Source organism: Zonotrichia leucophrys, chromosome 14 (assembly GCF_028769735.1).
Source record: "Zonotrichia leucophrys gambelii isolate GWCS_2022_RI chromosome 14, RI_Zleu_2.0, whole genome shotgun sequence".
Classification (NCBI taxonomy): domain Eukaryota; kingdom Metazoa; phylum Chordata; class Aves; order Passeriformes; family Passerellidae; genus Zonotrichia; species Zonotrichia leucophrys.
The window spans coordinates 12,081,313-12,223,342 of NC_088184.1; the positions used below are offsets into that span (position 1 = coordinate 12,081,313).

The following is a 142,030-nucleotide window of genomic DNA, read 5'->3' on the forward strand; positions in this document are numbered from 1 at the left end:
CATCTGTCAATTATTAGTGAAGGGAGGAAAACTGGTGTCTGTTGGGATTCACAGCCATGAGGGGTAAATCACAACAAGGAGCCCTCTGTGGTTCTGAACTGGACTCCTGGGCTGGTGTGGGTTTCAGCCATACTCACAGCATTTAAAAAAATACATAAAATTATAAAGACAGAGTTGAATTATTGCTTATCCCCACACCTAGGAAGGGAGGGGCTGAGGTCAGGGCAAGAATAGCACAGGATGGGGGCAGGAGCCACCTTTGGCTGGCAGGATCAGGCAGAAAACAGAGCAGGAAAATTAGAGGAAGGTAAAGGTTTCATTTCACTGTGTGATAGTGATGTGGTGCTGGGCCTGTGATCAGAGAATGCACAAACAGAATTAAAAGGAAACCCATGATACCCTGGGGCAGCAGTGAGCAAGGTGAGCCCACGCTGAGTTTCATCTTCCCCCAAAGAAAAGCCTTTGACAGGGCTGAGCTGGTGGGGCTCCATCCCAGGACATTTTTCCACACTTTTTGTACTTTTGCTGGTAGAAATGAACCACTCATGTTTATTGTTGCTCCAGTGGGGAATAACCAAAGCAGCAGAGGGGCCTTAAGGGGTTCAAACTCACTGGGCACAGGAGAACATCTCCCATACTGATGTGTCCCATGGCTGCTCCAGCATCTCCTGCCCCCACAGGACATCCCCACTGCAGCCACCAGCCCATCCCCACACCCCCTCTGGGACAAAACACAGATCAATGACCAGGAACAGTGGTTTTAAATCGTTTATTTTTAAAACATGAAACCCAAGCTGAATAGAAACCACAGATATTACATTTAGGTTTTTTTGTTTAGTATTTGCAAACCAAAAAGTTACAGTAAAAAATAGCTACGTTACAATCAAGAGAACTACAGAATTAAAAGTAAAGATACAAAAATGGGCTCAATCCTCTTTAATCTTCACAATTTAAAAACATTTTGGGTAAGTGCAGGAACACTTGAAAGAAACTAGCAGGTCCGAAGTTTAAAAAAAAATTATATATATTTATATATTATATATGTATATAAAGTGGTATGATATACAACCATTATGGTTAAGAAGAAAAAAAAAAAAAAAAACAAACAAAACAGAGAAGTTACAAAAAGGCCAGGTACATGTTCACCATTAGGTTTCTGTGCACAGTGTCCAAGAAAATAAACTTCCCTCTGAATGATGTGAATAAAACTCATGGGGCCTCCCATTACCAAGGGACCTGAGGCACACGACGTGACAGCTGGGCAGCTGCACCCAGGGCAGAGGACAATGGAAGAAATGAGGCTTTTCTGGGACTCCAACAGCCTCCTGGGCAGAGGCCACTGCAGAAGTCTTGGTGTGAGATTAGAGGAGGAACAGGAAGGAAGGAGTTGGGAATTGCATAGTGAGGAGCAATGTGGTATCAAATATGCAGAGCACCTAAGAGCTTCATGCTACAGTTATCCTCTTTAGGAAAGGAGCATTTTGAACTTTCTGGTTGTACATCAATTTATGTTCCACTTGGTTCATGCAGCCACAGGGGCTGGGTGAGCACCTGGGAGCTCCAGGCCAGCAGTGACCCATCCCTCATGTCCCGGCTGGGCAGCACACTCACCACCACGGCTTGGCAGAGACCCCACACCCCTGACAGCACAAACCACCTGTCAGCCAGCTAGAAACTGCCATCAAACATCCCACCTTCTGCTGGGCCTCCTGGGCTGCCGAGGGAAGCCATCCACAGCACACACACCATTTCTGGCTGTGGTGAAAGGAGGTACAGACCAAGCCTTGGCTCTGTCTCAAGGCTTCAGATCTGCTCCTCAGCACCTCCCTGGAGGGCTTTGGGCTCTTCCCTCCCACCCAGAGGTGTTCACTGACACTGCTGGGCTGGGGGAGACCCTGGCTGCAGCTCCAAAGGCAGCTCCTCTCCTGAGCTCAGGGGAAACCCACCCACCCCATCTCCTCTGGAACTGGGGGGTGGCAGGGACCAACCAGCCAAGACACCTCTCTCTTCTTCAAAGGGCTCAGAATGGTATTTCAGTGGCTGCTGGGAGGGAGAGAGAGAAGGGGGCACCAGGAGTGAAGCCTGGGCTTGCTCCCACAGGTACCTTGCTCTGGGGGCACCCACCCACTCCTGCCTCCCACCCCCTGCAGCACCCACAGCTCTCGTGAGCAATGGCTGAGCAGCTCCCTGAGAAACGCTTGAACTCTCAGAAAGGCCAAACTTTTCATGTGGTTTCAGGGAACTGCTGTGGAAATCCTGACTTAGGATCACTTAAAACCCCATGCACTGTGTCCCCCTCAAAGCACTCCAATGAACATCCCCTGCATCTTGGCTGAGATGACTGTACACGGAAAATCAACACCTATCAAATGGAGAAAATTAAAAAGGACAGGAGGGGAAGGGAGCACTCCATCCTTCACATTTGGGTACATGGATGCACGCTAAAAATCTTAGCTTGAACCCTTTTATCAGCACACAAAATGAACTCAGTTTAATAATACATACAGGATACAAACACTACAGTTATAATTCCCAAGACAGCACAAGAAATTCACAGCCAAGTCTTGATTTGATTTCCTTTACAATTACAATGCAGTCTTGAACACTGGACACAAGAGTCCAACATGCTATTTACATTTCACATTGTGGAGATGTTTGTGTGCTTGGAAGAGTTCTCAGTTCCAAAAAGAAAGTGTCATTCACACATGATGATGCAGTGGAAATAAACCAAGCCAACCAGACAAGCCAATGACCACATTTGTGCTTCTGAAAAGGTAACATGAAGTGTCTTCACCGACGCAGTCACCTTCAACCGGACAAGCTGCCGTCCGCTCTGCAGTCAGTGAGGTGTCCAGAGGCCAATCTCAGCTCCTCCAACTTCTGGACCCTTTTTCTAGCAACCAGCAACATGAGAAATGTCCAACAAGGTCAGCTAGGACACACCAAGTGATATGGCCTTGGCGTTTTGTCACATTAAAAACAGAGAGACACGATGGAAGAGAGAGAAGTCTCTACAGCTTTACCTCCTGCAGCTTGAAGAGTCTGGACTCCCTCAACCATGAATGCCATCCAGAACAGATGAGTCTTTGCCAGATAGCACCTGCTGTTCACCCTAGAGGGAGGCACAGAGTCTGGGAGATCTTGGCTTTTCAAAGTCCCCTCCTCAGACTGAATGTGACCATATGGATGAGACTGATTATGTCGCAGCCATAAGAATAGGCAAAGGCCATCTGTTCTTCAGCAGATCCATTCAGACCAGCCTGCAGAAATGCCACACTGTTGCTCAAGGTTCCAGTAAAACAAAAAAAAAAGGAAAAAACCCAAAAAAGTAGTAGTAATAATAATAATAATAAACCAAAAGAAACCCATTTGTCTGTGTTTCCTATCCAGCGCTCTGCACAGCATGCAGCGGGGCAGCAGAGTTCCAGGATGCTTTACAAAAGTGCAATATCCATGTCAAGTAAAGGAAGTGCTGGCTGGACACAGGTACACTGCTCACACCGCAGTCACGTTGTGCTGGCCCCCAGAGAGCAAAATGTTATCTCCATAACATTCTTTCCAGTTTTATGTTGAAGTCACAGAGCACGTATCTCCACAGCTGTGCCTTGCTGCGAGCCCCAAACACTGTCAGAAGTTGTTCTGGGTGTTGGAAGTGGCTGTGCCAGACCTTGGAAGGAAGCAGGTCAAGGAGGCTGCTCTGTTGGATGCTGCAAACAAAGGCTCACTCCTGTTCCTGTGTGGCACAGACAATGCCACGGTGACAACTCAGACCCAGCCCAAAGTGCAGTCACACGCAGGTTCAGGGTGCATTCTGTGCACAGAGAAGTTGGTACACAGAAGTTCTTGTTTTCACAGGGTTCCCCACACCCTCCAGCCTCCAAGATATTTGCCTTCCAGCAGTAGGTCTGGGCCACAGATTTCAGGGCAGCTCCCCTAAAATTGATAATGTGAGTAGCAATTGGAGCACATCCTTGCATGGAGGGATGATGGCAGAACAACTCAGTCTTAGTAAGGATCATATGGCTCTTGATTCTTTCTTCAGAGTGAGGGAAAGGTTGGGGTTCCCTTAGAGAACAGTTGGGTGCTTGGGGCCCTGCAAGATCACCTCACCACACCCTGCACACCCACAGCTCCTGGTAGGCTCCAAGACAGGATGGAAACCCTGGGGCTCGTGAGCCACAGTGTCCCTCCATACCACCTGTGACCAGGTTTCCCTGCCCTTGTGATTTGATAAAACAGAGGTAATGTTTCAGTGTGAAGCCCATCCAATGTGTCTGAAAGGGCATACTCAGTCCTGAGCAAGAACATCCTGCTTCCAGAGATTTATGGTGAAGTGTGAAGTTTATTCCAAACCCTTCTCCTCCTGTCTGTGTGGTGATGCCTCCTCCCTGTCTCTCACTCCTTCCAATGGTAACAGCTGGCCTTGCAGTTCAGTAGTGGTTTCTATCTTAAGAGGAGTCTCCAAGCTTGCTGTGCCACAGAGCTGGTGGCATTTCCCAGCAGATCCCTCCAGCCTGTTTAGCTGCCTGCCAGGAGCAGCTCCCACCTCACTGCAAGAAGGCAAGTGACTTGAGTAAAGGCAGGTTGGTAATTCTGTGCCCCAAGCTGCAAAGGTGGGGTAAACAAACATCAGTCTGAACATCACTGAGGTGACAATGAACTGCCTCTGCCAACAGCTCCCCTCCAGTTTGAGAGATGCTTCCCACTCAATTTCCTCTGCCAGTTATTTAATAAAACGCTCAGCAGCTCTGCTAAGACGCCCCTACTAAGAGGTAAAAAGACAAAAAGGAACATTAGAGTTACCCTAGTGAAAGGGCAGTAGTTGACAGCACCTCCCAAGAGGCAGTCTCCTCTTCCAGCAGGAAGCTGCCAGTGCCCTTTGGAGCACTGCTCTGCAGTGGGAAGTACAGCACCAGTGAAGGATGTTGCCCTCTGCAGGCACCCAGCTGCCCCTTTGCAAGCCTTGCTCTGCCTCACGTCTAGAAAATGCCTTACATGTGCATTAGTATGGTCAGATAGTGGTTAGCAATGTGCCTTGGAAAACTAAACAAAATAGAATCAAATATAAATCTGTTCTGACAGTCACAATGTTGTCGAGGGTTTTGGACTCTAAACACAGAAGATACACTGACAATCTGGTGAGTTTGTTAGGAATGAGGCTCCAAAAACCTCCTTCAATGCCATTTCAGCAACCCTGTGCTGTAGATTATGGTTTATAAAAAAGGAAAGAAAGAAAGTCCAGCAGAGTTCACAGGTCATTCCCACGTGAAGAGCTTGCATTTTCTGTAAATCCATTGGTGCTTCCAGTTTCTCTTGCTTTTGCAAGCTGACTGTCCCATAAGATCTAGCATCGGAGAGCCAAAACTCTTTAGTGCAAAAATACCTCCCATAAAGTCTTAAAAGTCTTTCCCTGGAAAAATTTGGCACCAAGTGAGTGGCTGGCTCCTGTTTGATCTGTGTCAGCCTGGGAAAGGCAGCACCCAGAATGCCATCTGCAAATACCTGGGCTTCCCTGGTGGAGCAGAGTCAGCTCCAGAGCAGTGGACAGGGAGACTGACTGTGCTGGGCCCCCCTGCTCCTCCTCAAGAATTCACATATAGATAGAGAGGGAAAGAAAAAGGCATTTTCTTAATGGACTCCAAAAAAAAAGTTAACCAGGGTAGTGAAATGGTTTGCTCTTCTGGAGCAAATTCCAGTGGATATGCAGTGACACCCTGAGGCAGGAGCTCCCTCCTCCCTCACCAGAGGATTCCCACCAGGTCCTGTGCTGTGCATCCCCAGCATTCCCTCGTTGCACACCAGCCACAGGCACCCAGGGCTGCTTCTTCAGTGTCTGGCAGGCTGCTGGTCCCACTGCAGAGGTGAAGAAGATCTACCACCATCTTTCACCAAGTCCCTCTTGGAACAGAAGGGGGAAGGAGGGGGCAGAAGATTTTCACCCCCTGTTCCTGCCAGGTTGCTCTGGTGAGCTGCCCAGGTGCTGTCAGCTGCTGGCCAGCACACGTTTGCTCTCTTGTACTACAGGGTGAAGGCTTAAATTCAAAAGGAGTTCCACTCAGTGGCCAGGTACCAGGTTGGAAGGTGGTCTGGGCTGGAGAAACAGAAGGAGCTGCACTAGATTTTGGGCAGAACAGCAGGATTGTTCTACAAGGACAGCACAGGGGCACAGCAGTTGGCACATTGTTTAGTCTGACTGCACGTGTGGGTTTTGTTTTTTGTTTTTGTTTCTGTTTTTTTTTGCTTTTTGCTTTTGCTTTTTCATTTTAATGCACACTGCCAGCATCTGGACGAGGTTGGTTGGTGGCGAGGTATTTGGCTCTCATGCTGGAGGTGTACTGGAGAAAGAAAAGACAAGACAAAAAAAACAAAACAAACAAACAGAAAGTTAAGTCAGAATGACTAATGTCACGATGGAACCACAGATTTCTACCACTTCTCAGCATAACATGGTGTGTGTTTACAGCAAGCATCTCAAGGAGCTGCTGACTCAGTCTTTAAGAGGAAAGTTTCACAAGTCACTGCACAGTTCACTCTGAGTAACATTCTGCTGCAGGGGTGCTGGTGATTTATCCAAGCTCTCTAGAGAAGGAAATCCAACAGTCACTAAGTCAAAACATGACATATGTTGCTTGGGAGAAGAGAGGGAGATGGGAATGATGCAGATGTAAAAACCCACCCCGCACTTTCACCCTCTCTTAGTGATGTTACTGCTTTCAACCATGCCAGAAAAGGAGGCTGAAAAGAAAACGGGTGCTCACTGCATCTTCACATTGTATTTTACAGCAATGAGGGCATCAGAAGACTGCATGTGCCACGGATGGGCAGCTTGAAAGAAAAGTGAGGAATAAATGATTTATGCCCAAGAAAGAACAGACCCTATCAGGCTGGAAACAGGCTGCCATCAAACAGGATGATGTTAGCAAGTTACCAGGTGGGTGACAGCCCACTGTGGTTTGGGATCCAAGCTGTGCACTGTGCAGCAGCAGATGAGGCTCCAGCGTGGGGGTGAGAAGAGCAAGTCACAAAGATGAAGGTTGGTTTGATTTGGAGGTGGTGGTGCTGTTCTCATTCTCCTTTTTATTCTAAGCAAGGTAACCCAAAACAGCTCCCAGAAGCTACTGAGGTAACATGTGTCATTCAGCTCTGAATAATGAGCTGAAAAACACGTGAATAAAATCCAGCAGTAAGAACAAAACTTTGCCTCTTTTTGCCAATGTGTTTGATACCTTCTGGGTTCTGCTACCACAATATTAACAACCAAGCAATGAGGACAGACATTTCATTCCTCTTTTTATACCCTCTGGAGCCTGAATAATTCTATAATATCCACAGCTCACTTCCCAAGAGTGCTCTTCAGCATTCTGACTTTTTATCACCTCTTAAACCAAACCACATAAAATAGCCAGTTAAGCTGGCAGAGACAACTGAAAGGCAGTTCCACACCAGGAGGTGTGATTTATCTTGCCCACTGGGAAAGAACATTATGAGGCATCTTTAGACTCTCAAAAGCTCAGCTGTCCATGGGGGTTTTCAGAGAATTAACAGTATTTTATCAGTTTTCCTTCAAAGACTGACCTGGCTTGAACCTCTGCACAATAGAAGAGAGAAACTGCTCCTCCGGCAGAGCTGATCCCAGCAGCACAAGATGAAGACACCTGTGGCTTACTTGCACACTCAGCTTTTTGTGTCTTCCATAATTGGAAAACTTTTTTTCAGAACACAGATCTTAATATAAAACTCTGGCCCAGAAATGGCATCTATATTTAGAAGACAAAGGGTACATCTGTTCTTTCTAAGATGTATTTTTTGTCAGTGAGAGGGCAAAAGATAGAAAATAGCAAGCTGAGCTACTTTAAGGGCAATAATCTATACAGTTTATTAAATGTGATTACTGTTTCAGAAATAAAGTTTAGGGTGTTATTAATACATAGGAGAATAACCCAACAGGCTCAGAGAGGTTCAGAAGTCAAAGAACTTTCTCATAGAGTAAGTAGGGCACATTTCAGGTGGTGCAATGCTGAAATTACCAGCCAAGCCTCATGATAAGAAGAGGGCCTTAGAAGGAAAAATCCATTTGAGTGCTCATTTTCCATTTGCATTCTCTGTAGTGACATGTGATAGGAGATGAGTATGAACAGAGAACTTTTCCAGGTGCTAAAGTTGTGTAAGAAGTATTAAGGAAAAAAAAAATCTCAGATAATGGAAGGTTATTGTGCATCTTTCTGGACTAGTCATGGGTTCAGCACACAACATGTAATATAAATTTTCTTTAAAGCATTAAAATCAAGAGGACCACTTGATGAATTGCATTTCAAAGATGCACAAAGAACACCTATCATGGTGGGAGAAGTTGAAAAGAAATCCCTCCTTCCTCCAAAAAGAAAGACCCCACAGTTGTTAAAGTGTCACTAACACAAAGTAACCAGGAATACAAGATCTGGAGAGTCAAGCACAGAGTATTTTACATTCAAACCTACCTGCAAATCCACCACAAGGAACAAACCAAGACTCAGAGTAGTCAGAGTTAGGGCTGATGTTCTCTCCTTAACTGAGGATTTTTGCACCTTTGTACCTCTTCCCTGTTCAGTTACTCTTTGTGTTAAGCGTATTTTTACTGCCATAGGAAGTGTGACAGAGCTGGCAGCAGAGAGCCAGCACTCCCCTGAGCACCTCTCACAGCACAGCTCTGTCAGAGTGCCCTGGTTCAGCCTCAGCATCACCCTCCAGGCACCAGTGCCCTCTCCACATGCTGAGTCCTTCCTCAAGTCCTTCTCTGCATCCTCTGCTGGGAAGCAGAGGAAAGATGCTGTGGAACACGCAGGTCCCAACAGCTGGACAGGCCAGCAGATGAAGATGTATCAGCAGACACTTGGCACTTTTGGATACGGAACCAAACTATATTATCCAGGGTTAAAGTAATTAAGTCTTTAGTTGTTTTTTAAAAAATTACTATGTCTTTGAACTCCTTTAAAAAGTGATCCTAAAGACAGAAAGCCTGAGCACAATTCAGACCAAGGAGGGCTTGGACTCCACAGCTGTCAGGTTCACAGTTGCATTTAGTTTCCTTTAAAGAGGAGCTTTCATAGAAGGTTACAGAACATGCACAATTCAGTCATTCTTCCAGCACGCTCACTGGAAGTACCCATGTGCCTACACACCCTCATTTACCCTTTCCAAAACAGCACAGAGGACAAGTTGCACCCCATACCTCCACCTCACTGTCAGCTTTCCCCAGAAGGGCACCTGAAAGAGTTCTTGTTCCCATTCCTGCTGGTGCCTGTGCTTTCCAGCACAGCACCTCTCAGTCACTTACCAGCCAGCTCCAACAAACACAGCTGATTGCATACAGGGCTATTTTTGTATTTCTCCAAAGAAAATAAAAGTCTCTGCTTCACATTCAGCCTTGTTGAGGGTATAAACTTTCATAGGTGTGGTTTGCCAGCACATACTAGTTAGGCACTTAACACACATAGCCTGGGCACAAAGGAATCACTGGTTGCAAAAAAAACCCTAATTTTAAGGAATAATCAGTTAGTTTTAGAGACCATGAATTCTACTGACTCCTGTGAAATCCATGAGTATTTCAGAGCTAACTGAGCTATGCTGAAAGATCACTTACCATAGGAAACCATGACTGAGTACACACCATTTACTATTTGTGGTTTAAAACCCACGTGAATTTCTCTTGAGCTACCCTGACTTTGATTTCCTGCCAGAGCTGTTCAGGTAATGCAATAAAGACCAAAGCTTCTGGATTCAAGTTCTGAAAGGCTGATCTCAAACAGCCAGAGCACAGTAAACACATAGGGTTTGGTGTTATTATGTATGGGAGGTACAAGATGCAGGGAAACAGCTAATTCTAGCCAGTGGGTTCTGAATTCAAAGGGACTTAAGTCTTTCAAGTCAAAAGAACAGAGCTTCTGTTGGTTTTGTTTGTTTTTCAAGCCCTGGAAAGAATGCAGTGCCTTTTCCATAGCCCTTCAGCCAGCCACATGAAGCTCGGGTGGGACCATAGATAAACAGGAGACAGTGCAGACTGGGATCAGGTCATGCTCCAGCCCAGGGATTTCAAGTCTAGAATGAAGGGCCTAGAATTTCCCCACCCTCACCAGTATTTTATTTCATGGAACAGATCCATCTAACATTGCTACAATACCACCTACAGGAACAGCAAAGCAGAAAAGCCCACCACAAGCTGAGGCCCAGGAGCAGTCTTAGCAAGACTTAAGACTGGAGAAAGCTGTGAGCCTTTCAAGGGTGCTGGCACCATGCTTCAGACAAGGTTGTTTGCATTCATGCACCATGGCAGAGGCATCAAGACACCCCATCCAGCCCCTCCCCAGGCAGGCAGGCAGGCAGAGAGCAAGGAGCAGCAGGGATGCAGACCAAGCACCAAGAGAACAGAAAGGAATCCAGTGCAAGGCTGAGAGAAGTGCCAAGAAGAAGAAGAAGAAGAAGCAGAGAAGAAGGAACAGCAGCAGCTTTATGGACATGTATTTCTGGGAAGAGAATGCAAGATATGACAGCCAAAAGCAAAGGGCTCCCTGTTCCCACTGGAACCAGCACCTTCCTGGCACTCGAACGAGCACTGTCCTTCACACCACCTGAGTTGTCTGGTAGTCCTAATCATACCCTGTATTTAAGCAAGCTAATAACCCTCCCAAAATGCAGAGCACCTCCTCTTTCTTTGTCATGAGGGAGCAAACATTGGCTGTCTTGGAGAGCACCAGCAACTGCAGCCCATGGGGAATGCAGACAGTGAAATGGCACTAGGAGGGCCTTGCCCACAGAGTCTGTGGGACATGGATGGCATGATTTGGACACACACAGAACAAACAAAACAGTAAAAGGTTTTGAAACAGAATGAAACAGATCTTAGTGATTATACCTGGACCCTTAAGGAAAGTTTTCTTTAAAAATTTGCTCCTTTCTGACCTTAAATGTAAGGATAAAAGGAAAAGCTGCCCACAGATCTGACAGGCAATTGGGTAACTCTTCAGGACAGTTTAAAATTAAAAATCCTACAAATGAGCTAAAAGCTTGTGGCAGGTTAGTATTGATGGGTTTGGGTGTTATGGCTACTAAGGACAAGCAGAACAGCAGCAGGGCTCAAGGAGAGCCAAAAGCTGAATTAAGACAACCATTCCTGACTGAAGTGCTGCTAGATTGGTTTTCTTTACTCCTAGAGAATGGCTTCTTGTGATGGGAGAACTTCTCTGTTGCTTTTGAAGTGCAAGGTTATTCCTACATTTGAGCAGCACTCAGCACTTGGTGTTCAAGCTGTTCTGAAGTGTGGAATCCAAGCTGAAGCTGCTGTGAGGTGGCTTTTGTGAGGCACGGGCACCTGCCACCCTCACAAGGTGCACCAGAAGCCTCCAGAAGGTCGATACTGCTCCTTGAGTCTGCACCAGAGCCAAAATCGGATTTTCACTTTCACCCTTGGCAGGAGGGGATGGGGTGGGAGGTGCAGAGGGAAGGAATGTGAAGAAATAAAAGGCACTGGCCTGGGATAAAGAGTGCAGGGATGAGGGGAGCGGTTGGGAGTGGAGAGGGGGTTGAGCAGGAGGGACCTTGGGTGCAGTACCTGTTCCATCTGCGGGCGCTGTTACCAGTATGTCCGAGCACTGTCCGAGGGCTTAAGCTGCCAGCTCATATGGCTGCTACTGTCCATGGCAGCCAAATACAACTGTGATGACGCAAGAAAGAGAGAGAAAAAGAGAGTGCAGCCTCAACGTGCATGAAAAACACAGTGCAAGCAAGTGAAACCCTGGTGTGTGCCAGCGACAAGGTGGGCTCTAGCACCCTAAGGGGATATCCCTGTGGCAAGAAGGAGAAATCAGAAGGAATGAGAGAAGGAAAAACACAAACAAACGAACAAAAAGCCAGGAAAAGTAACGGACAAACAATGCAGCAGGATCATCACATCTTAGTTGTCACCATCTGTTCACAGAAAGCTAAATGGAATAGGTCAGCTCTGTCTGCCCACTGGACATAACCTACTTGGATGGTTATCTCCCTCTCCTCCCTCCCAAAAAGAGGCAGGGATGTGTGCATTGGTATTCCCTTTTTGTCTCTCTCCTCCCACAATTTGCTATGAAAAGTTACCATTCCTTCTGCCTCAGTACGGTCTCAGCCACCTGCTACGGAGAGCTGCAAATACAAAAATCCCAGAAAAGCCTTTCCCTGTTGCCTGCCAGTATGAGAATAGAAAGCATTTTTCTTCTCTCCACTGCCTGTCTACTACATCCCTCCGGGAAACACATTTACCCCATAGCCTGGTTCCTCCTCTCATCTTGGGAGAAGCTCCTTTTCTATGGGTGCAGTGCTGCTCCTTCATCCTCCCCAGCTCCTGCTCTTCCCCACAGCCCACACTGATGGCTGCCAACTCAAGTTATTCTGAAGAAATAAAAACCCCTTTATCTACTCCCAAACCCCAGGACTCAGATTCCCACTCAGGGTTTTGACACAAACAGCTACAGAAGAACCAGGGAACGCCTTGCCTCACTCCAGCCCCGTGGAAGGGGATTTGCTTTCTCTGAAGCAGAAGAGCTGTATGGCAGGGGGAAGCAGGACATGGAAGGAACATGTGCCCTGGCAGAAGCAGAGGGACAGTGCCCTTCTGGCAGTGCAGCACGTCAGGGACTGTGCTGAGAGCAGATAACGCGACCAGAGCTCGCGATCGGAGCACGGGGCAGGAAACCTCTCTGGGAAGGGTGGAAGAGGTCTGGCCAAGGACAGAGACAAGGATCAACTCTGCACATTTCCACTTCCTCTACAGCAAGATGAACTGGTCCTCTTGAAGTGAAACCATGAATGGGATGCCCTCATTTCCACCACAGTTCCTACTCCTTCATCCGCCAACCTCCTCTTCCTCCCCTTCCCACCAATTTGAACCAGGCACCACAGAGTGTGTTTTCTTTACCTACACCTGAAGACTGGTTGGTCATTAGGCATTTTACTACTCATCCTCTGTAATCACACCACCAAGTTAGTGAGCACTGGGATGGCATGTTCTCCAGGTTCTGCTGTAAATCAGGTTTAGGGGATCCAGTGAGGGAGGGCAAGATTCATTTTGCTCTTACCCAGCCATGAAGACAAGCCCATGTTTTATCCAGCATACAGAAATGGCTACCAGGCCACTCCAAATACCAAAACCTTCCATGAAAGTTTCTTTTTTTCCTCCATAGGAAATTAAATACAAAAATAGATTTCAAAGAAAGTAAAACAGTTGTAAAAGAAAGATTTAAAAAAAAATCTCAACAAAAAAATAATACAGGTTTCATCCTACCATCTCTTTAGGGCAGATTAAGGAGAGAGGTTCAGCAATAACTCTGAATTTACAATTTGAACAAGTTTCTTTTTAAACTTGAGGAACCAATGGCACAGATAGCAAGTACACTGCATGCAAGTGAATCATCCTGCTGAAGTCACCCATCAAGATACTCATGCACTTCAGCGGTGGCAGGACTGGGCCCATAGGATTACCAGCATTAATTGACTGAGTTTTATTTAGTCTTTTCTTGTGCAATGCCCAAAGCAGCATAGCAAGGTTTTATTCTCCATGGCAGGTGAGACACAGCTTGTCTATTCAAGCTGCTGCCATTTATGGGCCAGATCCTGTATTTGGCTGCACAATCAGCTGCCTTGGGAGTACACAGGAGTGGCAAATGTGTATTTCCCCAAAGCTGCTGAAGCAGAGAAGAGCAGTAAAGAGAGACTTACTGAGGGAGGTGGGGACTCCCGGCCAATGAGCGGGGTATTCTCGCAACGGGGGTTCTGGAAATTTGCATTCTGGCTCCTAGGAAAGGAAGACACACATGGTAACGGGGCACTTGCCATGCTTCTCTGGGGAGGGTCTCTGATGGGGACACAGGGCAGAGCATCCTCACCCCCAGAACTACTGTGTCAGGTCAGTCTCCTTCACAGCTTTTCTTACAGGCCAGATGGATCCCCTTTTTCAGATAAGGGCATAAAGCTATCATAATTTTCCTCAGATTGAGCACTGTTTTTGCATTCTTACTCAGAAGGGCCCACAATGAATCACATCAAGTGATTTAAAAATAGGGCCTTGTGAAAATCTGCCTCCCTGCAGCACCAGAACTGCCAAGTGGCAGAAATGGAGATAAAATGAGGACAATGTCTAAGGGGATAAACAAAATGATGTGGCAGCCCAAAAAAAGATGGGCCCTGATGGTAGTCCAAATGTAACCAGGGTTAGGCACTTCTAGAGAAAGTTCTGAAGATCCCACCTGGACTAGGTAGCTCCAAACTACAACAGATGTCAGAGGTGCCTGCAAATACTACAGAAAGAGAGAGCCCACAGGTTTTTTCTTGGCTCTCAGTCTTTTGGGAGGCTTCTGGCAAGACTGCTCTGTATGAAGAATTAAGTCTTCTGGTGATCAGAATCACTGTGTAATAAGAAGCCCAGACAATACCTTCCTACTTGTTTTCTTTAGACATTTTCCTGAGTCCTGGAGCACAAAGCTGTTCCCATTTTGGAGCATGCTGTCTAACCAAACTCCTCCTAGTGCAGCACTATTCCCTTCTCCCATTGGATGCCAATCAGAAAACAAAATACTTCAAAGATGCCAATCAGAAAACAAAATCCTTCACTGCTTTTTACCTCCAGGTGAGAAGTGCAGCACTGGAGCCAACAGGGATGAGGAGGGAGCCCTGTGGAGAGGCTTCCCTGGCATACTCACATGTACTCCGTGACGGGAGCATTGCTGACTGTGTGTGCTGCTGCAGGGATGCTGGTCTCACTGCCATAACTACTGCCACAGCTGTACAGGCTGGGCATGTGCACTCTGTACAGATTATCGTGTGTCTGCCTGCTCCCTTGAGCAGTTGATTCTTCTTCCCCATCATCATCTGAGCCTCTGCAAGAAGGAGAAAAAGTTCCTCCTAGAACCCTACAGTGACCCCACGTGTGGGGTTTGCAGGAAACCATGGCAATCCTAGGAGCCTCCCAGTCATCTTCCACATCCTCCACGCTGGTGCCCGTTTGGGATGGCTCAGGGTGGCAGCGTGAAGCACAGCCCACAGCACAGTGACTCAGCCCTCCCACAGACCCCATCTGGAGGTGCACACTGCGTGATCCCCTCCAGCCTCTCTGCAGGCTTCTCAGCACGGCTCTGCAGCTGCCCAGCTGTACAGCCAGAGGATGGACACACATCCCATAATGTACAGCTAAAAAACCCCACAGACAACAAAAAGGACAGGCAGTGGGGATGTAGTGCCGTGCACCCCACAGAAACATCCTTCAAAACTGCAATCTGTGTCCTTCCATTTCCTGAAGACAGGTCCAAAGAGCTCTAAAGGATAAACCTCTGTAGACTTCTCTCAAGTCCCATTCTGGTGGCAAGGGGTGCGCTTCAGCTTCTAGCAAAATCACAGAAGTCTTTACAGAGACTAAGTTGCAAAATTTGTGTCTAAAGGCTTTATCTTCTCAAAAATCTAAATCTCAAGGATCTAAATAAATGGAGAGCAGAATTGTTTGCCAGCTGGTTCCCTCTGCCTTCCCATAGTATTCTCTTGCCCTTCCTACATAATACACACTGCTATTTCAACTCCCTAATTAGGGGGTGGAGCACCATGGTCTGAAATATATTTAATCTGTGCTTAAAGCTAGTGAAAGGTTCTACACGGCATGGCCATCACCAGAACCTCCCAAACATCACCTGCAGCTTCTGCACCACACGGTGGCACTGAAGATCGAGGGATTGCAGCCTGCACAGTCCCTCACAGGCAATAAACCACGACATCCTCCACTTCCCAGAGGGAGCCTGAGGCACAAATGGTGCTCCACGGAATGCAGAGGGAGCCCTTCAGCTCATAGCAGCAGCCTGAGCCTGCTGGGGCTGGCAAGGCAGGAGCCCACAGGGGAGGCAGCACAGGAGATGCCACCAAACCTTTCTCCTTCCAACAGGCAGACTGCCCTGCTCTTTGTGGTAAGGTCTCTGCAGCTGTGAAAAAGGTGAGGACCCAGCCATAGTCTCAGGGGCTGTTCTGACACCTCCTAAAGCCACTTCTCTGGCTGGGCTAGCTCTGGCTCCTTGCTGTTGTTCAGGGCCTTCTGTTTTTCCACAAAAATCAGGACCACAGAAGAGTTTGCTGCAGCCTCTTGCTGTTCTGCAAGAGTAGAAAACTCAATGCCATTTTAACAGCTGCCTGTGGTGCAGCAGCCAGTCAGTGAAGCAAAGGTTTGCTAAAGACTTACTGATTAATCTGGTTATCATCAATACCAGTTCCAATCTGCAGTGTCTCACCTGCCCAGGTTATTGACAAGACAACAGTTCCTGTTTTCTGTTATCTATGCAAGTCAGTCACCTCAGCAAGAGCAAAGCTACAAAGGCAAGTGTAAACTGCTTCTTACTCCAGTTATCTTCCCCACAGTAGAACAACTGCCTCAAGACAATGTGAGAGAGTAAGAATTTTACAGAGAGAGCAATATTCAAGCATTACCTCTATGTTACAGCTATAATCATTCATCTGACTTGACTCACAGTCCTGCAGTGTACTCAATGCTCTGCACACAGAGTATTCCAGTGCAATAAGGTTCAGATGTTAGTATCAACCACAGCCAGAGCAAAACACAACCTTTCATTTTCTGTTAGACCTCTGCTTATAAAGCCTCATCCCTCTCACCCCTGGGATCATGTGGGAATGAGCTCCATATGCTCATGGGCCCAAATCCAGCAGCCAGGCTTCACTGGGAAAGAGCTCTACAGTGCTACAGGATCTCAACCCTCTCTGTACCTCTTCTGCTGCCAAGTGTGTGGGACGCTGCAGACAATGGAGCTGAACATGAGGGCTGTGACAAAGGAGAAGAGAACCAGGTAGATGAGGCCTTCCACTCCATCATAGCAGAATCCTGTCAGAGCCTGGATGTAATCCTGCAGAGGCAAAGGAGCAGAGTTTCCTGATCACTGCAGAGTTACCATTGAGCTCTTACTCAAAAGCCCTTCTTCAGATTACACTCTCTGAAACAACTTAGAGACATCACACTCCCTTTTCTAGAGCATATTTCTATTTTAATTTCAGGGACTCAAGTGTTTTTCATAAATGATCCAACCCTTGCTTCCCCTCACAAAGACCAGCTTGGATTTAGACATAGAAATATTTTCAACCGCCCACAGTAAGACTTTAAGAGGAGGAAAAATAAACAGCCAAGGCAAACTTATCCACCCAACTGAAGACAGAATATTTTTCATTAAGCCTTTCAACTCCCTCACAATGTCCCATGCCCAAGAACAGAACCATGAACTGTCTGTGTCTCTGCCTTTAGAGGGGCAGTGAGGACAACAGCAAGGCTGTGCTACACTGCTCTGAGGCACTGCACTCCATGGCAAAGGTAACAAGTTATTTGCTATACACAAAAATCCTGAAGGCCTCTATGGCTGCAGCTTGTAGATGTGTGAAGGCATGTTATCTACCTTCCTGTGTTGAACTTTAAACTCAAAGCTAGCTTGACCCAAATTCTCATTCCCCTTTCTGCTATTATCAATAAGTGAAAAGTTGTAAACTTCTACCAGAGTTTTGGAACTCCAAACGAACACAGGCTCTACACTCCCTTTGCTCTTCCTTAGCTCAAGCCCAGCTACCCAAACTCACCAAATGCAGACTCCTACAGTCTACCAAAGCTGTCAGCTGCTGCAAGTTGATCTCTGTGGAGTTCAAAACCTCCTGGATCCGAGTCAGATACTCCTGTAATCAACACACCAGTGATCAGTGCAAGGGAATGCTCAGCAGGAGCTGGTCCTGGGCTCTGTACAAAGCTGAGGGAAGCCCCAAAGGACAGGGAGAGCAAACCTGAGGAGTTACCTTGGAGGTGGGGTGCTCTTTGCTCGCTGACCTCATCAGCTCCAACACATCGTCCTGCATTTCCACCAAAGCCTTGTGACTTCCTGACAGCTTCTGCTCAACACAAAACATGCAATGTTTCAGCAGTTCAGGCCACATGGACCAACAGATCTCCTGGGAAAAGACTGAAATCCTATTTCCCAAATACTGAAGCATCAATGAATGGTACTGGTTAAAGATGTCCCAGCTGACATGAGTGCAGCTGCAACAGGGTTAAGTTTGACCTTTAGCAAACTGGAAGAAGTACAGACAGAGAGAAGAGGAGAAGGGAAGAGCCAAAAGGAAAAAAAAATCCAAAAATCACAAACCCACAAACAAAGAACAAAATACATACAGAAAAAATGTACACACAGCTGGGGCTGGCTCTAGGACAGAAGGGAAGGAGAAAGAAAAGACACAAAGCACTCAATTTCTCACCACAGAACACAGCTGGATTTTTTCACTAAATCAGATGGATGAAAAACATATAATGTTAACAGTGGAAATTGTTTGTTTTAGGGTGCAGCCTTCACATCCCTTTAAAGCACCATGAGAATTTCACATGCAATAGCATGTCAGGGAGTACACAGAGCAACCAGAAATGCAACAGATGGCAGAGGTGCATCAAACCACAGCCCCAAGTGTTCTTACCCCACCCTTTAAAACAGAGGAAGACAAGATTTTTAAAAAATCCTAAATATAAACGGGGAAGCAGCTGGTGTCTGCCAAATGGTGGGTGGTGTGGGCCTGTTCTGGCCTCTGATGCACAGAGCAAAGTTTGGAATGGGCCCAGGTGCTCTTCTTCTGCCCCCACACAAAAGAATAATGACTCACATTTATACTTTAGGATAAATCAAAGGTTTGTAAGAGGCATCTGTGGAAAGCACTCCTTCACCCACAGAAGCAACTGATATTTGGGAGTGGAGTGTTAGCACTGTTTAACCCAAAAGAGCCTTCAAGAAGAGATTCAAAGCAGGAATTACAGTTTCCCAACCTGGAATTAATTGTGGTGCTGTTTCTCCACATTGCTGCTCTTTAGACAAGTGCCTGTTAAACAGAGGTACCACCAACAAAGCCATGGCTCTCACCACATTACACACAGGCCCTTCTAAGGGGTGTCCTGACCTGAAGCTGTGCAGGTGGTGATGATGAAGCTGGAAAAACCTCCTCCCTAAATCACAGTGCCACCTCCTGCACAGCTGGGAAGCAGCTGCCAAAGCTTTACCAGCAGCCAGAGCACTCCTTAAAGCAAACACCCTGTACCTGGCTGCATGCTGCACCAGAGCACCTCCCCTGCACCCTGCAGGGTGAGGAGAGGCAGGGCTGGAAGGAGCTGGGCAGTTACACTCACCTGCTGGAAGGGGTTGGGGTAGCCAGCACTACAGGTCATGTAATAGCGGAGAGTCTCTGGAAGACACAAGAGGAGAAAGTCAGGCCAGAAACATCACCCCAGCTCCACTCAAAAGTGAGATGGAACACAGAGAAAGTTTTGCTCAGAAGTTGGCACTGTCCATCCCATAAACCTAAGACGACATCAGTCTAGGGCAAGTCCAACTACAGTACATTGAGACTTACTCATAAACTCTAGATAAGATTGTTACTGTGCTCTGCTAACATCATTTGTTTCCAGGCTTGAAGACACAGCTGTGTTCCTCTTCATTCAAACCAGCCTGGTGCCCTCATGAGCCCTCTACAACATTACATCACCTGCCAGCACACACAAATTGCAAATGCCAGGCTTTCCCCTGCCATCCTCAATAATGTTATCAAGAAAGGAAGCTCTGAAAGACTTGATCATCAAAAAACCTTTAGATTATTCCTCAAACATTTACAGTTCCTCTTCAGATGAATATGAGCATGCCAGCTCAGCAAAATCACGGGTGATGTTGGCATGGTAAAGACTACAAAAGCCCTAAAACACACAAACCCTCTGCATCCCCCCCTCCACCAGCATCTTTTCCTCTGTTCTTTTAATCTTCTGTCTGTGCCTTTCAGTAATGCATATTCTAGGCTGCACAGCTATTCTGATGATTCCCAACTCAGAAATCAGTAAAAGGCACAACCAGAAGCAAGCAGAGCTGTGAAGGAAGCAGACCTGCCTGCATCCTGCCTCTGCCATGCTTGCCATCAATATTTCATGCACCTTTGGGCAAGGCAGCCTGCTGGAGAGGAGTGCTCCAGCACAGCCTGTCAGCCCCTGTGTGCTGGCAATGCAAGCTGACAGCTGTTATTTATAATTCATCAGCCTGCTCTGGGGCAGCTCTGCCAGCTGCTCCATCCCCCTCCCACTGACTCTTTCTCTGGGACAGCTCACACCTCCCCAGCCAAGCCTCTAAACAGCAATTAGCAAATTGTGGGCAGACAGGAGGGCAGCAGGAGCTGCTTTGTGCCTCACTTTGGGCACCCCACAGGAGTGACTGTCCAAGGAAAGAAAGGGCTGCTCCTGCCTGGCTCATAAATCACACACAATGGCTGTGTAAAAATGGATTAAAACACACCTGCACTGAGAGAACAGCAACAGCCACCCACAGCATCACACATGGTGACCCAAAGGAGCTGTGATCTTGTCACCTCTTTATTTTAAACCAACAAACCACTAAAAAGTTTCTCCTAAGCTCCCACAGTGGTATCAAGTTTACATTGCCTTTTTAAGTGCAATAAATTGCATGACATACTGCTAATGCAGAGCTCTAGAAATGTTTCTTGAGGGCCTTCTGGATCGTCCCTGGTGGGCAGATTAGAGATGAGAGCTCCTGATATCATAGTTTGCAGCTTGTAAGCTCAGGATAAAGATTGCTGGTTACAAGTGAAGCAAAAAGCAGTACAGTGAAATAAATGCTTGCCTTGCTTCACCCTGGAAGGCAGGATCAGCCAGGATTCACTGTGGTAGCACTGGCTTTGCTGCTGACAAGTGTGACACTCCACATAAAACGTGCTTCCCAAAATGGCTCAGCCAGCAGGAGCAGCTTTGCCCTGCACTGAACCCGAGCTGTGCTGCTTCAAATCTATGGCTACAACAGGCAGAGAAGATGATTTCAAATGATCCTGTACTGCAAAGCCTGGAAATCAAGAGGACCATGTCCCCTGCCCCAATGTCACCAGGAAAAGAGGAAGGAGCAGGAGGCACCTGCACCTGTTTTAAACCTGGTGGAGGCTATCCTGTACATCACCAAATCTCCTATTTCTGACCAGAAAGCAGCTACACTAATCCATCCTTTGCACTTTGCTAACAGCTCCAGGCAATTTCTTTCTATAATTATCTTTCTGGTGCATTTTCCTCTCAAGGAAAATTCCTAAAGGCTGATCTGAGTTTTGAAGCTGGCCTTTAGGCAATCTAGTTCATAGCAGAAGGGTTAGGCAGGGTCACATCTGCAGCTGCCCATGCCTGCTGTAGCTAGCAGCAACCCTCCTGACTCACCCCTGGTGCACAGGCAGTGTGGGAGCAGAAGGCAAGGAAGGGAAACTACCTAAAATGCTTTTTATTTGCAGAATCTGTTTTTCCTAGAAAGGAAAGAAGAGCTTCCTACTAAAGACAGCTTCAGCTGCTAGAACAACTTACTGCTTCTGCAACCATGGAGACCTACTACTCACTTCAAAGCCCAGCCAAAATGCAAAAATGGCATTATGCACCTGCCAAAAGGCAGGAGAGCAATGAGAAAAAAAGATCCTAGCTCCAAAAAAACCCAAAATTCCTCCCACCTGAAACAGCTTTTCCAAGCTCTTCTTCATCTCTAATTGAACATTCTCTTAGCAGGGCTCATTTTAGCCACACACCCAGATGAGGCTGTCTCTGAGGGTTCAATCATCAGAGACAGCACCTGTGGTGTCAAAGGAGCTCTTTTGGCTGGAGCTCCTTGCCCAGGTAAGGTTCTCCACCAGGAGTTTTGTTTCCCCAAGGCACCAGTCTGACAGCAAAGGGAGGTGTCTGCACAATATTGAATTTCTCTGAGACTTCCTATTCTCATATTGGTAAAAGCAAAGAGCTTGCAACTCTTCCATTTGCCCTTCACTCAAAGCTTTCTGCTAATCAGGAGGCCAAGAGCAGGCAGGAAAAGAGCTTCTCAATGCCAACATCAGCTCAGCAGGACTCTCTAGAGCCCTGCTTTGGGCAAACTCTGTCCTGCAGTGAAAGATCCCAATTCTCTGGGCTCAGGTAATGACTGTGCAGAGCCCACTGCCCCAGCTGAGGCTTTGTGCTGATCCCTTCTAGACAAAGAGAGGTGCTGATGGTGTCAGTCCTTTGATCCAGCTCTGCACTTGTGAGATTGCACCAGTGGAGGCCAGCTGGGAGGGTGGGCACAGCAAGGACCCTTCCTGCTCTCATCTGAGCAGCTCAGCCTCAGCATCCAGCCTGGAGCACAGCTAAAAGGCTCCACCATCCATCCCCTGAGGTTCACAGCTCCCTCAGATGAAGGGAGTGCCTGTTCACCAAGCAAATTTCTGGGAAGAGAATCTGCAGAAAGCTCTTCCTGTTGCTTAGACAGACTGGGCCTTTTTACTTAATTTTATGCAACAAGTCATCTGATAATAACATAATATCAGTGAAAAAGAATGGGACTAGAAGATGGCCTCCTGCTTTGAAAATGAACATCTTGGCTGCACCAAGTCTTTTTACTAGCAGCAGGAGTTGATTATACAGGCACTGTTCAGTTCCATTGGCTTTATCTCAGTTAATGAATACAGGGTTAGGCACCTACATCAGCCTCTTCTGCAAAATTATTTAAGTATTTGCTTCTCCCAAAACCCTGCATTAAAGTTTTTTGCCTCCCTTTTCTCCCCCCATCATTTTTTTAATGCAGTACATTTTATCTGCAAAACAAGAACATCTCTTCTCTAGCTAAAAACATGACAGTAATAATGCACTTAATCAGATTATTCTCAGCTCCATTAATTCCACTTATATTTGAAAAACAGTAATTAATACATAAACAAGAATATTAACATACTAGTTGCTCAGTATTCAACTGAGTTATTTTTCTGTGAAAATTACAACCACCACCAGCAAATATTGATGACTCAGTCCCAGTCTGAATTTCAGAGCATGGAGAGCCTTAGAATACATTGTATGTAACAACAGCAACTAAAAGTGGTGATTAAAGAGAAAAATTGACCCAGCACAACCAAACTTCAGTCCACATTGTTTATGCTCTTGGGCCTGAGATTTGGATCATTTGTCCTTGGTGCCCAGCTAGAGCAGGAATTGTTTTGTCTCCCTGTTCTGTGCACAGAGCTCACCATCCCTCATATGAAGCCCAGACCCACACACTAAAGCAGCACAGAATGTGAAAAACAGAAAAGCTGAAACCTGAGGCATCACTGGCAGACTCAGCCCCCATGGAGGGGCCACCCTTCCAACCCAGGCCTGTGGCAGCACCTGCTCCTCCTGCTCCTCCCCATTTCCCTCAGAGACATTCACTGTTATTTAAGGAGCTTTAACAACTGTTCCTTGGTGCTGCTGCAGGAGCAGAGCCTGTGTTCCCTGGGGGAGCCAACTGTCCCTGCTGGGGAATGCAGGAGCAGGGATGGAATGCCAGCCCTGCACTGCCTGTGAGCCTCCCAATGAGCATTGATCCTGATCAATGCAAATCCACAGGAGCCCAGCACACAAGCACAGCTGAAATGGAGAAGCAGCACAAAGGGGCCTTTCTGTGGTTCCCCAGGGTCAATCTGATTGTTACCGAACTCCAGAGCTAATCTGGGTTACCAAATTATCACAGCTCACAGCTGGCAGGAGCATCACACATTTCCCCTTGGCCTCACTGACCCACTTGTCTCTTGAAGAGCCAGGAAAGCAGCCTGGCACCTGAAGCCACATCCTTGTCCCCTTCACAGCCAAAGAGGATTTTCATCTCATGCTAAACACTCATTCTCTTCCCTCACTACATTTCTTTGTTGCCAAGAGAGCTGCCTGGCTCTATCCTTCCCACAAAATCAATAAATAAGGCACTCCAAAAATAAGTTGTAGGGTTGTAAGATCAACCTGTACATATCCTTTTATACTCCATTCTGCCTCCAGACATTTATGTTTTTCACTCTTTCCAATGCCTGAATCCTCACCCATAGCTACATACCTCATTTGCTACTAGCTGCACATTGAGAGACAGCATTCGGCTAAGCACAGACCTTCTGCACACACAGCAGAAGTTCTCTGGTTCCACCAAATAAGAACCAGAAAAAACACAAGTCACTCCTTTCACAAATCAGTGTCTTTGCCTATTTGTGTTTTACCATACATAGAATTACATAAAGGAGCTACTGGAGAAGAGAAGACAGGGGAAAAAAAGTTAACTTTGTAAACTAAGCAGCCAACTCAGTCCCAGAAATACTTTTTCTTTTCAGCACTCATTGTACCTCTGCTGGCAGGCACCCAATCACCTTTTTGTTAAGCCATGGTTCTGAATGCCATCTTTGCCCCACTGAGGTTCAAACTGGAGGCACCTCTCACCTCAGCAACCACTTCAGTCTAAATTAGGAGCAACAAGCCCCAAATACATCAGTGCTTCAGCTGGAAGCCTCTGAGGTGCAGGCACATGCTTCAAGTGGAACAGGATACACAAAGAAGTCAAAATACTGCATTTATAATGGAAAGGGAAATTCAAACTTCTTTGTGGCCGTTTCCATTCACTTACCCTTCAAAGAGGCTACTATTTACAGGCACAATTAAGAGAAAAAAATTATATATAGACTGTTGATAACAGATATAAAAATAGGTATGGGTAGATTCAGGAATACAGACCTGAGAGCAAGTTTTTTTGAGTTATCATTTTTAAAAATGATAACTCAAACTGCACACTGCTACTGCCACAGTTCTGTCACTTAGAAAGAAGAACAAGCCTCAAGAGTGCTGCATTTAAAGCAAAATAATCCACTAATCTGGGGACTTCTGTTATTCCATTTTATCAGTTATTTCCACCTAAAGGTGAAGGCAGGAGAAAGGTTCTGAAGGTGGTTCTGATGCACACTTCTGACCAGAATGCTGTTTTTTTCACAAATGAGCTCCACAAATTTAGTTTCCCACTGTATGCCAGCTGCTCTGTTTCAAACACAGCCTAAAATTCTCAGTCACTGCCATGCTCCTGTGTGACAGCTGGAGCTGCAGAACCCCGTGCCAGAGCCAGCCCAGCACTCACCAGTACTGAGCACTGCATTCTCCTCAACCACTTTGGAGACATAAGCATCAGGGTTGATACAGAAGTCACTGGAGCCCTGGAGAGATGGAAGACAAAAGGAATATCAAACATCAGCATCAAAGAGCAGTTGGGCCAGGTTAACATCAGGGAACCTTCTATTCTGGGGGTGTTTCAGATGCTGAGGTCTCTTATCCCCATCCCCAGCAGCACTGCTTTACACAACCACAGCAGTGCTGGACTCTCACACCATGGAGAAGGAGCAGCTCTGCACTTCTCCCAGATGGAAATGGCTAGGACAATTACTTAGATCAGGAGATGCTTTAAAAACAGGCACAGCACAACATTAATCTGGTGTCTGCTAAACCTGCAGCAAAGGGTGACTGGGATTTGGATGTCAGCCACTCACCACAGCAACAGCCAGCTCCAGGCCCAGGGATCCCCAGCTGACAATCAGGGCAAACACCCCAAGCAAGCACACCCTGTGGGAGACAGACAGATGGCAGATGTAGCAGCTCTGATTTCAAGCAGTTCTTTTCACAAGATGTATTATTTGGAGTCCAAAGAAATTACCAAACCCAAGAAATGATCAGCCACTGACTGTATGTTCAGATAAACAATCCTATTTTAGATGTCATGGACAGCAGCACCCAGAGCAGTTCATACCCAGCTGTTGGTTCCTGCATTACCTGCCCTAGAGCTGCAGGGGAAGGGAGAAGTAGGGAAGGGAGAAGTATTTCCCTGCTTCTAGCAAGGAAACCAAAGGCACAAAGCCTCAGAGGGGGCTCTAGGGGAGGCAGATTGGCAGGAGGCTCACTACAGTCCCATCATTTCACTGTTCCCATTCTAGAATTCATTTTCCAGGTCCAAAGACACCCAAAGAAATATATGCTAAATCAAGAAAACCGCACAAAACCAACTGATGCAAAACTGGATAAATCTCTCCTGTGCCTGCAATAAATGAGGTTGTTTGGTGTAAGCACCACATGGCTACAGATGGAGGGAGGGAAGGAACACAGCCCCTGTTAGGAGACCTTGGCTCCAGGCTGGTGCACCTGAACAGCACCCAAGCATCCCACACAGCTCCAGGAGAGAAAGTCACCTGCAGGCAAACAGCTTGGAGCTGCACTTCAGGTGCCCCCCACTGCCATGTGAGTCCATCTCTGCAGATCTGAAGCTCTGTTCTGACAGCTGGACCTCATTACTGACAGAAATCCTGGGATGTGGCTGCTGCCAAGCAGCCACAAGGCACAGGGATGGCAGAGCAGTGCTCTCAGTGACATTCAGGAGCACACACTCATGGAAAAGGCTTTTGCACTTCCCAACCAGCACATTAGCTCTTCACCCTTGCTGTCAGCATGAATGGTAGAGATATTTAGGCTATAATGTTCCTCAACTCCCTCAGGTACAGGGCTGCAGACTAATAAGCAGTTTCATTTTATCTGTTTCTATCTTCAAAGTAAAGAGACACTGGCTTGCTCTCTTAGGGATGCTTTTTCCCTCAAGCTTTGAAATATAAGTAGATCCCTTCCCACCCACACCCTGAACAATACAAAAACCTGTTCATAACCAAGACATTCTTTATTCAAACCTAGTACAACCATCTCTGTGAGGAAGGGACATCTTTTTTCTGCTACATTTGTCTCACTGAATACTAGAGCTTTAAAAAAGTAAACCTATGGGTCTCCATTAAAAATAAATAAATAAACAAACTATCCCTCAGTTTACTAACTTATTTTAATTCCAAATAATCCCTATTCTGTGAATGGATCTATGCCTCATCTTGCAGAAGTAAGGGAGTTTCACCAGACTGACATCTGTGCTGCACTCTGAAATGAGACACTAAAGACTTTGCTATGCCTTTTCCAAATGGATGCAAAAATTATCAGCCATGGATCAGCAAGGTTCTGTGGGTTTATGACATAAGGACAACACAGCTTGGTGCCTCCAGCTGAGCATGTTAATCAATAAGACACATTTGTTGTTTTACTTTAAATGAAGATGACTGGGTCAGTAACTGATTGCTTGGCTAAAAGATCTAAAACTGGCATTTCACCATCTTGCCTGGCTGTGATACACTTGTTTCTTTATGCCATGTGCTCCCTTTAGGGAATGCCTTAATATGAACTTCTGGCTAACAGGGAATGAGATTCTAATTTAAGCCCTGGGTCTGCCATCTGTGCATCCACTTGGAGTTTTGTCTGTATAACCTGCCAGGTATGAAATCATCTGGTGAAGAATAAATCTGGATCCACATTCCAATTATTAATGGCACCACCACGAACCAGGAGAAACCCTTGGCCATGTCAGTAATCAAACTGTCACTGTGTTTATGATACCAGGCTCTTTGCCAAATGTGCCAAGCTACAAGAAAAGGAGAGGAAGAGTTTTTTCCTGTAATGGGGCATTTTCAGTGCTTTTGAGCAACAGACATGTATTAACATTGCAGTGCCATGGCAACAAGACTCCTTCTCATCACTGTGCAAACCATGGCTTGTTCTCAGTTTAATGTTTCCTCAGGTGTGACAGCCCCAGGTAACAAGAGCAGATAGAGACACAGAAGGCAATGCTGCAGGTTGTGTAGGCACATGCAATGCTTATCATCAATTAACAAATGCCTTCCCAACTGCAGAGAATTAAGTGGGGATTTTTAAAGCCTGTCATTTTAAGGAAGGATGTTCACATTATTATCTCCCAGCAAATGGAGGCTTCCAAGGCCACCCAGTGGAAAGCAGACAGCCTGGATGAGCTCCTCACCTGTGATTTTACAGCTCAAGAACCTTCCTGTGAACATTTCTTGTGTGAAACTCTAACTATTTCCACACAGCTACACTCTACAATGTGTCTCTATTCAGAGGAAATGTAAGATGCTCAGTTTCAGAAGTCCTTGATATCAGTTGACAACAGGTAGAGGTTCCCATTAGCAGGCACTTGCTTTCAGCTGACTTTCCTTGTGCCCAGTCCCCAGATCAAGACTTACCCCATAAGAATGGCCCTGGAGTTTCTAATGAGCCCAAAGAGCACCAGCAAACATATCAGGACATTGAACAGGAGCAGGCCCAGGTATCCCAGCCACCTGCAGCAAACAAAAACACAGTCTGCAAAGGAAAACTGGGGTGTAAAAAGCACAGATCAAGAAGCAGTTGTGGCTTCTGGGGAAAACACAGTCCTTCTCTTCCCCAAAACCACCTCCAAAGATTAATCTTCAGAGAGCTCTGGGTATTTGTGGCATTGGAAGTTGAGGTAAGTAAAAGAATTTACACAACATACTCAGCACAAACAGCTGTTGAGAAATGTCACTGCTAGTGTTTTCTAGTGTGATGTTAAATGCACTGGTCATCATCAGAGGAAGAAAAGGCATTGCAGCTTCTTGAACTTCCTAGATATTTGTCAGGAAATGCTTCAGTTATTTATTCCACATGTTTGGATAGAGATTTTCTTTTGTGGAATACAACTGATGCAATATCTTATTTAATATGTTTAATAAAAAGGAATGTTAGGCTGTGGAATTAACTCACAGAACTAGTGCCATTTTCTACTCTATTTAATGTATTCCTTATGCACTTATTAGGACAGAGAAGAAGCTATACCTGGGGCTGTTTTTTTCCCCAGTGCTAGAACACAAACTACAGATTTTGTATGTTGAGAATAAACTTCTCATCAGTTGGTAATAAAGACACTTAAGGAAAAAAAGCTGTGCATTTTGATTTAAACTGAATGCAGTCCTGCTGTAAGAAACAAATCAGCTCTGTGGGCCAAGAGCACCTGCAGCAATAAACAGAGCCTTTGGCTCAGCCACCCAGAACATGCACATAATTTCTGCAAAACAGGCCAAAGCAGATGTTCCAACCACTACAGTGCAGCATGCTACACACCTGTACCAGTCATAGAGGTCAATCTGAATTGCCAGCTCCTCCAGAGACAGCTCGTCATTCTTCCAGAAGGGGATCTCAGTTGTTTGCCTGACCAGATTATCCAAGAGACTTTGCAGTTTCTGGACAATTTGCAGGTAGTCTGTCTGCTTCTTGAACATCTCCTCCAAGACGAGCAAGTTTGGTTCCACTGTTTGGTTCAGGGCCACTGCAGTGTCCAGTACCTACAACAAATTAAAAAAACCAAAAATTACAGTACAGGAAGCCAAGGAAGTAAAAGGGAATTCATTCTTCCCAACAAGTCATGGACAGCTTTCAGATTAGCAGCCCTCTGTCTTAAGAGGCTCAGACTGCTTACCCCTCAAAAGCAACTTGAAAGCATCTGTAAGGGAGATTGTTTGCAGTGATGGCACCTCAGCTGAGCCTTAACACACGCACACATTCTACATCAGGGCTGCAGTATGATACCATGAGATTAGAGACAGCACAGGAACAACCAGTGGTACTCAAATGCTACATTTTACTAAGATTTGTCTGCTTTGGCCGGCCTCCTCTCCTGGGTGTGGAGGAGAGAGCTGATCACAAGCTGTTTTTCAGCCTAGCAAAGAGAAGACTTCACTCCATAAGCCGCGTTCGCTTGGTTATTTTTAGACGAGCGGAAGAAATCACCCCGCCACTAATGGAAATTTTAGCACAATCTCCGAGCCCAGATACTGAGAGAAAACAGGAAGAGACTCAGGCAGAGCCAGATTCAGGAGGAGAGGTACTGACTGAGGCTGGGCCTTGCCCCAGGCCCGTTTTTGGGGTGCTCACTCACCCTGTCCTGCACGCCGGCCACAGTGCGGTTGGCGTGGCGCAGCGAGTACGTCAGCCGGTGGATGCCATCGCTGGTCTCCCCATTCCCGTAGAATCCCACAGCAATTCCAGCACTGCAGAGGAAGAAAAGCACCAAAGGGCAGAGGTAAAGCTGAAAGGCAAGTGGGTAACACAGGGCTGATGGCTGCAGAGTCATTTCCCACCAAAGGGAAGGCGCTCCCTCCCGCAGGGAGCTGGGGTTGTGCTGGTGCTCAGTTTGCACCTGGGAATATTCACAGCCAGCAGCTCTCCATGCAGCACACACAGGGCCAAGAGCAGAACATAACAAGCACATTTCATTTATGGTAAAATAATGAAAATCTGTTAGAGAACTGTTTGGGGGCTCAGAACCAGAAATCCAGCCAGTGGCTCCTGTGAGAGCTGCCATTGCTGTGCTAGATGCCTTCTCTGGACATGAAATTTTGTTACATTTTTTTAAAGCAGGACACAAAGAGCTTGCTTTGACTCCTTGCCCATGGTGGTGGTTCCTCCAGATACATTTTCCATGCCCTCTTCTCTACCCTGTGAAATATCTATGAACATTATCTTGATTTATCTTCCCATTAGAAACATTTGTGTCACACTGATTTAGAGTACTGGGAAGGGAGGCATAATAACTTACTGGGACAAAAGGCTTATTTATTTTTAAAGCAAGCAAATTTCAAGCTTGCAGACACAATTCAACTCCAGCTGCTTAGCAAATTACCACCTATCAGCTGATTTTCTATAATTGTCCACACATATCAGTCTGCCCCAACTATGAAGTAAACCATATTAGCTTAAGCCTCACTTAGAGGAGGAAGATCCTGTAAATGAGTTGCAACCAGAGGATTATCTCATGCAAGTCAGCAATACCTCTTCTATGAAGAGATCACTGCAGGAACTCACAGTTCCTCTGCCCAAGCTCATATTTCCTAATAATAGAGGAGGAAAGAACACGTGAAGGGATCACACAACTAAACTCAGGGCAAACAAACCTTACCAAGACACAGTTTTTCTGTTCCCATTTATATTTAGCTTGAGAGCACCCAGGACCTTTTCTAGGAAGGTTCTCAAGACACCAAGGTTGTGTTTGTGGCAGTGCAGAGGAAGGAGGTGGTGATGATCCTGTTGTAAATCTAAACTCATTCTGGATGAAACATTTAGTTCCTCCACAACACCTTTGTGTACAGTTCCTGATCCTGCAGGAAGACATCAATTCCTCCATGCCTGGGTTCTGCTTCAAAAGAGTGAGCAGAGCAGTGCAGTTCACCTGGTCACATTTCTCCTCGTATGTGACAAGAAATAGAAGCAAAGATCATGATCTGGAAGCAGATCCACCAGGAAAATCTGTGTCAACCTCATGCTTTTTCCAGCAATTGAATCTCCATAAATTATAGAGAGCTTGGCCCATAAAAACCAAGGAGTCTTCTAAGGACAAGAGGCAGCCTTCATAAACAGAAAGAGAGGCAACAAGACTCCTTCTATGTAACTATGTGACTAAATATTCAGCATTAATAAAAGAAATGGGCCTCTTTCTTCAGGAACACCATTCCTCAAACATTTTCCTAATGCAAATTATGCTGATAACTCAAGAGAGAAAAGCCCTCTGCATTCCTCTGGTTGCAGCTATTATCAGAACTTGATAACACATGCCTGGGGTGCACGGGGGTGGAAGGGATAAAAAAGACACACTCCCCCCTCCCCCTGAAGCACAGAGATTACAAATGCAGAGCTATGCCCAGGATAAGGCAACTCAGCACCCCATCACAGAAATGACAAAACCATGGCTTGGGTTTCTCCTTGTCTTATCAGAGCAAAGAAATTCACACAGACCCTTTCAGCCTCCTGAGCTGCAGAAAGCCTTAGCAGTTGTTTCTACCATAGGCACCAAATAAATTCCAGAACATTCTGGACATTGAATAGGCAGATCTGACCCCTTTAATTAGCGAGCAATTTCTATTCAGCCTGTTTACAGCTACTAGAAGCCTATTCTTTCAGCAAAAACTTGGTAAGAGCCCAAAATCTGCTGCTTGGCTCTCAGTATTCTCAGCACAGCAGCACAGTTTTGGTGGGAAAGACTCAGAAACAGCACTCAGAAATAGCAGCAGAATCCTTGGGGATGCTGCACAGAGCAGCCAGGTTGCTCACAGGTACCAGGATGAAGTGCTGGCAATACAAATAAGTGACTTTTCCATAGGTTTCCCATCCTGCCCAGTAAAAACTACAGCTCCCACTGCCCTGCCCCTCCACTGCTCCTGAAAGCAAACCCCACAGCACAACAATTGGGATAAAAGCCATTCAATCCAATAATAAACTCCTCTAGACATGAGACTCACACATTCACTGCAAATTACACATGAAGTGTTAATTATTCCATCCTTGCCCTGCAAAAGCCAGCTCTGCATTCCCACCCTGAGCTGGCAAGGACCACTTACACAGCCAGTCCTTTCCCCAGAAGCAGTTTTATGGCTTTTCCCCTTCCTATCAGGGTAGAGAGGGAAGGAATCCATCCCACAAATCTGGGCTGGGGGCAGAGCTGAAGGGCAGCCAGGGGGGAACTGCTGCTGCTGAGCTTTGTTTGCATTTGGCTTCATCTAAATCCAATAGTTGTTTCAAATCCCTGCCCACACACACTGATATGAGTTGCTATTGTTTAAAGCAGATTTAAGGATTTACACTAGTTTTTAACTACCTTTTATATGATTAAAGGGAAACAGAGGGGCTCCTTCTATTTAAGAGCATTCTTTTAAAATAAAAATAGATCAACTCATCTTAACCCAGCAGCATAAGTCCTTGAGGTCATGATAAATCACAAGGCTTCTTGCACGAACCCTGGGAGGCAGAGTGGCCTAAGATAGAGCAGATCCATCTCCCAGCACAGGAGGACAAAATCATCACCCAATGGAGGCATTTCTGTCACACAGCCTGGATGCAAGGACAGTATTTCTGAATGAAACAGCTCTTCTCTACCCTGGCACGCTCTGGAAGATACTCCAACACATTTTCAGTGCTTCCATAGGAAAGCCATGGCTATTTCTGCCAGTCTTGCTTCTGTTGCACTCCCCTTTGAGTGCACACACCGCTCTCCCCTCCCAAATCCAAACTGTCCCATCCTCAATTCCCCCTCCCAAATCCAAACTGTCCCATCCTCAATTCCTCCACCCAAACCTACCTTGGTCAGTCTCCTGTCACTGTCACTGCCACCACTTCTCCTCTGCTTTCCCTCTCACCCATATTTTTGAATAAAATCTTTAAAAATCAATCTATCACAGTCTTACAGGCCATATAAAAATCAACACTGCACTTAAAAAGCCACTTGGCTACTCAATAGTTTTGGTAAGTTTTAAGAAACCCACTTATTTAAATCAAGAAAATTGCACTTTGAGCTTAAAGCCATCACCACCAGTGCACAGACACCCACTGGGGACACAGAACTCCACAAGCTCTTCCAAGAGCTGTAAAAGTCAGATGGAAGAGGTGCACACCAGGATTTCTGTCTTTTCCTACAGATACCACAGTGGGACCTGAACTCCTGCAGGCTATACACACACTGCAGTATCACTTTTCAGCAAGACTCCAGAAATTCAAGTCTGGAGAGCAGCTTTCCCTTTGTTTGTGTGCAAGAATCACCTGCACCTTGGACACCTAGCTGAAGAACCAGAAAAAATAAAGGAAGTGTAATTCTGAATTTGTTTGCAATGTGACTTGCAAAAAAAAAAAATGTTTTCTGCATTTATACATGTTGAACATCAGAGCATTAATCTGACACAGAGAGGATCTCTGTGCTTTCTATGATGAGATCCTCCTGCTGTGATACCCACACACACACTGTGACCCTTGGGTACCCAGACAGCAGTCTGCAAAGATGAGCACTAGCCATTCACATCACATCCTTAGAAATGAATAATCTAACTGCACCAAGTCATCTTTAATTACAGGAACTTCATAAGAAGAGCCCTTTTTAGACTGCAGGTTCTCAGGAGGAATGTTAATTTGTCTGCCTAATTACCACCTTGCACTTTCACACCAGGGGAAAGTGCTATTACTGGCACTTGATAAAACAAGTTTTTACCATTTATTTGCACCCATTTCTTCCTGATGTCCTCTCCACAAAGCTTTCTCCCCACCTTTGGAGCTGAGGTCCCTTCTGGGAGAATCAGGGTCACCTAAGCTGTGGGTGAGATGGTTTATAGGACAACTCCCCATACACAGAAACCAATCAAAATTGGTGAGGACTAGAACTGAAGCATTAATGCAAAAATCCAGGCTAAGCATTCCTGCAGCTTTGTGGCTAGATCAACTGGGAAGACTCAATAGAGACATTTTGTTGGAAGCTCCTGCTCACCAGTTCTGCCTCAGAATGCTGGCTCAGCATTCTCCCTGCTGTGAGTGATTAGGAAACAGCCAAGCACACAGCAGCACTCACAGCTCAAACAGCCCCCTGGCACTGAGGGAACCCAGAGAAACATGTTCCAGGCACAGCTGGACTCACCAGAGTTAACAGCTCTCAGCTAGGAGGACAAGAGTCCCCTTCCAAGTGCTCAGAGAGAGCAAACCTGCTGCTGGTTGGAACCTCTCGCTGCCTCAGCACCCAACCAGAGGCACAGAACTGCCTCCCAGGGCAGGCAGAGGGTCAGAACAGCCTCACACCCCATCAGAACAGCTGCTCTGGTTCTGGTGTGTATGACACAGCTGGGATAGACAGGATCTATCCAGTGGGCTAATCTTTAATCAGTGCTAGCAGGAAGTCCCAGGTGGATTCCAGCAGCTGGAGTGGGATTGTTGGGAGCTGTATCTGCATTCCCAGCACAGACTGAGCTCAGAGCATCAACAGACACTGCTCTGGGGGCACTGTGGCATCCAGCTGCTGCAGAGAGGCAGAAAACCAACCTCAGCCCTGCAGGAGAGCAGCAGCACCTCCCTCACCATGGTGGTACCAACCTGCTGTTGCTCAAGCAAGCTGATTTCAGAGAGGAAATTAAGCAACTAATTTAAAAAGTCAAGAAAAATGATCATCCAATGTCACTGCATGTTCAGATAGAACCTTGTGTTATGAACCTTAGCTTTATGGTTCTGCATTTAACACTTGCAGAAACAAATTGTACACCAAGGATGGGAACAAGTGGCTCAGATTTTGAGGAAGCCTAAACAGCTTTCTAGCTTGTGGATTTGACAGAGTCACATCAAGTTTAGCAGAATTTATATGCTGCCCTTCCAATGTTAAATTATCTCACAGATGCTCTGGAGAAGTGCAGAATACCTCCTTCTCACCCTTTCCACAACCAAAAACAAACACAGCTACCACAGGGCAGCAGCTGCCTGGGTCACATTTGCTGCATAACAATGGCTAACAAGGGCCTGTAGCAGCAGCACAACTATAAATAGCATCAGCAGAGCTTCTGTAAGAAAGGGTTAGGACCACAGCTCTCTCAGTGGATTGGAATGGATGCAGCTGATCACTAAAATAAAGGTGAATAAGGCTGAGATTTCTTCTTTACAAGCTGTTCTGTGGTTTGCCTTTCCACCCCAGGCACCTACTGGCAAGCAGCAGAGCATGGAAGAGCTCCTTGCAGCAATCCTGGCTGGTACACAAGGTCTCCTCCTCAGCCCTCAGCCCCTGTTTCTGCAGGCAAATCCACCCCCAGCTGCTGAACTCACCACAGAATGTCTGCTCTGCTCTGTCTGTTCCAACACTGCAAGGCTTTGCTGTTCTCTGAAGCAAGTGTCTCGAGAGAGCCAACACAAAAATTCACTCTGGCTCCTGAGCAGCTGAGCCTGGCTTTCAGGGAACCCCTCACCTGCACAGGGATGCACAGCACACCCAGCACCCATCAGCAGCCCAGTGCCAAAACAGAGCCACAAGGCACTGCCAAACACAACCATCTCATTGCTCCCTCCTCTCTGACCAGGGGAAGCTCCCAGACCTGCCTGACCCACAGAGGGCAGCTGAGACCACCTGGAGCCTTGGGCAATGATGCTTGGATTTGGAGAGAAAAGCAAATTGGAAAGTGTTGATACAGGGCACACACCTGGAGGACTCATTCTGCCCAAACCAAAACAAGATCAGAGGCTCCTTCCTTCCGTATCTGCAAACACATCCCTGCTTTCAGATGTCCCACCATACACCTTCTAGTAAATTATCTCCTTTGAAATTCTCCTGTACCCATTCTCCACTAAACACTGATTTTTTTCCCTTGGTTTTCAGCAATCCTTCTTTCCACCTCACCTCCAAAAGCTCCTATTGCTCAGTCATAACACCAAACACTGCTGACCCTGGCACCATTACCAGCAGCCCCTGGAGATGGAACAAAAGTGCAGATAACAAAATGCAGCAGTGTCTTACACAGGCTACAAAATCTGAACCAGTCAAACACCAATCCTTTCAAACCCAAAAGAATCAGCTGTGACTCTTTCTTCCTAATCTACTCTCCCACACATAGTGATTCTTTCTGGACACCAAGTTCTCAGAAATCTGCATTTAGAGCTGATAAATATTTCAGCTGTATCCATCCTGTTTAAGTGATAAGCTCCCAAGGACAGAGGGCCCTTGATTTATCACTTGAAAAGTATCAAAGAGCAGGACATTAACTATTCCTTTTCACATTGCTCAAACCACCAGGCAGCTCTGCAAGCAGCATAAAGGAAGGAAATATATTACAGACATTTAAAAACATACATACATCAAATGAAAGAAAGAGGGATTATTGCCAAAATTCACCAAGTAGAGGCAGAGCATTTTGATGCCTTGTGAAGGCTGACCTAGAATGTAGGAATGTGCTTCTTGTTTACAGAGTGACAAAACTATCCTTTGTCTCCTCAAAAAGGAAAAAAAACCCAGAAGTTTCTCTTTTTGATTAGGCAAAAAGACACTTCATAGGACCTAAGGGACTTTACCTCAAACTTAAGGATAGCCAATTAGATAGAAGCTAAAAAGTCCTGCTTGAGCAATTTACTAGAAAAAGAAGAGGACAAAGAAATGAATCAGTTTTGTGATGTTTTCCCAGGCAAGCCTCAAATTTCTGGCTATATATGATTAGAACATAGAGGTAGGTTAACAACCTTTTGACACTACAACAATAACTTACAGAACTTTTTCTGTAGAACTCAGGCTAGATGGAGTTAAAGAATAAAGTAGGGATTTATTAAAAGGTTATCCTCAATGGATTCACCTTGGGCAGTATAAGAGCCCAGCCAGGGCTGCACCCAAGATGAACCAAAATGGTCACAAAATCAATGACAAGTGTCATTGTTAAGTCAGATGTGACATATACATATGTGATTAGGGTCCAGGAAGAAAAAAGTTTTCATTCTGTGTGTTCTCCAGCTTATGTACTCTTAACAAAGTGTGATCTTAAGTCATGAACTACATCACAATAACTTATTATATTCATTGGTGCAAAGCCTGTCTTTTCTATTCTGTTTCCATGCTGATGGCCTTATCTTCTTCCTTTCCATGGATACACTCAAAAATCATCAATTGTTATTTCTCCTATGAACTCAACTTTGCTTGCAGGCCAGCGGTCAAACCCCTCTATAACTGCTCATGGGGTTACTCACTTTTATAAATTTTGGTCCATTTGCATATTGGAATTAATTGTCTATTATAGCTTTAGGTTATGAAGACCCATCCTTCTTGTTTTTCTCTCTTCAGTCCACATTGTTTGTGCTCTTGAGCCTGAGATTTGGATTAGTTGTCCTTGGTCCCCAGCTAGAGAAGGAATTGTTTTATCTCCCTGCTCTGTGCAGAGAGCTCACCATCCCTTAATAAGAACCCCAGACCCACACACTAAAGCAGCACAGAACCTGAAAAACATTAAAGCTAAACCCTGAGGCATTATTTGAAGAGTGAGGCCGTGGTTCAGGACACAGGGGCCGGGGATGGCCGTACCTGCAGACGAGGGTGGCGATGATGACGCACCAGGCCGTGCAGCAGCAGTCAGCATTGAGGTGCTCCTCGCTCTTGCGGTGGCGGCAGCACAGCCAGAAGGAGTAGAACAGGAGGAAGAGCAGGTCCAGAGCCAGGCAGGACAGAGCAATGCCACCCAACAGCAGCAGGGCCTGCAGGGACAGACATGGGGGTCACACCGGGCCATGGCAGGGCAGGCCAGCCAGAGATATCCCTGCAGTGTTTGTAGGGATCCCCGTGGCAGGGAGAAATGATGAGGAGGACTCCATCTTATTAGAAGGTTAATTAATTACGTTATTGTACTATATTATTCTATATTATATTACACTATGTTACATTAGATCTAAACTTAATCTGCCAAGCACTGAACTGCACTCATCTCATGACTGTCAGCCCACAGTCCCAACACACACACTTAGGCCTGATAGGCCAAGGAAACAAAACACCATCACTCTGGGTAAATAATCTCCATATTGCATTCTACTTTTGCACAAACACAGGCACAGCAAATGATAAGAACTGTTTTTCCTTTCTCTGAGGTTCAGAGAATGTGAATCCCAGAAATATTCTTGGGAAGGATTGTGTCTTGCTTTTCTCTGTGCAGAGAAATGTGGTGACACATACCTACCAAGGCATACCTTGCCAACAAATCATTTTGTGTGCTTGGCACATTGTTAAATTATAAAGAGGTGATTTTTTTGTCCCACTTGCTCCCCTCTGTCCATCCCCCTCAACAAAACCATGTTCTGTACCTCAGCAGTGAATAGCTGAGCCATTTTTTCTGTCTCAATCTGCAAACAGCCTAAGTTAATCAGAGGGTTTCCTCTTTACTACTGATCACAGGTCAGCAGATTTACAGAACAAAAATAATAATAAAAAAATAGTGCAACCAGCTGCCTCTATCTGTACAGTTTTTTAATCTTCATGAATAAATATGCAGGCTTATTCATTAGAAATCCAAGTGCATGAGTGGGTTTGAAAGGGGGTGGAATTTATTATACATGCATGAGATTAATTTTTTTTTAAAAGTCAATCTCCATGCAATGCTTCTGTTCAAGGTAGACCTAGAATAAATACTAAACCCCTCCATATACTATCCACATATATAGGTACAACAAACTTGGATGCTACAGACACACTTGCAGCAGTCACAAGTTGAGTTAGTGTGAATAATACCTATTTCTAGTCATGTTCCTGGGAGGAAAGGGAAGTTGTAAGTGCTTAACTCCCTCCCAGTTTATTTTTATTTGAAAAATCCTGCCTAAAATCCAAAAATGCAAACCAATTCTGTTAAATAAAATAAAGTTTAAAATAATAAATCCATTCCAACACCATATCTAGCCACATTTTCCCACCTGCATGAATCAAGCAAAAGAATGCAATTTTACCCATAAGGTTTTTTTGATAAATCCTTGTTACTGGTGACAAATGCCAACTTACTAGAAATAATTTAAATATCTGGAAAGAGTCCAAGTTACTTGCTGCTGCCCCAATATTGGGAATTCAGACATAGATCTGTATCAGCTAACCTAGAACAAAGGCTTGGGTTTTCAAACCAGTATCTCTTTTCCTCCCATGCAGAAATTCCTTAAAGAACATTTATTTGCTTCCTCCTGATTGAAACAATAACTTCCTTCTGATCAAAAAGAATACAACAAAGAATGCTGAGATTAAAGCAAAGAACTTTCACAACTGGTGTGACTGTTTCTAACGGGGTCTGGTAGGAACTTGCTCTTTGTAGGCTTTTCTTTCCCCTTTTTCCCCTGCTCTGCTCCATAGGTACTCCCTGCTGGGTGATCATCCTGGCAAACAAGGCACACAGGCTCCAAGAAACATCAGGCACATAAAATGAGGTGCACACCAGCTAAACCCAAGGGTTGCACCACAGATACCCCAAGTAGCCCCTTGCTCTTGGCTTTCCCAGCTTTATTATCCCTTTCCTATCCTTTACAAACCCTTTCCCATCCTTTACAAGCCCTCTTGGCTTTCCCACCCTTTACAAACCCATCCTTACAAACCCTCTTCCATCCTTTACAAACCCTCTTGGCTTTCCCAGCTTTACAAACCTTCCCATCCTTTACAAACCCATCCTTACAAACCCCATCTTTCACCCATCTTCAAACCCGGCTTTCCGCTTACAAACCTCTCATAATTTACAAACCCTTTCCCATCCTTTACAAACCCATCCTTACAAGCCCTCCCCAAGCCCACCAAGCTCCCAGGTGCTGCTTTCCCAAACCCAGGAGCAGGAGCTCAGCCCCACTGTGCAAAGTGAGCTCTGGGACCTCTCCCAGCCAGGAGTGGGGGTGGGAGGAAGGGAACAAGCCCAATCCCCCTTTCCCATGCTTTCTCCAGATGGTGGGAGCTCTGCTGGAGCTGCTGAGCAGAAAGGGGCCTCTGAGAGGGGAGCTGCACTCCGAGCCCTGCGTTCCCCCACTTCTGCAGCCTTGCCACAAACGAGCACTCCATGCTAATGTAACTAACACTCTTGGCATACCAAAGCTCCTCAGGGGTATTCTTTATTTTTTAAACATGTCAGGCTGCTGTAAGGCAAAGCTTTCCTGCCCTGCTTGCCTGCATTTCTTTCTTCACACCCTCAACCCTCCTGCACATGCTAAAAGGCATTAGTGCTGGGAAGACAAACTCAGCTGAAAACATCCTCCCAGCAACACTTCTATCAGCAAAAAATCCACACTGCAGCTCCAGATGTAGGGGAACCGCCCCCATTGAAATGAAATAAAAGGAAATACTTTAAAAAAAAATTCTTAAAAAAGGGAAAAATGGATATTAGACTGCCAACCAGCAAGTAACCTGAAGTCCTTGCTTTGAAGGGACACTTAATACATGCTTTAAATTTGCATCTGGCCAAAAGGACTTGGCTGGCCACTATACCACAATCTGCATTCAATTTTCCAGAGAATATTTGTTTTCCATTAATGGATATGTGCCATGACAAGTGAAATCATCCAGCAGAGCAGTTATTAATCTTTCTGACTGATGAGTCAGTTTAGGACCCAGGAACTGGCAGGCAGTGAAAGCCTGGTCACAACCAAAGATATTCCTCTGCCTGCTTGTCGGGATTAAATGACAGTATTTAAAAAAGGGGGGTTGAGGCTGGATAAATCCTTAGACACTCTATCCTGCACCAGTAAATCTGGGACTCGGTTATCCAAGGCCACATTATCCCAAGTAAATGGAAAATTATGCACTGGGCCTTTTGCCACAAAAGAGCATCAATTTGTCTTCGAACATTTGCTGAGCTATCAGAACCTTTATAGCAAATGATGCATGAACTGCCCTTACAGGAAAATGGAGACAACTTGGAGGAACAGCATTTTACCACTGCACTGACACTAATGGCAGAAGTGGAGACAGAGCAGTCCCTGAAAATGAGAGTAAATCCAAGTGGTACCCCCAGACTGGCAGGAGACAAAGCTACAGTGTCAGGAAGCACTTTCAAAATAAAAGCTGCACACAGGGAAGCGACCACAGGAGCATTCCTGGCTTGGAGAGGCACCACAGAACCTGAAAACCCTCGGTGTTGGGCAGGGATGGTGCTGCAATGTTAGCAGCCTTCCCAGCTCCAGTGTGGCTGCCAGGATTTGTGGTGTTTACCACCTGCATGGGAGTAGGAAGCCAAAAAAGGGGCAGAAAATATCTAGAGCCTCATGGAGAGAAAGGGGAAACACAAAGCACAGCAAAAACATCCTCCACAAAGCTCCCCAGGGGCTGGTCAGCTCTTCCATGGGGTATGGTGTTGGTACCATTGCTAAGGACTCACATGCAGATCAACCTTCAGTTTGATCAGTCCCTGCTCTCCAAGACCCTGCCTTATGTTACTGGGGATCAAATAAACCAAGACACAGCCTTGTCTGCTGGATGAAAATCTCCCATATGAAACAGCCAGGATTTTTGCAAATTCCAAAGGGTGATCCACGCTGTTAGTTATCCAAATCTATCTATGGACTGTGGTCCTGCAAGGCTAATTTTAGCTGCTGAAACTGCACTTTAGGGAGGTATATTTCATCCCATTCAGCAGATGAAGTCACAAAGAAAGGAGATCTACATAAGAACACAAGAAAAGGATGTACAAGATATATTTACTTCCTTTTAAAGGGGAAAAACCTAAATAAAGCCACAAGGCACCACAGTGCAGGAGGTAAACTCTGGGTTGCATTCATGTTAAATGTCAAGGTTTACCACGGCATTAAATGTTATTTGCTCATCACCTGACTTTACAGAGAAGGGTTTAGTGACTCTTCTTCACATGACCATGTTGCCTCTGCCATGGAGATTATTTGGCACAAAATGTCCTGGCAGCAGAATAGGTTTAAGAAATTAATTCTGAATACTCAAGGGCTCAAAACAGCCCAGGTGTTTATCAGGTACAAGTCTTACCAATCTCAATTCATCCAACTTCCAATTACCACACTCTTTAAACCTTAACTGCAGTAACAGCAGCAGAGAATAGTGAGAAGCTCCTCACATGGAATAGATGATTGCTATTTTACTGCCAGTTGGAAAGTCTACCAAAACTCCTTAAGAAACTCAAGAGCAAAGCTGAAGCCTTCAGGTGGTTCCTGAGAAGCAGATTGCAGATTCGTTTCTAATTTTCCATCAATGATTTTAAAGGTATTTTATCTTAAAACTTCATCATTTCAGCCCACAGAACAAAAAGAGCTACAGCTTCTGAGCACCTCAAGAACACAGCTGTCCTAATCACTGCCAGATTGAGAATGGTTTACCTTAAAGTCAGCTTTTGCCAAAAGAAAGCTTTCCATTGAATCCACAGCTAGTAATCTTTCTGTATTTCCATGCAGTGACTTGAGATAGTGATAATAAAACAGAGAGAGGAGGTTAAAGGAGTGTGGGAAGAGAAAAACGTTCACCCAGAAGAACAAATGAAGCAACCTGGGCTGCTGCCAAAGGAGCACTCATCTCTATTTATTCCAAGAAGGACGGAAGTCATCTTAGCAAGAAAAGAAACTGCTGTGGGATAGTGTCATGCCCACACTACTTCCTACACTGCTTTTTTTTCTCCTTCCAGACTCCAGGACATCTCTCTAAAAAGCTTATGTACTCACAGATGATAAGCAGTTATGTTCTACCAAGCTATGTTTTAAATTTTTTTTTGACTGCTGGCAACACGAGGAACACCCTGACCTCCTCATCAACTTGTTCTGAACACGCTGTGTGTTCAGAGATTTGATTTTCAGTACTTCGAGTGCTGTACGAGGTGTTTGCTGAGGTGCTTGAGTGTCTGGGGATGTCGCTCATGGCACAGCCCCTCCAGAGGGGTGGGGAACACAGCCCACCACGGACTGGCCAGAGGAAGGTGGGGGAGGATGTGGAAACACTGCTGATGTCAGCACTAAAGCATCCCTCTCTCCTCCCAGGGACAGCCCTTCCCAGGCCAATTACTGCTCTCAGCACTGCAGGAGCAGAGCTGGGCAGGAAATGTGCTCTGAAGGGGCTTTTCCCACGGTGCTGAGATGAATTCTCTTCCATGAGGGGTCCCTGTGCAACAGGGAAGAGCTCCATGGAAACAGAGAACAGGTTCCACTGCCTCATCCCTTCTACAGACATCTCCCACAGAAAGCACGCTGCTAAGGGAGTGCAGATCACAGATATATTTAGGGCAAGTCCACACTGGAGCAAGCAATATAGGCCAACACTTTGCCTTCAGCTTTTTTTGGCTATTGGCTTTCCTTTCTGGAAAGCAGGAAATGCCAAGGATTGTGTCATGCTTTTTTTTCTGTTTTTTTTTTTGTTTTTTTTTTTTATTATTTAAAAACACCTTAAGACAATACAGCAGACACATTGGAATAAAAACAGACCTGCAGCTGAAACCTGTGTTAGCCCAACTCCATCACTCAATTCCATTACCAAGCTGGTTAAATGAGCAGGGCAGTTTCCCCAACACTACAAAGCTCTCTACATAGGCATGGGCATTCTATAGTTAATTGGTATTAGAGCTGTGAACTAAAGCCACTTTAACTACAAATGAGTGTTCACACAGGGATTTAATGTAGTTTAGCTAGAATGGCCTTAATTCAGTGTAGTTTAGTTCACTTTAGTGCATTTAAAGTGGTTTGACTAATCTGTTTTGAATTTATTCCTCCAGCTAATTCAGATTAATTTCTCAAGTGTAAGCAACAACTAAGAACAAGGCTAGGTTGATTAAAGATTCATCATCATTTCCTCCATACTAACATTGTGACCCTTTATTTCATAATTAAAGACTTTCAACTCTGCCTTTATATTTGGTCCAATTCACAGAGGCCAGCAGTGTAGAGGCCAAAAATACACAGCTTGCTGACCCTTGGCTCATTGCAGCAACCAACTCAACAGAATCACAGGGAGGGTATTGAGAGCTGTGGCTGAATAATAAATACATAGCTCAGGTGTGTCTGCACCTCAGCTGCCACGGGTTACACATGGGCAGGTGCTGGAATTCATCAGAGCAGCTCACATCACACACCAAAGAGAGATGGAAAGCACAGACTAGAAAGGATTTGCTCAACAATTGTGTTGGATATTTCTCCCTGCCCATGAATGCAGATCTAAGCTGTGCTAATCAGCAGCAAACACTGAGGTTCTATTGGGTTGAAGTCAAATAACAATGCACTTATTCCCTTAGTTGTTACCAACTCAGCAACATCTCCATCTTACACAGCAAGGAAATGTTCCCAGAGGTTAGAGGGTCCCCTAAATTGGATGTTCTTATCCCTGGTTTCTCCACAGTGCTGGCTGAAAACCTCTGTGCACTACAGCAATGAAAAGAATGAGACACTCTCACCAAACTCAGTTTCCACTGACAGGTCCCCACAGACTAAATCTTTATTAAATGAGGCTTAGCTCAGAACTGGCAGCTTGTCAAATGAGCATTCTCGCTGAAAAGGCGGATTTCCTTTCTGGGGATTCTGCAAATTCCCCTGCAGGACTCTAAAACAACCACACCACCACGGATGCATCAGTGCTCCTGCAGGTCTTTGCCCCAAATCCCAGCCCAGCAAAATGTGTAAGAATCCTCATGGGAACAGCTCTTCAGCTTCAGAAGGTTATTTCTTCTTAGTATTCCCAGCTAGACAAAGCTACAGCCATTAGTTTTGTTAAAAGGCAAGGATCAGATAACTTTTTGGGATATTGAGGTGAAGGGCACCAGAAGGGTAGCTGGAGGAATTTGGCAGGAATCCTGCACCACTCAGCTCACCCACGGCAGAGCCACAGAACCCCACCAGACATTCCTTTCCCACAGCAGATTAGCTCACACATTCCCACCCAACAGCAGCTCCTCTCCTCCAGCTCTTTTAGAAGCCACTTGACTTCCTTGCTTAGAAAACTGCATCACCCATTAATGCCTTAAACCACAGGCTCCTCACAAGGCAATTTTCCAGCAAACTGGATAATGGAAAGAAAGCCCATGCTATAAAGGAAGTATGAATTTAATGCTCCTACAGCTCAGGGCTAAGCAAGCAGTGCCTGTATAACCTGGCTGGGGCTCAAGGCTGTATAAATTCCCACACCAAGAGAATTCCCCAGCCCCAACCCTCCAGCAGGAGCTCAGCTTTGCTCCTGCAGGCCTGGAGCTCCCTGAAGGAAAAACGTGGCAATGCCTGCAGGCAGGGAGCTGGGCACAGTTGCAGAGCCCAGCATGTGAGTGAGGCAGCACTGGTATCTTTAAAAAAAAAAAAAAAAAAAAAAGGGAAAAGAAAAAAAAGAGCAGGAAATGCTTAGGCCTGAAGCCCAGTGATTTAATCCAATTTCCATCCTTTTTTCCCTTCCCCCTCCCACAATGTGCACTCTCAGAGACAATACACTTCATTTAGAGGGGAAAAACATGATCTCTCCTAAGTGCCTGTCCTTACACTCTATCAAGCCAAGTGCTGGGACACTGCTTTTTTTTTAATCTATGATGGCCATTCATTCTTTGGCACAGACAGCAGCCTCAAGGGTTTTCTTCCAAGGCCCCAGCTGTACAGAGTTTGTGCTTTACTCCACGTTAGCTATTCTTCAGCTATTGCTGTTCCTTATTAGATTTGGGTTTCAAACCCAAGTATTCCTCCTGCCCCTGTGAATTTTAAGAATTCTCCACAAAGATTGGCCTACCACTAGAGGTAATTACAGGCATCAATCTACAAGTCTCCCATTCTTCTGCAGAACCCAAACCCTGTCCTTTCCAGGAGACATGGCACCAGTTCAGATTAAATGCAGTATTTAGGCTCACAGCAACTTCTTGATCTTCTTAATCATCTCTTCTTAAACCAGACAACCAAATCTGAACTGATCAGCCACTATGGAGTTTGAAGACACTGAGCCCAATCCTCAGCTCTGATGTCCTGGCAGGGAGGTCACTGCAAGCTGTCACCAGTATTTTGCCATTTCTGTCAGGGAGAGGATAAACAGGGCACTGGGGAGGGAGAGGAAAGAGCATGGAAATGAGCAGAGCCACCCCAAAGAGGAACAGAAAACAAATCCTTGTCCCAGTGGTGGAAACTCTGCCCAACCCATGAACAGGGTCAGCCCATGCCCTCAGCAGGAATGGCAGTGTTTCCATGAGCATGACCACTGTAGATAATGTGGTTCTGCTCCCTTCTGCCATCATTTTGCATTATTTTGGACGTGCTGCTTTCTCTTCAGGCACTATTTTAATTCCATTTATGTCTTGAGAGTTTTGGCGCTGAGCATCTCCAGCTGCACGCTATAAGCTCGTGCAGAACATTTGCTGCACTGAGCCACAGAAGTTACACAGAATAACAGAGAGAGAATCCAAATTGGAATGGAAACTCTTAACATCACATTGTTTCTAATGTTAGACTTGAAAGGCAACTTAATGTTGTCTTTTTTTTTAATGTATACAACTTGTTCCATATCATTAGCACAATGAAGAGGTCTTTTTCTAAACTGCAGCTATTAGGAAAATGTCTAAGTGAGAAGCTGTAGCATAGACTTTGGCATTTGAAGGCACCAGAGTTTAAAAAAAAATTAAAATTAATTAGAAGGAAAAGAGATACTTTCTAGCCAAGATTACAAATCCACTGCAAATGGCTTCATAAACTGCTTTTATTAGCACTGAATGGACAGGAAGGTAAGCAGCAATAATTGGGCTTCTGCATTTATGTGTCAGTGATGGCAATGGGTCATTTTAGTGTACTCAGGCATCTCTGACAGGGAGATCCACATCCAGTTTGCACTCAGTTTGAAACCTGAGGTCAATCCTCAGCCATAAGGAGTGAGAAGTTTTGGAACAACATGAAAATAACCACCAGGAAAACAACAGAGCACCGAGTTTCCATAATATTTACCCTGTCCGGCTTCACTGGCATTTGTCTACACAAGTGAAGCAGGTCAAGAGGCTGTTTACACAACAAAAACTGAGTGCAGCTCATAATGCACTGTAAGCAGTGAGAGAAACAGCTCTCCTGATTGCATTAGCAACCAGCCTGGTGTGGCTGCCCCAAGGAGTGACCTCTGGGAGGGACAAAGGACAGAATCAAAGGCACACTGCCCTACATCCTCAGAAAGCCATGGCCCACTGTGCTACAGCCAGCAGCCCACATGACATCTTCCTTAAAATAATTTGTATTTGAAGGCAGCTTCAGTGCGGTATGTGGGTCATGTGGAGAGGCTGTGAAGAGCTGGGAAGGGGCAATATCCCATAGGGAGCTGGGGAAGGGAGAACAGAGACCTCTGACCCATCTATTGACTGTGTGCCCACTGACCTCCTTGCACAAACAATGCAAACGTGCCTTTTAACTGCCCAGACAAACAGGTGCCACACTTCTCACCATAAATTCACTCCAAACTGCCTCTTTCAAGAGTACTATAGTCAGAGTTTTAAAAAAAGAAATATTTTTTTTTAAAAAACAGGAGAAAGAAAGGGAGGAAATCTCTTCCTTCAACTTAAAACTGCACCTTCCTTCCCACGAAAGAGTGCAGGAAACATTTCAATTTCAACTCTTCTTTAGTTTTATTTTGGGGTTGAGTTGCCTTTTATTTCCTTTTCTTTCTTTAAAGGAGAAAAAAAGCTCTCAAAAAAAAAAACCCTCAGGGACAAAGACTACCAATACTCACTATTGAGAACCTTCAAAAAAAAAAATACCATAGAGGGACTAACAGAGGAAGCAGATTAAAAAACCCATCCAAGCTAGCCAAGACCCACCACAGTCACAGCTGGAGCCCGTGTTTCTGCACCACTGACAGCACTGGGAGTGTCATTAACCACTTCTCCTCAGCCTGGGCAAGGGAGGCTGGGGAGCTCAGAAAAGCCTCCTGCAGGCTCCTGGCCAAATGTGAGAAGGGATTAGGGCCTGCTCAGGCTGCTGCCCTGAAGGGAAATGCAATCTGAATAGGGAGTTTTCTTTGCAGCTCTTCCCAGCAGCAGAGCAGAGCTGCAGATGCTCCTCTCATAACCAGAGTGAAGTTCCCCCTCAAGAGCAGCACTCTGGTGAGTGGTCACTGCCTCACCCTCTGCTTCTGCTCCCCAGCATCCTCCTGACGAAAGGGGAGCCCACACTTTTTAAATTCACCTCCTGAATGTGAACGGGGACACAGCTAACAACAGATGCTCTCATAGCTTAAACTCCTTGCAATTAAAGGCAAATCTGATGCCCCAACACACCCACAGAGGCATCAATCTCACCCTGTGGCTCTGCCTCAGCAGCTCCTCTTGCAGTCTCCTCATTTCCCCACGGGGCTGGGGGAAGAGGGGAATCTGTCTCCTTTCAACTGTTTCAAAGCTGTTTAACTCTCTTAGGGTTTGCCTGCAAAGCTGAAAGCTGTCATGGACCACTGGCCTAAAAAGATTTAAAGCATTTGGTTTATATCAACTATTTAAAGACAAACACACCCCACTTTTAGCTTCCTTTACACAACCAAGTTTTGGGATATATAGGATACAGGGTTATTTGGCTGTAATAGAGGTTACATCAGTTAAAAGGAGGAAGTGTTTGCCCCACTGTGTCCTAACAGGATTTTTCATTAGTTGCTTTACTTTCCCATGACATACACATCATATTCACTAGAAATCAATGCATTTTATAGGTAATTTAATACACACACAGCCTGCCTTCAGAGATCCTTTTATCCTGCTCATGGGATCAGTGCTGGTGGGATTCCTCGAGTTCCTGCACTGATACTCATTCATTCAGCAATTCTTCTGAACCACAGAGATTGATTTTTCAGGAAAGTTCCCAGAGTTCTCTTAGAGGTTCTGCCTGCACTTATGTCATGGCTATATTTAAAGAAGGAATCCCACTAAAGTGGTTTATAACGTGCTCTGGCAGGACAGTGTAGACAGAGCTAAATCCTATTAAGCTACTTAAGTTGCTTTCCCCCTCTGAAGTCATCTGTCAAATGCTGCTCCTAGACATAGCAGCCAGCTATCAAACTGGCTTATCAAGAGCCATGCTTAAAACACCAGACAAAACTGTAAAATGCAATCATCACACACATGGGGAAGAGAAACTGGGGCAGTGTGCTGTTCCAGTAACCTCCTGGGATCCCAGAGGGTGGAGAAGGCTGGTGATTAGCTTTTCATTACAGCTAGATTGTAACCCACTTGCACACCACTGGACCTTATTAAAGAGAAAATAATAATGACTGTGTCTTTAATGTCAGCCTTGACTCTTCTGAAAGCACTGTATGGACAATACATGAATGTGAAGCATACTTTTAAAAAAGAGATCACACTAACAGGGCAGGAGGGGGTACCTGGCAAAACAAAGCACCATTCAGCCTTAACTCAGCACCCCACAGAGAAGGGGAAAGCAGCATTCATGGTTATTTCATCTCCTTTCCCACTAACTCAAAAATAGGCACCACAGAGTCCTGAAAGGTTAATTCCCATAAATGTTAAATGTCCACATTTAAAGCTCCAGCTTTAGAGCATTCACTCCACTGTGTCAACACATCGATGCTGCTGTGACAACACACTGCTGAGATTCCAGAGACAAACCTCAATTCCACACATTCCATACAACAATAGAAAACAATAGGCTGGAAAAGACCTCTGGAGGTCACTGTAGTGCAACCTGCTGCTTAAGGCAGGGCTAATTTAATGGATGGGGCTGCTCAGAGTTTTCCTGAGGGCAAGTTCTGAGTGTCTCTAAGCTCGAGTTCCCAAAGCTTCCCTCACCCTGCTCCAGCACTATAAAAAAAATGCTCATAAGTGACAGCACCCATGTTCCATTTCCCATTTCAGCTTGAGGTTGTTGTCACTTGTCCTTTTGCTGGGCACCTCTGAGAAGAGCCTGGAACCAACTTCTCTGTCTTCTTCTTCAGTTATGCAAAGGCTGCTCACAGATCTGTCATTTCTCCTTCTCCTCTCCAGGCTGAGGGGTCCCAAATGTCCCAGCCTCCCTTCCCAGGTCAGCCTCTGACCATCTCAGGGGCCTGTCCCTACACATGCTCCAGCTCACCAGCAGCTCTCCTGCACCAGGGCCCCAAGGAATGAGGCAGTTACACTGAATTTATGCTGGCACACAACTGGAAGAGAGTCCATGCCTGTGAAATGGCTGATGGCCCCACTTTAGGCTACTTTCAGCTTGCTTACAGACCTGGCCAAAGCACAACCCTTCAGAACTTGGGTTTGCCTCCAGCTGCATGTCCCACCCCACCTGACAGGGTCACCAAGCACCAAGAGGTGACAGATTTGCCCCACACTGGGTGTGAGAAGCACAGCAAGCACCATCAGAATCAGAGACTCAACAACATTCATATAATTGCTCAAAACAACACAGTGAGACAGCTGAGGGCAGAGAAAAGGACAGGTAGGGAAAGGCAAAAAGCAGCAATAGGGAAGTTACATGGTTCAGACTGAAAACAAGGCACCTGGGGAGGTATTTGGGATCCCAACTGCAGGGATGCTCCCGCATCCCATTGGCTGCTGCCTCCCAGAGCAATTGGCTGCCAGCTCACATGGGAGAGAGCTCCCAGCTCAACCCCTCATCCCCAGAGCCTGCCCAGCTCATCCCAGCCTTGATCCCTGCCCCAGGCCAGGGTCAGGCAGCCAAAGGAGGCAGCAGTTCAGTTAAATAAATCAGCAGCCACTTTTTGGAATCCTCTAATCAAATCTCTTTTATTTCTCTTTAGGTGCTCATGAACTGGCATCCCTAATTGATCTCCACCAGGTCATGTTAAAGAAAAAATCCTGGCTTCCCTTTCCACTGAGATGGGAGGTTTGGGTATGCTCTTTTTCCACATATCCAAAATAAACCATCTAGAGCTTTCCAATAATCATTTTTCTGTTGATCTATATTCTCCCAAAATATGGAGATTTCTGGGAGGCCAAAGTAAGGATTCTTGCCTGTATACAAGAATGTAGGAAAATCACATGTTTTATCTTGGTCCTCAGCTCAGGTTTTCCTTGACAAGCAAGGCAGAACTGCAGGAATAAGGAGGGGTGGAGGGGAAGGGGCAAGATGTGCAGCTGTGCTTGTGCCTGACACAGCTCAGAGAAGCACTGACACCCAAATGGGATTAATACTCCTCAAAGGCAGCACCACACAGCACAAGTGCTGCTTCTGGAGCTGTTGCACTCCATTAATTCAGGACAGTGAGGGAGGAAGTGGTCTCTACAGAGAAAGCTGCCCAGCTCCTGCTTCCCTACAAAAGTGCCCCAATCCCAGGTTCCAGACCACACCAAGGTTTATAATAGAGAATCAGAATTCTCAAAGAGCAAGCAGGAGAGAGCACAGAAAGTGGCATCATGTGGGAAAGGAGCTGATCCAGCTGTTGGGCTCACCCCAGCACAGGCACAGAGCAGGTCAGGAATGGGATGAGGAGGAGCAAAGCTGGCTCTGGTGCCTGAGCAGCACAGGTCCCTGCAGGAGAGCTGGTTACACCTTCCCTCTTGCACAACAACCTAAACCAAATCCCCAACAGATCCAAACAAAAATTAATCCAAGACACAGAACTCAAATGCAATGATTTGCAGGCTCCAGCACAAGAAATATCTTGAATTATCTTCCAGGAGCACTTAGAGCCAAGGAAAGAATGAACTCCTGTGCCCTATTTCCCAGTGTGTGCAGGAGCAGCTCAGTCCCTGAGCAGTCACTGTTTATTGATCAGGTGCTCAGGCTGTGAAGTTCCCCAGGGCTCACTCTGAGCCTGCCCTGCTCAGGGTGGGGAAAGCAGCAGCTCTTCTCCCTGTTTGCCATTACACAACTGCACCACAGCTATTGTTTGTGCAGCCAGGAACACCTACCTGCTCCCACTATGTATAAAGCACTGCAGGAACAACTGAGTTTTGTGTCACTGCCTGCCCTCAGCTGATCAAACAGCACGGAGGCAGGTGAGAAGCACCAGCATGAGGTCAAACAGATAAATTTGGCTCCTGAACACCCAACTCTGCACTGAAACAGGAGCTCCTGAAGCAATCCATGCTGGGGATAGAACAAAGAGCAAATTTAATATCTTAAAGGCAAAACCCACAGGTTTCCTGCATGCAAACATACACACACCCATTGCTGCTATGGTTGTCTCAAACAGGAAAAAGCTCCAAGAAATGCAGCACCTTCATAGACTTTCTTGTCAGAGAGGAGGAGATCCTGCCACCCTACTAAGTACTAAAACAACTTAAAAGTTTTTAGGGACTAAAGGTACAAATTCATTTGAAAATCTGTCACATCTGCTGTTGGTTGCTTTGAGCAAAACTACTTGTAAAGGCATTTGACAAGCAGACAGCTAAATATTAGATTTCTTTATTACTTTGGCAGTAGCCAAAAAGGTCTGTAATCATTTATATGGGCACTGTTCTCAAGCTTATAAATTACTGTTATTTCTGAATCAACTTACTTTTACTTCAACAAGAAAAAAAAAGAGGTAAAAAGCATAGTTTTAATAAGTGAGACCTCTCCAGTTTTGACAAAGCACTACTTTCCTCATTAGCAGCTGCTGCTACATATGAAGGTGTCAGACTTTCTTTTTCTTCTCCAACATCACAGCTGAACACTTAGCAACAGAAGAAAAACAAGAAAGCCACCATGAGAAGTTGTGACAATTGAGGCTGTGATGGGCAGTGTGGCTCTCCCTGGGCCCAAGCAATCACTCCCCACATCACTGCTGTGGCCTCTGAGCTGGACACAAGGCCACTCTTACTAGAGCAGCCAGGAAAATGAAGCAGCAGGTAGCACAGCAGCTTCCAAAGCCTGTCATTTACCCCATCCACAGAGGGAAGATAGCCAGGTTTCCCTCTATTTTGTTCTCCTTTAAAAAAACAAAAAGGCTGTGAATCCCTATGTCCTCAAGGGAGACTGACTTTGATATCCACTACACAAATACCAAGTTGTGCTGTTTAGGTGAATCACCCAGAGGTCATCATCTCCCAGCTGACCTGCTGGAGCAGTGAAGCACAGCAGACACAGCTCCACACTAACAAGCAAGGCTATTTCTGCTGCTCTGCTTGATGATCAAAGCTTCTCCCTAAAATAATAACATCCCAGGGTCTCCAAGACCAGTTTGGTAGCAGCTGAGATGGGAAGAAGACCCTTCCCTTTCAGGAAGCAAACACCACACAAGTTTTGTGTTAAGCTTTGTGTTAAATTGATGCACAGCAGCCTTATTAAAACCTGCAACTAACTTAATCAAGGAATTCTAATATTCATAACTGAACTTAAAAGCACTACCCTCTGGGATAGCAGAGAATTTCCCCTCAAAGACTGTTCACCTCATTGACAGTCATGTTGCTTTTCATAATCTTGTTCACAAATTCAATCAAGCTCCAGATAAAATCTAATCAAGTTGGACAAGCTGAATTGCAAGGGCTGTCGTTTCAAGTCCTTTAACAGGAGGTCAGCTCAAAGTAAGCCTCTGATGTCCCAGGACTTGAGCAGGATTATTTCATGTAGTTCATTGCTCTAGGCACCAAAGATCATTTTAGCTCCCCAAACTATTTTTAATACTCACTCTAGTGGAGCATTTGATCTCTAGACAAGCTAGGTTTAGTCTTCAGTCTTTTTTGCTCAAATCCTCCGTGATTTCTCCAGGCACAAAAGTGGCTCTCTCAGGTACAGGAAAGAACAGCTATTCACAAAACTTCATTATTATAATTGTTCTTCAACTGAAGTTTGTCCCTCTGGAAAACATCACCATCCTTGAAAACTACTGCTAGTCTGGAGACACTGGCCACTCCAAAGCAGACATAAAAGCACCCAGACTGCCAGGGCAAAGCATTAAGGAAGCCCTCATCATTCACACTCAAGGCATGCTGGTCACTGGTCTGCCCTCTGGAGACACCCTTTTCCTTTTCCCCTCAACTGAAAAAACAAAATTCAAGCCATAGCCAAGATTTAGATCCTTTGGCTACTCCCCAGCAAACAGGCACTAGGAAAAATTTACTCCCACAAAAATTAAATGAGAGAAGAAGCCTTTTTATAATGATTCAATCCAGACTAAAAGATTCATGAAGCATGAACATAACTTATGATCTTGAAAATAAAACTCTTAATTCTTTTGAATGCATGATGATATTGTAAGAAAATAATTACTCAAGTGGTTCTTGGTTCTAAAGTTAACTTGAAATTCCATCTATGGAGCCCAGGAATCACTGGATAACACTTAAATATCTTACATCACAGTGTGACATTGCAAACCAGTGTGACCAGGTTAAAGCATGTCCAGCCATATCCCACATTCTGCTCACCAAGCAATAAGAATCCTTATTCAGACTAACACATCTGATCAGATTCAAGGCAACTCTGCCTATGAAAGTGGTGTTGATGAAAAAAATGCTTTCATAACAATATCAGTCACAAACTTTATTCTAACTAAAATCTTAAGAGGTGAACACCCCTTTTTCCCATCATCATGCTTCCATGGATAACAGACAATGCATGGTCCCACTAGCCAAACTCTGAACACTTGAAAAGTAATTACTGCTCAGCTACTGAACAGATAAACAGAACTACCAAGTTTCCAGCCAGCAAGTCACTCCCCTTCTTCCTCTTGTGTAGCTCAGGTCATTTCCCATTTTGATCCCTGCAGGAAGAGCTATTTCAGCCAGAGCCCAGAAATCAGAAATTCAGAAAGCCAGACTCACTGGCTGCACTGCATTATAAAGCACTAGGAAAAAAGGCCACTGATTAAAGGGAGGCTGCCTTTATCTCCAACACACCAAACATCTGAAAGGATGTTCCCTCCCAGACACTTCAATGTATCAATCTTGCTTCCCTTCCTTTCTTTTTTTTTAAAGTAAAGTCTCTGTAAAATAAAAGTGTTTGTTCATTTAACTGTTTATCCAGCCAGCTTCAAAATTAAAATATTTCTGCCCTGTCTCCAATCCAGGTTGGTCCCTGGTGACCATCTCCTGTATTTTACATAATACTATCTCTTCCTAGAAACTAAGCTCCAGGGAAAATGAAGAAGTAAGGAAGCCTATTTATCAGGCCTGACACTTCCTGTGGGAATGGAGCCCTGGAAAAGCATTTGCCTGACAAATGGATGGGCCTGAACTGAGCTGCACAGCCCTGGATCTCACTTCTCATCACTCTTCTAAAGAGGGACAACTCTGAAGAGGGCTTCAAAATGCAGGAGGGGAGCTTGCAGGGAAGGTGGGGATGGAGTTCCATTCCAGACACCAGCTGAGCCCCAGGGTCTGGTGAAGTGTCACCTGTGCCACTGCCTGTCCAGCTGTGGAGCGGCACTACACCCCAACTCAGACCCTGCCACACAGAGCAGCCACATCCAGAGCTCTCCTGCACACTGGGGAGGAGCAGAGGCACACACAGCACCAAGGAGAGCATCACATCACGCATAATCCGCTGCTGGAAGGGGAAAATTGATCACCTGCTCCTGTGGCAACAGGAGCTGCTCCAGGCTGTTAAAGTGATGGAGAGTGTGGTCTTAAGGACAGAGGGAAACAAAGAATCAGCTCTGAAAAGGATGGGGTTGATGTTAGCACTTTAAGAGGAATATTCCCTGCTCAGCTACAACTCTGCAGGTCACAAATGAACCAGAAATAAAATGCTATTACAGACCCTTTCCCCAGCAGTCCAGCGGGTTGTTCTGTGTGCTCTCAGCATTGTTTCCAACTCCAAACCAGAAAGAAGCCATAAAGGGCAGGAAACAGCTCATCTATTAGCCAAAACCAGAAGCGTGGTTTTTTCCATGATGGTTTTAAAAAAGCTATGGTTTGGAAAAGCCATGAAGACAGAGGTCAGCCAGCAACCTTTTATTTGGTTCCTGATTTCTGCTTCTTGATTGGGCACTCCAAGATATTCCAAAAGGGAGATTCGACACAAAGCCTGCCATGTCCCACACTTTTCCACCCAACTCTTGGTGCTGCAGCACCAGGAGGGCCCAGGGACTTTGTTTCCATGGCAGGTTTATGCCAGGCCAGGGTTATAACAATTAATTAGCCCCAAATATCCAGTGTTTCATGCCTGGATCAGATGTTCAGTTTGGTTCACTGGGCAGCTGCTCAAACAGCGCGGTCCAGGCTGGCAGGGCTGCTCCTGTGCATTCCAGGCCTGGTTATTCTATAACTGCAACCAGAGCCACCTCTGAGCTGCTGTGAAAACCTGTTCCCAGCCTGGGCAGTGCTCTGATTTTATCACTGAGCAGCCCCAGAGTGCAAAATGTTCCAGCCACCCTCCTGGGCCATGACCTCAGGAACCACAAATTTCCACTTCACACAAGTGTGATTAAAAGAGCTAAAGCTGGAAACTTTATGAGGGGTGGGAGAGTCACATCAGTGCTAGAATTGCCCATGCAGGACCTCAGATTTAGGTGCCATTTACACAAAGAAAGACTCAGTGTTGAAACCACAATTTTGCACTATTTCTCTGCTGAGGTCCTGCCTGTAGGTGCCTATCACAGACAAACATCCATGTTCACAGCCCAAATCTAATTTTAAATTGTGCTGTGTATGTTAAATTACAGTGCTATCCATTTCTTTATCTTGTTCAACAAGCAATACAAATGTATTTATTCTAAATGGGTGCTGGATGCAGTTTCACCACCACATACAGGTCCTAGCACTGCAGCACTGATACAGCAATGCCATTCCATGGGAAATCAGGACAAAAAAAGTCTTTAATGTCATTAAAAAGTAAAGTAGACTTTGAGCACACAGTTACACAAAATGGTCAGAATCTCCCTCCCTATAATGTTTAAAAAAAGAGATTTTCAATTCTTTAGAGAAACAGACTCATTTTCCAGAGATTCAGATCACAAGTACAAACCTTGCAGCAAAGTTTGGGCTCCACACAACCATGGGATTTCCTGGGGTTTCAGTGTACACACACACAAACCTAAAGTCAATTTGTTTGCATGGATTTCTACAACATAAAGATGTTTGGGTTTGATTGTTTGGGGGGTTTTAAAAACAACTTCAGAACTCTCGTCTAACTTGTAAGGAAAGTGACAACACTAAAGTTTTCTCCTGGGCTCTTTGAGTATATCTAAGCACCTGCACGTTGCAAAAAGAATCTAAATAAAAAACCACCAGCAACAACAAAACACTCAAACCACACAGGACTTGAGAACATGCAGTTTATCTGGGTTATTAGGAAAAACAATCTTTCCAAACACAGCACGAGGGAGGAAATATTTTTGCAATGCTCCACAGTTCCCAGAAGCGTGACCTCTTCTAGCACCAGCCCCAGGCTGTGCACTGCAGACTTGGACAGCACCAAACCCTTCTGCACTTCAGAGATGCAGGAGAGGAAGTGGTGACACTTCAGGCAGACAAAGCTTTCCTTTTAAGTCCAGGATTGAAAAAAGTGCAAGACAGCAGAATTATAAGTTGCTTGATCATAATTCTAGCAGGAAACACTCTGCTCCTATCAGCATTGCTTCAAACCACCCTTGTTATGCTAATCCAGTAACTGGTGAAGGCTGAAGCACCCTTGATAGAGGACCATTGTGAGAAAATAGTCCTCCAACATTTGTTTGCACAGCAGCTACATCTGGGGAAGAAATTACTGCAAAGCTTCTACCTCTCAGCAGAACAGTGCTTGGATCAGTTTGAGAGGCAGAAATGCCAGGTCCACATCCCCTGTGGAGCTTTAGCTGCTTCACAGAGCCACAGCTGGTCAAAAAGTGTGCAGCCCTCTGCACTGAGCCATGTGTCATTGGGGGACACAAAGTCCCTGGGCCCTCCTGGTGCTGCAGCACCAAGAGTTGGGTGGAAAAGTGTGGGACATGGCAGACTTAGTGTTGAATTTCCCTTTTGGAATACCTTGGAGTGCTGAATCAAGAAGCAGAAATCAGGAACCAAATAAAAGGTTGCTGGAAATTTGAGCCACTTGGGACACTCGCTGTTGATAACGGAGACTTCCCCCACTTCTCCACCCACTAAAAGACAATTCATCTCACAACTGCAGTTCAGCATCCTGAAAACATCACATCCTCCCACCAACAGACAGCCTCAGCAGTTCTTGGCCTTTGAAACCTTAAACACACTGCAGCCTTCCTTCAGAGAGCCCACAACACTGCTCACTGAGGCCAAAACTATGCAGAAGTAGGAGGAAGTTGATTTTCTTTCACATCCCAAACTGGCTGATAGCTCCCCCCTCACAGCGTAATCCTGAGCTATTCTTCCCACCAACTCCTTTTTCTCTTGTCCCTACTTAGGTATGCTGAGATTAGTGCATCTTTTGTGTATTTTTGTGTATTTCTGCCACCAATGCTTTCTATCCATGAAGAAACACAGCAAGACAGAAGTGCAGGAGCAGAAGAGCTTGACAGGCCAAGCCCAAGGTGTTGCACAACACCCAACAAACCTCAAGGGAAAAGCTTCTTCAGCCAAAAGAGCTGCTGTGGTCACAGCCCTGACCCAGCACAGCCACCAGGGCAGGACTCACCAGAAAACCCCAGGGAAAGATTCACCTGAATGAACAGGCTCCAGAGCTCCTGCTCACCAGGTCCTCACTTGGCCTTGGGAGGGACTTGCACTTCCAACCCACAAACCAGGTCCTTTTCCTTTCCCTAACACGTTCACAACTACTGACTGGCAGATTTGGGGTTACAGTGCCTTTCAGAATGGAAGCCCAGGAGCACAGACTCCTCAGTCTGCTGTTTCAAGCCTCACATCTCAGGTTAGAAACACAGCCCACAACATTCCAACTGGAATGATGAGGAGGGATCCAGCAAAAGAAGGAGAAATCCAATGGACAACAGCCTGATGCCTCCTCCACTCACTGCTCTGCACTCATCTGCTGCAGCTCTTTGGAGCAACAGGGAGAGAGTCCTGGCCTGAAAATTCCTGGGAAGGATTGTTTAATCCAGCCTCCCATACAATATTCAGGCTACAGCCATTGACATCTGAGCATTGGGTCATTCCTGCTACGAGCCATCCCTGTGGCTGCTCTGATTTTTGGCCTATCATTCAACACTCACCTTGTGGTGCCTTATAATGACTTTTGTGTGTTTGCAACATCACTGAGGTTGGACACTTCCACCAACAACACAAACAGCATTTATCAGTCCTGCAGGCAGTACTTATACAAACTTAAAAATTACATTTGGCTACTTATAAACAGCTGTTAGTGCCAGATCAGCATTCTCAGTGAGAGGTTCCAGAATAACAATTGCAGAAATACATGATATCACCCTTTCTTGCTGCTGTGGTTCCTGGAACACATTTTCATCAAATCTATGCCAGGAACTCATGCTCGGTTACTTATTTGCTATTTGCCTGCTGTGTTTACTTTTATTTCAGTGTCTTTCAGTTCACTGCTGCAGCTGGATGGACTTTCAGCCACCTTATCTTGACCACTGAACCACATTCCTTGGCTTTACAGCAACTTTCAGCACTAATACATACAGTTACCCTCATGGCTAACTTTGCATTTGCAAAAAGAGTTTTTCTGAAGCACCAAATACCCTGTTCCATGTGCAGATCTGCAATTTGCCTGTTTGGAACATTATCCCAAAGTGGGATTCACCAGTGTGTAAAGCAGAAAAACCCCAGGTTATGTAGGAACTCTCCCATAAAGGTTGCCACAAAAGGGAACCAGGTGTATCACCTTGCATGAGTAGTTTTATACAGATTTTTAAGCCAGGCCACACCATACATTCAACTTGCACTTGAAATATCACAGGCTTGAGATCCTCACTTCCCTATAGGAATTTTTTCTTCCTATTCTTTATAGACAGGTATTTAAAACCTCATTTGTGAATATATTTTGGGTGAGAATCCTAATCAGGAACAAAACCCCCTCTTGCCCCCGTGCTGGACTCACAGCATCTCTTACTGAAGCTCATTCTCTAATCAGGTGGGGCTGTCAGACCTCACTGATTGCAGGACCAGCAGTAAAAACACAATAAAAAGAAGAGAGCCGTGTCCTCCTCAGCAATTTTGCATTCCCTTTCCACAAACTCAGCTCTCTAAAAACACCATCACTACAAAAAGTAGTTCAGCAACAACAGAGAGCTGGAGCTGCTCTGACCAAGCCCACTCAATTCGTGGGGAACATTATCTTGATTCCCAACCTGGACAGAAAGCTGGATCTTTGACAAGAGACTTTTCACAGCACTTAAGGGCTGGCAGCAGTTGGCCAGAATTCTTCACCCTTTTAGCAGGTGTTAAAGCTCCTGGGACAGAGCCAAGCAGTGCTTTTGACTGACTGAAGCAACGGAGCCATTGGTTACATCACCCAAAGGCTGCAAAGACAGTGAGCAATTCACCAGAAGGAAGTTTTGAGCAGCCCCATGATAAGATACCCTGAAGCCACAGACCAAATATCTGCAATAACTCCGTGTTTTCACGCTGCCTTTTATTGAGCAAAAGCAAGTGGTGCATAAACTGCAGAACAAAGCAGAGCAGAGCAGCTGCTCAAACACTCCTACAAAGCACTCAGTAACTGTTCTCACTTAAATCTATGCAGCATAAAACCAACTACAATACCACTGGCAGTAACTGTGTGCAAGTGAAGTAGTTCTCTTTCCTTTATGGTCTGCAGAAGAACATTACGTGACACTGTTTGTCTTCTCTGCAGAAGGAGCTAAAGACAGAAGCTTTTGATTTTGCAGCTTCTTCCCATCATCTGTGACAATAAAACAGCTCAAGTTTATACTAAAAGAGAGTGCAAGCTTGAATGTGTGTTGAGAAAGTATTTTAATTTAACTCTGCAGACAGGAAAAAAATGCAGTACTTTACAGCAGACAAGTCTTACCCTCTACAGACTGGAGGATAAGAGTGTCCATGACTGGGAAGTGGAAAAAAGGAAGGCAAGGGATGGCTAGAATGTGTCCCTGGTGCCTTCAGGGGTTTAATCTCATTAGCTGAGCCAATGCAGCCTGGTGCACTTGCACCCAGAGATCAGTAACAGGCTCTCTGCAGGCTTTACCTTGCCCTGCTAACGACACAGATTCACCTTCCCAAGGCTTTGTCACACCAGTTTAAGGACACAGCACACACGTGAACCTGTGCCCTTCCTCCTCCCCTGTTCTCTGGTGACACACACAGCTCCCCATTTACCCTGCTTTGCTCCATGGTAATGAGGGGGCAGTTCTTCCCTGAATTCTTTGTGCTCCATCCTGTCTAGGTGCCATAATCCTGTTTATGACAGGCTGGTTGCTATGGGAGTGATTGTATTGTCACTGGATTATGCCCTCAGGTGGAAAGCGTGTAAGGGAAGGCACATGAACAGGTTTTTGCATACATTTGAAGACATGATAGTGCAATCCCACATGTAGAGACCAGCAGCTTTAGCAGTAGCTTCCAGACACAGAACATGATCATGAGGGATAGCATGGCATCAAGTTTTCTCCTAAAAAATGAGATATTTTTCACTTTCCTATCACTGGCTGCCACTATTTTATTTGAGACAGTGCCCTACAGTCCCAGCCACTTTCCCAGGCTCCTGAAAATACTTCTGCACTCCAAACAGTGTCTCTGAAGATCAGGGTGAAAGAAGTGACAACATCATGTAAGCAGGCTCCACAACTCCAAGTGCCCTTTTGTTGACGACTGTCTTTTACAGAGCATGGATGTGAGAGCAGCAGCAGGAGAGACAGATCTGAGCTCTGACACGCTTGGGGAGATGCATGACTAACTCAGCTTGAGCCAGGACGTGCCTGGAATGTGCAACCCCCCCTTTGGAAGCCTTTTTACCAGGGGCACAAGCTTGGGGGGTTATCTGGCTGCTGCCTGGGTGGTAAATGCATGATAGCAAGGAGTGCAACATAAACAGCCTGAAGACCCCGCTCCTTGTGAGCAGCTGGGAATCACAGAGATGCTTTCCTGCCTACTGAGACCCCACTCAGCATCACTGGAGGAGCTTTAGATCCTCACAGCCAGGATTGTGCCAGAACCAGCAGCCCAAGTGCAGCTTTGATAACCACATGCAGTGGCCAGCACCATTCCCCACTGATGGAATGTGCACACACACATGAACTCTTCCTCCAGCCATCAGCTCATCATCTACATCAGCAGAAATGCTGTCCTGGAACACAAAGAGCCACACAGGCCAAGCCACAGGTGTACCAAGAAAAAGATTCTTATCCCAGCATAGCTAATGCTTTGACTACAAAAAGAACACATCACTTGCAGTTAACATCAAACTTCCCACCATGTACTATTTCCTTACTGCAGCACTAGAGCAGAGCTGTGGTTCCATTTCATGTGCCCTGCTCTTAACAGGAAAAAAAAAAATCCTCAGTGAGAATAAAGCTGAGGACAGCAGCAGTTTCCAGGAGCTCAGCCCTGTTTACAGTGAGCCATATTCACAGCACAAGGCCATGACCACACACTGCCCAAGGTCTGAGTGCAGCCACACAGAAAACACTCAGGAGCTCTGTTTTCCCAGGAGATGTGACCTGCGACTTGTTGGAAGGCAGCAGCATGTCAAAGGCTAGTTGAACACAACTCTGGGACAGAAGCCTTGTTGATCACATCCTCAAGGATGACAGCCTTGTAGGACTGGCTTTAGTATCAAAGAAATGCTGATGATGTGTTTGTGAGGAGGAAGTAAAGAACTAAACTGCTGGTGAATCCCAGCTGAAGGCACAGATGTTAGAAAGGAAGCTCAACATTCACTACATCTGACAGAGCAGCAAATTTCACTTTGGCAGAGAAAAAACAGACACACCTGGTTTGAACTTGAACCTTGAAGAGTATTCACAGCCTGTCCTGGAAACTGATTCTTTCTTAGGAACCTTGTGTTTAATTTATTGCATCACATATCCAAGACCACCCTTGCTGGAGCCAGCACATGTAAACCAAAGGTGATAATTAAGTTAGTGATGAGAGTCCAGCCCATAGGTTACACCTGCAGAACTGCATTTCACCAGTGGTATTTGTCACTGCTGTGGTCCAAGAAGTCAGCAGAAAGTGATTCAGATCTATCCACAAAAATGAACTTGGATCTGCAGAGGACATTAAGAGGTGGGTCAACCACAGGCAGAAGATGTCACATCTGGCAAATAGCCAGTAAATGTATTTAGGACAGGAACAAGACAAGCAGCCACATCTCAGAGCAACATTTTCTTGAGAATAAAAATTAACAGCGATGAAATACCATAGCAGGCAACTGATTTGTAATAGCTGCAACAAAATGCACACAAAAAAGGTTGAAAGGGCACTGCAGTGAGACACACGTGACCCAGCAAGCAGTTGCCTCAGTAGGAATTTCAGACATAAGATACAAGTGAAGAGACAAGAAGAATTAACATGCCAAGGGAGGATTAGGGTAACCAGATCCCCAAACCTTCTCATCATGCTCTGCTGGGAGAGGACGCAAATTCACAGCTTGTCCCTTCCTCCTTCTCCCATAACCTCCACATCACCCGAGGCGAAAGCCAAGCTGCACTAATAAAAACAGCAGAGGCAGCCTAAACTGTCCAACCTTGTTATTTACACCTCAGCAGAACGCTCCCAGCATCCATGATCATTTACACAGCTCCTCCAAGACCTTGGAAGCAGCTCCCAGAGCACCGCTTGTCCACACGGAGAATTCTGTCAACAGCACCTGACCTATTTCATATTCATCATCTGCACTTTGCCATTTCATATTGGAGCATTTGCAATGCTGGAGAGTTTGTGCTCAAAGAGATTTTTTTAGTTTGCAGTGGGTCAGGCTGAAAAAGCTCGAAAAAAATCCCTCTGCAGTGATCAAGAGGTTCAGTGTTAGAGTACAAAACCTGCCCCAGAACATGGGCTCCAAGAGCAGCCAGGAACCTCAGCAGGACATTTACCAAGTTGGACTTATGAGATTGAAAGGCAATTGTTAACCTTGTAAATTTGCTGCTCCAGTTAATTTGTCCACTCAGGTTGATCCAATGTTTGTAGTCTAACCTGTAGGAATTTTAAATATATACAGAAATAAGGAAAGGCCAGCATATTTGACCCAGCATATTTGACCTCAGAGACCAGGGATGAAGCCCAGTTCCAGCCAAGTTCCAGGCACTACTCAGTCTCATAAACCAACAATAACTCAGACTGTGTGGGGAGGGGATGGGAGGGACAAACAGAAGACAGCAGCCACATACTGTAATACAAAAAGGCACACAAGAAGTGTTGTACAGTGGTTTTAAAATAGCACCCTCATCAGAAGTAAAGACTTCTGTTTAGCTACAGAAGTGTCAAACAAATCATTCCATCCTCTCTGGAGGTACTATCTGTGCTTTCCACTAAATCCAGACAGAAAAAGACCCAAAACACAGCTGATCCATTTTCTCCTGCCACCTACTCCAATTGAAACAGTTTCCCTCTTAAGGGAACATGAGCATTAATACTTGCCATTGCCTAGCAGTACCTCTGATCTACTCTTGTGCAACAGCTCCCATTTCTTCAAGTCCAAAATGTTCATTCTAACCTAACTCAAGTTAAAAAGTCTAAGGAAAAAAATATTGAAAAATGAAGCCTATCTCTTCAATCATCTCTGTTTAAGCCCAGTGGCTGCCAGCTATCTTCATCCCTTGCCTTTTCCTAGGTCTGTGCCTTTTTGGATTGCTTGCACTTGACAGCCTGTCAGTCCAATGCTAAAAGGAGATCATTTATCAGGGTCTACCATGGCATTCACAAGGATCAGAACTACAAGCAGAGATGCAAAGAGTAGAAATAAGGTCTTCCCTGAAATCCTTTCAGCCTCCACTCTAGTTGTTCTTCTGCAAAAGAAAAGAACCCATGAGCATTTCAAAGGTACCAGAAGCAGCACAAGCTTCTCTCAGAAGACCCCAATCATCTGTTGCTGGGGGTGAGCTGCACAAATTAGTTCTGAAAATTACCTCGCTTCCCATTTCAGAAACAAGAAGACATTGCAAAATAATAGAAGTTCACTATTGATTTTGTTCCCCAAGAAGACTGAAAAAAAGTACCTGGTACTTTTCATTGTAGAACACCCAGCTATTCCCTAACTTCCAAAAAGCAAAATGGGTGCTGTGTGCAATGCCTGCAGCTGTTCTTGTTACACTGATTCCAAAAGTGTAATTCCACTGGGTGCTAAAGGTTTTATACAATATTCCATATTAAGATAATATTTTCATTTGATTCTCCTTCCTCTTTTCTCTCTTTGACAGTTACATTATTACACCTCCCAAGGAAAAAATATCTATAAGCAGGACAACTCCACCCTTTCCTTTCAGTTCAACACCACAAGGCAAGATTCAGCCAGAGGTCAGTCACAGCACACACTCAGCTGCTTCTTTCATTTCTATGTCTTTGCATGTTCCTCACCAAAAACCAGCGAGAAGAGTTCACCATATCTGCATTTGCCAAAACCCCACGATTTCTGCAATTGATGCAGCACAGCTTATTACAGCTGCAAACCTTCCTGGGCTCTGATAATTATAAGCCCATGGCTGGGTGTCTAATTAAAGGAGGAATGAATTAATGAGTTTTACCAAAGGCTTTTGAGTCACCATTATAATTCTCACCCTTAATCGGCTGCAGGACACTCAAAGGACACCGTGAGCAGGATCAAGAGCAGAGAGGGGGGACGAGCCACCCGCAGCTGATGCTTCCCCCATCACGTTCCTCTCCAACATGTCACTGTCATTCAGACCCCGACTGCCAGATCAAACCCAGCAGGAAAACGCCTGGGCTTTTTTGGCCAGCTGAATACAAAAACGCTTCCTGAAGCTGCCACAAAGCTCTCGGCAGCCTTTGAATGCCGAGGGAGATGCGGGAGAGGCTCGGCAGAGCGCTGACTCCGGCACTTCCATTCATCCGGCCCCAGCCCCCACAATCACAGCTCGGTCCCAGGCTCCCGAGGAGGCAGAAATTGAAAACACGTTTTCATTGAAGCACAGCTTGAATTTCATGAATTCCATTACTCCCGACTTTCTCAGCATTTCCTGGAGTGAGTACTGTAAGGGCAGGGAGAAAGGGGATGGGGCGGGCCATAGGTAGGGCAGCAATCCTGTGTGCCCCCTCTGACCATGCCAGCCCAAAAACGGACCAGAGGCACTTGCTGCAAGGATGCAACACAGATTATTCCTAACCTAAAGAAAATTAGTATAGGTGAACCACAAACTTTAGGAGGAAATAAAGTAACAAGCTGCTGGAGGCCTCAGAACAGTAACAGCTCCAGGCACAGCCCTGTGAGAAGCATCACAATTTAAGCAAGCATCTCTTTGGCAGACTGAGGCATTCTTAGCTCCTAGAGCAAGTGTCAAAATTACCAGTTTATCATCTACAGGAGCTCGAGCACACTGTTGAACTTCAAGAAAGCTCACCCCAGGGAAAAAGCGATTATGATCAGAGAAAACAGGTAGCACCGAGCAGTTTTTTTCCACATGTACACTTGTAACACAATCAACTTTGGAATTATTCAGGCGTGCTAATTAACACCCTATGGAAAGCTTTGATACCATTAGCAATACTTTTAATGGCTCTGTCACTGACACCATCTTCCCTTTCTCCCCATCCCCAGCCTGGGCCTTATCTTAAGGAGCATTACATCATCTCCTGCACCAAGGCCTCCTTGTAACAGACACTATTATGCAACTGAAGTGCCTCCATTTGGATTTTGGCGTTATTTTGAATTTCGGCCTTGAATAGAAGGCTTGTTGAAATTCCCTGCATGAACAGCAGCATTTTACAGCCTGAAAAGGGCGTCCGTGCACAGACACCAACACTGGCATAACAACGTGTCTGAATGTGTTACACATTTGTGAAACATCCATTCCCCACATTCCCTGTTCCCCTAGTCCAGGAATAAGTCCTGCATTGTTAGGGCTGATTAGCAATATCTTTCATCCCTAATTTCACACTACAAAGGGCTTTCATGCATATGCACGTGTGGCACCATTCTGAGCCATATCAGCCAGAAAAAGCATTTAGTGGTGACCGAGGAAATCAAAATCCGAGGGTGCAGCTCCAGTTGAAGTGAAGGTGGAGGGGAGTGTCAGCTCTTTCCCTGGATGGTTTCAATGCTGCTCTCGCCATTGACCAAAAACCGCTCATTTGTTAAAATAATAACTAAAAAGAGAGCTGGCGTTCATTACATCTGCTGAAGCAAGCAACCTGATAAGCATGTGAAAGCACACATTATTGCAAATGTTACCCTTATGTTCCCCAGTGCTTGGAGAAGGGAATAGCAAAGCATCTGACTGAGTTACACCAACTGCTGTGGCCATGGATTGCACGCTAACCTACTTTTCTTTTTTCTTGCAAGAGAATAGCCTGGCAGCCTTAGCACACAAATGACTACTTTGCAAAAACGTGCACATTTGCAGCTTACCAAACCCTAAAGCTCACAATTACAAGATCAGACTCAAACACTATAAGTGGCTCATTACGCAGAAATCTAAAAAAAAAAGAAGTTTGAAATGAAAGCTTTTGCAACATGAAAGTGCTCTGTGTTTTGTCCTTTTCCAGTTTATTTAATACAAAAAAAAAAAAAATAGCATCAGCATGGCTCTGCCCCACAGCCACTATTCACCTAGAGACCTCTTTGCCATGCAGCAAAAATAATTTCTGGTTTGTGAATAAATGTAACCAATTTCCAGTTTTTCACTGCTGCAACACATCAGTCATCCCTTGAAGTGGAGGAAAGGAGAGGATTTCTAACAGTGATGACATTTTTGTTTTTTCAGACTGTCACATGAATGCATCCCCAGGACTAGAAGCCTTGCATGAACTTGATCCTCCTTGATTTTAGCTCATCTGTCTTGTTAATCATTGTCATCAGCTAAAACAAAGAACTGGTAGGATGACATACCCAGAAAGTGCAGCAGTCTTGACAAGAGAGGAGCAAAATTACTGGGCTTGGATACTATTATTATTATTATTATTACTACCACCTCCTGAGTATTATGAGTCTTATTAATGTCTTAAAAGTGAGAATTGAGGTTCAGTGCAGTAGGTAATCCTGATATATTCCAAAGTTTCTCAGGTCTCATCTGAATCTTAGAGCAAATAAATTCCTAGACATCACATCCCTTCCCCCAGCCATGGGAATCCCATTCAGCTGAAAACAAGCCAAGTTCTCCTACTCACTCAAGGGGAATGGGAAATCTCACCATAACTGGTGGAGAAGTTACTACTGAAAATTAAAACAGGAACAAGAAGAGAACTGACAGTCACCAAGAGGTTAATGCAAACAAGGCGCTGACTCCCCTCCACTCTAAGAAAATTAAGATTGAGCACCACCTTACTCCCTGCTTGCTTGCAGCCACCCAGGCAAATTCACCTGACATCAAAGCCTGTGAAAGAATGACTCCAGGAGAAGCTCTGGCCATCACCACTGGCCCTTGAGCACAGCCATCCTCACAGGTACAGGAGGGTCACACCAGGGTGACCGTGCAAGCTGTGCCACAGCACAGCCACTCAACACAAACACCACCAGCTCCGGACTTCACCCTTCCATCAGTGGGTGCTGCTGGGGGCAGGGGAACAGGAGAAATGGTGTAAAATTAGCCTTGTCCTGGAAGAAAAAGGGAAGGAAAAAACCAAACCAAATGAAATAGAAAGAACAGAAAAAAAGACAGAAATTCCAAGGGGTTGGAGAATGCTTGTTCCTCTGACTGTCTGCTCTGCAGAAACAGGGCAAAAAACCTGATGAGACACAGGCCCATAACTTTCCTCTCTCTTGTACTCAATGGACAGGTTTCTGTTTACAGGTCCCAAAATAAATATAATCCCACAGTACAAGTAAGAGGTCAAGAAGACTTGTGGCACAGCCCCTTAATCCACATTCAGAACCTTGGGATTAAGTCAGAGAAAGCACCTGACTTCAGTGCCCTTAATCTCCAGAGCCATGCCTAATGGGATATGTTCTTCTGGGTGAGAATTTCTCACTTTCCCTAATAACAAAAAGTAAAGAACACTAAAAATCCACATCAACATCTGCTTTAAGCCCTGCTTGCTTCATTGGCTCAATATTTAAACAAAGGCACTTTGTTAACCTGGAGACCACAGATGTTCCTCTGCTCAAGAAGGCATGAAGGGGAAAAGAACAAAAAGAGGCAAGACACGCTAAGACTGAAGTGAATTTGCTTACCCCTTTGTGCAGACTGCTAGAGATCAGGTGTTGCAGACCAGGAGTCAGATGGTGTTACACTCATGTGGATAAAAATGGAGCCTTCTCAGGAAGGCAAATGTTGTGTAGGTGCAGAAGCACCAGGGTGCCAGTGGCTGGCCACCACAACCAGACACGTTTTCAGCTCTGGTTCTGCCCTCCCAGCTGAGACCAGCACGGTGCCTTCAGGGCACCACATGTTCCATAAATGTGCCTTCAGGCTGGGAAGCTCACCAGGCTGGCACCAGCACCTTCTCTGTGCAGGATGAATAGTTTTGGGATCCCACCAGAGAAGTAAGCGAGCAGGGTTTACATCTCCTCACACTCACCTCCACAAGGTGTTTCACATTTTCTCCAAGACACCTTTTACCCCTGTGTACTCTGCTAAAACCACACCTTTAAAACAGTTGGTTTTTTTGACTGGAGCAGGGTAATTACAGCCAGTGTTTCCAGAACCTGCCAGTTCTCAGGAGAGCATCTGAAAACGTGGCAGCACAGCATGGGTCAGCAAAACAAAGCAGGGCTGCACACAAAGCTGGCAAAGGTGGAATTTTTCCCTCTCTGCACACCATATGCTGCTGCATGACTGGATGAATGATCAACAGAACACATTTTATGTCTACCTTTGGTAAAAATCAGCCAAAAATAGCCTTGGTTTTACCTTTTTGGTTATTCATTGTGGTGATGCTCATCAGTAAAGGCTCTTCCAGATCAAAGAGAGAAGAGTCAGAGCACAGCACCAGTTTGCTGATAGAAGGCATTACTGCATGGTTACTCATGGAGCTGACACTGATGAGTAAAGGGAAGAGGGAATTTACCAGCAGCTCTTAAAAAAATAAAAACAACTTCAATTTCATCAGACAACATTGGATTCTACTAACAGGGGTCACTTAACCTTTCTGGAAATATGAGCAAACTGGTGCTACAGCAGGATAGCTGATCAGACCTTGGAAGGGGTCCATCTGTTCTTGAAAGAAAGAAACCTTCAGTCCAACCCCTTTAAAAAAGGCACATTACCCTCTGACTTTGAGCCAACTAGACAAAAACACGTCATCCAACTTGACTAATACACATGTTTCCAATTTACAGAGAGACTCTTGGTTTCAAAATTGAAATAAGATGCCAGTACAGTAGAGGAAGTTCTAAAACAATCTCTATAATCCAAGTTTTTTGGCAGTTCGGGCTCCATCATGTTTCTCCAGCCAAGAAACACTTCCAAAGACGACGTTAGCTGTTGTGTGTGGGGAAACAGCCTCACAGAGCCAGAAAGTACCTGACAGAATTAATTCCTTGCTGAACCTTTGGCTATGGGTTCAAACACACATGCCTTGGATTAGAGTCTGTGTTGCGTTTACACAGCACCTTTCCCTGCTGGATCCCTTCTCAGCACACGTACAGAGGGAGAAAAAGAACATTACAACACAAAAGCACTGACAGAGGCATGATAGGAAACTCCTGGGTGACAACACTGAAGAGAGCATCTCGAAGCCAAGGACTAGAGCATGTCCCTGCTCTTGTCACTGCTTCCTTCAGCACGACTCTGCATCTTAATGGGTGTGAATCAATCATCAGTCATCTTCCAAAGCACAAACAGCTGCCATTACACCTACTAACCATGCATCTGCAGCTCTGACTGTACTGAGGAGGCACGAAGCAGTGCAAGGGATGAGTTTCAAAGATGCTGGAGAATTTTTCTTTTTTCTGGCCTGACTCACACATAACCTTTGCATTTACACAGGTTTGTGTCAACATCGTCAGTTTCCAGCAATGAAGAAAAAGCAGAAACTCCAAAGGGCTCCGTGGTTTGGCTTTTACAGCCTCTTTTCTCCTTCACTGTTCACAGGGCACTTCTGAGCCCACAGTCAGACTCCAGACTAAAGTGCCACAGTCTCCTTTTCTGTCAGTGTACAGACACCCTGACTGGAGCAGATATCCCATTACCTGTTGTTGTGCTGCATTACAGAGCTATTCAGCTTTTCTATTCCTTTCCAGCACGTGACCTCCACGCTGCTTCAAGGCTCTTAACCAACTCTACCCTGAGAAAGAAAGTGAATTCAATGCCACAAAGCTAAGTCAGTCACTTACATTGCTAAATAAATTAAACCAGTGTCAGCAGCAGTCTCAGGACCATCTCACTGGGCCAACCAACTGAACAGGAAAGTAAGTGGACAGCACTGGCAAGATCATCATGACTTGATCAGCAGCAAAAGGCAGGGAGACCTGAACTGGTGTTAGCATGATGCTGTCAGAAGGAACAGGAGCTCTGCTCCATTTTTACATTCCCTTCACTCTAGAATTTGTGACTCACTACACAATGAAAAGGCTTTGCAGAGCACTGCAGTATGACTCAGATGAGAATACAGCCAGAACAAAGCTGTTCATATCAAGATATTTTCAACCCCAATGATTCATGGGAGGATTAGGAAAAGAACTGGTCTGATAAGATCCTCTGTAGGGAGGACTATGGAGCAAGTCCTACAAGTGGCACACGAAGGCAGCTCTGATAGCACTCATCAGCATGCCAAACCCCTGCAGAAGAAGGACCACAACCCCAGCTCATTCTACATGGAGATTCACCTCAATTCCTCCAGAAAAAGAAAACAACTGGTTGCACTGCTTGTAGTGGCAGAAGCAGAGCATCTGAAGGACATCAGGATACACATACATTTTTAAACAATCTAGTCCAGAGGGGAAGGATCTGTTCTGCTCCTCCACACTCACACACACTGGTCTAACCTAATGCAACAAGATATGCTGTGGGAGAAGATAAAGAGTAAAGTAATACCAGAGAGAGTGTTTTAGAGCCTGGCTCAGGTGAAGAAGGTATGCAGCCAAAACCTGCAGCTGCACTGATCTCAGCCCTTGGCAGCAGCACTGCCATGAGCACTTCTCATGCTCTCAGACAAAAGGAGGAAGCCCCAGAAGGTTGGTACACAATGGCTGCAGCCTTGAGACAGCCCAGCACTCAGCAGGCGTCCCTGCTGCCCTGGCCAAGGGACTCATGGGGACAGAACAGCAGAAGCAGCCACTGCATCCACATCCTGCTGGACATCCCCCATCACCCAGGGTCCCAGCAGACTTAACAAAGACCTAGACTTCAAAGAGTGGCAGCATGTGCTTATCTGCCCTCCCTCAGAGAGGTTTCAGGGCACAATGGCTGGGCTGCTGCTGCAGGGGAAGAGCAGCTTGGCATTACCCTAATCCTGCTAGGCAGAGGTGCAAAGCCTCTCCAGGCAGCAGCCTCCTCACCTGCAGCAGCACGTGGCACTGCAACAAGTGACAGGACAACATGCAAACCCAAGCCACTGCATTCCACTTCTGGCTGCAGTGGGATGCTCAGCTGATGCACAATTTCAAAGCCCATCACAAAACAGGAGTACAACAAACAGGTGGGTTTTTACTGAAAGGTGACTGAAGAAAAGAGTTTTATAAGGAAAGTGCTGCTTTCCTGTGGTCACGGGTTGGGAAATCTTTTCTAGAGAAGCAGTGAAGAATCAGAAAGGGTACATTGCTTCCTTCCTCAAAACACGTCAGAATGGGACTGGACACTGAGCCCAGCTGTGTGGCTATTTATGACAACAGTCCAGCTCCCAGATGAACTGGAGTCATGCAGTTTAGCAAAGGCAATCCTTCCTTACAGGTAGGGACACCCTGCCCTTACCTGTGCCCATAAACTTCCTCTAGCATCCCCCCACTGACCTCTCCTCAGCCCCTGGGGAAATCAAATGCAGTGTGCAGTTTAATAGTTCATACTTGAGAATCAGAACATCAATCCCTAATGGAATAGAAAACAAAAACATACACAGTTTGCACCAGTGAGACCTACAAAGTAAAGATAAATAAGGCAAAGTTAAAATTAAAAAATGGACTTCCAAATTTTGAGTATGTACATGACCTGTTAAATACAAAAGGTTCCTAAAGACAAGGGAAAACAATGCCAGCACAGGCTGCACACAGGGCAAGAGGTATAAATTCATTTAAAAATCTAGAATTCAAACCAAAAGGCCTCCAGAAGCATTTAAAGCACAAGAGAGCATTTATCATTACAGTTCCCAGTGCTGGATTAAGTTTCCCTGGTTCACTGCATTAGAATTAATCTATGTGCCTACGAACTCCAGAGCCAACTTGCAGAGCCACAGCAGCAGCGTGGTTATATAACCACAGCTCTGATAGCACAGGCTGCAGTGCTGCTGGAGCCTGCCTGCTACCCCTCACCAACACCAAAACCAGCAAAGCTGCTGCTGCTCAAACCATTCTCTTGATGACAGACGCCTCAGTAATGCAGGCATTGGAGTTTGGATTTGATAAAATGTTTTCTTGAGAGCTGACGTTAAGGCTTAAAAGGCCATCGACTGCTGTGCAAGAAGTCCTTAATGCCATCAAGGGAGGGGAGGCAGCTACACAGGAGGAGAACAGCAAAAGGCTTTAAGTGGGAATATGATTACTGTAGAAAAATTATCTGACAAACAAACACAACCCCAGATTATTGCTAGGAATGCTTTTAAGCAATTTAAGTGAAAACTGGTACATCTGCTGTCTATTCAAAAGGTCACCGAGTGCTTATTTCATGATAACACACTCCCAAGAAGATCTTTCAATGAACTCTTAACTTCTGATCTCCAGGATTGCATATCCCTTGTTTTAAAGGCAGCTACCCTCTGAGGTCATGGAAATACAGTTCAGCTGCTGTGCAGCGTTACATCTGCATGTGGCCATCTTGAACTCTGCTAAGCCAAGGGAACTAAAACAAATTAACAAATTGAAGCTTCAAAATACAAAGTTAGCTCAAAAGTCCCTTTGATTTGCTGGTATAAAGATATTTCTTTGTATCTACCCACGGCTCTTTAAATACATCTCTCACATTTTGCTCTAGCTTCAGTCCTCAGATCTGTTCATCTGTTTAGAACAAAAAGCCAAAACATACTGCTTCCTAAAGTATTTCTAATACCTTCTACTCCTAGAATAAACAAGAACTGCTTAGATGCTTTAGCCTTGATGCCTGTGTGCATGATAGCAGGCTGTGTATATAGGACACTGCAAGTATGTTCAGAAAAGCAAAATGGTGTTTTCAAAACCAGGGACCGTGGCAAAACGAGGCAGCAGAGTCACTGCAGCTCTGTTCCAAGATGACAGCAGAGAACACAGATGTTGGAGCACACAGATTCACTCCACAATCATTTTAATTACATGCCCAGCCAACCAAGCACAGGATACAGGCTAAGCAGCATTAAAAAAAAAAAAAAAAAAAAAAAAAAAAGAGCTGAACACAAGTATTCTGCGAGCATCCTCCTGTGCACTTGATGCTAACGCCACTCTCGTGCATTAAGTCATCTGTTTTCCAGCAGGCAGGCAGCCGGTTTGGAAAGGCACTGCTGGCCTCGCTGCGGGGCTGGTGGCATCAAAGGGGATGGTCAGTGCAGGCTGCACAGGACTGGCACAGAGGGGATGGATGGTCAGCAGAGCCCGCACAGGACTGGCACAGCCCATGGTGGCTGCGGGCAGCCCCGGGGCTCCAGGCCGGGACGGTGCCTTTGCCCGGCAGCGCTGGGAGCCGGCCGGGCCAGCCCTGGCTCCTGCCCCGCTCCAGGGGTCGCTTGGCGATGCGGGTCAGCGGGCACACGGTGGCATCGGGTCGAAGGTTGAGCTCACTGATCCTGGAGGGCTTTTCCAACCTCAGTGATTCTATCAATCTATAATTTCAGCTTCTGCCAAGAAGAACCCGCGCTCCGGGCAGGCTGGGGGCAGCTCGGGGTGGTGACCTCCCGCCCCAGCCCCGCCTGGCCCGGCCCTGCAGGGGCACCTGCTCCGGGAGCAGCGGGGACACGGCACCCTCGGCCACCCACCCGGGCAGCCCCAGCGGGGGCCGCACGCCCCCTTCTCCTCCTCCTCCTCCTCCGCCTCCGGGCGGGCCGAGCCCCCGCTCCCGCCGCCCCTCGCGGCCGGGGGCGCGCACCCCGCACCCCGCGCGGCCCCGGGCAGACCCACCTGCTGGTACTCGGCGTCGTGCGGTCGGAAGTCGGCGGCGGTGAGCTCCCAGCGCAGGCTGAGGTGCGGCAGGCGGTGCAGCAGGCTCACCCACCAGGGCGGCGAGTAGCTCACGCCCGCCATGCCCGCGCCTGCCTCACCCCGAGCCGCCGGCCATGGAGCGCCGCCCGCCTCACCCGCACCGCGGCCGCCGGCCCCGCATGGCCGAGCGTCCCCCCCGCCCGCTGCCGTCCCTCCGCCCGCTCCCGCTCCCTCTTTGTTCGCCCAGAGGCTCCGCCGCCCGCGCCCGGCGCCGCCCGCCCGCTCCCATTGGCGCCGCCGCCGCCGCCCCGCCCCGGCCCGGCCCCCGCCGCTCCCCCGGGACCGGGGGTCGCTGCCGGGCCCCGAGCCCCCGGCGCTGCGTTTGCTTCCCGGTGCCGGGAACCTCACACGGCCCTGCGGGTCTAACAGCGGCAGCTGCGGGTTGGGTTCAGCCTAAAAGCCAGCGGAGTAAAAGCAGTTTGTGCCGGAGCAAGTGGTAAAGGTGGGCATAAAGTCATTTATTGTTAGCGCCTCTCCAGTACGTCTCAATGCCCGTCCAAGATCCAGAGGCAGCAAGTTTGTCCCTCCCGAATTCACAGTTCTTGGAGGCAGAATGTCATCCAGCACTCCCTTGGCTGGGCACACACATGGCAATGACAGCGACAGGAGCACAGGTGAACATTTAGGAGACACCTCCCACTGTGTGACAGCACAAGGGGAAAAATAATAAAATGATAATTTGAACAAAGTCTTGGAATCTCTCAGAATACCTCAAAAAATGTGCAGATATGGCACTTGAGGACATGGTTTACAGCAAACATGATCCTGCTGGCGGGTTGATGGTTGGACTTGGTGATCTTGGAGGTTTTTTCCAATACAATGACTCTGTGACTCTGTGGTGCTGGGCACAGGGCCACGTGTTAACCCCTTAGAGCAAATAAACATATTTCTGCTGATGTTCTGAACACTTCAATAGCTTTTGACTAGGATAGGATTTTCATATGAGTATTATCAACACAGCTAAAAAGAAATCTTATCACTCACAAATAGCATTAAGACACATGTCAGAGGGTTTAGAGCCACGTGCTGTGTGCACAAGTACAAGATATACAAGGGTACAAGATAGAAGACCTCAACTCCCTTCAGCTTTCTCCAAGAAAAGGGTTTATTTTTCTGCAGGAAGACAGCTGAACATCAGCTATTTTTTTTCCTTATTATTTTAACTTTTTCCACAGTGCCAGCAAGGATGGATGGAAGACGGAATTCTTTCAAGGGCCAATGCTCTAACATATTTCACCTCCAGTTCTAACAACCCAAAGACAAGGAGCAGAGAGACCTCGCTGGGAGCAAGAGATCTCTGCCTAAGCCCCTTCTGACACAGAGTTTATGCAATTTGGCACTAAAACACTCAAGGCTGGAATCTGTCCTGCAGATGTAACCACAGCCACGGGCCTCTGGATGGACACAAAACCCCACCAGGCTGCAGGTCCCAGCACCTCTGTCAGCATGTGATGGACAGGGGAGAGAGGCTGCAGCCAGGACACCACACTGAGATCCTGTTTGACAGGGCTGATGTAAATCAAACTGCACAGAAAGTTTTGGAATCAATGACAGGAAAAGCTGGATGCTGTTCCATGGGGGTGGGTGTTTGAGGCACTCTGTGGGGCTGGGGGTGAGTGGGAAAGGGAGCAGGGCTGTGTGCATGCCTCCCCTCAGCCTCCTGCTGCTGAGACAACTGGATTAAATTAGAGCAGAATGAGGACTGGGGATTACAGAGAAACAGAGGCATCAACAGTTTTCATTTCTCCCCCACAATTATTTATAATGATATGGGAAAATGAAGAGCAGAATGGATTCAGCAAATGAGGAATAAGAGACAAACCACAAGATCCAGCACTAGCCAGACTTTCCATGGCATTCCAGCCTGTTGTGCCACATCACAAAGAAATATCTACAATTCTTGGATGTCTAGCATCTCTCATTCAATCCTATCCAGGTAACTCTTGAGTACATGACCAGACAGTTATCAAGGCTCTCATGTTTAGATTATATCAGCCTTTTTTTCCTTCCCACACAAATAAGTACATTCTCTTTTGCCAAAGCCAAATGAACCAACGAGACACTGTCATGACATCCCAGGAATAAAATCTAACAGTAAATCACCCTTGCATGGAAAGCAGTTCTACAGTCAAGCAAAGCAAACTGCAAATGTCAGCTTGTTCATTGGTAATCCTGCTGAAAAGTGACCCAAAGAGCAGTATTAGTGTTTGTTAACTCGCTCTGACAGTGGCTTTGCTAAAGAATCAATGGACAAAATAGGCAGATGAGAAGTGTTCCACATTAAAGAAGCAACAAAAAAAGACCAGTTTAAACCTCCAAAATAAGGCAGCCAGTGCTGTCCTCCATCCTCTTGAGACCACCAGGCAGTCTACAGAAGCATTCCAAGAAATGTAGCATTTTTCACTCTTCACAAGCTTCTGATTGCAGACACCCCTGCTGCTGAAGTGGTACTGGCAATGAGAGCACATTTAAACCAGCAATCTCCTAGCCCTGGCTTTTCTGATTCACTATGAAATTAAATAATTCAGCTTTTAATATAATGTGGAGCAAGGAGTCTTCCCCTTTCTGTCAAACCTAATGTGTGCCACAAAAGGTTTTAGCTAACAATACAGATTAAAAAAAAAAAAAGGCACGTTTGCACTCCAAGTGCCAGCAGATGGATGAGTTACCCTCTTGAGACAGGGACTAAATTACAGATGGTCATGGGGAGGTCAGGGAGAGAACCGTGCCTGGCACTCAGCTGCCACTGCCGGGCCACACCTCTGCCTCTGCTGCTCCATAAACTCTGCCCTTGCAGCCAGCCGTGCCTCCTTCCCGCTGAGCTCAACTCTGCCTCCATTAAACCTACCCTGCCTCTCCTCCCAGGCCTTCCTCTGCAATTTTCTGCTCCAAGTCAAAGGAAGTAACAAAGCCAGGGCTGCTCTGCAGCCTCCCCCAGACATTGCTGCTCCTTCCACGACGGCTCTGTCTCCAGCCCTGCTCTCCCAGCACAGCCAGGGATCTTCCCAGCTGACTTCTCCTCCCAGCTTGAAGGACTTCCCCTGAGTGGAGGCATCTGCAGGCAGGAACATACATTTGGGTTTTCAAGCCTTTCTTCTGACGTCCTGCCAGGGACTTTCAGGTTTACACAAAGAATAGCCACTACAAGGGCCAGCAAAAAAAAGCTTTCAGCCAACTCAAAGAAATAATAATAGGTTAATTCTTTCATTTCCAGTCCTGAGGCAATATTCTCTCTCTTTCTCATGTTTTACTGGTCTTTTTTAACTGAGTTCTAGGGAAATGGGTGGAAGATGTGGAAATCCTATTGCAAAAGCACCTGCCCGCTCTTTTCCCCAGAGAGCCACACAGAGAACATTCTATTATTTAGTTAATTGCAAAGAAACAATTACAAAGGAACTTGGCAAACTCTCTCTAATCACAGCAAGACCCACTGCAGTCCAGTAAGTTCAGCAAATTAGCAAATAAGTGAACATAAAAAGGAAAGAATAACACAGCTCAAATTGCACTTTGTTCGTTTGTTTTGTCACTCTTCGTTTCTATTTAATTATTTAAGGTATTTCTTCATAACATTCTGGTACATTTTGTATAATAATGAAGGTTTACTAGCATGGAAATGCAATACGTGGCTATTAAATATCTACCAAGAGAGGGAAGAAAACTGCCAATTCTCTGAGTAGATTATAGAGAGCCTGTTCAGGAAAAATTTCCAGGTTAGATAAACAGAAGGTTCTGCCACAATTTGTATAAATTCCAAATAAGGATTATTGCTCAATAATGGCAATGCAAAGCAATGTTTGTTCAGAACGTTGTAACTTGTACTACAGGCACTCATGGTCAATCCCATTTATTAAAAGCTCTTCTAATTTTCCATGCATATACCTAGAGGCCATTCAAGCCTTTTTTTACAGCAGCACTGTAACCAAGTGACAGATTTTACAGGATTCCATCCCAAAAGTCAGAGCCCAGCAGAGACTTCCAAGCTGTGTTACATTGCTGAGGCTCAGGCTCTGCTCTGCAGGGCTGATGGGCTGAGGAGGGGACAGGAATGGCATCCAGGTGTGGGATTGTCTGGCTGATGGCAATGGACAGGATGTCCCTCCTGTCCCTCCTGCTTCTCCCCACACCATTTTGGGCAGCAAGATTTTATGACACCTCAGTTCACACTACCAGCAATAGAAGCCCTAGAGGAGCTCCTGTGGCACCCAGTGTAATGTTTGTGAGGCAAAACCCTCCCAAGAGAGGGGAGCTGGGACAGCCTGAGCCACACCTTGGGCTGGGACATTGGTTCAGGCACAGCTCTGGTGAGGGGAACACCACAAACACTGTCCTGGAGAGCAGGGGGAGTCCAGATGCTCAGGGTTTGAAAAGGGAAATTGGGAGGGCCAGGCAGGGAGGGGCAAGGGGAGCAGGGTGCACTTGAGCAGAGTGAATTCCTGAGAACACAGCAACCCTCACTGCTCAGGGCTCTTCCACGAGCACCACATGGAACCAAAGTGCCAAACACACACCAAAACCAGGCCAGGCACTGGGAAGGGATGCCAGGGCTGCCTCCACCAGCACAGCAGCACTCCAGCAAACAGAGGAACTGGTGCAGCACCTGACCACCAACCATGCCTGGAAATCCTTCCCTACAAACCTGGAGTCTAACATGGAAATTTTGCTCTTTGCCCATTGAATGAAACTTTTTTTCTCCCCTTAAAGAAGTTTCTAGGAGGAAAGCAATTCATTGGCTGACAAACCTACCACAGAGAGATGCTGCAAAGCTTGCAAGAGTCAAGGGCATTCCAACTTCAGCTGCAGACAAATTATGGCTTAATATAACTAAGTGTGAATGTTTAATTGCTTTCAACTGAATTCAAGACCAGTCTGCTCCAAGAAATAATACCAAATTTTTCCATTCATGCCTCATGGATTACTTCTGGTGTTTAGGATTTAAAACTGAAATTTCTCACAAGAAATCCAGAGAATATGCCAGTAGAGCTGAGAGGAAAGAATAAAAAATGTGAAATTTAATTAATAAAATCATCCAACAAAGACTGTCTCATCTTGTACTCTCATAGCTGCTGTAGTCCTACACCAAGGACTCTGCTTGGCAGGAGGATGACTGCAGGATTCCCATGTTTTCACAGCAGGGTCTTCTATTGCCATAAACCAGCAGAAAGCTTCTTTAGGGAGTCCTTAAAGGTTTTTTCAGTGGACCTGGAAAAGAATGCACATGTCCCAGCTCCTTCCAGAGCTTCACACACAGCAACAATAACCCAGGTGAGAGGATACACTCTCAGTAAATTGTTCAATTCTGTAGTCTCCTGCTCCCTCTCAGATGCTTTCAGATCAGTTTTTAAAGCAAAAACCCATCAGCTCTTTAAGTTCCACCAGGTTTTGGTCAGGAACACTGCTCATTCCTGATGGGAAAACCTTGAACCTGCACTAAAAGAAAAGAAATTTCACACCTTACATGATTCAGTTATCTTGTTACCATCCACTCAGGAAATCAGGGATAAAAGGTCAGCTCAGGTGCAAAGAGAAAACAGGAGAGTGCAGCCTAGGCCAGAGGGGCAATGAAAATACAGCAGTAGCAGAAGAAACACATCAACATTCAGTTATAAACTTTATTTCAAAATATAACAGTTCAAAGAAAATTCATTGCAATTGTTTTAGCTTTTCAAAGATCCCAAAATAAATTATATAAAATACTTGCACAGTTCTAAATATTAAAAATATCATAAAAATTAATGGTGCTCTCATATGCCAAGATTAATCCTTTTCCATTTTGACTACATTAGAAGTTGCCTGTGCAGGGATTATTTTTAGAGTTATGCAGGAAACAATACAGTTTTCAGGTCTTGATGCCTCAGTAAAGATTTACAGGCAAAGGCACTTAAGGGCAAAAAGAGATCAAGAGAGATAACATCCCATTAAAGTCAGATCTCTGCACTCACACACAATCTCTAACTAACACTGCTGCAAACTGCAGATGGATTTAAGGCAGAAACATTATTCCATATTGACAGAATGGAAAATGTGCTTTTAGATTACACTGGATACAGGGGAGTTTAATTTTCATTCAAGGCCTTGACACCCCCACAAGGTTTCCAGGGCTTTCTACAGAGCTGTTTTGCAGAAACAGTGTGTTTGTACTGGGCCTATCTTGGCACATTTGAGCCTCACTCATTTTTACTGTCCTCAGCTCCCTATTGAGGAAAAATGCCATTTATTCAAAAAATAACTTTTTCTTCCTTCTTTGTGCCACAATTCCTCCCAGTTTATGGGTGCTGGAATTCAGACAGATAACCACAGAACCAAACCTAGTGTCAATCACTACTCCCTCCAGCACATTCCATCCCAGGGTACAACAGAACAACACCTAAGGCTGACACTGTGCAGGATTCCCTTCCTCCTGGACCACAAGTTCCTGATGTGGAGTGAACTCATAATCACCTTCCAAAGGAAGGTATGGGTTTGAAGGCCATCTCAATGTTAGTACCAGATCTTTTATAGCTGGGAGACAGCACCCTCAAATTTAGAAAGTTTTAGACACATTTTGATTCAGCCCAGAGAACACTTGTTCCTTTTCACCCTGGTTTCTGCCTGTGTCTGGATCATCCCAAGCTCCATCTCCCATTAATCCCAGAACTTGTCTATGGACAGTGCTGCTGCTGGCCACGTGCTCAGCTCAAACACAAACCCTTCTGCTCTGTATCAACTTCCCAATACTGTCATACTGCTCATTACAGCACAGAAAAGTAAAAGAATGTTTTCTTTATTGCATTTGCTGCCCCAGAACCCCCCTATAGGATGACAGCCAGGCAGGTATTTGGTATCAGCCTTGCTCCTGACACATCACACACTCTCCCTTTAATGTGTCAGGCCTCATCTCTGGTTACTCTCTGGAGAGATCCATGACAGAGTCACAGTTACAGACCTGAAATATTATACACAACAACTCAGTACAGCACTGCTTCCATTTAGCAAAATGACCCTTCTTCTAAATGTGACTTCCAGAAAAAGAAACATAGCTTCTAGCAGGATTCTATCCCTTTTCTTTTATGTATATTTTTTTATCCTTCCTGCAGATGACAGTCATGTGACCAAAGCACCAGCAGGAAAAATTTACCCAGTGGGAGTGCAAATGACATTCTTCAGACTGCTTTGGGTATGGAGAGCTCCCAAAACTGCCTTTGGAAATAGCACAGGCAGCATTTCCACCGAGGGGATTAAATGAAATCAGCTGCATTGTGCTGCAGCCATTGAGTTTCCTCTTTGGCTCTAAGTACTGGCACAAACTATGATAAGCCTCAGATAGTCTTCATTGAAATCACAGAACTGAGACAGCCCTGACTTATTGGTATTCTGAGAAACAGTGGTGACTGATTTTTAATTTAGAAAAGCTGATAAAAATCTTATATTTAAGAGTGTGCTTTCTGTTTACAGGAGACTTTATTACTCTTTGATGACAAAGAAACCATTAGTGTTTCCAGCAAACCTTCACCACGTGCTTGTAAAATTAATTTCCCCTTCCAATAAGTATCATGATTTATCTAGCTCACCTTAAAAAAAACCCACACACATTTCTATGTCTTTGAAGGATGTTGGTGCAACAGTAGGAACTATCCAGTCCAGAAGTACAGTCTGCAGAGATCTGGAAAGACCCTCTCTGATGAAATCCTCAACAACCCATCAGGCTGTTTTGTTTGGTCTTTCCATGGATAATCACACTCTGAGTGCTTTTTCTGGATGCAGTACTGATTTCTGTTATAATCCAACCTACCACTTCTGCTCCCAAAACAAACTGCCCCAATTAGACATGAGCAATGGAGTCAGGTGAGCATTCCAGACAGTTCTATCTCCTATGTCAAATATTTTTACACATTAAGAGTGGACCCTGCAAAACAGACACAATTTGTGACTTTTTAAGCAGAAAAAACACTCACAGGGGCATCCCTTCACAGCACACTGCTGCTAATACACACCTGCCCTGACAAATCCCAAAAGTTGATTATGTCATCAGACATTTCATCACAAAGCAGTACCACACATGTCATCATACAGGAAAAGGTCAATAAATAAGAAAACCCAGCTGATACAGTGGGCCTTGAATACTTGAATAGTCATATGGCAAAGAAATGGCTTTCTAAAAGCCTTTAACAGGTCTGCACAGATTGTAAATGTTCAATATCAAAAGAAAGATAGTAAAATATGATACAGTAAAAATTTTAAATAGTAAAGCACAGATAACAAATACCAGTTGTACCCCTTTCATACACGGGCTAAAAACTGGAGTTATGTCATGTACCACTTTCTGATTGAACAAATTATTTTATTGACCTGAAACAAAACTTTGTTTGGCATTAAGTATCTTAAGGCTTTATTGCTTTCAGTTAAATGTGGCAACTGAATTTATAATCCTCATTAAAAACAATGAAGTGTTTTGGTTGAGTTTATAAATCCAAACTCTCTGTGTACCAGGAGGGTAAGGTTAACAGTCAGTCAGTGGCTTTTAGCCATAAAGTCTGCAGAGAAAACATGTCAAAGAATTACTCATTTGTGGCTGAAGTCATGTGAAGTGTCATTAAAAAGGGGCTGATATTCCCCCTTTTTCCATCTTTGATATGCTTGATCTTGGTACAAATAGTTTTGTTGGTGAACCAAACACTTGCAGACCACCAGAGCTGTCAGCAAACCTTAGAGGTGGGTGTGGCTTTTCTTCACCTGCAGGAAGGGAGGGACAACGACATCGTCGGAGTCATCGGAGTGAGCCTCGTCCAGGGCCACACACGGCGGAGAGCAGGAGCTGCCTGAAAGGATTCCAGCAAACAAGCTCATCAACACACAGACCGACCAAAACAAACCCTGGGGGCAAAGGGGCCATTCTCTGAGCCAGACAGTTCCCAACTTTACCTGGAGTCATCCAGTTATGGGTGGCTGTGATCTTTTTGGGCATGGAGCTGTTTGTGCTCCTCTTTAATGAGCCCCAGTGCACAGCAAGGGCTGAGCTGACACACTGACCATGTGTGAGCTCCATTATTGCCCTTAAACCTTTGCAAGGGGTTACACACACCAAGTAAGGCCATTTGATACTGAAGCCATTGCAGGTCAAAACCAAATATTCATTAAATGGCAAGAAAAGGAAAAATTGACCCAAGCTTAAACTACACAGCGAGATCACAATGAGAACTTGACTCGGATATAGATGGAACAAAGGGAAATAGATGCAAAAAAAAGTCACTGTCTTTAACCCTTACACATGTAGAACACCCAAAATATTGTTCACATGCTGTTGTACTATAATGACAATAAAAACAGTGATCACACCATTGGGTTTCCCCTTTTAAAAAAATTTTGTTTCTTTGCTCTTTTCCTGGATGTGTTTCTATGCATCTCAACCATTCCAATGTTTGAAGTTCAGGTTGTGAACAGATATTCCTGATGATTCCAGTAAACACTGGAGAATCAGAGGCATGAAATGAATATGTACAAAGTCCCTGATACAGGAAGAGGAGAACCAGCAGCTTGTAACCCCTGTGCAAGAGATGTAGGAGCTAAATGATGACTGCTATTAATACCTTCCAGCACAATATCCTCCCCTCAGCTATTAATACCTTCTAGCACAATATTCTTCCCTCAGCTCCACTTCTTTTTCAGTTTCAAACATAAATTCTCTGAAAAGACTCTCCCAGAGAAGAAAACAAATCAAGACAACCTGTGGTAGAAGGAGGAAACTGGCAAGAAGCCACAGTCTGAGGTTTTGACCTGAACTGGAGGGCACACAGAGAATATTACCCAGGGACAAGAGACCTGCCACAGGGCGTGTAGTGAAATAAGAGATTCCTGACACAGGAAAAAAAATATCCTGGTATGGAAGAGCAGGCAAACACAGGAAGTGGAACATGGAATAAAGAAAAGGGACCACAACTGGCCCAGGAAAAGGAAAAGAGTGACAGAGCCTGTGAATGGCAAGAGGGATGAAGGGAGGCCACTATATTACATTGACCTCAGCCTAAAAAACAAGGAAACACGATTTTCTAGTTAAGTGAAAATCTTCTCTGCATCAGACAACAAATAATGTCAGAGTTTTTCAGGGAGATTTATGAGATAGTAGCACTGGTGATATGGAGGAGCAAAGGGAACTGCCAAAACCAGGCATGATAACCAGAAGAAGCAACTCCAAGAATAAACACATTATACATAAAATAGCTTAATTTTATCCAAATCACCCTTTATTATATCCTGCTCCTGACATATGAAATTTTCTTGTCCTCATTTTCAGTTTGATATCAACTTTATCTTGGTGTTTGTGAAGGCTAAGAACTGATATGAGTTAAGGGTTGTATGTAAATTCATTAGGATTCCAAAAAAGCCTGAAATGAAGTTAACAGTTGCAGCCAGAGTGGCCAGCAGTATGCAAAGAGAAACACTGCCCTTAATCAAGATTGCTGTGCATGTACAGAACATATTCTTCCTTCCTGTCACTCCCCTGACAGAACAAAACAAAACACAACACCAAGTTTCACAGGCTGAATTGTTAATTTCTCTTTCATTTCATGGGAAACAGCAGGAATGGCTTTATAAAACCTCCAGCTCCTGAAGACAAGCAAAGCAACACTGAATAATACTTTTAAAAAAAATGTTCTCTATTCCTAGAAAATACAGAGCTATCTAACCTGATGCAAATAATGAATTATAAGTCTGCAGTGCTACACCAGGATTATACACATTCATTCTAGCACAAGCAGAAAGTGTTTTAAAACACATTTTCATCCTCCCCATTGTTCTTCAAATAATGCCAAAGGGGTAGTGAATTGAAATTATTTACTGCAACACAGGTATTGACTGAAAACTTAAGATCATTTTAAGACCTAGAGGTCATGAAATGCAAGTCTGGACTTGGGACAAATGAAGAAACAACTTGTTCTTTCTTTAGCTGCATGATTTAAAGCTATAAGAATTTGATTGCTTTTAAATCACTCAGCTGCTCAAGAAGCTCCTTGTCTCACATCCTTCCCAAGCTGCAGGATGACCACTGAAATCCCAATTTACTATCAAACCCCAGTTTTGCCAGTGGATTTTTCTATCAGTCATGAGCTCAGAATGGCAGGGGTGGACTTTTAGTTAACTTTAACTTAAGCTATATAAATCCACATGGCAAAGAACCAAACAGATCCTTGAGGGGTTGCATTTACACCAGCATGCTCTCCTTCCTTTAGGAGGCTTTTCCTAATTCATTTTTTGGGAGATTTTGGTTAAACACTTCCATGCACCAGGATCTAATACTTCAGAGAGCTCAGTGCCAGGCAGACTTTTGGGCAGCTGTGCAGTTACAGAAGCACATCCCCAGTGTGCCTCCCCACAAACCACCTGGATACATTCTGTCCTCATCCTAGAGCTTGAAAACATCTCCCACATTGATAAAATCAGCAGCAAACAAAACCTGCTCTGCTCCCAATCACTCCTTTTTGATATTCACAGGAAAGGACTGCAAGAAAGTTTCAGAGTATGGTTTCCTCTGTCTCTCTTCCAGTATAAATTATCCCAGAACTTCTTCACTCATCAGCTTGTCATCATAATCTGCAATAAAACTTATCTTAGGAGACTTCATAGCTAGACAATGACTGTGCCCTGCTGGTATTCACTCATATGACTGTGCTCACTGGGCTTGCTCATCTTACACTCCTCTGTGGGCCCTAGAAGGACTAAACATTTAAGGGATGTTTTCTCTTTGAGCAGAATTTCACAACTGATTTACCCTGGCTGTAGAGTGAGCATGCCAATAATGAACACTGCAGTAGAGCTCAGCAAATCAAGGTGTTGCAGCACTGTTTTTTTTCCTGGATACTATCACCAGACATAATTAAAGTCACTCAAAACTCAAACATCTTCAGAAGCAAGTACTTCCTTCACAAAGCAGAACACGCCTCTGAATATGGAACACAGTAAACTTTCTTAAACACATTTTCTTCCACTGAAGTGTTACCTCTGTTTTCACAAGCATGCAAATCTGGCTTATTCCCCACCTCCTATCTGAGAGAAACAGCCTCACTGCTTACAGCATTCTCTGTCTCTGAGCAAGCCTGCAAGGACTGAGAGCTTTTCATTGACAAAAAAACTGAGCCAGTGTTTCTCAGGTCACACTCAAAGTTGCTCCTTTTTTCCCCAACTGGTCCATAAAAGCCTCAAATGTCCCACTCTGGACAGAACCAGCCCTTTTTAATTTAACTCCCTTGAAGGTGCTTGTCTAAGGCTGGCTGATCTGCAGCATTGCTTTGTCTTTCTTACTCAGTACTCCTAACATCCTCCTAAAAGCCTCTTTGGCTTTAACTCCATCTTCTCACAAACAGCAAGAAGGAATCCAAGAAGAAAACCAAAAGGCACAAGAGCCATAAAAGAGACAGATTTTCTCAGTTTGTATTACAGTAGTACTTGCTGGCAAGGTTATCCAGGACTTCATTTTCCCCTTACTGCAGCAGCTGAAGACTGCTGAAAACACCATGGCCAAATGCACATGGCTGCCTAGGATGGCTCTTTTTAGCAGATGTCTGTCTGTCTTCTGCAGAAACTAAGGCAGGGTGGTGGAAATGCTCTCAGCTTGTCTATGGCTGAGGGCCCAAAATGTGATGGGAAGTACCATCCTGCAGCTACAGGGCTGAAAAGGAAGCAGAGAGGCAATGCAGGGGAACACCATGTTCCCTCAATAATTACCACTTACATTAGAGACCTTCCAAGCCACAGCTGGGACAAACAGACAAAGCTCTGTGAAGAAGCTGCTGCTGAGACTGTCAGAGGTTTTGTTTTTTATGCAGGGAACTGCACGTGTCAGTAGAAGCAACATGCCACCAAACAAAGCCACCCCCAGGGAGAACAAGGCTGCACATGTGTGTGCACATGCAGATGTTCTCTATAAAACTGTGCAGGCACCCACTCAAAACACCCAGACTTTTGAACACAGGGGAGGGAGATTACCAGGAAGAGGAGATGTGGGGACAGAAGATTCCTCGAGTGCTGCTGAGTCTGGTCTCTCCTCTGAGCTGGGAGCTGCAGGATCTGCTTTCTCACTGGGGGCACTGGGCACAGAGGGCCTGCAAAGAGACACACTCAGAGCATGAGGCACAGAACAGTGTTTGCAGTCTCTCTGCACAGGCTGTGCTGAAAAGTTTCTTGTGTTGTTGCTCTGTCACCTGCAGAAGTGAACCCAGACACTGAACAGAGGTGACAGCCATGTAACTCTCCTTGTAACCATGGCAGCTGACATTAAAAACTTTCAGAGCAGTAAACCCTGGAGAGAAAGAAGTATTTTTCAAGGCAGAGTCACCATAAACCTAAGTAGTAATCAAATCCCTGCACCCTGCCTGAGCTAAGTGACTTGATGGCATTCTAGCTTCTCCCTCCTCTTCCTCCACATAACCCTTCACCTGCACATGCCAGGGCTTCAGATTCACACATTAAGCAAATGCATCAGCAATCTGTGTGATAACAGCAGTAACCCTTCTGCTCCACAGAGGAATTATTTCACTTTACTTTCACTCACTGCTATGGAAAAGAACATGCAGCAGGGCATGGGAAGACTCCTGCTGCCACAAAGCTCCCTTTAGTTGCACATCTTTTGAATCTTCTCAGGAACTAGCTCTCCCTTGTCTTTTCTTATAACAGTGGCCTTGTTCTCCTTCTCTGCCAAGGAACCCACACTAAAAATCTGTTAAAAAAATACTCCTCTCCTGTAATGAAAATGATTTTGCTATTGCATGTTGCAGAAGTATCTACTCCTGGCTTACCTCTCCTGAAGGGATTCTGTATGTGCCAAGTGAGCCCTGAAAATGGACTGGATGAATGTCACAATCTCATCTCTCTCCTTGCAATCAGAAGAAAAGCTCGAGGAGTCTGACATGGAAGACAGGCAGGAGTTCTGCAAAGCAATCAGATTAAAGAAAACTGACCTTTTACAGATTGCACAGAAGCTCTACAGAACCTTTCACAATCTTCTTGATTGTGAAACTGGCAGTAGAACAAACATCCCCATCTTTTGGTCTGCAGTTTTTAAGGTTCTGTAAGACTAAATCAGCAGGAAATGCAAATCTGATCATCATGTAAGCTTTGAAGCATCAGCATTCAATTAATGAAAGAGCAGACACCTGCAAGGAAAGTTCATTTATTTTCCAGGAAGGAAACCTTTTGAAGATTAAGGAGGTAAGACAACCTTCATAATGGATTTATTTTCTGCTTGTATCAAACCAAGTATCCAGTCCCCCTACATTGGGCCAGTTTACCAGAATCAAAGAGCATGGAAAGTACAATCAGATGGACAACCTGGATGGAGAATTACAAATTAACTATAGCCTGCTAAAGGTCCAAAGGATATTTGTATAACATGGCAAATGATTTACAGAAACGGAATGTTTAATTGGTAAGGAAATTTTTTCATATTCAAAACTGAATAATCTGGAGCAAACTGGACATGAGAGAGGACACCAAGTCTTGGGCTAAGCATGCCTCACCAAGACTCCTTTACTTTTCAATCCAATAAAAGATGTTTTCCAGATTCTTACTGCTGAACTTTGGTGAAAAAAGTTTATCTATGACTCCATTGATTGAGTAGTGAGCCCTTGAGAGCAGGTAAAGTTTTCAACAGACTCCAAACTGAAGAGTTAAAGGGGGTGCTACCAGATGGCAGAACAGGGGGAAAAAAAGAGTTACAGTGTTACAGGCCACAAGGCTGAAAAGTTACAGCTTTACTTCTAAGAAAGAGTGTGAACTACAGAAAGTAAGAAGGGAAGCCAGGAATTGAATCACAGTGGTGCTGCCAACCAGCCCATTAAAACAATCACCAGGTGATTCAACAAATTAAGCCTGGAAGTGAAGTCCTTTACAGGGCAAGATAAACACAGAGCCATGCTGGGATCCCCATGTGTCCCCACAATTACCTCGGTGTGAGACTCTGCATCAGGCACCCCAGCATCCCCAGCATCCAGCAGCACCTTCTGCCGAGATAAATGTCCCCTGAAGGCTGCCTGGAGCAGAACAACTGCCTGCCAAGGAGAGAAGTGCCCGTTAGCTCCTCTGAGAGATAACCCCACACACTGCACCCCCAGGGGCAGCTCTGGGCTTTAAATTCCACCTGGGAGGTGCTCAGGGCTGATCCTATCAAATGCAGAGACGTTGGAGCTGCCAGCAGCAGCCTGAATTTCACCACCACAGCACCGTGCTCCCATTCCATGTCAGATTCTGGGTACCCAGAGGGCTCTGAGATGCTCTGCTGCAATCAGAAACCAAACCAAGGCTGGCAGACCTCGTGGTGATTGCACTGAAGGAAAGGCCTTCCATTCCCCTCAGAGATTTTATTGGGTTATAATCAACAAAAAGCCTTTAGAACAGCATGTTTGTGTCACATGGTTAGAATGAATTCTAATTTATGAAAGTGGGATTTTTAATGTTCTGGAAGAAACAAAGGTAAGATGCTACATTGTGCTATTTGAAAAAAATGGTTTAATTAAAACCCTTCTGCAAAACATTCATCAAGAAATGACTTTGTGTGACAAACTTCTCATTATCTTCATAATTCTCACAGATATTCTTCCTTAGCAAAAGCTTCAAATCCTATTTCAAATCTTTCTGAAGATTCATCATAATGAAAATTAAATCAGGATTAGAGGTATCACATTTAGAAAAACTTTATTGTCTGTTGGTATCAGATTTGGTTCAGAATTTTCAGAAGCTTTCACCTTGCAGAAGGTGCCAACTATGGAAAATTAGAGACCAAAAATTTGAGACCGCTGACAAAATACATGAAACAAAATCAGGGTGTCAGAAGATTATAGCCAGGCTGAAGAACAAATATTGTCTTGGCTGCTTCCCCTTTGATACAAATCAAATCTGTTGTACTGGTTTTTGGGTGTCATAAACACACTCACCTCATGCAGAGCAACTTCTTCTTTCTGAAATGAAAAATGCCCATGTTAATGCCATAAATATATGCAGGTTTTAGCTAATAAAGATTTGCCAAATTTTCTCAATAATTAAAAGACACAGAAAACACTTGTCCAAACCCCTGCCTAACTCAAACAACATAATCTTTCAAGATGTGTGGAGAGATGATAAAACAAGATAAGATTCAGAGGGGGCATAGCTGTTCCCTGATAGGAAAATCTCACCTTGGATTTGTACATCTTCCAGTATCTCTGGATAATTCTGGCTGCTTGTTCTTTCCTGTGACTTTCTTTGCCTGTCACTGTGCAGACTGGAGGAGCCTGCAAAGGAGAATCACTAAGTTAGCACAGTAAAGGCAGAGCTGTGAGGGAACAGATTACAAATGACTCAGGAAAATCAGCAGCAGAGCTCATCCTGCCTGCAGGGCAGAGGGAAGTTCAAGAGGAAACTCTTAATTCTGAACCCTGCTTGTGTTCAAACTCATCCCGGAGATGACTCTGAGAGTGAAACACATCCCTGCCCCTCTCAGCCCTCAGCAGGGCATGGGAATGGAATGGAGAAGTTTCCATTTGCACACACTCCTATTTTTCTGTGCATTGCTAACTCACTGCTTTGTTGCCCAGAAATGATTTGTGTGTTAGCAACAGACTGAGAACAAAAATCAGGTTATCTGACTCTGCAGTTCTTCTCCAGGAAAGACAAGTATTAATTAACCAGGGAGGTCTCTTGTGCCTCATCCTGGCAACTGTGGCCCCATAATCATCTCTTTAAGCTTACTGAGAGCTGGCCATTGCATGACACCAAGCTTGTGTAAGTTGGCATAAATCTACTCTTCTATCTTAATGAAATTAATTAGAGGAAAAAGGAAGAAACCAAGAATAAAACAAGAACTTGTTCCAATAATTTCTCCCAAGGTGTGGTTGCATATTCCACCTCTCACCACTTGATCCTTCTGATCCCAAATTATCCCACCCTACTTGTCATATCTCACATGCCAAACAAAAGTTAACTGCAAGTTGAAGAGGCTAATTTAATTTGTTGGTGTAAAATTTTAACTAGAGGAACAAGAGATTTTATAGACTCTGAAAAAACCTCTTGATTCTGTGAAAAGAATTTATTTATAACCTAAAACCGCCGAGCTCCAGGCTTAAGTTTAGCAAATGGATCATGTCATATTAAAAATGACAACCTACTATTAAAATGAGAAATTGGTAGGAACTTAGTGATAATTACAAATAATGGGAACATTTCAATAAATGGATGGTTACTGGCCAAGAATATATATAGTCTGCAGAGGGAAAAAGGAGCTGTTTGTTGGCTGTTTTTGAAGACTCCAGTTATTTGGTATTCAAAACATCCTCTAGCATCCATGAGCCTGTAACACACAGAAAAGAATCTACAGAATGGCACAGTATATCAGAAACCAGAGCCCTCTGAAGCCACTGGACATTTTTATTAGTATTTTTTACTATATGTATTTCAGGGTCTATTTATTTTTAAGTGCAAATCAAAAACCCCAGTAATAATTTCTGAGTAATATTTAGTGAAATGAGATTAACATGGCCACAGTGCCTCTGTCAGTGCTCATCCATCTCTGCTGGCCAATTACCTCACTGGGAAGAGGGACAGAAGATTGCAGAGATATCAAGCTCAGACATATTTTACAAAACCCCAAACTGATTCAAGAGCCACACAAAATCACCCTCTCTCTACAAAATCAGACTGAAATTAGGAAATTATCTCAGATGCTGTAAGAAAGCAAAAGTAACCACAATTTTTAATTTTTTTAAGTTTTGGTAAAAGCCCCAAACACTTAAAAGTTTAAGACTTTTGCAATATTACACTGAGAAAGAAAAAAAGCAACAGCAATGCAGAGGATCACTGACAGAACAGCTTCAAAAAACTCCCCAAACTGCAGTGTTAATTATTGAAATAACTTATTTCCAGCACATATTGGGAGTTAATCATCATTATCTCTATGACAAGATTTAATGTATCTCTGAAAAAACACAAGTAGCAGCTCTTTGGACTACCAGCTCCATTTGAAATCTATATCAGACACAAAGAAAAAAGATAAACACAAACAAAAATGTGGCTGTACCTTATTAAGCTTTTCCACTGTATCTTCTCCAATTTGTCTTTTTTCCTCCTCCAGTTTTAACTCCAGTTTTCCTACTTTCTGTGTCAGATTCTGGATTTCCTCACTATGTTTGGAAAAGCAAAGACATTTATAGCTTGTAGAAATTTTCTGTTGACTCTGCTTTGAAAATATTGAACCTATTTCATAACACTTTGGGTTTGTTTTTTAAGGCCAAGGAGGGAAACTGCTCAGGATGATACCTGTTCTCATAGTAACAGACACATAACATCAATTCTCAATCTGTGATAGCACAGCCTTATGTTAAAATTAAGGTTACTGTGGTAGCCTTGATACTAATAATAATGTATTTAGATCTGCTACAGTTTTGTATTTGTCAAAGTCCTTTCTCAAAAAACAATATTGAAATCACTTTTTTGTGCCTCCCTTGCAGAGGATTCTCACTCACAGTTGTACAGAATACAAGGAGTAACTGGAATGACAATGGTCTAGAAACACAGGTCAAGGTAAAGAGAATACCACATTTTCATGCAGAAAAAATGTCTGAGCCCAACATAAAAGCTTTTTCCATTTATCTTATGAATTTTTATTATAATTTAAATCTTATTTTTACTATCCTACTTAGTCTTCCACTTCCTCTAAGAGCACTCTATAGAAGTCTTCCCCCAGTAACTTACTCCATCCCTCCAAACACTTCTGCTTAAAAGAATCCCCAGCTTCTTGCAGTTCAGATCAACTCCTACAGAATTTGAGCCACTTCAAAAGAGAATTATACTTTAGGAGATTTATTTTGGGTTCCAAAAGGATCTATTAACACAAAATGCTTTACCTTAAAGTCTGCTCTTCTGTACTTTTTTCTTCCATCTTACTCTGCCACTTCTGCAGCTCCAGCTCCACTTCAGCCTTAGCCTGCAGTAGCTGCTTGATATCTAATCTACAGAGGCACAAGGAAATCTCAGTGATACCTGGGACACTCATACTTCCACCAAATGGTTATTTTTTCTTTAAACTTTTAAATCAATTAGGATTTCTCAAATTTGTAAAGTAACTAAATGTTTAATTTTTCCTTTTAAACAAAACTAAGTGCAAGCACCTATTGCTGAGGAGCAAAGCCTTCCCCACGTGCTCTCTCTGTGCATTTTTTAGAGGTGACAGGAGTGTCCCCAACACACCTCCCTGTGGGCATGTCCCTGCTCACAGTGCTCAGAATAAGCTGCCCCAAGGCCCTGACACACCAAACAATCCAGGCAATACAAACTGCAAATCATCACTTATGGGGAGAACAGAAGCCACAGAGCATCCCAGGGCAGAAGGCAGGTTTAAATGGAGAAAGTGGGAGATCAGGACAAAACATGTTGAGAAAAAAAACACACAAAAAACTACATACAAATTTTTACAGCACAATGCAAACAAGAAGTGCAGCATAAACATATAACCCTTACAAGGGTTTTCAGTGTGGCTGCCAGAAAAATAAGCCTTGAAAAATGTGCTAGAAACAATCAGAAATTCTCATTTTCCATCCTCTGGTTTTCTTCTTCAATGTAATATTATGAAGCAAGTAGGACTAGAACCAAGTTTTTTAAATAAAAACTGAAGGGATTCTCAAAATCAATATTCTAATTGAAAATGTGAATTCCTTATTACATCACTTCATAACAGGAACAGAAATGATGAAACACTTCACACCTACAGAAGAACACTCCAGACAAGTCACACTTACTCTTTACTGAGCAGGAGATTCTGCAGTGCCTGCCTGTCATCCTGCAGTTTCTTCACCTGCCTCTGGAGGCGACAGCATTCCTCACCTAAATGCTGGGATGCTGGATGGTCCAGGTCCACAGAATGTGAAGATGACTCAGGAAGCACTGGTGATGCCTCACTGTCACCTAAGGACACCCTGCTGCTCTCCATGGCACACACTTTCTAAAGCAGGGTAAATTCACATGGAAAACACACACACACAAAAAGAGAAAATTAAATTTAGCGTGAAATTACTTTATTTAGGCCATGAGAAAAGATCAAATGGAGGTTAATTCTAAAATGTGCATCTACATCTAACAAGTGTGAGAGAAGAAAACAGTGAGGGAGGGCTCGTGCTACAGGCAGCAGGTTATGTGTGTGAGGCAGAATGCACAAGGCTGAGACACTGAGGGACAAGGCAGTGGTTCTGCATTTTCTGCTCCCAGACAGGTAAGAAAGCCACTTAACTATGATCACTTACTTTTTCTAGATCCAAAATCTTCTTCACCAGCCTCTGTCTGCCCCACTCACTATAATCTAAATACAATAACAAAACTTTAAACATGTAACCACATCCATGGGGCAACATTGTTCTTGCTTTTTGAAACTTCTGGCCATATCAAAAGATGTCTGAATGCCAAGTTTAAATATCTACCAATGAAAAAATGAGAATGGGCTTAAAATATTTGACTTCTAAACCAATTAGCTCAGAAATCAATATAAGCCACTCATGTTCACCAGTTTTCATCTATTAAAAAGGTTTCCTCTATCAATTCCAGTTTAAATTCTCAGGGACAATAACAGAGGAATCACAGATCTGACTGGAGAAATCAGAGAATCCTGAAAGAAGGTTCTCATTCCAATCTTGCCACTCCTGAATCTTCACCTTGTAATAACTCCCTTATTTCTCCCTTTGTAGGGTCCTGCTGTCACACCTCTTTCAGCTGTACCCAAACCCCTTTCCTCACCCTCAGAGATTTTCCAGCACACACTTTTTGTTTTGCTGAGAGGAGGGGAAGTGCTCAGCACGTGATCCAGGTCCTCCTTCAGCCTGCGGTTCTCAGCCTGCATTTCCCTGATGTTCCTGGAGAGCCTCAGCACTGCAGCATTCAGGGCCTTCAGCCGTTTCTGGGTGTCTCTGCCCTCTGCACTTGGAAAAGGGATCAAAACCAGAAAGTTAACTTAAAAGCAGAGAACAAAGAAGCAGCATTAAAAAGAGTGGAGCAGCTTCACTGTTCCAGTCAGATGGCTGAGTTGACAGCCTCAGTTCCCCCATAATAACATTTCTCAATGTTTTTTTTTACTTGAGGAGTTACCTATTCTTCTCTGAAAAAGCATGCAAAGATCATCTTGCTCAACACTTCCACAATTGTTTTAATTTGCATCAAAAAATTTGAAACATTGAAAATTCATTTCTTACTTTTACTTCCTCCCCCACTCTGTTCCATTTATGCACAAACAAAGGCACTTGTATGAATGTTATTTATCTTATTTTCTGTTTGTTTTGTTAACCAACCTTATAATGTTTTACCAGCACTCTGTGAACCTCTGATTTAAAAAATGCTTCAGTAAACTGTGAGACTCCTCCAAAAAACTGTCCAGCACAGAGAGCCAACCTGCAGGCTCTGAATGGCTTTTGTTCACTAACAAACATTGAGAGAGGGAGGGATAGACAGAGATGGAATAACTCTCAAACAAATCCAACACCCAAGTGTATTTTCAGATAACTGGAAATGGTACTCTACTGTAAAAGAAATTATCCTCGTGTCTATAAACCCCAGAGAGATCTGAAACAGATTTGAAGAACACAGCTAATATGGAAATGAAAAGCATCAGAAATGGGAAAGCGTGTTAAAACAACTTTAAACATACTACAGGGATTTTAATTTTTTTTTCTAATAAAGGGGGGAAGAAAGCTGAGTTTCTAGATGTGCAAAGTTGTAACGTTTGTTCACAAAACATACTTTTAGTGAGATGAAATAGATTTGCTTTATTGCTATGAGAAAATTCCCAAAAATTTTCTCCTGGAAATAAAGGCCTGAAGTAACTGATGGACTTGGTTTTGCACAAATGCCACTGTCAGTGACAACCACAGTACAGTTTGTGAAGGAATCTTACATCCCATCCACTGCAATAATTACAAGGTAAAAGGGGAGACAGCCTACAGTTAGCATATCAAAAAAGGCTGAATTTTTAGCTGATCTCCTTCTCAGAAATTAAAAGGAAATTAAGAAAAACCAAAATAAGGCTATCCATGGATGATTATTCACACAGCTGTCTCAGGCAGGAGGGAAAACTAAGAGTAAAAACCAAAACACAACACACCATCAAAATGGGGCAGTGACAGGAATGACAGAAACCATAACCAGACTACTCAGTGACATTATTTTAGGCTCATCTAAACCTAAATAAAGAAAACATATCTCAGTCCATTTTGAGAGCTGAGAAAGTCAGTTTCTAGCTACAACTGGATACTACAGCTTCACATACAAATAACCAGACTTCTGCATTAACACTGAAAAAGAGAAGCCAAATGCCATTCACTTCAGCCAGAACTAATGGAGACAAGCATCATGAAAGAAATACTCTCAAACAACTCTTTCAACATGTCAGAGTCCTGACCTTCAACATGATTTATTATTTCAGTGCTCAGCCTCTCCAGCAGAGACTGGCAGTCCTGTAATGGAGAGAGACTGCTCTGACCACCACTTTTTGAAGCTATGAATAAATGAGGACAAGGAAGAGACCTGTGACTCATTTTCACCTGTAAATAAATGAGGTGTGATGGCTCAGAGCCTTGAGAGGCTGGTCACTGCAGGCCTGAGCCAAAAGAATAATTTTTTTAAAAAGTGACAAAACAAACTGCAGTTCTCAATCCACAAGTGACAGTGAATTATGGAACACAAGCAGTACAAATAATGAACCAAAAGAATTCTCACATGTTTCTATATCAATCTAAATAATTACACTCAATGTTAAGACAGTTGTCTGTACCTCACACTAAGAGGTCAAGTATATTTTGAAGTGGTGTGGTAACAAATTTTACTGTCCTACAAGACACTCTTACTCTTTTTTCAGCTCAAATAACACTCACTTGCAGTGATGCTTTTCATTTGCTCTCTTAGTGGACTTTTGTCTTCTTCCTTTGTGCTTTGACTTTTATTGCCTCTATAAACTGTTCACCCTCATGCCCACACTTGCACACCAGTGACAAGCACTAGTGTAAGGTTCTCTGACACAACTTACTAGTTTGTGTCTCTGTACCAAAGGAAAAGAATATTTACTCCAAGACCATTTTCTTTGCAGCACACACTCTAGAGCAAGATGCAGAACTGACTCAAGTGTGAAATGCCAAACATCCAGGGAGTTTGTTTCAATTACCAGCAATGCCAGAATGGGTGTGATTATGAGGGAAGATGTAACAGAGATAAATTTTCAGTGCTACCCTGTACTGTTTAAATAGCTCTGGTATTTTTCCAGATCCACAAAATTATCTATCTACAAGCAAAAAATGTGACTAAGACATATTTCAAGGCTGTGAAGCCAACTAAAGCAGTACCAAAAAAGCAAATCCAGCAATCTAAATGACAAAAACTGTTCCCATGTAGTAGTTTTCCATCAGTTAAAGTAGGACTCCAGTGATGTGTCAAACACACAAACATTTTTATCAGAAGAATTAAACATACTTTTTCCTCATAGTCTCAGACTTGGCCAGGAGGAGCTGCAGGCGATGAACCTGGGAAAAACAGATTCCATTAAGGAGCATCAGCAATGTCAGCTTCCACAGCAACACATCTGCTCATTAGGTGAAAATCAGAACAAGACTCTCTGGGTAGTGGCAGAGCTAATGATGCCATCACTGAAGATCAGGCTACTGTTAAATTTGCTTCCATCTCAACATTAAACTTATGGATGTACACTGGATTCTTTATTTGCCCTTTTTCATTAACACACTCAACTTATTGAATAAAACATTTTTCCAGTACACACAGCTGGAGCTGTGAGAATAACTATGAAAACCTGCTACCAATGACAGGTGCTGTTAAGGCACAAGAAATTTATCTTAAACATTCCATTTGCACTTTGACTCAACAACTGCCCAGCTTTCTGTCCTGCATGCACCCTGAAGGATTTGCCACACATACCTCTTCATAGTAGGTTTCCATGGCTAACCTCACTTCTTCCAAACTACTGGTCTTCATGTCTGCCTGGGACTCACTGAAAATAGAATAATACAAAAAAAAGAACCCAGTCAGATCAGCAAAGACACTGCAAACTGGTGGATCATAATTTTTTTGGTTTATAATTGCCAATATGTTCTTGAGAGTTTATTAAAATGTCTTAAGGAATAGAAGACAAATGAAAAATAACATGGATTTCCAATTCTCTCTATTAGCTCATCCAATACAAGCCTCTACCCCCTGCCCCCTCAAAGTCATACTTAATAGTGTTGTCTTTCTCCTTGCACTGCTCTTCAAGCTTGACAATCTTCTGCTTTAATCCAGTAACCACCTACAGAAAGAACAAAGAGCTCGTGAGTCCTTGAATAATCTGTCTCTTCACAGAAGGTCTATTCCTGACTGCCCTGAATTTATACATTGTACCCAGTCAGATATACTTATTTCTACATATTTCAGTCCTTAGTAAATCATACACATCTGCTACCCTGTGAAAAAGAGAACACTGATGAAATCAGATGCTTGATTTCATAATGAGTTTAACAATATGGAAATACAGCCATAAAATAAAGCAACATTGCCCATTGCCTTGCCAACATCAAATACTGCCTAAAGAGACCCAAGACAATGACAAAGAAAGCTCCCCAAAATAATGTTAATTCTAGATTTTTGTTAGTTCTAGATCTTTGACTCCTTACCTGTTAACAGAGATACAGGTTATGTGACTCCCTAACTGATTATTCTTTCTGACCTTATTTTATTTTTTGGTAGTGTTTCACCTTAGCAAGAGGAAAAAGGACAAATGAAAGCAGGAAGTGATGAAGACATTCTTACCCATCCATTATCAGTCTTCTTTTCTGACCAAGGTCGTGCCAGCTCAGAGCCCTGCAACAGAAAAAGCAAGTGACCAACTCTGCTACTTTATTCTACTGCTGGCTCTTCCCACAGAATTTTCCAACCTGCTCAACTCCACAGTCCAACTGAGATTCTGAACTCCCCATGCCCACAGCTTTCTATTAGCACATTTCTCCCAAGACATAGTTTTGCACACAGTGACAGCCACAAGAAATTCAGTAAGATTCAAGTCTGACCACAACCACAAATGCTTCTTGTCAGGGCCTGACAAGGCTGCTCTTCTGCCTCCTGGTCAGGTCTCAGGACTGCAAGAGGTTAACTCCCTTCTACTCTCAGGCAAAATATTCAGAAAGTGGGCTCCTAATGAGACAGCATTTTTATTTTACCTTCAGAAATTAAAAGTATTTGTACTAAATGAACTTATCTGTAGCGCATGGCATCATCTTCCTTTGAACTGAGCTGGACTGCTGATTTGAGATGCACAGACCAGAAATCCCTTTACACCACCTCTCATATTCCAGCTCATCACTCTTAGGAGTCACCACACCACAAACTCCCACTCTTCTGCCCCACTTTTATCCCCCCAAGAAATCCCCACCCTGGAAGGATCCAGCAGTTGCTCAATCTGTTTGTCCTTTCTACTGTTCTCCTCTTCCAGGCGACGGAGCTTGGTCTTCATTCTGTCTCCCTCATTCTTCTGAGCTTGTATTGTCTAAAAGAGGGGAGAAGAATCACTTCAGAAATAGGAAAATGCAGAGTTTTCACATGGAAACACATTTTGATGTCAAAACCAATCCAATTATGATGGTAAAGATGACATGGAAGAAGAGGACAAAGCAGCCAAAACACAAAACCATCACATTGGACCAGGGCAGACACCAGGACAGCTTAGGGAGGAGACAGAGGGAAGATAAAAGGAGAAGGTCTTACAGAAAGGAAACCTTACACAAACAATCAACCACAGCCAAGGGATTTGTCTACAGGTAACCCCAGAGCTCAACAAGCCCAGTCCTCACCCTTCATACAGTTCACCAACCTCTACAGAAAACTCTAACCATATCACCACAGTGAATTTGTCTTAGACAGACACAAGATTTAGTTTAACCCTACATTACAAATGCAAAAAAACATGGTGGATATCCCAAGTTGTAGAAACAAAAGTGTTCTGGATCATTAAGGCCAGGACAGGTACGGGATGGAGCAATCATGAGTTTTTCTGTAGTATCAGAGAAACTGTACCTTTTTCAGTTCTAAAATTTCATCATACATGTCTTCCTTCTCTTTGTAGTCAGGAGTTCCAGGAACGTAGCCTACAGAAAGGGGCATGTAAAATAAGTAGATCCAAAAGAGGTATTTTTAACCAACCAGAAACCTTGCAGATGAAGAGAAATATCTAGAACAGCACAAAAGTGGAAAGTAGGTTTTTCTCCTTTCCTCGAAGAAGAAAAATCAACAAGGAAATTAATTTTAGAAACAGAGGTGAAATGGAAGTGTTACTGTAGGAAATTTCTGCCAGATTTTGCAGCCAATTTTCTCCTAATTACTTCTCTGGTGCTATATTAAAATATCCACCTCAAGAAAGATACAAACTTCACAGATGACTGCAGTCTTCTCATACCAATAAATCCATTATTTACAAAAGGTTTCTAAAAGATGTCTAGAATGCATTTTTCTATTTATGCTTAACATGCACAAATATACCATCCTGTAAAGTTGCCAGAAACTGTGAATCACCAGCACACGTATAGGTGTCATTTTAAATGGAAGTGGAATTTTAAAGTTTACAGTTCTCCTTTAAGAAAAGCAGAATAAAACTTTGAAAGTTTGCTCTTCTCGTAAAACTCATTTGATTTTAATGTCACAACCACATGATAAAACACTTTCTAGAGAAGAAGTAAAAGGAGTCAATTACACAGAATTTCAGGCAAGCAGATGGTTTCTATCAATGGTTCCTAAACTATGTTTTGAAGTCACAATAAATTGTCTACAGCTGTCCCATTGAACCATATTATATTTGCAACGTTTTCAGCTGCAAATGCATGGCAATTTGCAAAAGTTTTGAAAGCTAATAGTGATTCATTGCTCAAAAAAATTGGAAATCCCTGCCTCAACCAATTTAGGAATCTCAAACAGTATCTCACGGATCATATTTTCACACATGTATTTCAGTAAACTAAATTGGCTCTTGCTTTTCTTAAGTAATGTGTGTTTTTAGAGGGGGGAAAAAAATAATTCACTTTTATCTACCACACCATTATAGGGCTTACCATTACTGGAAGAACGAGCATGTTTTGGCTTTTTCATTCCTAGAGCTTCCTTCAAATACTCTGGAGTGCTACTGGAAACATTTGCTCGCACATGCCCCATGTCAGCATCTGATTTCAGAGCATGGCTCATTCCTGCCAAGAGAAATGGAACAAAAATGCAAAAATCAGGGATAATTGTGAATTAAATTTGTGGAATTATTCTGAACAAATGCAACATGGAAAGCTCCAGATGCTGTTAATTATTCCCTCTATAAATGCCAACGCTCAAGATCAGATAATTCCAACCACCCAAATAAATAACAGTGAAATTAACTCCTATGTAACCTTTAATCAAAAACATATTTTTAAATAGTTTATATGTTAAGCTGTCCTTAATTATGAATTTTATCCATAAATGCAAACAACATTTCTATACTAATACCTTGTTTCAGAATTCCCAGCCACATCTGCCTTGGGTTTTCAACAGTTGCATTCTCAAAACAAGCACTGCCTGTTCCCTGCAGAGATCTCCAGGCTGCAGCTTTTCTAGGATACAGTTGTGTGCTGGAGCTGTAGGGAGACTCTGCAGCAAAAGAAAATATCTCAGTGCTGCCTTCAAAAGCTCAAGGTTACTAAAATTCTTGTTGTCTTGTTCTTCAAAGTTTCCAGACTCAATCCTATTACTTGTAAAAATAGAATTTAACAGCATATTCCAGACTGGCTTATACAGAGCAATGGGACAGTCATATAAAAAACCCACAAAGTCAAAAAAATTCCACTATAAATAAAAAAATACAATTCCAAAAAATGAGGAGGCTTAGAAAAAGCAGAGTGACAGAAGTATGACTCCACACATGTGGAAATATTTATGTTTGGATAAGCATCCTTAAGATATCTGAATATCTAAATGTTGTTATTAACAACACTTTAGGGTAACATTCACTAGAAGCCAATGAAGCAAGGTAAATGGAAAATTATAGCAAAAAAACATAAACCCCAGAAAAAAAAAAAAGACAAACCCGATACTAGAACTGCAGTTCTAATAATAATAACAACATTGTACTGTGAAAAACACCAAAACAGCCCATCACAACAAATGAAACAGAGAACCACTAAATCCACACCCAGAGATCTATGACTGGATGGTAGAGAGCTCCAGTAATTCCAGAGTCTCTCTGCACAACAGGTATCAGCATTTCTCCAAAAAGACAAGGAGAAAAACAAATTCAGAATGGTTGCCATCAGAAGACATAAAATGAGAAAAAAGCAAATTATGCTGGAGAATCAAAAATTACAACCAACCCATAAATGTCAATATTTTAGTCTATACAAGCTGGACTTCACAGGTTACAGAACAGATCTCAAATAGGTGCACACAGCAGTGAATAATTCTGAAGAGAATAACAAGATCTTATTTCAGATAAAGCTCCCAGTTCCTGTATCCCACAAACATATCCAGTTTTGCAACTGCAGAATAAGAAGTTTTGGAACACTTACTTGGTGACTTTGGAGGTTTGTGAAAAATCTTCTTCTTTAACTTCTGAAAGAGAAATGGATTTTTTTTTCTGTATTGCAAATACTCCGCTCTTAAGATATCATAACATAATCTCAAATTCAATCTCCCATTTGTAGAAAGATCTTTTGTTCTAATAAGACAAAACCTTTGCTACAGAGAAGAAAGATAGTAGCATTAAGCAGATGCAGATTTGGGCACAGCAAAGGTGGTCAGAATTAAGGTGGTGCCAAGTGAAGTCTGATTATACAGATTAACTGTCAATTCTTGCTCAGAACATGAGACCTCTCCCATCAATATTAAATATGAGTAGCAGAAAATTCAAAATGTCCCAAGTAGAGGCTGATCTGCAGAACCCTTTAGCTAAAGGAGTTATTCAATCCCATTAAACCTCTCTAAAAGGATTACTTAAGCCCACAACTTGATAGAGCAGCAAAATAAAGGCAAACATAATTTGCAGCCCCAGTGCTGAGGATCTGGAAGGCAGAATTACATCTGAAATGAGAGATCTGTGACTCAAGCCCATTGCAGTCCCACTGCTCACTCTCCTTCTGAGGGGTGCTTGGTGAGCAGGAGGCAGCACACAGAGGAGCAGGAGCTCCAGAGGGGTTTTGGGGCATCAATCCAAACTCACCAGGGTTGTTTCTGACTGGCAGGTCACCACAGACAGGCTGTCACCTCCCTGCAACACAGACAGGACATTTGCTACTGAACAACTGCTTGTAATACACATCCAGAAAACTTGTACAGTTAACAAAGCTGGAGAGCAATACAAGTGACCAAAGGCTCTGTTTCTCTTCCATTGCATTGCTAAAATGTCAATTGTTTAAGACAAAAATAAGCCATTTTTCATAAACACTAAAGCCACTGAAGGATGGTGGGGTTCTTGCTGCAAAAGCCAGCACCATTTGCTCCATACAAATAGTTTTGGGATATTGTGAAAGTCACTTCAGCAACGAACCATCACAGAATGCTTTGGGTTGGAAGGGACCTTAAAGATCACCCAGGTTCCGCCCCTGTGCCAGGAGCAGGGACACTTTGAGGGCACCTGAGTCACAGAGACCTGGCACTGCAGTGCACAGCATGGCACCAGCTGAACCTTCATGGCTCTGCACGAATTTCTCCACCATTTAAGCTGCAACTCACCCAGCTCTTCCCTTCCTCCCTCACCTGTGCTACCCCTGCTGTGCTTATGGGATTGTTCAGCTCCTGTATTGAAATGGAAAAGTGCTCAGGCCAAGGGAAGAAATCTCAAATGCAAGGAGGATGCCAAGTTTCCCTCCCTCTAAAATGCAAGCATATCCACAGCTGAAGGAAAATTTCCACTTAGCTTCCAAATTATCTGGATGCTGCCCTCACAGAAAGACCTTTCCCACTTGTTGCTGCCTCTGAGGCACTCAGCACCAACCTTTGGACAGATCTGATCTGTGCCTGCAGGAGGCAGGGGAGGGGATGAAGTATTTTTGGAAACCCTGGCTGGCAGAAGAGGAGCAAGGATTGACAACAGAGCAGGTTAAGGAGCCTGCCATGCTGGCTGAGAGCAGTGAGGGATGTGTCCTCACACACCAGCCCATACAGTTTTTCATTTCCTGAGGCAATGCTCCTTGCAGCACACTGATTAATTTTGTTATTTTAAGGCGTCTCGTTCTGAAATATCTCTGCCTTGCTGCAGCTATCATGTTTGGAATCAGACAATGTGGAGAGTGCCCAGCTTTGATAAATGGTAACAACAAAACTTGGCCAGGATACAAACATGCAGTAACAGCCCCAGCGCTATTGCTTGGTAACTTTCAGAACCCCTTTGCTCCTGCAAAACTGCCCCAGCCTGCAGCAGGCATCAACAGAGCCTGGGGGCTCCCAGAGGGGCTCAGAACCTCCAGCTGGCTGCTGAGGGGGTGGGAGACAAACACCAGCACAGAATCACAGAATTATCTACATTGGAAAAGCCCTCCAAGATCATCGACTCCACCCTGTGACCCAACACCACCTCCCCAACCAGACCATGGCACTGAGTGCCACGTCCAGCGCTCCTTTAAACACCCCCAGGGACGGCAAACCCATCACCTCCCCGGGCAGCCCATTCCGATATCTAGTCTCTCTTTCTGTGAAGGAATTCTCCCTAACGTCCAGCCTAAACCTTCCGTAGCACAGCTTAAGACTTTGTCACCCCTGTGCCGTGCTGCGGGGCACTCGGGGACACACAGGCACAGTCCAGAGTCCCGCGGGCTGAAGAAGGCAGGATCCATCCCACTCCCCTCCGAGCCAGCCCGGCGATCCTGGGGATGCTCCAGGGTTCTGCTCCGGCCTCGCGGGAGCGTTCCCTGAGCCGAGCCCGGGCCGAAGCAGGCCTAGACAGACCCGGGGCCTTCTCCTCCTCCCCGCGGCTCACTCCTTACCAGCTCCCCCTCCGCGGCCGCCTCGCCGGCGCCCCGCGCCATGCTGGGAGAGCAGAGGGAAGGCCTCACGGGGCGGCGGGGCCGCGGGGCCCCCTTCGGGCCGTGGCTGCCGGCTCGGGGCTGGGGGCAGCCATCGCCCCCCGGCGGCACTTCCGGGTCGCGGTAACCATGGCAACCCTCAGCGGCCCGGGGTGGAGACGCATGCGCAGAGCTGGGGCGCGCCTGCAGGCAGGGCCGTGGGAGGGCTCGGCCCGGCCGCGGAGCGCGGGTGACACCAAGCGGCCCCGCAGGGAGCGAAACCGCGGCGGGCGGCGGAGCGGCCTCTGCGGGGGCTCCGCTCCACTTGCGGGCCAGGAGTTTTTGCCCGAGAGCGCCGGGATAACTCGAGGCAGGGCGCAACTCCATCCCGCGCACCGCCGGTACCGTCCCGCAGCCACCGCCTGACCCTGGAGCGCGCCCGGGTCACGCCCCCTGACCGGCCACTGGCCACGCCCCCGCTACGCTGGCCACGCCCCCTTTGCGACACTCGCGGTGCGGCCGTGCTGGCCCGGCTCGGTTCGGTTCGGTCCCGGCCATGTGCGACCCCCAGTCCCGCTTCGTGGCCCGGGCCCGCCGCCGCTTCGCCATGACCCGCGAGTGCGCCGTGCTGCTGCCCGGGGTCTGCGCCGCCCTGGCCGACCCGCGGCAGCCCGGCCTCGACGACACCTGCCTGGAGAAACTGCTGGACTGGTTCCGCAGCCTGACGTGGTTCGGTGAGCGCCGGGGGCCGGTCCGAGGGGAGCGGAGATCCATCACGGGATCGCAGAGTAGTTCGGGTTGGAAGGGAGCTCCGAAGATCATGCAGTGCAGCCCCGTGCCAAGGCAGGGTCACTTGGAGCAGGTGGCACGGGAACAGGGGTCCAGGTGGGGTTGGAATGCCTGCACTGCTGTTTGAGGTGCTGTGACACCCAAAAACGCTGTGGGTGCCCCCAAACTCATCACTTCTAGCAGCTGGCAGGGCTTAATACAAATTTTGTATTTTAATACAAAAACCCAGAAGGCTTCATTCAGGGAAGAGATGTGCACTGGTGTATAAAGCAGTCTGATGGAACTGATACACATAAGCTGTCCTTTAGCACCTGCAAACAAAGCAGTTTTGGTTTTGAACCGCTCAGCTCAGGGAACCGCTTTAGTGAGGCAGGACAGTCCTGGCAGTGGGACTCTGGAAGCTCTGCAGAGCTCAGTCCCGGCAGTGAGCTGATGTTTTCTGCTCTCCTGGGCAGACCCCACTGTGGAGCTGGTGCAGGGCAACCCGTGTCTGACAGAGCTCCTCAGCTCCGTGCTGGCCCTGCCCGATGCCAGCCCCGGCATCCTGTCCTTCACCCTGCAGCTGGCCGGGATCCTCGCCTCGTCCGAAAGCCGCTTCCAGCACCTGCAGGTGAGTCAGCCACCCAGGTACCTGCTGCTGTGTCTGTCTGCTCCTTCTCTATGCAAAGTCCCTAAAAACGTGCATGTTCTGCTTAGTAATTGAATGGCAGCAAAAGTGATTCAACAGCAAAGACCTACCATCACCATTCCTGTTCAATTCTTGTGTACAGCTGCTTCTCACTTCTGTCTCACCACAGCAGGACTGTGAATGCTGATGGGTGATGCTTCCCATTTTTAGTTGAAAAGAGTGTATGGGGTAACCCAACTCTGGGTTGGACTCTATGAAGATCTCTGCCAACCTAGTCATTCTGTGAACACTTCACAGCAGTCACTGCACAGTACTGTATCCCAGGACAGATTCTGCAAATTCAAACCGCACGAACAGATGTCGTTTTCTCTCCATAGTAGGTTGACAGGAAATTTTTGATTCCCTGCAAAATCAAGGGAGCTTTTTAAAGTAGTGCTTTCTGCACCAGGATGCATTTTAGTACAAAACCCAAAAAGCTTCATTCAGGGAAGAGATGTGTACAGGTGTACAAAGCAGACTGATGGAACTGATGTACATGAGTTGTCCCTTAGCACTTGCAAATGAAGCAGTTTTGGTTTTGAACACCCTGATTTGTCCATATGTTACCTTTAAGCCTGAGATTCTGAACACTGCCCGTTTTATGATACTTGTAGCAAGAGCAGGTTTCACCACAGCGCTGATACTCTTGACTGGCACAGAGCAGCCCCTTTTCTCCCTGTTCACTCTGTTTTCTGCCCTGCCTCAGCAGGAGAAGCTGCTGGGGAGGCTCTTTGGCCCGGAGGGGCCGCGGGGCGGCGCGGCGTGGGAGGACGCGTCGGTGCGCAGCGCCTGGCTGAAGGGTGTGCACAGCATGCTGCACCACCTGCCTGCCCTGCACTGCCTCTGCTCCACGGGTGAGTGCTGCTGGGGCTGCCAGCTCCCCTCCCTGCTGTGCCCCTTGCAGGGCAGGATGGCTGTCTTGGTTTATTTAAGGTTAAAGTGAGCCATTTGTCAAAAAAACAGAGTCATTGGAAGATGTTGGTTAAGTTAGCTAAGCAGTAAGTTAACTTTTGTTACGTTAGTTATGCATTTGGTTTTTTACTCCAAACACTGATGGTGGTGCTCTGGCTGAAGGGTGTGCACAGGATGCTGCACCACCTGCCTGCCCTGCAGTGCCTCTGCTCCACGGGTGAGTGCTGCTGGGGCTGCCACCTCCCCACCCTGCTGGGCCCCTGCCATCCCAGCCTCTTGCTCTGGTGTCAAACGAGCAAGATGGGTGTCTTGGTTTATTTAAGGTTAAAGTAAGCCATTTGACAAAATACAAAGTCATTGAAAGATGTTGGTTAAGTTAGCTAAGCATTAAGTCAACGTTTGTTAAGTTAGTTATGCATTTGGTTTTTTCCTCCAAGCACTGAAGGTGGTGCTCTTTTTAGAGGGGAAGGAATCTTTTAAAATTAAGATCTCTTATAAAATTAAGAGCCCTTATAGAATTAAGAGCTATCTGTATTCTTATTTGTAACTCCTACTAAAGGGTACATTTCAGCATGATTTTAGTGCAGAAAAACTCAGCAGAGGCTCATTTCATTTGCAATCCTGTTGTTGTGGAGGTATGTAAATTATGCTGTTAGCACCAACTTTAGATACCATGTACAGAGGGGTCTAAAAGACTGGATTGGTATTAAAGTGCAGCACATGCTGCTGTCCCTGTGGTGGAAAAGTGGTGCTGATACTGCTCTTCATGTTTTTCCTACTGGTTATGTCCAGAGGTGGTACAGGCTCTGTCCATAAATACGCCTTAAGTGTGCTGTCAACTCTCCTAATGTTACTGATGCTATATTGAAGTCTGATCCTGAGTTATTAAACCCCTGAGGATCTGAAAACAATTTTATTTTCTTCTGTTTGCTTGTTCTTAAGGACTGGCTGACTTTGAGTAGAGAGTACAAAAAAAAGTGTAAGAAAACCCCATCACCACCATTTAAAGCTTTGTGGTACCTCAGTTAGAGTCATAACTGGTTGTTTGCTGCTCCAGTGACTTGTTTTGTTTTCCCACAGGAGGCATGGATGTGATCTTCACTCTGCAAGGGGATCCCAGCCTGTTTGTGGCTTCAGCTGCCAGCCAGCTCCTGGTGCACTTGCTCACCTTCTCCCTGGAGTCTGAAACATCCAAAGCTCTCAGTGCCAAGGACTGTGACTGGCCAGGCTGTGCCCAGATGATTGTAGAGCACATCAAAGAGTCCCTTCAGTCCAGCTCTGCCCCTCACGTTGAGCAGTCCCTGAAGCTGCTGAGCAGTTTGTTTGGCAGTTGTTTTGGCAGTTGCTATGCTGCATGGACTGAAGTCCTTTGGTTGGACATAGCAAAGCAAATAGAATCCTTTCTGCTGGAGGAGACTGTTCAAGCCCAGCCCCTGCTGGCCAATCTTCTGCTGAACGTGGCACGGTAAAGATCTTGTGGCACCTTGGCGCCCCTGCTGAGACAGATCTGTTTGCCACCCTGGGGTGGGTTACACTTACACTTCTCTCTTCTCAGATCCCCTGCATTTTGTGGCACTGAAGGCAGCTTTTGGGCATTGGTAACTTCTGCTCTGGAACACTTAACCCCAGTACAAGCAGGTCCTCTGGCAGTGGGACTTCTGAAGCTCTGCAAATGGTAGGACTTAAAGCAATGAAATTTCTGCACTGTGCAGGTGTTTCTGCTCCATATTTCCCCTTTAGGCAGTGAAAAAGCAGCAGGAAGTCATCAGATGAATACAGCACGTACAGATACTGATTTACAAGCTAAATAACACTTTCGTTCTAAACTAGAAGGACACTTTTGTTAACAAGATATTCCTCTCTCCCAGCCTCCTTACACAAGATCCCACTCTGTATTTGCATAGCTTGACAAAGCTACTTCTAAATTCCAGAGCCATTTCTCCTCTGCTTTCATTTAGCATTGGAAGCAGGCTCAGATTGTGATACAGCTTTTGTTGCTCTGTCATTGCTGGCTTGTTTAAAAGTCTGCATGAAAATCATTATCCTGCTCAGCATTTGGGGGCAAGTGTTTGGGAAGGGATTGAAGTTTACTTGTGTTGGTAACTGCTGTTTCCTCCTTGAAGCCCACAAGATGTCAGGATTCAGGCACTGACTGTTCTGCTTCAGCCAATGGACTGTATTTTGAGAGCAGCCTCCCAGCCTCTGGAATGTGCAGGTACAGTTGTGACAGAAAAGTTAAAGGCCATTCTGCTTGCCAGTATTTTAAGTGCATGGTGCAGCCAAAACTGGAGGAAAAAGAGTAGGAGAAGTCAAGGACAGTAGCAGTGTTTGTGATAAATCCTACTGCCAGTTGCATTTGAAGGCATGTTCATACTACATCAGCTGAATATCTTGGTTAGCTTTAAAAATCACAGCCTTTTCTATTAATTGATGACCTGAGCTCTTCCCTTCTTTGGTCCTCTAGGTTTGCTGGATGAGTCTGTCAGTGATCCTGCCACTGTTGAAAGTCTTCTGTCCTCCAAGACATCCTGTGCTGGTCTCCTGTGTCAGACCCTCACCCACCTGGAGAAGCTGCTGTCTCTGGTAACATTCAGAGAGGGAAAAAAAGAACCTGGGAGTCAAAGTGGTCCTTGAAATTCAGTGTTAAGATGGTTGCAAATTTTTTCAGTAGAGCATAACAGAATGTGGAGAGGAGTTGGCAATGGGGGTTTCCATATTTTAAGGAAATTTAGCACAGTAGGCTCTAAACAGGAGAATAGAGATACTGAGACTCTTAAAGAGGGGCTGCACTTAAGTTTTAAATTTGTCTTGATGAGCTTTGTTACCATACCTTACTTGTATTGCAATTATCGATCCTAAGAAACACAAATTGGGCTGCTTTCCCAAGCAGTCAAAAGAATCTCCTTCCATCTGTGCAGCAGTTCTTGGAAAAGAAGAAGATCATTTATTTGTAGTTATTGACATTGTGGTACCTTAAGAACCCACTAGAAGTTCAATTTTTGCTGCCTTCTGACCTAAAACTGCTCTGTATTAAGACTGTTGCTGGAAACTCTTTTCTTCTCTTTTCTTTCTCACCCATTAGAAACATTTAAGAGTGGATTTACCCTGTGTGTCTTTGCTGCACTCTCTCATGACAATATTACAATTCTGCAATGGCTTCCTGAGCCCAACTTCTCCTCTGGGAAGCACAATCAGCCGGAATCTGATCAACTGCTTCAGAGTGCAAAAGTCAGCCCTTGATGTCCTTGCAGCACTCTCAGAGAAAAAAGGTGAGTTCATGTTTGCTTTCTTACCCAAAACAGTTGCACAATTCTGTGTCTTTGTGTATTTCAGCAAGGATTTGGCTGCTCCATCTCTCAGTATTGGCCCTTTGGGTTTGTTTTCTCTGTTTCAGAGTGTGACACTCTCATAGGAAATCTATTTGATGTCCTTCTGGCATATCTGCAGAGTCCAAACACCAGCCCTACTGTGAGTACAGAACTAGGGAGAGATCCAGGTCTATCAGTGTGCCCCAGTGGGGTGTAATTCCCATAAAGGGTCTGACTGCAGGTGTTTCTTAGCACACTTTGTATTAGAATATGTAGGACACTTGTCTTGTCCTGGGTGGCTTGCAGAAAATATCTAAAATTGTAATGAGCACATAACTGACCAGTCCATTGAGAGTTCTTGAGAAGACAGGAGCCATCCTGTCTAAGAGTAGCACTGACATAATCAGCTTGACATGGTCATGAAGTATTGAATTCTATTTATTAAGAGGATTTGGTTTTTTTGCTTTGTTTTGTTTGAATGACTCTGATGGCAACTGCAAACCCAAAGCTGGAGGAATAGAACTTTGTAATACTAAGCTGAACACGGGGATTTTCTAGATGTTTGTTAGAAATTGTGTTTAAGCACCATTTTTTGTGGTTGGCTTCTTAGTAAGGAGGTATATTCTGATAATTTATCTGTAAGTTTGAGGCTAAAATTAATTTTACCTTTAAAGCCATAAAGGCAGCACTGCCTCCTCCTGTAGTAAAGTCAGTCTGCTTTACATTGCTTCAGGTTCTAAAGAAAACCTTTCAAGCTACATCCAAGTGGTTGGTGCACTTGCAGGAACTGTCCTCCTCCAACAGCCAGGGGCCACAAACTGAGAAGATTTTGGAAGGTAACAAAGCTGTTCCAGCTGGAACAAACAGCAGCTAGTGGCACACATGAAATCTGCTCCTGCCTACCCTTCCTGCTCAAAGCACTGGATTCACTTGTTCACAATTATGTTGAATTTGAGCTGCCCTAATAGTGCTTTGCAGAGCTCTGGAAAAAGCACCCAGCAGCAAAAGGGACTGCATGAGATGAAATGGTGTAAGGGTTGTACAGTGAGTGTTTCAGTAAGGCTTGTTGCCTTTCATGTCGATTCAGGTTTGTCACTTGCCTTTTACAGATGTGCTGGTGGTGCTGCAGAAACGTTTGTGCAGTCCTTGCTGGGAAGTCAGAGATTCTTCCCTGGAGTTCCTCACTTCCATGGTTAAGTGCTTGAGAGGTAGGTGCAAAGATTTACCAGTTCAGATTTGAGGAGTATTTCCTTTAGTGGTGTGAAAGTCAGGCTGGTGAAACATTTTCTGACCTGTAACTGGAGGGCTGAGAAATGAAAAAACTGTCAAGATTTTTACTCATAGATCGTGATCAAAATCTGACAAAAATAGTAATAAACTTACCCTGCTTTTTCTGTTGAACTCAGATTGCTGTACCTGCCTTAATGGCAGTTTTGATGAGTTAAACTGAGGTGTTGAGACATGACTGTCAAGGCAGGTGACAGTGCTTAATGGCAGAGAATATTTCTGGTTTTCAGTTTGCTCTGCACTGGAGTCTGGTTTCTTTTAACAGGCTGGGGGCTGGCCTTTAGGAGGCTGAAAGCCTAGACCTGCTTTATATGCTTGGGATTAATTACTGATTTTCTGCTTTACTGATAGCCAGGCCTTGCAGCAGGTAGCACTGAGGCAAAGCTGATTTTCCTACAGCAGCTCTGCAATGTTGGAAGGGAGGGGAATGTTATCAACTGCTGTTGTCCCCAGCTCACAAAGGAAATATCCAACATGCTCAGCTGCATTAGCACTTTACCCTGCAGCCCCTCTCAGTGCTGCAGTTACTTTGTTTTCTCTGCCATATGCCTGACAACAGGAAAGGAAGACTGTTTTTCCTCATTTAAACAAAGGCATAAATTTGATGAGGCTGGAACCATGTCCCCACTTGCCTGCAGAAAGTTTTTTCTTGCTGTTAAAACAACTCTAAGTGCAATTTTCCAAGTTCCAGTGTCTGTCAGGGCTTGACTAAAAGCTGCTGGGAGAGGGGGAGCCTTACACAGAACATCTGCCTGGTCCTGCAGCAGCTCCTGTCCCTGCAGGCAGCGGCCATCCTTGTGCAAGGCAAAGGGCTGTTTGCATTGGAAACAGCTTCATGCTCAGAGGGAGTAAAATCCCACTTCACTGGATTGCTGTCTTGTTTACAGACCAGAAGGAGTTCAGGCAGTGTCTCCTGTCCTCTGAGGTGCTGAGGCTGACAGAAAACCTGCTGGAGGACCCAGAGAGCTACGTGCGAGCGAGCGCCGTGACTGCCGTGGGACACCTGGCCCCCATTGCTTGCTTTGCTCCAGACTCACCTGTCACAGGCAGTCAGTATAACAGAGAGGTAGGACAACCTTTTCTGCATGAGCAATTCCCATCAGTTTACTGCTGTACTGCTTATAATTTTCTTCCCAAGTTATCTGCTGATGCAGGCAGGTTGCACAGCCAGTAATGAGAGGATTTTTCACCTCTGCTGGTTTTGTTTCTTTGCATGCTCCTCCCCTCACTTTGCTTTCTCTTTTGTCTTTTTGCATCCAGAGCATCCTAGCAAAGCTTCAGGAAATCTTGTCAACAGACTCAGAGGGCTTTCCTAGGAGGGCTGTGATCAGCATCTTCACCAAGTGGCTGAGGGAAGGCTGCACAGGTCAGCTGGAAGATACAGAGCTCTTTGTCTCTAGAGTCATCCAGACTGTGGAGCGTGACTTAGACTGGGAAGTCAGACTCGGTGGTTTGGAGCTGGTGGAAGTTTTCTGTAGCCAGACCATTTGCCAGCTCTCCCAGTGTCCCTATGCTCCTGTCACCTCTGCAGTCCCCAGTTCCACCCCTCAGAAGGAGCTGCTGCAGGTGTTCTGTCGAGCAAAGCTGTTTGGGTTTTTGTTTGGCTCTTTGTGTGACTGTGACAAACCCGTGGGGCAGAGAGCCTGTGATGTGCTGGTTGGCCTGAGAGGCCATTTCTACCCCATGAGTACTTTGGAGAATCCACAGGAGATTGAAGATTCACCTGCAGGACGTGGCATTGCCTGGCTACAGAGGACACTGAGACAGGGTTCTCTGGCTCAGAACTTCCCCATGGATGGTGATGTTGGGGTGGATTTCCAAGATCCAGAGAGCATGATGTTAGCTTTGGGTGCAATAGACTTGCTGGAGCTGCATGATGAGCTAAATAAAAGTAGTGACCATGTGGAGGAAAGCCCTCAGTCCCTCTTACAGGACATCCTTGCTGCTGTGGGGACCATAGAGGATAATGAAGTTGACTGTTATTGAACACAGCTTTGGCTCTGAAGGAGCAGTGCTCAAGCAGTTTTCTTCTGGAGGAGAAGGATGGTTTTGTTATCTGTTAAATAGGATGGAAAATCTTTGCTTTAATACTGATGAATATTTTTTTGTTAAGTGTCATTTCTAATAAACTGTTGTTTCTTTTTCAAAGTAAAAACATTAAGAATGGTATTTGTTCTTTTTTTTTTTAAGTTTTCGTTTAGGAAAGCACCAGACCATGCCTACATAAGGAAGCATTTAAAAAAACCAAAAGAGTGACTGAAAACAAACTGTTGCAGGCTCCTTTTAGAGCCAGAGTAGCTACAACTGATGGAGACTGGTTTAAGGGACACTTGTTTTGACCTTTCAGTATTTATTCTATAAACAGAGCTCTCAGCTTCCCTTGTGCATTTTGAGGTCTAGAGCAAAAAGTGGCATTTAAGGAGTCAGAAGCTGATCATCCTTGGCATTACAAATTTTCTCTTGTAGATCACAGACTTGTTTGATCTCAGCAGTGACACCAACAAGCTGACTTTGGTTTTAATTGAAGCCAGAAGCAAGTCCATTTTGCTGATTCTTTTTTCAGATGCTCCTATTTTTCATTCCTAAAGTACTCAGTTTCCAACTTTTTGAGAGAAACTTACCCTTAAAGATTTTTCAAGATAAATTCGATCTGTTATTAGCTTTGGTAACAACTAGAAACCAGCAGACATAGTGTGAATGGCAACATTATTTTCTGAGAAAAAAATGCCAGTTTTTTAAAAACTTGGGGAAGACTGCAGTTGGCAACTTGCCCCAGTATCTTGCCATGTACTAAGAAGCTCTCAACCTAGAAGAACCCCAAAGCAAACAGTACCTTTAGCAGATCAAACCATGGTGGGTTCTTTTCCAGCACTGAGGTGTTACTGAGCATCCTTCATCCTCCTGCAGCTGTGGAGAGGCAGAACATGACACTGATTTTGGGGCTGCAGCATCTGGAGCAGTGAAAGGACTGCACAAATCTCCTCCCTGCAGCAGGACAATGGACTGAGGTGTGGTTTGGATCTCTGGCTGCTGAGGCTGAAGGTTTACTCTGTGCCTTTTGAGGAAAGGAGCACACTTGCCTCTTGCTCTGTGCAGTTTTATGTGTGACAGAGCCCTTGGGTTTTGCACCAGCAGCTGTTTTTAGGAGAGAATAGCTCTGCTTCTGACACACAATTCCGCCTGAGCTGGGTCTTCACCTGGCAAAAGACAGAAGATAGTAAAATTCAGGCCTTTTCCTGTCACTGCATTCATCTCAGAAGTGGAAGGGGTCAGTGAGAGAGCAGGGAAGTGCTTTCAGAGGTGTGGAGTGTTTGTGGAGTTGCAGCAGCCCTGTCTAGTGAAGGCACTGCAGTTCCAAAAGCAGCACTCTGTGTTGACAGTAGGTCAGCTGTGCTCCAGGAGAGGAGGCAGCAGCTTGCTGGGTGAGCCCTCCCTCCTGCTCAGCAATTCTTGTCATTTCAGGACTCTGCAGTTTAGGAGACTCCAAGGAGTTACTCAGATAGCAGCAAATTGAAAAAGTGAGTTGTTACAGAAGGAAAACTCACTGCTTATTACCAAGGTCTCTCAACTCCCAGACCTATTAATTTTTCATGGAATCCTTTTTCTTTTTAATAAGCTGGGGTGAGGGTGACATGATGTTTGTAGCATTTGCCTAATTGCAGTCCAAAATTGTGTTTAAACACTTGTACATTAAAAACCAAATGTACAACAAGCTGGGGGGGGCTCCTTACATTTAGAAGGGGTGTTAAGGACTTGATTTCTCTTTCATTAAAAACAGGTCTCCACTTCCAGCAGCTCTGTGGCAGTGTATTTCTGTCTGTCTGAGCTCCCTGCTTTGCCTTTTGTTTTCTCTGCTGCTCCAGTGACAGAGGAGTGCCACAAGGTGCTGGCACTGCCATGCTGCCCCTGAGAGCTGGGAGGAACAGGAAGGGTCAGAGACATCTGGGCAGAGTGTGGAAAAAATTCCAGGGCTAAAAAGATTAAGGGAGATGAAAACAAGCTAAAAATACCACAATTCTTTCTACAGAAAAGAATGGGGTGGGATTTTTGAGCTGGAAATTTAGCTACCAAATTTATGAACACACACACCAGCAGCTACTGATGTGGATCATCCCTCCTGCTGGGATACCTCTCTAGGATGCCCATCTTCACACACTTGAGGACTCATACAAGCCCTACCCCACTTGCTTACACCCACAACTTATTTTAAACCCGCTTCTTACCTACCCAGGGTGTTTTTGCACCTCCACAAGATCCTTATCCCAGCCCCAGAGCCTCCTGCTGGGTTAGGAATTGCACTCTGTGCCAAGTCCTGCCAAGGAGCTGTGGTCATGCTGCACATGGGGGAAGGTTTGGCTCCCAAGGAGAACAGCCCTGAGCAGCTCTGGCTGCCCCAGGTGCATCCTGAGCATTCACTTCAGCCTGTGCCTTTGTTATTTAACCACTTCACAGCCCAACAACAGTTGTCCCTCCAGAAACCACCCTCAGCTCACTCTGTCACACAGCACAGAGAAGGAGGGGCTGTCTGGCCTGTTCTAATGGACATTTTGGGATGGATTTCTCTGGAAACTCCAACATTCATCCCATCAGAGCTGGAGCTGTGTTTGGTTCAGGCACCACTGGGAGTTTTCCCAACACCCACAGTGCCGATTGTGCCAGGGGCCGTGGCCACTCATGAGCCTCAGTGCAAGAGGACAGGAGGCTCAGGACCGTCCTTTGTTTTTAAACAAAATAGCTGGCAGGAGAAATGCAGGTGGCATTGACAAAAAATATCACAGTTTTAAAAAATTGTGTCTCTGGTGGCTGGTGCTGTGAAAGAAGAAAATTTCAAAGCTCATTTCAGCTCTTTATCTGCACAGGGGCAATGCTAAGTTGTGTTGTCTGATCTGTACACAGGTAGGAAATTCCTAGAGTTGCTTTCAACTCATTTCAACAAAGCTCTGAAGAGAGGATTTATCCTTTAACTGCTCAGACTCAGACACCAGAGAGAATAAGCATCTTTGGCTCAGCCCTGCACCAGCAATGGCTTATTGAAAGCTGCCAAAGAATTGGCTGTTAATTTTCTGGTTTAATACACTAGACATTTACAATACAAAGAATATTCTTTGCCTAATTACACTAATTGCACAACTTAGTCAAAAATGGGCCATAAATGTCTAGGGCTGTTGCTTCAGCTTAGATATACGTGATGTGTGATTACAGATCAATTTGTGCACATCTATGCAATTCCTTCTCTCCTTCTCTGATAAAATCTGCTCTACCTTTCAATACATTTTCATCAAGGCTTCCAAAAATCAGCGTGCATTAGAGAGGAACTCCTCAAAAAGCTTCACTGCAGAAGATATCAGCAATTTACAATGGAAATAGATACCAGCAGCAGCAGCTCTGTGGTCTGTGTCATTTCCCCTCAGAGCTGTGGGTTTTTTCTTCTGCTGAGAAATAAAGCAGCCCTTGAGCAGGGCCAGAGCTTGGGCTGTGTGAGCCCTGCTGCTCCAGGGGCAGAACAGCTCCTGCCTTTAACCTCGGAGCAGCGCACACAGAAATGGGGTTTGGAGAAGCTCTGTGTTCTTCCGGACAAGGCAGAGCAGAGCTGAGGATGTGCAGCTGTGAGGAAACACATCCTGGGGCTCTCCTGAATCCCTCCAAGGGAAGGGGGATGAGCAGCCCTCACCAAGGGTCCCTGCAGAGCTACAGGTGCAGATACAAAACAATTTCAGTTAAAGAAAAATTAAATTTAAGAAAGCAGTGTTTCTATCTGTGGTACCAATGCTCACTCTCTGCTCAGAGCACACCACTGAAAGTGTTTATTTACACAATAATGAACATATAACAGGGCTCCCTTCACACCTCTGCCTCCAAAACAAGCCCATACAAACCAAGTTACTCCTCGCTTGCCTGGCTGTTAACCTCCATGCCAGGCAGGAACCCAATGTCTGGCACAGAGGGTGCACCCACCTCTTTGAGAGACTTTTCTTAGTTAGATCAGACCAGACCAGGTGTTAAACCAAGACCTTAACCAGTTCCTGTAGCGTGTTAGAGCTTGAACTGTCATAGGTCCGATGCTTTTCTCTCATTGTCAGTGCAGGATAGGTGAGAATTACCCTCAAGAGACAGAGAACTTCAATCTTCAGTTTTCCCACCTCATTATCTTTCCCTCCTCACATTTCCAGTCTCCACTGAGCCCATATTCCTGAGCTCTCTGTACACAGACAGCCAGGCTTGCCCAGGCTGGTCCCTCCTTTCTGCCCTCACATTTGAGCTTTGGCCCCAGACCAGGCTGGGCTGTGAGCAGCACACAGGAGCTGCAGAGCCAGGGCTGGCAGATGGTGACTGCAGCCTGCACATCTTGAAACACGACTTGGCCCAGCCAAGGCAGCTCCCAAACAAACCCTTATAAAGCTGCATTCACCATCACACATGAAATCTGATTTAGCCTTATAGGCTGGGGCACAGGTGAGTCCTAAAACTCATCACTCCTGATAACAAACACCCTCCACGGGACTGATCTCGTGATTACAACTCTCATTACGTGCCAACAACAAAAAAGCCGCAGTTAAAACACAAATGGCAGTGGTTGCTAAGTGACAGCATCCATCACAGCCCTGAGACAAACAGCTGTGGCTGCACAGCAATCCTGTCCTGTCCATGTAATTGAGGATAAAAATGCTGTTTTCATAACTGTCCAGTAACCTAAACTTTGACCCAACAGAGTATTTTGTGCTTTAGGTTCTGACAAAGAGCCCTGTGAAAACAAGGCTAAATCTTCCACTGAAACCAGTGGAAGTGAATTTGATTCAAAATACCTTTAATATTGTATGCTCTTTCAACATATTTTCTTCCCAGTGAGGTAGTGCATAAGACAAACATGGCTTTCTCAGTGGAATGGCCCATTTCTGAAAACAGAGATCAGTGACAATATTTTCAGTGAGGGCCATGTGAAACAACAACAAAATCAACAAAACCCCCACTTGTCAGCTTCTAAAGGGAACCTGTGGGCTTTGTTCCACACTGAACCTTTCTGCGATATTTGGAAAAGATGACAAGATTTCAGAGCTGTAAACAACATTTATCCTCATAAATAAAGTATCTAAACTGTAAATTTAAAATTACATGAAATGATGATTGAGTCTTTCAGGAGCCTGAGGTCCAGCAAGGCACAAAGGGAAAGGGAAAGCAGGGGTGAGAGCGAGGTGCTTCAGAGCTGGGTGATAACCCTTGGAGTAGAGAGACCCTAATTAGCACAACTGGCAGCTCAATGCATCCGAGGAAAATGATTTAGGAAAAAAAGGAGGAAAACCAGCTGCACACAGCAGTTTGCTCACCCCAACACGCTGCAGTAAAACCTGTTTGGGGCCGTGCTGGCTGCTGAGACAAAGGGAGGGATGTGGCAGTGTCCTGTGAGCAGATCTGGAGTGAGCAGGGCAGGGCACACGCGGTGCCCAGCACAGCAGGAGTGCAGCAGCAGCAGGGGCGCCCAGCCTGGCCAGGGCACTGTCACTGTCACCGTGTGCCCTGCCACCGTCTGCTCCTACCCTGAGCAGCAGCTCTGAGACTGCTCTGCTGATTATGAATGAGTTCTCTGCTGCTCCATCCAGGGGAGCCTCAATTCCCAGGGCCAGCAGTAACAGATCTGCCCACAGCTCCAAGAACACACGAGCTCTTTGGCCGGCATGGTCAGAGCTCAGCCATGTGGATAAAGCCAACTTGACTGCTGCCCTTGGTCACCATCTCCATGCCAGCATAGGAAACACTTCTATTTTGCACATTACACCAGAATAAAATGTGATTTTTTTCCCCCCCTCTATATTTTATCCATGAACAGAGCACTTCTCCTGGCTGTTCTCATTGCTTCACCACAGTCAAGAAAGGGAGTGTGCTTCACACTGGTGTTAAACCCTGGGTCTGTTCTCCCAGTCCTGCAGCACAGGGTGAATATTGCAGGGCAGACAAAGGTCTGCCTCTCCAGCAGCTTTAAATCAGGCAGCTCCAAGGTGCAGAGTGTCTGGCTGGCTGCATGAAGGGCACGTTCCCCATGTGTGCTGGCGGGCACACAGCTCAACCTCCCTGCTAGCACAGACGTGGCATTGGGAGGGATGAAAGGAGAAGCCTCCTGTCACCCTAATTCCTCTTGAGAACTTCTGCCCCGTAGGGATCAGCCTTGCCTTCCTTCCTAGTTTGGGAGCATCTTCCCCGCCCTTTATTTATTTCAGCGAGATCAAAGATTCATCTCCATGGAAACGTCTGAGCTCAAAGAGTTTCTGCACTACAGCTTTGCATCCTGCACGCAGGGCTTGGCACCGGGTTCTGAAACAGAAGCTTTGAGATAATCAGCAGCCAGGTGTCTCCAGAAATGGCTTGATGAGCAATAATCAATAACCTGAGCAGTGTGGGTATGTGTGTCACTAACACAGTGGTGTGGAGCTGCCGTTCCACAGTGGAGTCTTTGGCCCATGAAGAGCACATGAGGGACATTGACATAAAGTGCCAGCACCTAGAGAGCAGATGTCCCCATATCTAATATTTGATAGGACTCCCAGGGGACCAGAGCCACATGGGCAGAGCTGCTGGAGCCCATCACTGCCCACCCTGTGCTGCAGCTCCTGCCTCAGAGGAGGTGGCTGCAAAGCTGCTTGGATTTACCCAAAGGAAGCAGTGAGTGGCCCAGCAAAGACCTCATGAATTCTGCATTCAAACTGCTGCCTCGGGGCCAGCACTGGCTGGGGCACTGGGTCTGTGTCATTCCAGTGATTTCCCTCCCAGTAGCTCTGAGCTCCAATTCCTCCAGCACAGTCACTCCTACAACTAGTTCCCAGGAGAGGGAAAATAAAAAAAAAATAAAAATAAACCAGACATGTTTAATGCTATTTTTGTTCCCTTTTCAGCTCACCACATGGCCACACAAACTGTTAAACTGTTGTTCTGGGGGCAGGAGCAACCAGCCAGGAGGAAAACTATTCAGACATCCATGGCAGCTGCTGCTGACAGAAAGGGGCCGTGGAGCTGCAGAGCCTTGCAGGAAATCCTGAATTCTACTTAACTCTCACACGAAGAAAAGGAGGACAAAAATGAGTGAAACAGAACTCATTTACAAGGCTCACATTTTCACAGGCATGTCCTAGGAAGGGTGGGCAGGGAGTGGAGAGCAGTGGGGCTGCATTTGCACTGGAGCAGAGCTAATAGCATCCACCTGGAGAGCATCACCTGGGGCAGGAGGAAGCCCCTTCTCCCAGCCCTGCCAGGGGCACAGATTCTGCTCTGGAGGAAGTCAGACCAGACCTCACTGCTCATGGCAGTGCACAGCCCCAAGTTGCACATATGCAAGCAGAATGTGATTTTTATAATCATATTAAAAAATTTTCAGAATGGTGACTGTGCAGAGAGCAATCCAGCTGCCAGCGTTTAGCCTTATCCTAGGGCACAGGCAGAATACACCAGCCATAAATTAATACTGCATAAGCTGCACCACGCTGGGTTTCATGGCTTAATTATAAAAGAGAAAGCAATAATCAAGGGATCTGTAAGGCTAATAAATGTTCTGAGAACACCAAATGTGACACAAGAGCTGCAGCCAGTGCGACAGGACATGAATGCATTTAGAAAGCACGTTAATCACACCCTGAGCATTAATTCACAGCTGGTTTCCAGTGACAGCACTTGGCCTTCAGCCGCCTTTGTAGCGTCACCGGGCACAAGAGGATCCTCACCCAGCCCAGGGCAAACTGGGCTGTGGTCAGCTCCCCAGCCAAAAATCACAGCCATGCATCAGCCCAGCGAGGCACAGAGATGAGCTCTGAGGCTCTGCAGCCCTGTGCTTCCCCTGTGCCCCATGCCTGAGCTCGGTTCAGTGCCCACTCCTGTGCCCACTCCTGTTTCTGTGTCAGTGATGTGTCCCCCTGGGTGCCCAGCACGAGTCACCTGGCTCAGGACAGCACAAAGGGAAAACCAGGCAAATTCTCCAGTCACTCTGCAGCAAAATACTTGAAAACACTCTGTTTCTCAGTGCCTCCAACTATCTCTGCTCTCCATCTCGTGTCTCGTCTCACTGCAGTGTTTTAATTACGCAGGCAGAGCATTGCGGGCTCTGCCTCTGAGGCACAGACCCCCCTCCTTCTGTGGGGAGAGCCTGTTTCACATCACTGACCATGTGCAACTTGATGTCTCTACATCTCAGTGAAAACTCTGATAAACCTTAAAGCTGGGGTGCCACCAAAACCCTCTCATATGCACTGTCACACAGCTGTCCCCAAATTCCTGCAGGCTGAGATGCCACTGCAGGACACGACCCAGCCCTGAACTCTTGACATCAGCCAGGCACTCCCTGAGCTGAAACGCTGCAGGACTCAGTGCCAGACAGGGCTGCATATATAGAAACTTGAAATGCTCCCAAGCATCCATTTCTGCCCAATAATTTATTGGAATCAAAAAGTTTCCTATCTGCAAAAGTCTCATTCTCCAGCTCTCTACAAAGGGCAGCTCTTCCCAGCTCTCTGCCCAAAGATCTATTATCAAAGATTTATTTCAAAAGAAATATCTGCCCTTCCTCCCTTACTAATATTCCCAAATTTATCTATGTCCTACTTAACACCTCCTCTGGAACCAGGAAGCAAAAAGCTATTTCTGCTGGACTCAATCAGTGGACTCTGCTGAATCCCAGGGAGCACACACCAGATACCAGGCTGAGTTTAAATCCTGGGATGGATTGCTCAGGCAGCAGCCTCCCCCTTCCCCAGTTGTTCCCAAAACCTAATCAGGAGCCAAGAGGAAGATAATAATGAAAATAGATAAATAAATAATCATTTTGTATATTCCCCACATCTTCTAAGCCAAGCCAAATTTGTACACTGAAGTTGCATTCTCCTGGCTGTAAAAATACATATCTGCCCCCTCTTCTGCCTCTGCAGCCATCTGGGAACCTGAAATCATGCATCCTCATGGGAGTGAATCATAGAGCAGCCACACTGACTTCCTGCAGAGACACAAAATCAACGGTAAAAAGTGAAGAAGACCCTTAAATTTTCCTCAGATTGGCACAAGACAGACTTGGACCAGCCACACGTGTGGGCTGGTGTCTCAAGAGTCTCCAGCTCCAGTCAAAACTCTCAGCTCTGAATAAGCCCATAGTATTAGAATCTGCCCAGATGCACATGAAGCCTGATCTAGCAACTTATTTGCAAATAAATGGCTCCCTTTCATCCACCCACAGATCTTCTGCCCAGTGTTTTCATCTTCACTCCAGAGCTGTTTTCTTTCTCTCTCTCTTATCTTCTCCTCCAGCATCAGCTGTGGCAGCAGATTGCTCTCACTAATCAAAGATGGGCTGGGCTCTCTCTGTGTGCTCCTTGTGGCCCTACAGTAACTCCAGCCAAACATTTGTGTTCATTAAAGCTCCTCCCCGAGCTGCCAGCAGAGCCTGGGCTGCGCCAGGACACAGCAGAGAGGGACAATTCTGCTGGTGTGGCTCTGCCTTAGGGACAGTGATGCCCCCAGTCCATCACCTACCAGAAGGAGCCTGCTGCTCTCTGCTGCTCTCCTGCCACCTCCTGCCGAGGAAGGGAGCTGTCCCTCACTGCTGCCATTCCCTCGGGTTTCTCAGGGGGATCATGGAGATCCTGGAGTGCCACACTCAGTGCTGCTCACCCACTCCCACAGGAGGTTTGTCTGCAGGGCTTTTTGGGGAAGGGTGATGGATGGGGCAGGATGCAGCATCATGGGCATGTCCTGGCACATGGGATGGCACTGCCCAATGCAGGGCAGCAGCTGGGCAAAGGAGGGGCCTTTCCCCAGCACCAGCACAATGCACTGCATTTTCATGGTGTCATTGGGGGAGACAAGGAGCACTTCATCCCCTTCCACACCCTCTGACGTGTGGCAGGGAGCCAAATCAACTGATTTCACTGAGGAAGCCAAAACCTCCTGCAGTCTTGTCAGATGAGGTCCCTCAGACTCCCCAGTTCAAGGTGAAACCCTGCTTTAATAACTCCTCATCTCCTGCATCAGACCCTCAGCCACCAGGACTTGCAAAGGGAGTGATCCTGACCCCAGACAGGTCTGTGCCACATCCTCCCAGGCTGGGAACTCTCAATCTCCTGTGCAAACCAGTCAGTCCCGTTTCTCCCCCTTTCCATCACCATTAACATGTAGGAGATCTCACCCTTTGATTTTGAGCCTGCTCCTCCCAGCAAATTTTGTACTTTACTCATTTCCATAGAAGCAGCAATGTGAAATTAGATTCTTACTTTTTTTGTGGGGGCATTCCCTAATTCTCCTCCCTGTGTCCAAAGGTGGGACAGAAGTGGCTGCAATTGCTTTAGGACCAACATCAAAGTAGCTGCTGGTAGTTCTACGGGGCTGCCCAAGTGTAGGTCAGGGTTTTGTGACTGACCTGCAAAGAGATAACACGAGCTGAACCCACTCTGCTCTCTCCTGGCTGCTGCTGAGGTCCAAACTTTCAGAAAGTTTGCTTGTGTGCATTCGTGCTTTGTGGTAGCAGCACAAACTGAAATTAGGAGCACCATCCTGGAGGGATTTAGAAACCCATCACAAGAGCACAGCCTTCATTTCCTGAAATCAAGGTGGGGCCTCAAAGCCACCTCTTCACCTCCTCAGAGCAGAGACCACCACATTTCACCCCATCGTTGCTCTGCTGAGCACAGGAACATGTGCTTGGCTGACTCCCACATGGGGAGAGGCATCTTATCTGGAATAGAGAACACTATCACATGGGGAGATTTTCACTTTCCTCAGTAATTTGTTCCAGCAGCTAATCAACTTCATTCTTTAAAAAATTAATGCCTATTTTCTCATTTCAATTAGTCTGCCTTCAGCCTGCAGCTGTGGGTTTGGGCTGCCTCTTCTCTCTGGCTTACACAGCTCGTGGGTACCTGCCTTTTCTGCCCATGGAGCTATTTGTGTATCTACACAACTTTCTTTGGCTAAAGAAAGCCTAAGAAAGCCTAAATTCTAGTCTCAGGCAGCACTTTGGGGATTTTTTCATTCTGCTCCTCCCTGAGGATGTGCTGCCCCATGAAGTTTTCTGCACTCACCTGCCCAAGGCATGCACCCCTGCATTTTACATCCTGCCGTGGTCGTGGCTGCTCCAGGAAACACAGCTTTGCACAAACAGCTGATTTCAGAGCAGAATGGTGACTGCTGCTGATCACTGCAGATAAAGGCCACTTGTGGTGAGCCCCACGTCCGTGCTGTGACCAGCTCTAGTGACAGCTGAGCCAATGCTGAGGGAGTGCAGCTGTCCTGGAGCCCTTCCTCTCCCTGCACAGCTCCAAATCCCCATCCCTCTGATTCACTGCTCTCTGCACCTCCTAACCAGTCTTCTCATCTGAGTTTTGACCACCTCCTGCTCCCTTTTCCCTTCCTTTTCTACTGATGCTCTCTTGATAAAACCACTTGTCTCCTAGAAAGTCAGAGAGTGAGGTGTGGCTGTTTCCTCATCACCGTCCCTGCCTCCCTCTCCCTCACAAGGACTGCCCACCTCCCCCTGTTCCTGTCCAGGATAAATGCATCATTATGAGAACATTTAACCACAACACCAGCACTGTTTACCTGTGCTGGTCAGTCAGTGGGCTGGCAGCCAAGCCAACTACTAATTTTTAAGTTTACAAGAGGTTCAATAAAAAAATAATTGTGCATTTTGGGAGCACACTGTATCAGTGCATCTGGTTTTCCACTTCACAGCTTCCTCGTGTAGGAGCTGACTCTTGTTATGGCTCTAAACATGTTGATGGTGTACTCAGAGCAACTCATAAATACATAATTTAAGTAATTAATACAAATAAAGTCTCATTACAAGCAGCAACCAATTAAAACAGCTCAGAGGGCATCTCCTGTGCCTTGGGTAGCAGCTGAAGTGGAAGAAGATGCTGTTGCAAGGCCTCAGAATTCCCTCCTGCCCTTCCCACACGCTGAATCTCAGGAAGGTTTCCCACAAGGAAGATTCACGAGCAGTGTCTGCTGCCAGGAGAAGCTGCTGCTTTGCCTTGGCCTGATTATGAGAGCAGCAAATTAGGGCAATTTTTCACCAGTGATGCTGCCAGTGCCTTCAGAGCAATGCAGGTCCCAGGCACGCAGGCTGCAGCAGGGATGCTCTCATCCTGCTGCTCGCTAATCCTGCAGCATGGCATGCAGTCATCGGCCACGACAGGTCCAGGACATCCTGGTGGCCCTTGCAAGCCCCAAGGTTGTGCTGGGTGTGCAGATGGCATTTGGGCTGCCAGCACTGCTACAGCCCCTGAGGCTGTAAAATATATTTTTTTTCCTAATGTGAGTTTATGTCACTTAGGGACACACTTGCGTCCCAGCCCGGGTATTCCTTCTTCCTCCCATCCAGGGATGGCAGAAGTGAGGGATCAAAGCGCTGAAGAGGATCAAAACATGAAAGGCAGAATAAATGAAGCCATGAAGAAATGGGAACAGAGATCCACTCCTTTAATGTAATTAACCTTTCCAAGAACAGATAATATTCCCGAATTAAAGGACATCGTGGGACACAGAAATGCATCCGGGTCATGTGGGAGCGATGCTGCGAGCGAGGCATCAAGGCGAATGCAAACACGGCTCCAGGGCGGGGATGGCACCAGCCACCGGCACAACCAGTCCCCAGACAGCCCGGCTCTCGTTGGAGCGCAGATTAAAGGGTTCCCACCCCCCGGCAGCGCCGCGCTGCTCCGCCCGGGCTCTCTGGGGAGTGCGCTTCCCCAAACCGGGGCTGCGTGCGCTCCCTGCCCGCTCCGGCAGCCCAGCGGGACCCGCCGCCACCGCCACCGCCGCCACCGGGCCCGTCCCGACCCCGCACCCCGTGTCCTTCCTGCACCCCGTGTCCCCTGCCGCTCCCCGCGTCTGTCACCCGCACCCCGTGTCCTGCTCCCAATCTCCATCTGCTTCGCGCACCCCGTGCCCTTTCCGCACCCCGTGTCCTGTGCCTCCAACCCGTGTCCCCTCCCGGACTCGGTATCCCTCTCTCACCCCGTGCCCTGTCCCTGTCCCCCCGTCCTGTCTCTATCCCGGTGTCCCTCTCTCACCCCGTGTCCTACCCCTGTCCCCGTGTCCTATCTCCGTCCCCCTGTCCCTATCCCCCAGTCCTGTCCCCGTGTCCCGTCCCTGTCGCGGTGTCTCCTGTCCCGGCCTCTCCCCGCGGGCGCCCCCCGGCGGTTGCCCCTGGCGCGGCAGGAGGCGGCTCTGCGCGGCCGCTCGGCGAATCCCGCGGGCTCCCGGCGGCGGGGCCGAGCCCCCCTTTGCTCCCCCTTTTCTTCCTCCTCCTCCTCCTCCTCCTGCTGCTGCTCCTCCTGCCGCCGCCGCCGCTGCCGGGCTCCGCTCCGCCTCGCCAGCCCCGAGCCGGGTGCCCCGGCCCTGCCGCTCCTCCCGGCCTCCGCAGTCCCGGCCCGGCCGGCGGTGAGTGCTGTCCTGTCCTGTCCTGTCCCCCCGGGAAGATCGGGGGTGTCGCGGGGTCGCCTCAGCGGGGGAGGGCACTGCCAGGCGGGAAGGAGGGTCCGGGCGGCCCCGGAGTGCGGCGGGACCCCAGGTGGGTGACGGGCACCGCCCCGGGGTGACGGGCACCGCTCCGCGGGTGAGGGCGGCCACGCTCGGGGCATCTCCCGGGGAACGAGCAGCGCTTCCCGGCCACAGCATCGCTCCGCGGGCCATGGTGGCCGTGCTCGGGGCATCCTCCCCCGGTGGCGGCGGGTCACGCTTTAGGGCATCCCCCTGCGGGGGCTGGTGACCGCGCTCGGGGCATCTCCCGCCGGGGATCAGGGACGGCGCTGCGGTCAGCATCCCCAGGGCTCCGGAGGTCCTGCCCGGGCACTCTCGGTGCACCCTCCGGGGGTTTGCGGTGCCGGGCTGAGCTCGGTGTTCGTGCTTGGTGCATCGTCCCAGAGTGCTGGGGGACTCATTCCCTCCCTGCACACCCACCCGTGTGATTCCCGCACCGGGGACCAGCATCCACAGCCCCTTTTCCACCTCAGCGGGGCCGGGGCTGTTCAGGTGTCCCAGGAGCAGCTCCTGCAGCCCTTCCAGAACATGCCTCGCACGCAGTAGCCCCGATCAGCGCTGGCTGCTGATCAGCTACAGGCGGCCCCTACCGTGGCTTTGGGCTCTGTCGGTGCCCCCATCCATGCTGGCTCCGGTAGTTACACCCCGGAGCCCCTTCCTTCCCCTGGGCTGTGAAATGCCCACAAACATCCCCGACCTGGCGGCACCGCTTAAAAAGCTCTGGCTGTGCTGGGAGGAGGCGGCACCGCATCCCCGAGCCTTTTTACCTTTTCACCGCGGGATGAGGCGCTTTCACTCCGCCCGGGCTCCAGGGAATACCCACCCTCGGCCGTACCTGTTTGGGAGTTCATCCGTATGGAAAACGCAGCCGCTTCCCTGGCTGACACCGGGGCTGTCTCGCAGAGACCATTTAGTCTGTCTAGACAAGTATGATGAAGAGCAAAGTGCCTGGAGCTGAGTGATTAGAGCTCGGCTATCTCTGCAGTGCTGCGTTTGTTGTACAGCTCTGATAGATGCTGCTCCGTGCTTTTGGATCTCTGGTTAGCGAGTGCACAGCACGCAGACATGGATTGTGGAGGATTGTTTCATGTCAGAGGCAGGGAAGGAGAACACAGCCAGCCCTTCATCACATGTGCATGGGAGAAGCAGCACAGGCACTTGAACCAGACTAAAATGAACAGAGAAAACTCTGAAAATGGTGAATAAATGGGTGATGAGGGGGAGGAGGGGGAAAGGCACGTACTGCCAGCTTACTTTCTGCAGGCTAGCACAGAGAAGTTCATGAATGTTTGTGTGACACTTAGAAAGCCTCAAATGGCAGGCACTGAAAAATAGGGTAGTGCTTTGTACGAGCATAGAATAAATAAAACCTGTGGAAGAGAAGGCTGAACCGAGGGATAATGTATGTCCTCAGGACGTATTAAAATGAAGCACAGCACATTGAGAGAGCAGGCTTTAACATAAAACAAAATCAAAGGCAAAGTGGACGTGTATGTGTTCTTAAATACTTAAGAACACTTAAATAAGAATATTTAAATAAGGACAAAAGGAAGCATCTGCCTCCATCTTAGGTATTTAATGACCTTTACAAGTCTTGTCTTTCACCTTGCAAACCTTTTTTGCATATTGTGGAGTTGTCCATCTAAGTTGTCCAGCAGTCCAAGTTAATTAATGAGGCAGATTCCTGGGAGGACAAACTTCCAGGGCTGAGTCTTGCAGCAGAAACACATCAATCACAGCTCCAATAGGACAGGCAGCTTCTCCTCCTGGTAACTGCACGTGTGAATCCCTGAAGCTTTCCACAGCACCAGGAATGACTCTTCCCAAGACCATCTGTTTCTGAGCCACAGACATATTCTAGAGACATTACACACAAATATTATTGGGAGCTGGCACTACGTGAGGCCAGAATGCTTTATCTGAGTTTCTGGGCTGGAACACTCACAGATCTGACTCAGTGCTCTGTGGCCACTTAATGCCAACTGGACAGAGGATGCCAGAGCTCCATGGGGGTGCAAGCAGAGGGCTGAGCAGGTCCAGAGTGGATTTTCTCTGTGAGCAGAGGGGATTGGTTCTGAAAACTGCTGAGTATCTCAAAACCAGGTCTGAGCCTGGGCAAAGAGATTTGGTGTGACCCCAGGAGCTGAGCCTACTCAGCAGGCAAAGCCTGGCTCTGTGTTGAGCTCCGTGAGGAAGGAGCTGGACCAGTGAGAATTTTATTTGGAGCAGAGCCTCTCAGTCAAGAAAAATCTCTTTCTATACCTGTAAACAAATAAATTGAGAAAATTGCTTTCAGGCTGTCATGGGTGCAGTGCTGGGAAGCACTGAAAAGGAGAGGCTGATGCTGGAGCAGCAGTAGCAGACACCCAGTGCAAATCTCAGGGAAAGAGCTATTAAGTAACTGGAGCATGTGTTGATAATTAGTTATCGCTCGTTATGTTTGCTTTGGGCTTTCCATTTCTGTTGACTGGCGATGAATTTTCTGCACTATCACTGCTTGTTTACAGTACAGCACCTACCAAAGGTAATTAATCAGTGTTAAGAGACCCTGCTAATGTCCCTCTGACACACAAAGAGCCAGGTAAAGTCAGTTTGCCTCCAATTACTTCACAAGAGCTGAGAGGGGAAGGGAACAGAGGGAATCTCCTTCTGTGCATCTGCAGAGCCTTTGGGAGAGTCAGAACTAGAAATTACTTACAAGTTAGCTTATAAAATAAATAACTTTAGAAAGACCTTAAAAATTATACAATCTTTGCAATGTTAGGGTCAAATTCTATACAATACCAAATAACTTCATAATGCACTGAGTGCCCTTTCTGGACCTGTACATGGAATTTCTTCACACAAGACCATCCCTATCTTGTCAGAATATCCCAAATGAGCTCACACTGTATGATATTGCCCTGGCCTTTGGAAATCATCCTGTTACTGTCAGCCCCAGGCATATCTATCCAAGAAAGCAATGTCAATATATTAGAAAATAAATGACATATCTATGAATTGCAAACAGAATAATTCATAGGTAATTTTCAATTACAGAGAATAATTTATATGTGTCTGATTTGCAGAGAGAATTATTTATGAGTAACCTGAATTGCACATGAAGCACATTAACAGGTTACTGTGGGAAAGGGAGTGTACAGACTGCTCAGGTGTCTCGTGCTGAGCCTGGGTTTTGGGGTGTTTCTTGTGAAAACACTCACCATGAAAATAAAATCTGGCAGATTCCACAGTAAACAGATTTATGTAACGTGCCCAATGGGGTCTAAAACCTCAGAGTGGTGCTGAAAGCCTCAGGGAGTGTGTTGGATCTTCTGCCTTGTGGAGCACCACGAGCAGAAAGGCCACAACTGGGGTCCTACAATATAATCCTTGGGGAAGGCTGGAAAAGACAGGCAGGAAAAAACAAGGAGCCAAGTGCCAAAACCTTTGGGTTCTCTGTGTCTCCTCTGCCCTGTGTGGAGGTGATGATGGATGCTATGAAATATGCAAATAACAGAGAAAAAGAGGAAAACCTCCAGGGACTGGGTGAGATTCCCAGCAAGGCTCCTTCCCTGCCCCTGGATCCTCCACATGTTCCATCCTGCACACGGGGACTTTGGTTGCTCCTTCACATCACAGAATCACTGAGGTTGGAGAGACCTCCAAGATCATCAGGTCCAACCTTCATGGATCTCATGTGGTCCAACACAGTTACTCTTGGTTTAGGAAAAATTACAATGTTAGCAAATGGCTGTGAGATGGAGCAACAAAATGTGTACTGGGAACAGGATGTTTTCCTAATGGTAAAATAAAAGAACAGGAGTGGATATGGGGAGTGTCTCCACTTGCAGCAGATCTCTAGATTATTATTTTGCTTAAAGCATTTTCCTAAGTACAACTACAAATTACTGGCCTTTTAAACAAAAGGAGTTACTTTCTCCTCCCCAGGACTTGCTGGTCAGGTCCCACAGCTTGTTATTTAACAAGGGGCCAAATCAGCTTCTTTAAAGGCAGAACATCTTCTGAAATACCTGAAGGGCAGGAGGATGCATTGGTGCTTCCACTTCTTCATCCTCACTTTGTCATCTTAAAAACTGAGTTGGGAAAGAAACTATCCAAGCCCAAGTGCCATTCCCTCCTGAGCCTCAGGGAGTTACACCAGGCACCCTCAGCACAAGAACTAAAATTATAAAGCCCTGTAGCTCTGCTCCAGTTAAATTAAACACCACATCCATATATTAGACCGAGACAAATAACATCTACTATGGCTAATGTGGTAAAAGAGCTTCTGTTTTCAACCACTAAAGTTGGTCCATAAAATTTTTCTGAAGCATTAATTTTCTCCATTGAAGTATTTTAGAAAACTTACTAAAGAAAAGTAATTGTCTTGGATTTGGGGAGTGCAATGGGTTGAGCTGTTCTGTTGGAAGCAAAGCCAGACTCTCCAGGAGAAGGAGGCACATGCAATTCCAGACTGAATTCCTGCAAATGCCTCCCTGTGCCTGAGCTTTTGAACCACTACAGCGTCGTCATGGGCACCCTTGGGCATGAGGAGCATCACAAAACAGCCATGGACACAGCTGGAATGTCTGGAGCTGGGTGAATGTCCCCTTTTAGGAAGTCTAGGGGAACAATGTATATCCCATAGCTTTGGGCTCACACTGCACTCCATGAGGGACCCTGAGGGGAACACTTACAAGACTGTGCACTCATTGTATTTGCTGTCACATACATCCACTCTTTGCTGCTTCCCATTTAGCTGAGAAAAATCCATTCATTTTCTGACCAGCTCCCCCTCCCCAGGCCAACACTCCAGTTGTTGCCCAAAACATTAATGAAAGCAGCTCATGCTTCCAGAAACTGAAATTTAAATCCTTTAACACGATCAGTCTCGACCTGGACCAAGTGCAATGTCTCTTCCTTGACTTGCACTGGGCAGGCAACAGCATCACAGGGAGCTGAAAATTGCCAAGAGCTCCCAGTGGACATTCTGCAATCACCAGGAAAAGGATGCTTGGATTTAACGTTGTGCAGAACAAGTGAAATCTTGTCCATTAGGAAAATGCCAATCTTCACCCTAATCCAAGGCAGAACTCCTGATGACCTGCTGGGGTCAGACTCTCTCTTTGTGCTCCCAAATCTGGAAGGAAGTCAGAAGTGTAGAGATTTGGGTCACCAAGTGCAGGGAAACTTCACAGAAACTCTTGCTGCTCCCTGGAAAAACCTGCTGGAACAATTTGGACAATTTTGGGCAGTAAGAAGAACAGAGAAAATATCACAGATTTTTTTCTGAACTTTCACTGGATTAGGAACCTTGTAGCACTTCAGGTCCCCCCATGCCACCTGCTGTCAGCCTTTAATGCAAGTGAAATACAAAGCTTGCAAAAATGAAAGAAAACTGCTTTTCCACTCCCTCTCCAAGCTACACACCCTTAGAGACAGAAAAGATCACACTAAATGAGCCCTTTTAAGGACTATCAATACACACACAGCTCTTCCCAAGGGTTAGATGAGAAGGAATGCACTGTTAATTTTAATGGGCTGCCACTTTCCTCTCACAGTGCAAACCACCTCTGCATAACTGAGGAGAGGCTTTGGCTCATGTTGGTACTACTTTTTTTAAATATTGAATTTTCTTAATCATATTGCTGTCCTCAGGGGCCACTGAATGCCACTTGCCTAGCAGAACTAGGCTAAAGACCTACTTAAGTTATATACTGAACCAGTTTTTCCTTAAAATATTTAATCTCTCTATTTTTTCCCCTGTGATTGAATGCTGCTGCTAGAGCAGTGATGGTCAGCAGCTGATGCATTTGGTGTCCACCTAGAAAGCTTTTCTGGCTCCTTTTAAGTTACTATGAACTTGCCTAGAGGAAGGTAACACTGATTCCTGGAAACCCTGGGCTTTTGTGCACATATTCCCCAAATTTCCCATTCTGCTGTGAACAGGTGGAGCACTTACCTGTGGTAGGCAAAAAGCCCAAAGCACTGCTCCAAAATGCTCCAGTTCTGCTTGGCATGGTCTCCTTACAAAAAGGAAAAACCCAGACATGGATTAGTCATGGGGGGTTGTGCTTCGTTTTCTCTTTTTCTTCCCTCTCCCCAAGGTGTTCACTGGCACCTCCCCAAGTGCATAAACTGCAGTGGGAAATAGGTGCTAGGAATAGGAATAAGGAATAGGAATTCTGCAGCTTTGGGGAATACTGGCCTTAGACAGGATCCTGGAGAGGATATTTCCAGGATGCTCCAAATTAGTTTCTTTGTGCTGCAGGCTTTCATTTGCTCTTTATTTACCACTTGACATCATCCCCAGCGTTGCTGATGCTAACACAGTGTGACATGAAGCTGTTCATGAAGGGACACGATGGCAATGGGCCCAAGCATGTCCTGCCAGAGAGGCACCACCAGCCTCGCACAGCAAGTCCCACCTTGGCTGAGCAAACCTCCCCAAATCCTGCAGCCTGACAACAGCACTGGGAACCCTGGGATAATAGCTAGGATTAAAAGGCGTTAGAGGAAATTGTCACCAGAGAACAGCTGCTTTCACTGGTGTCAGATGAGGCAGAAGTCTAGGCTTCTGATCAACAGATAAAGACCAACATCAGCCTCTTTGTTCCTGACATGGACTTGTTCCAAGGAGTGTGGTTTATCCCAAGCAAATAGGAGCACCACAGCCTACAAGGTCCAGTGCAACCAGTTACACAACACTCAGAGGTATTTCCCATCTTATTGGGGCTTCAGGATAGAGCACCAAAAACCCCAAACCAGTCAAGCCGTCTGGTTTACTCAGGACACCCAGCACCATTTTGGGGCTGTGCATTTTTGAGCACCATGTCCTGGCAGAGGGTCCCCTGGCCAGTGACATCCATGGGGATGTGGAGAACCCATAACAGCCTCTCCCACATGGAGCATAGGGCCTGGAGCACAGTGTGCAGTGTTTATAGAATCCCACCACACCCTGCAGCTGGGGTATTGGTGCTCATTGCTGCAAGGGCCAAGTGTGAGGAGCTTTCCTGTCTCTGCCAGAGCTCGGTGCTGATGGCCATGTCCGCCAGGTGTGAGGGTTCCTATTCCCTGCCAATGCCGGGTGCTGACGGCCGTGTCCCTCACACATGAGGAGTTTTCCCGTCCCTGCTGATGCCGGGCACTGAGGCCATGTCCCCCAAGTCTGAGGCGCTTCCCTGTCCCTGGTGAGGCCGTGCGCTGATGGCCATGTCCCCCAAGCGTGAAGAGTTTTCCTATCCCTGCTGAGGCCAGGCGCTAATGGCCGTGTCCCATCTGTGGCGAGGCCTGGTGCTGATGGCCGTGTCCCCCAAATGTGAGGCGCTTCCCTGTCCCTGACAAGGCCAGGCACTGATGGCTGTGTCCCCCAGGCATGACGAGTTTTCCAGTCCCTGGCGAGGCCGGGTGCTGACGGCCGTGTCCCCTCCCTCAGGCCGTGCCGCTGCCGCGCAAACCCGCCATGCTGCAGTGCAAACACGCGCAGGAGTTCAGCTTCGGGCCCCGCGCTCTGAAGGACGCGCTCATCTCCACGGACCCCGCGCTGCAGGAGCTCTACGCCAAGGCCTTCTCCAGGGCCGAGAAGCTGTTCCTGTCCGAGGCCTACAACCCCCAGCGCACGCTGTTCTGCACGCTGCTCATCCGCACGGCCTTCGACTGGCTGCTCAGCCACCCCGATGCCCCCGAGGACTTCGAGACCTTCTACCACGCCATGCTGAGGAGGAAGCAGAACTTCTGTCGAAAGCACATTTACCTGCAGCCTATAGGTAATGGGGGGATCTTCACTGGGCTGCCTGGAGAGGCACAGGGGGGCGGTGGGTGGTGCTGAGTGCTGCTAACACCCTCCTCTAAGGACTCACCTGCAAATGCAATGGCCAGAGCAAAGACAAGTGTAACAGGCAGGGCTCTGACATGCCCCCAGTCCAGAGTCACAAGCCATGGTGGTAGACCTGCCATATAAATGGTATGTGTGCCCCTGGGTGAGGCTCGCTATGAATTTATGCATATATGTATATCAAAGTATGAAACAATGCTGGAAAAACCAGCATTTCTGGAGGTCTGTCTCTGATGGTTCATTGAACACAGCCACCCGTTCCCACGTTAATCATTCTGCACAACTTAAGCAGGAGAAAACCTTCCAGCACATCTGCTCTGCTAATGAGAGCATACTAATGCCTTGAGCAACCTCTTAGAAAGAGCTCCCTCTCCTCCTCTATATCCATAACCACCCAGAGGTGTTCACCACATCCCAGAGTAAGCAATGAGCTCCAGAACGAACCAGCCTGCCCAGTTGCTGTGGCCAGTGCCACAAAACCCCATCAGAGCCTAAAGCTCACCCTGGCTGTGAGGCACTGACAGAGAGCTTCTCCCCTCAGATTTAATCGAAGGCCCCGCTGGGCTCTCGCTGCTGGATTCCCTGCAGAGCTGTGTGGAGTCTTTCTTCCTGGGCCTGCGTGTGAAGTGCCTTCCCTCCATCCCAGTCTCCTCCATCCACTGCTGCTTCCGCCACAGCCGGGACTCGGACAGGGTGCAGCTCCACGCAGGTGAGCCAGGATCAGCAGCAGGGAGCCCACAGAGACACCAGCCTGGCACACGGGCACGAGCTCTGCCCTAGGAAATGCCTGACACAGCCTTCATTGCCTGCGCTGGGAGGGGATGAGGAAGGGAGTGAAAAGGCAGAAATCCTGTTCCCATGGAAAGGCCAGAGCTTTGAGGCTGGAAACAGGAATAAAAAACAAAGTGGCTTTCATCATATTTTCCTCTGCTGTTTGTGTTTTTCACTGCTATTATGTTTAGGTCCAGCTCTGGATCGGATCAGCTCTGCGGGAAGGCTCTGTTGATTTGGTGCAAGTCTGAGTTCTCCCATCCCCTGTCCAGAGCCAAAGTAAATTATTGGCCTGGGTGGTGCAGAGGGAGAACTCACAGGCCTTTCATGATAGGAAATTTGGGTTCAAGAGTCACAAGTTCCCCAGGGGACTGGGTTTGCCAGCTGCTCAACTTGCACTGCACAAACATCCACCTGGAATGAGGTGTTTGCAAGTACCATGGGCAGCACATGCTCAGCACAGACCCAGCACTGCAGCCCTGGGGCTGTTCCAGCTCAGTTCTGAACTGCCTGTAGGGAAATTCTGCTCCCAGGTGCTCATTTCCACGGGTTAGTACTGAATTCATCAGCATCTCTGCTTTGTTTTGACTCTGTGCCCAGCACCACTTCCAAATTCAAGTCCTCTCTGATTTGAGAGATGGGCTACACAGCCATGGTTCTCCACCTGAGATGATGAATCCAGCAGCTCTGCCTGCCTGTGGGCTTGGATTACATCCTCCTCCCCATCAGCAGCAGAAATTCTGGCTCTGTGCCTTCCAGGGATTCCTCATTTAAATGAGCATCTCTCTTGTTTTTGTGCAGATGGGATCCTGAATTTCCTGAAGAACAACAAGCCCATGGATGCCCTGTGTGTCCTGGGACTTACTCTGCTGGACCTTTACCCATGTGAGACCTGGAGCTTCACATTCAGCAAATTCCTGCCAGGACAAGGTGGGCTGGTGTCCCCTGGTGATCCAGCACAGTGTGAGAATAAGGCAGCACTGTTCCAAAAGCCCTTCCCTGTGAGACTGGAATAGCCAAATCCTAACATGCTGTTCCCTGGTAAGAGGAACTAGGCTTTCCCAGTGTGAAATTAGGGGGATCAGAGCTCCTGATCCAGGCAGAGGTGATACCAACCTTTTGGGGAGTGGGTCTCACCACACCCTGTGTGCCCAGCTGGACTGTGCTCCCACAGCTGTATTTTCATGCTGCCTAAGGTGAGAGACAGCTGTAAAAGAGCAGATGCCTGACTTTACTCCTCTCTCTTCACAGAAGTGGGAGTCTGCAGCTTTGCCAGGTTTTCTGGGGATTTCCCCCAGGCTGGTTGTAGCAGCCTGAACCCACCCACGCAGAAGGAAGAGCTGTGTGAAGTCAGCAAGGAGGGCAGAGAGAGGACCCTGCAGTTCAGTGCCCAGGAGATGGTGCAGTGCTGTAAGGTAGGACCAGCAACCTCCTGCACCCCGTGCTTCTTCCTGGGTAGGGTTAAATATTGCAGGCCAGGGCACAAAACAGGCCTCAGCCCAGCGAAACAGCCATGAGACTGCTCCCAGAAGCACAGGCAGCCACAGCTAAGGCCACACTGAATTCAGACATAAAGAGCTTCCATTTTAGTGCACTGCATGGACAGCTCCTCCTCCCCTCACCACTGGAGCAAGTGACAACATCACTTATGGGGAGGCTACAGGACTTGTCTCAGAATGGTTTGGGTTGGAAGGGACCTTAAAGACCATCTTGTCCCAAATCCCTACCACAGGCAGGGACACCATCCACTAAACCAGACTGTGTCATGGAGCAGGACTGAAACAGCCCTGCCCAGCTCCCAGGCTCATGCTTGGGTAATCCTGAGTATTTTTCTTGTCAGGCACAGCAGGGCTGATAGGGCACTTGAAGGATAATCAGAATATCTGGTGGAGCTGTGTGTAACTAATGGATGGCTGCAAAGGGTGACTCTGTCCTCCTCAGACACTGACATCTGTGAGGGGAGGGGTCCCTGTGCCATCCCTGTTACATGGATGGAGGAGAAGAATAGAGAATAATATCTCAGCCAAGTCATCTATATAAATGCAGAGCCCTTGAAGCCCCCTCACCTCCAACACATCTCTTCATGAGTGCTGTCCTCCCTCATCCCAACATCTGCCATATTCCAGCTCTGCCTCCAGTGCTCCTCCCCAAGCTGGCCCACACAGAGCAGGCACACCAGCACTTTCAAAGCCACTTCCCTTTGCTCCCCTGGTATTTGCTCAGGATTTTCTAGTTTGAGGCCTCTTCCTGTAATAATTTTAAATTATATTAGGTGGCAATTGGAGGAGGAGAGGAGTCCTCCATCCTCAGCCTTTCCACAGTTGCCAATTCCCAAGGCAGTCATGCTTGGCCAGCTGACTCCAGCTCAGTTTTCTGCTTTGGCACAAATGTTAATGGAGTCTGTTCTGGAAGGACTCAGATCTGTTATTGCCAACAGCTTCTTGCACATTTCTCACACAGCCTGTGCTGCTCTTTTCAGGCCTCAGTGGGACTGGTTTTCCTCTTTAAAAAACCCCTAAAACAACAAAAACCACCACATTGTCTTTGGGGAAGAGCAGCAGCAGCACCAAACATTCTGCCTACAGGGCTCCCCACATCTGCCTCACCCACCCCTCCTTCTCCCCAACACAAACATGGAGCTGGGAAGAGGCAGCCAGGTTCTCCTGTCACCTCGGACATGCCTGGGCTGGGGAAGTGCCATTGCTGAGCAGGAGCTTGGTCAGACTGTGGGAGAGCAGGGAAAGTGGAACAGCAGAGGAGGAAGAGGAGGGGGCAGCAGTAACAGGAATGACCATGCTCACCATGCCCTGCTGCGATCTTTGCTTCCCTGCCAGGTGACCTGCCATGAGATCTGCCACCTGATGGGGCTGGGGACGTGCCGCTGGCTGCAGTGCATCATGCAGGGAGCCCTGAGCCTGGAGGAGGCGCTGCTGCGGCCGCTGGAGCCCTGCCCCATCTGCCTGCGCAAGCTGCAGCACGTCGTGGGCTTCAAACTCATCGAGCGCTACAGGGTGAGCCCCGAGCCCGGAGCCTCCTGCGGCAGGGACAGGGCAGGGCCAGGCTGGCTCAGCCCAAACGCCAGCACTGGAGGTGCTGCAGCAGCATGCTGAAGGCAGGAGATCTCAGGGGATCTCAGTGCAAGGTGCTGAGGCACCTCACACCTGAACATTGGGGTGTTCTACACAGGCTCTGACCAACAGAGCACCCTGCACACTTCCAGGGATTTTGGGTCTTCCCAGGGGACACTGCCACAGCCCAACCACACTTTCCTACTCCCAAAAACGAGGTGGGAAGGGCAGGCAGACTGCAAGCAGGAGCAGCAGTGAGTGCAGGGATTCCCACAGCTGCGCCCTTTCCTGTGCCACCCTGGATTTCTGCCTCTCTGGGGCTGCTGGGGACAGGGAGGGAACATCATGTGTGCACTTTGCTGCAATTCCTCTGTTTAAATTTATGAGAAAGGATCCCAAATTATGGGACCCTCCAGTATGTGGAGGGTCCCAAACTCATCTTTTCTCACCCATACCACTTTCTCACCACATTTAGACAGATCAGGAACAGTGCTAACACACTCTTAGCTCTTGAAAGGGTTTTCTACCTCTGCTGTCCAAAAAGCAGGATTCAGTAGCCAAATGGTTGGTGAATTGAAATAATGTCCCCATTCTCACTCAGCACCCATCTTCTCCCTGGCTGTGATTCCTCCTGTCTGACACACATCATGCTCAGAGGCAGGATTTTCCTCACTGCCTATTTTAAAGTCTGTGGGTTGTATTTGTAACAAGATAGGAGCAGAATGAGAAAGGAGATGCCTCTGGTTTCATTCAGCATGGAATCAGATCCACAAAAGCATGGCAAAGACTGTAGGGAAACACACACTTCTTATGGTTTTCCAACTTATCTGTGCTGCTGTTAGACCCTTCTCTGACTCTGTGGCTCTTTGGTCCCTACTTTGTCTGAGAAGTGTCTAAATTGCCCAGACCACCAGAAGATTCTGCTTAAATAAAGCAAACAAATTCTGCTTTATTTAAACATCCAGCCTGTCAGCATCCAGACAGTGCTTTCTAGAAGAGAATGGCCACCTGCATTCATCTTTTCTAGACATATTTTTGCCTTTACACCTGCAGCAAATACTGTAATTGGCTCAGCATCCTCTGAACACAAACCTTAAGGAATGATGCACTTGCCAAATGTCACATCTGCTTCCTTGAGAAGGCAAAGCTCATAAGCTGGTGTAAGACAGCTGTGATAATCTCTGTAAGAGGCTTTGCCATAGTGTTGAGAGGAGATATAAATGCCAGAGATGAATTAAATAGTTAAGGAACAGGACAGAAGAGGGCAGAAATCATTTGGAGACAATAACAGAGAGCCAAGTTAACTTGCCAAGCACGTTAAGTGTAAGTCTGAAGTCACATTTCCTCTTGGAAACAATCACAGATCCCCACCTGCCACAAAACAGCTTCAGACACTCCTAAAAACCACAGGAAATGCCAGAACCAAGCTGTGCCTCAGCAGCACCAGGTAACACTGCTCAGATCTGCAACTGAGACACAGTTTGGGGCAGGAAACCAGTCCTTAGGCAGCAGAAAGAGCTCCTCAACTTATTTATCTGAGTTGTACTCAGAACCACACTCCATTTTTTATCCCAGCTGATTATTCCAGCATGAGTCATCTTGAAAACTGAAAGCCAGTTAATTATCCTGGTGTTTCCCCACCACAATCAACATTTCCACATTTCCACCTGCTGCTTGTGCAGCATCCCAGGCTGTCCTCACATGGTGGCTGGATGAGTTTGCAGTGGCCACACACACACAGACAGCAGGTCTCAGTGACATCCTCGGGGTGGACATCCACTTCAGCTGCTCTTGCCTGCAGGTAAACAAAACCCACACAGAGCTCATCCCTTCCTGGTCAAACAGGAGAACATAAGAGGCTGCAGCCCTTCAAACTCCCCCAAAGTTCAAATGA

At 45.9% G+C, this 142,030-nt stretch overlaps 4 protein-coding genes and 1 long non-coding RNA gene across 11 annotated transcripts in view; 2 read left to right on the plus strand and 3 right to left on the minus strand.

Annotated features, from left to right (window-relative positions):
* Positions 1–754: 754 nt before the first annotated feature.
* Positions 755–75,234, minus strand: TTYH3 (tweety family member 3). 2 transcript variants are annotated; one of them, XM_064726433.1, is made up of 15 exons: positions 74,975–75,234; positions 37,566–37,735; positions 29,658–29,769; positions 28,844–29,064; positions 27,949–28,044; positions 25,378–25,450; positions 24,972–25,047; positions 19,193–19,248; positions 17,824–17,916; positions 17,614–17,706; positions 16,759–16,895; positions 14,703–14,879; positions 13,723–13,798; positions 11,585–11,686; positions 755–6,335 (listed from the first exon to the last, which is right to left on the minus strand). In XM_064726433.1, the coding sequence occupies exons 1-14, from the start codon at positions 75,095–75,097 to the stop codon at positions 11,606–11,608; spliced, it is 1,584 nt and encodes a 527-aa protein (XP_064582503.1). In that variant the 5' UTR covers positions 75,098–75,234; the 3' UTR covers positions 755–6,335; positions 11,585–11,605. The 2 variants fall into 2 exon arrangements, with proteins under 2 accessions (XP_064582503.1, XP_064582504.1); XM_064726434.1 differs by lacking the exon at positions 11,585–11,686 and having other exon boundaries at positions 74,975–75,232.
* A 5,416-nt stretch (positions 75,235–80,650) lies between these two features.
* Positions 80,651–106,430, minus strand: IQCE (IQ motif containing E). 2 transcript variants are annotated; one of them, XM_064725594.1, is made up of 22 exons: positions 105,997–106,430; positions 104,235–104,282; positions 103,585–103,627; positions 102,530–102,670; positions 102,109–102,240; positions 101,081–101,151; positions 100,440–100,553; positions 99,821–99,871; positions 99,250–99,320; positions 98,954–99,026; positions 98,495–98,544; positions 95,801–95,958; positions 95,290–95,345; positions 94,789–94,991; positions 93,898–94,002; positions 93,072–93,174; positions 91,195–91,290; positions 90,955–90,978; positions 89,968–90,072; positions 88,822–88,952; positions 88,013–88,128; positions 80,651–83,850 (listed from the first exon to the last, which is right to left on the minus strand). In XM_064725594.1, the coding sequence occupies exons 1-22, from the start codon at positions 106,399–106,401 to the stop codon at positions 83,738–83,740; spliced, it is 2,409 nt and encodes an 802-aa protein (XP_064581664.1). In that variant the 5' UTR covers positions 106,402–106,430; the 3' UTR covers positions 80,651–83,737. The 2 variants fall into 2 exon arrangements, with proteins under 2 accessions (XP_064581664.1, XP_064581663.1); XM_064725593.1 differs by having other exon boundaries at positions 95,777–95,958.
* BRAT1 (BRCA1 associated ATM activator 1) lies at positions 106,246–114,963 on the plus strand. 4 transcript variants are annotated; one of them, XM_064725589.1, is made up of 13 exons: positions 106,246–106,748; positions 107,259–107,413; positions 108,177–108,324; positions 109,463–109,847; positions 109,938–110,057; positions 110,506–110,597; positions 110,847–110,965; positions 111,465–111,651; positions 111,777–111,850; positions 112,424–112,526; positions 112,800–112,898; positions 113,865–114,043; positions 114,238–114,963. In XM_064725589.1, the coding sequence occupies exons 1-13, from the start codon at positions 106,571–106,573 to the stop codon at positions 114,961–114,963; spliced, it is 2,565 nt and encodes an 854-aa protein (XP_064581659.1). In that variant the 5' UTR covers positions 106,246–106,570. The 4 variants fall into 4 exon arrangements, with proteins under 4 accessions (XP_064581659.1, XP_064581661.1, XP_064581660.1 ...); XM_064725591.1 differs by having other exon boundaries at positions 109,466–109,847; XM_064725590.1 differs by having other exon boundaries at positions 108,180–108,324.
* Positions 112,872–119,314, minus strand: LOC135453980 (uncharacterized). The gene is made up of 4 exons (XR_010442002.1): positions 119,118–119,314; positions 115,811–116,174; positions 113,074–115,033; positions 112,872–112,996 (listed from the first exon to the last, which is right to left on the minus strand). It is a non-coding gene; the product is annotated as an uncharacterized LOC135453980 (long non-coding RNA).
* Positions 119,315–127,774: 8,460 nt separating this feature from the next.
* Positions 127,775–142,030, plus strand: part of AMZ1 (archaelysin family metallopeptidase 1) — a 16,429-nt gene continuing 2,173 nt past the window's right edge. Inside the window, exons 1-6 of one of the 2 annotated variants that reach the window (XM_064725956.1) lie at positions 127,775–128,382; positions 135,899–136,229; positions 136,839–137,006; positions 137,870–137,998; positions 138,320–138,483; positions 139,903–140,079. In XM_064725956.1, coding sequence (XP_064582026.1) covers positions 135,926–136,229; positions 136,839–137,006; positions 137,870–137,998; positions 138,320–138,483; positions 139,903–140,079 — 942 coding nt within the window. In that variant the 5' untranslated portion in view covers positions 127,775–128,382; positions 135,899–135,925. Of the gene's footprint in view, positions 128,383–128,410; positions 128,513–135,898; positions 136,230–136,838; positions 137,007–137,869; positions 137,999–138,319; positions 138,484–139,902; positions 140,080–142,030 lie in introns of those variants that run through there. The other variant, XM_064725957.1, reaches the window with a different exon arrangement.

What these genes read in the sequence shown, in the direction of transcription:
- BRAT1 (XM_064725589.1), top strand. Translation starts at nt 106,571, where the DNA reads ATGTGCGACCCCCAGTCCCGCTTCGTGGCCCGGGCCCGCCGCCGCTTC. An exon ending in CCGCAGCCTGACGTGGTTCG is followed by an intron (nt 106,749 to 107,258) that starts GTGAGCGCCGGG and finishes TCTCCTGGGCAG; the next exon opens with ACCCCACTGTGGAGCTGGTG. An exon ending in AACTGAGAAGATTTTGGAAG is followed by an intron (nt 112,527 to 112,799) that starts GTAACAAAGCTG and finishes TGCCTTTTACAG; the next exon opens with ATGTGCTGGTGGTGCTGCAG.
- IQCE (XM_064725593.1), bottom strand. Translation starts at nt 106,401, where the DNA reads ATGGAGTTGCGCCCTGCCTCGAGTTATCCCGGCGCTCTCGGGCAAAAA. An exon ending in GCTGGGAATTCTGAAACAAG is followed by an intron (nt 102,241 to 102,529) that starts GTATTAGTATAG and finishes TTCTCTTGGCAG; the next exon opens with GAATGAGCCATGCTCTGAAA. An exon ending in AATCTCCTGCTCAGTAAAGA is followed by an intron (nt 94,003 to 94,788) that starts GTAAGTGTGACT and finishes GTGCCTCTGTAG; the next exon opens with ATTAGATATCAAGCAGCTAC.
- TTYH3 (XM_064726433.1), bottom strand. Translation starts at nt 75,097, where the DNA reads ATGGCGGGCGTGAGCTACTCGCCGCCCTGGTGGGTGAGCCTGCTGCAC. An exon ending in TGGCCGGCGTGCAGGACAGG is followed by an intron (nt 29,065 to 29,657) that starts GTGAGTGAGCAC and finishes AATTTGTTGTAG; the next exon opens with GTACTGGACACTGCAGTGGC. An exon ending in ACCCCAACCCCTTCCAGCAG is followed by an intron (nt 17,917 to 19,192) that starts GTGAGTGTAACT and finishes TGTGTTGAGCAG; the next exon opens with AAGCTGTCAGGAAGTCACAA.